Below are 144,179 nucleotides of genomic sequence, written 5' to 3'. Positions count from 1 at the left end.
GTTGCTGTGTCTATAAAAAGCTGCCCACTCCCCTCAGCCATCCCTCTCCCACCCCTCCACCCTGCCTTCCTACAATCCACTTTGCTTCTCAGCCCAACTGACCGACGCAAAGTTTCCTGGCTTTGGTTCAGGAAATTGCCGCTCCAAAGAAGGAAGGGAAGGAGGAGTGTGGAAACTCGCAGACCACTGCTTCGCCTTGGATACAATTAGAAAACAAACACTTTCAGGAACTGATAGAAAGGATGCACACACAGGTTGCTTTTGTAATGTCACTGTGATCTGGAAACACTTTACTGAAGAGATTTTAAACATCAAAAAAGAAAACACAAGTTTTTTCCCTTTTTACTTCATCCCTTTTTAAGTCACAAAAGATGTTTAAATTTTTTTCTCACAGTCGAAATACGAATATGATTTTATTGAGAGCTGATCCTAAGCATTTGTAAAAGTATTTCGGTTTAGGTTTGCTACCCTGACCATATGTTACACACAGTGAGAGAAGAATTTAAATCCTTTTTTCTTTTGCTCTAACGCTCCTCCTGCTCATGACTCACTCTTGCCTATGAATAACACTTTTTTTCTTCCCTTTCAGTGTGATCAACCAGTGTGGTGTGTTCTCAGTTTTGGGGATGTACTGCATAAAGACTTATTCAAATCCCTTCATATAAAGCACACAGAAACACAGACATGCAATGATCTTTATGTACAAACCAGCCACTTTATTACGTACACCTTACCAGTTCCTGGTTGGACTCCCTTTGCCTTTGGAACGGCCTTAATCCTTTGTGTTTGTTTGTTTTTTTAGCTTGTCCTGTTCAGCAGCTTAGCAAACAGATGAGAGCTGAAGGCCTCTTGTGTTGAACAGTTTTACTGTTACAACAGGGTTTTCTGAATCTTCTGATACAGGAGAAGTATATTTGTATAAACTCCTTTTGTATTGGAGGCTAAACTTTATTTATATGAATTCTGTTTGTATATGCTGAAACTGGGCTACAGACAGACAGAAGTAACGTTTCAAACAGCTGTAACCCAAATGCAGGAGTGAGGGCTCCGGGAGAGACAGAATGATCTGGTGAATCCAGACGAGGCAACCTGCTTGCCGGCCCATCTTTAGATCTTTTCAAAACATTTTAACTCAAGCTACTCGCTCAACATCATCCATGTTTTCCATGATGTGGCAACGATGAAGTCCAGAAAAACGTTGGCGGTTGCTCTGCGGCCAGGGCGTCCAGGCGTCAAGCAGTACATTTGACAGGCGTCAAAAAAGAGGAGGTATAAGTTAATTGAACTACTGGTTGATGTGTTTTCCAAGCTGATATGATCAAACAGCAGATTCCTGTATTGACTTTTTTTGTTTTTCCATTTTATTAAAATTGTTTTTCTTTTGCTAAGTGCAATTGAAATGATAAATACTATTCTTCTCTTTGTATCATTGGCATTCATGGCACCAAGCACACAAAATGCAGGCAAAGCCATATGGAGAGAATATAGTCTCATCAGATTGGTGTGAGCGTAATTCTCGATTTGTACCTTAATACATTATGTGTATTCATGTATTCATTTACTCTTGAATATCAAAAACTTACAAAAGACAAAGAAAAAAAAAGTACACAAATCTTTATATAGTACAGACCAATCCCCTGACACAGGCACATGCACTCACAGGGCCCTAGGGGTGCTTGAGCACCTGCCTCTTTTGCCTCGTAATAAAAAGGGCCCTAGTCCCTCTGTTTTTTTTTAAACTTTTTTATATTATTGATTATTAAAAATGTGAATACAAACCCCCTCTGGATTCTATTGAACCTATTTTCTTGTAATACAGGGGTTCTGAGCTGCCGCTTCTCTTTGCAGCTCTGCTTGGCCGTCAGAGAGAGTTAGGGACAGCCGGGGACAGCGAGAGAAACTGCTGCACCACAGAGACCTGAAGAGGTGTGGCAGCGAAGCTACTTGAATCTGAGAGTTCTGGTCTGCTGCGACAGACTGGCGACCTGTTCAGGGTGTCCCCTGCCTTCACCCACAAGTGGCAGGGACAGGCTCCAGCAGCCCTGTGACCCAGAAAGAGAATAAACGGAAGAAGATGGATGACTGAATTAATGAATTCTGGGGATGAAAGTTGTAGGATGTGTGTGTTTAAAATATTACCATATAGATTAAACTTGATTCATGTTGATTATGTCTGCAGCACATTGAGCCAAAATAAATGGCCTCCAGTGTTTAATTGTTTTTATGTCTTCCAAGTCTAAGGAAAGTGAACAACATCAATTTACGTGCTGTGCACGTCCCTGGCCTGACACACACACAAAACCAGAAAACTGCTGTAGCCCATTTGCCTCAGGGTTGGATGTGTTGTGCATTCAGAGATGCTCTTCTGCAGACCTCAGTTGTAACAAGTGGCTCTTTGAGTTCCTGTTGTCTTTGACATCAACAAGGCATTTCCACCCAAAAAGACCTAAAACCTGAAACTGATCCTTGCATCTCTGTGAACCCTAGAGAAGATCAGCAGGATATAAAAATCCTCAGACCGGCCCATCTGGCACCAACAACTATGCCCCGCTCAAAGTCACTTCAATCACCTTTCTTCTGCATTCTGATGCCCGGCTTGAACTGCAGCAGAGTGTCTGGTCCACGTCTACATGCCTAAATGCATTGAGCTGCTGCCATGTGATTGCTTAAGTAGAAGTTTGTGTTAACTATCAGTTGGACAGGTGTCCCTGCTACAGTGGCTGCTGAATGTATGTGACTGCCTATTGTCTTCTCTACACTGCCAAACACACTTAAGACACAATCACTTTGAAATCAACTACCCATCTGCATCAAAAAACAACACAACCACCAAAAAAAGTAAGTTTTTTGGAAAAATGGAGAAGAAGATTTCACACACTTTTCATGGTTAAAATCCTCAGCTCTTCTTTTTATCCCTTAAATGACAGTTTCTCACAAATGGGACCTCATTTAAGAAGCAAATAAAGCAATATTCTATCGCAGATAGTGTTTGCTTCTTTTTTGTGCTGACTTTATATTTTTGTACTTTTGATGGTGTAGCACATAAACTGCTTGCATGACTTATAAAGGAATATTAATCATCATAACACATTCCTGCAGAGGTTATATCATACAGCTGTTAAGCTTCTTTTTTTTCTTTTCATCTTTATGCCAACAACAATTTGTTATTCCTGAGAAGCATACGCTCAAAGTATTCTCTAAAGCACATGTGTCAAACTCAAGGCCCGGGGGCCAAATGTGGCCTTCCATGTCATTTTATGTGGCCCGCGAGAGCATAAAAGTATTCAAATTCTTAAAATAAAAATAAAAATGGGTGTGCATTTATTCATATCTAGGGGGAATTTGACTTGAAATATCGGATTGGGCAACTATACATTAGGACTTAAACACTGTCCATATAACATAACCTGACTGAATCAAATGTAAAAGAATTTATGCTAGAGAAACAAGCAAACATGTTTATTTTTCATTACATTTCGTTAAATGTATAAGTTATATCTGGCCCTTTGAGGACAGCCACTATGCTGATGTGGCCCTCAGGGAAAATGAGTTTGACACCCCTGGTCTAAAGTTCTCTAAGGAGGTAAACAAAACTATTTAGAAACAAGAAGAGACCCCAGACACAAACATGCACAACTTGCCAGGTTCCCAAACACACACATGCAAAACCACAACACAAAATTCTCTGCAGATGATGTGGGTTGTGCCCTAACACAAACACCCACCTAAACCATTCTCTTTATCACTGATGACTCCTCTTTTGCCTCCAGGCTTGACTTGTTAATACTGGGTTGTTATAAAAAGTAATTCATTTCTCATGGAGGTTGGAGAAGTTTTGGATGCTGCTATGGCCTCCAGGTCAACAACAAACAAAGACAAAACACAAATGACGGGGAATAATTGCACAGGAACAAAATGACAGGCTTGTATCTTTTCATGGTTTGTGACTATTACAGTAGTTTTTTTGAAAGCACTTTTTCAAGAGGAAAAATCTCTTTGAACCAATAGGCTGGTCAGATTTTTCCAACCAAGAAGAGATAAAACAGACTTTAAGTTTTGTCGACTATGTACCCCTTGTGCTATCTTAGATGTCCCCCCCCTTACATTGACGTGTTCTCCCTACCATGACAAAGGTGGATAAAGGTGGAAAGATTTCATGTAATCCATGGACACCAGTGAAGATCACAAATCATTGAAGAAAAAAGGTTCAGAGCACTGTCTAGTGGGTCTAGATGACCCAACTCCCAATGTTAAAGTGCCTAAGATAGCACAAGGGTTAAACTTGTGCTCATTTGTAAAAGCAAACATGCAGCCTTATTTTACTTTATCTCTACTGTACTCAAAAAATATGTTTCCAAATGGTAAAACCGACATTAGCTTAACCACATTGTGTAAGCAAACATCAAGAAAGGAGGGCCTGGGTCACATATATAACTGTGTGTTTAAGGTCATAAACTGGCCTGTTTGGTCCAGAACAGTTTCTTTGGCCGTTCAGCCTCTGTACCGACTGGTGGTGACGCAATCATTGAACTTGTTATTTTGTATTGTGTAATTGTAAGTGAAGGGACAGCTGGCTTGATGCTTTGGGCAAAGTCTGGTCTGCATAAAGCCAAAGATGATGAAAGGATTTAAAAGACATTTTCATATCAGATTCAACTGGAAAAGATAAGCAGTGTCATTAAAGTCCCACTCCGATCAAATTTGGATCTATTGTAAAAGCTTATCAGTTGTCCTAAGGAGGAAATAAATTGTGTTTTTGGTGTTTCTAACATGTTCTTGTAGCACTTTTCTCATGATGGGGGTCCTATATGGTGGAGTGGGACTTAAAGCATGGAGTGGAATTTCCAGTACATAAGAGAATTAACAAAAAACACAAAAGCGCATCTTTGTAGTATTTACAGGATAAACACAAAGGATATACTGTCAGGGCTGCAGCCTCTGTTTGAGCTGCAACAAATGCTGCTGCTAATTAGCCCTGATTCCTGCCACCTCTCTTCCCCTTCCTATAAATTCTGTCTCTGTTTTCAGTTTTGCCAGAACATCGTCATCAGCCCCTCACATAGTTTGATCATTGAATCTTCCTCATTTGATCTCTGTGGCCACTTTCTCCAGATGTCAGAGGACAAACCCTGAGGTCTGGATTTTCCCTCAAGAGCATTGGGTCAACCTGTCCTATCATGTGTGTCTGAACCAACCAACCCGAACCGTCCTGCCTGAGTCAAGTTTCTGCATCAACGTGCCTGAGTCACTCCCTCCTGAGTCAAGAGTTTGCATTGAACTGCCCGAGCCGTCTTACCTGAGTCGGTTTGCCTGAGTCACTGCACCTGAGCTGTCTCAACTGAGCTGACTTGCCTGAGTCAACATGTCTTCTGACTCCTGTGCCAACATTCCAGAGTCTTCGTCCCAGAGTCTTCGTCCCAGAGTCTTCGTCCCAGAGCCTTTGTCTCAGAGTCTTCATCCAAGAGTCTTCATCCCAGAGTCCCAAGAAGTCCTCTTGACCTGTTTTCTTAATTCTGTTCCTCCAGATCATTAAAAGTCTTGACTGCACTCCTCGATTTGTCATTTTTTGGTCGTCCATCACGTCATCCTAAATGTGCACCAAGTTCATAAGTATTTGTTCAACTTGCAGTAAATAATTTGGAGAGCTGTATCATCAACCCATTACTGGTTTTGCCACAGCTTGCTGAAATTTACCCACAAGCACTGACAAAGGATACCTGAGACAAATTAATATGTGGTCTCAGGCAAATAGAACAATGAGACAAATTAATCTATCACACTTGGACAGTCCCTTTTACAGTTCTCACCTAAAATAAAGAATTTCACTTAACTTGCAAGTGAATCATGGTGCAATTCAGTGAAAGTGTGAATTCTTCAAATACCCTTCCCTCAACCAAAAGAACAAAAAAGAAGGTGAATAAAAAGTCTAAAATACAGGACAAATCTGAAGAAGTATACATTTAAAACAACTGGCAACACAAAGGTGATTTTCTCCTACGGGTCAGTGATGTTTCAGGCTCCCAGAGCAGCTGCAACTGCATAACTTCTCTGTGTTTGTTTGATCCTGAGATCAGTAAATGTCTGAAATTCTGTAGCATTTCCCATCCAGACAAACCAACTCCCCCTGGCAAAACAGAAACGTAAGAGCTATGAATTAAACACAAAGCCTGCCATTATCAGAAATGATTGAATGATACAGAGGACAATGAGGAGTACAATCCCTGCAACAGTCCATCATCGATCTTCTTCTGATCCATTTTGGAAGTGTTCCCAGTGGTCTTTTCATCATGATTATGCTGTTTGAAGCCAATATAAAAACCTGTTTTGTTTTACAGGACATAGTTTCTGCAGAGCGACAGGAGTTCATAAGTTATATTCCTCTTAATTGAGGGCAGGACTATTGGCAGAAATGTTAGGCTGCACTAATTTCCCATGATCCCTTTGTTTACGCTCTCTCCCTCTAGTTTACAGTCCCTCACAGCTCCAAGCTAACATTAGCAGTGTAGTAAAAATGGTGAAAAATTCCGGAGCCATCCAGCCGTACATTTATGAGCAGGGGTTCTCAAAGTTTTTGTAGCGGAGGGCCAAATTAGGAACTGGACATTGACTGGGGGCCAATTTTGGTTAAAAAAAAAGGACAAACAGAAAAAGTTGTTTTTAACAACTTTAATGACCAAGTGTCATTTGTACAATTAACCAGGCCCTCCAGATGTTTTCCCAGTTGCGGTCGGCGGTTTCTGCCCAGATCTTCTACTCATTTAGTATTTGTATCATTTGACAGACTTCATTATTCAAACTTTCTCTTTTACTCTGGACAATGTCAGCTACTTTCAGCATACATTCTTTCTACGAACTCCCCGTCACTTAAGGACTAGCTATGCTGGGCCATTTCCAAAGCCACACCGTAGCTAGCTTCTGTCCCAGCTCCACTGGATTTAGGTATTTTTGTAAACATCTGGTGTGCAGCACAAGCCTCTTTGTAGTTGTTGGAGGAGCTTATTGTTGCGCTTCTCGCCGGTAAATTTGTCATAGTTTTTATGATTTTTAACATAGTGACAATTTATTTTGAATTCTTTGAGTATTGCATTGACCTGCTTGCAAATACGGCACATGACTTTATCCAGCCCATGAGGTTCGACAAAGTAAGCATTTGTCCACTTAGCTTGAAAGCGCCTTTTCACCTCGCCAACACAACATTTTTCCTCAAAGGAACATGCTTTGGCCGTCTTTCATTGAGGGCCACAAAAAATCTTCCCGCGGGCTGTCGTTGGCCCCCGGGCCGCACTTTGAGAGCCCCTGGTTGTGAGCCAGAGACCAGCTAAAACAAGGAAAGCAAAGAAGTTCATGGATCTATTTGTCTGCAACTGGGCTTCAAAATGGAATGGAGACGGAGCTTGTGACCCGCCGGTTGTAGTTGGTACGTGACAACTACAAGCTTTTTCCAAACTGTTCATTTTATCATGATTAGAATAAAGAAATACTCAGACACGCAGTTTTAACTTTCTTCATATATGTCCTCCAGCATGATAAAAATACTCCAAAATCGTTTTAAAAAACATCAAAAACACAATTTTCATTGGAGAAGGTCTTTAAAAACAAACCAAAAAAAAAAAGCACCAGTTCCAGCCGGCACCCTTATAAAAGTAATGGATTGGGACTGGTACCAGATAAACCAAACAGTACCCATCCCTAAATACAGTATGTATAATTTCTAAGACAAATAAAATATGTAACCATATGCCTACGTAATTCAAAATGTTCATTACCGAGTCTGCTGCCACCTTTCCCGTTTGACTACCCCATTGAGAATTCACCCGGATCATGTTAAAAAATATGTAAAAGTGTCTTTGGTCGGAAGTTTTCAGACTGAGACTGATGCTGTCTCTGTTTTTGGTTTTTGAAGGTTTTTTGAAGTCTGCATAGTCATCATGAAGTTACAGTGGTTTAAATCTACATTTATAAAGACTGTTAAAGCCATTACCTGGTTGTTGTGTGGTAATGACATAGAATGAACTTTCTTATCCAGGTTATCACCTCTGTTAAATGTACCAACTAAAGCTCAAATCTTGATAAGCTTGGTTTTCTAATAAGAATCAGCAGCTCTGACTGTATAAAAGGAACAAATGGATTCTTGGCTGAACAGATCCATAACGACATGAAAAAGATTCTGCTGCACGGGTTTGTTCACAGGAGCCTTTGAGAAAAGCCTTTAAATCCAACTGTCAAAGACAAAATTTAAGAGCTCTCTTGGTTACAGCTTTTTAAAGTTTGCCTGTAAACATATTTTCTGCCAGACCACAAGGGCTGGGTTCAAATTTGAAGGCTGTAAAAAAAAAAAAAAGGCCACAATGAAGAGAAATGGTTGTGGAAACAAGTAACCTCGGTCAAAAAGTGCAACTCATCTGACATTTCCAGCATAAAGTAGGAGTGTAAAATCGATTCGACGATATATCGCAATATTTCATTTGTATTGGTTTAAAATGCTTTCAAATCGATATTTATTTAAATATTTCTGAGCGCCCTTCAGTGTCTGACTCTTGTTTTCACTTGTACCCCTGACCGCTAGTTGGCAGCACCGCACACTGATCCTCTTTGAGCAGCTCTAGACCACAAAACAACAGCGAAGAGCAGCTTGTTTTGTTGTCATGAGCCATGTACTACTTAGTTTTTACTTGGAATGGGTACCTAACCGAAACTCTGTGTCATGCTACTGCCAGTAACATGTAGAATTGGGGGATTGCGGTGCTTCGTAGCTCAGATAAGAACGAGTGAAGCACAAAATTTACTGCGACCAAAGAGGCAGGAAGGGACTTTTAGACTTTGATCTGAAATATGCGTGCATTCAGCCAAAGAGATGTTTCTGAGGAAGAAATTTCCATTTTTATCAGAGACTCAACAGGAAAAAGGCAGGAGGCTGGAAAGACTATCAGCTCTGTGCGCACATCTGAGGGAACTCCGTGGGATGTGTGAGGGTTTGTCAAAAGCCTGACAGGGAAACCCCATCATCCCACCAAATTCCTTCCAAAGTCCAAGGCACACCCACTCTCTGCACTCAGTCACATTGGTGCTGAAATGTTGAAGCAAGCGCTTACCACACACACATCAGTGCCGCTTGGAGACACACAAATCACAAATCTCCAAATGGATAAACAAGAAATGGGGAAAGCCTGTGGAAAAAAAAGAAAGGAGGGCGTCACTAAAGCAGCATGTTTGAGGAAGTCCTTTCTGCAGTCCTGGCATGCATTGGTCAGGAGCAGGGATTTCCTCACACTGTTAGTGGAATGCAAATGACGTTGTTATTGACAAGTGTAAATTTGTTCAAACATCCATCCATGCACCCACACACCCTCATCCCCTCCTGGTTTCACTCGCTTTAACAGAAAGGATATGACTACATGTTTTGGAGATTTGGATGTAGAAATGATACCCAGAGGAATTCTCTCAAAGAGGTCTGACTTGGTAGCTTCCGTGCATTGTTGCCACATGGTGGGAGGGCGGGGTTGGGCAATGACCCCCCCTGCAGACAATAGCATAATCAGGAGAGAAAATATGAAACCTGACTGGGGGAAATGATCCCAGAGGGTGTAAACTACACCATGTTCTTTTTTCCTTTGAGGAAGCTGCAACACAGATGGCTCAGAAAAGTCACAATGTAATTGGATAGGCTGATCTTTTTTTTCTTTTCTTCCAATGTTCATTCCAAAGCAGTGTGTCTGCACGTAATGGCATAAGTGAAGCCATGCACGGTTTCCCTTTGCAGGAGATTTGTTGATGCTCTGCTGAAATAGATATTTTGGATTAGACCCCCTTTACTGCATTTATTTGGGATGGAAATTTCCAAGAAGGAAAATGCCAGGAGTCTGTGAGTTCAACTTTCCACAAGACTATAAGTAACAAGAAAACAAACCAGGATTGTTTTGAAAAGGGTTTCATTTGCAGTAGAATAGGTGGAACATGAATGTTTTTAATGTTTTGTACTACGTTCACACTGAACATGTGACGCACGGACTGTCACTAACGCATACTAGCGCATGTACTCACAGTTGGAGGAGACTTGGTGTAAAATGTCAAAGTGGTGCAAATCTGGTGAATATTGCTCCAGGCTTTTTCTTTTACTGCTCTCTTATGATCTATGAAAGATTTGGTGTTTCACAATTCCAGCTGGAAAAGAATTTCATTAATTCTTTATATCTCCTTCATGTTCAATTTTCAAATGGTTGTCACTTCCATTACTTAATAAAAACGTCATCCATTCGTCGCTACCACATCTGAGTCTCTGATTGGTCAAGGTTCAACTGGTTTAACTTTCGAAGAGTTAAATGGCAGCATGTTTTGTACGTAGTGCCCAAAAATGATGGTAAAACTTGCGTAGCAACGAATGAAGGACAGAGTTTTAAACGTGGAGCCCAAAACGCTCAAATAACCCCATCTCTTCTTGACCGCACATTTTTGAGAATGGTGGGAATGTTGCCCACAGTCTTTGTTTTTAAACACAAGTGTAGGAATCTTATCTGGACTAATGCATTCGGCCTCCCTTCAAAAGCTTACCTGCTCCCCCTCCATGTAAGGTTTGCTACCAAGCTTCTCAAATGAAACTGAGAGACTTTGAACGTCTGCACAAGGCACAGCCATATATTCTGAAACACGTGTGGATGAAAGCTCACAGATCTTTAAAAAAACTCCTCTGGATAAAGAAACAGTTATTTGCTTACGAGAAACCAAATAACTGTTTCTGCTCAGTAAAGGAGAGAACAGCCCAGTCAGTCAGAAGGAAATATGTGCAAAGTTCTGCAGTATTTTTATCTGCTAATGGGCCTGGCAGACACTACAGAGTAAATGACATCATCCGGACTGAAGAAAGTCCTGGTTTACGAGCAGTTTTGTGCCGTCCAACAAAAAACTGATTGTGTGGTGGGAGTTCCAGTGAGGACAAGCCTGTTAAAAAAGATTTCATTTGTATATATAGAAAGAAAATTGGCCTATTTATTGGTGTCCATTTTTCTGGCAGGATTTCTTTCTCTGTGCAGGCAGCACAGGAATCAGGCCACTACTGCTGATGGAAAGGCTTTGAGGGGCTCTGCTAAACAACAGCGGTAGATAAAGGCATGGCCACATGTGGCCTCAGTTTTCTCTCTGCTCTGTTGTTAGCAGCATTGTTGGCCTCAGGCAAACACTCCTCTAATTCGCTTACTGGATTCATCTCATTCTGTTTGTGATCAAAGCTTCGCCTGTCGTCCCCAGGCGACCTGCAGATTTACCAAATGTTCCACAGTAAATATTCTAACATCTAGTGTTCATGTGCAAGTCACCCCCACTGGGAAATCTATTTTGTTTCTGTAAAAGGGAGAGGGGGGCCTCCATGCTGCTGCTATATAGGTTACAATAGAATGAGTACTAAGAAATCTATTTTTCTATCAATATCTGAAGTTATTTCATTTTAATAATGGTAAAATATAAATTTTTGGACAGCCTTTAGAAGAATAATTTAGGTGTTCAGCAGTACTTGGGTCAGGTCCAGAGGGATGATCAGATGTTCATCTCTCTTTCAGAAATAGAAAACGAAAAATTAAGAAAACAACAAATCATTTTCTGTCAGAACAAACTTCTACTTAAGGGGTTTTGTTCTAAAATAACAATAGATGCATGTTTTGATCGCGTGTGTCAGTAGCGATTTCTTTGAGACTGCAGGGGAAGCTCGGCTTTCCTTACAATGTCACAAAATTAATGGTTAAATATGTACTATTGTATTAACATTTTATTGACTAAAAATGTGTTAGAAAACGTTCATCTCAAAGACGAGTTCCTTCAGAATCAGTTACATGTAGCAGGTCGGCTGACTCCATTTCCTTCTCATACATTCCCGCAGCGTCACAGTGAATTTCCTATTGAAGCCAGGCGTCCATTGACTTCAGTGGGGCTGCTTTGAACATTTTTTTTCAGCGAAAAAAAAACTGAAACTAGACGGTCATTGGATAAACGCTGCGATTATGTCCCGCCCACGGACGCTCAGCGTCTCTGGGGGTGAATGGGGAGTGGGCTGGCCCGGACTCCGAGCTTCTGCGTGAGGATTGGAAGGTCTGTCGAAAGACTGCATCTCCTTTTGACTGACAGCGATTCTGTACTATAAGGAATCACTGAAGCCATTCGCGCTCAGTCCCATCGCGGATTTCTCAAGTTCAGTCACAATATAAACTGCTGCAACCTATTTCTTTGGAATTTTTGGGGGAAATTCCTTGATTTTCATCATACATTTAATACAATTATACACCACATTCCTTGTTTCAGTTTTACAGAGTTTAATGTTTATTTTTAGATCGTTCCTTCCTTCCTTCCTTCCTTCCTTCCTTCCTTCCTTCCTTCCTTCATTCATTCCTTCCTTCCTTCCTTCCTTCCTTCATTCATTTATTCCTTCATTCATTCATTCCTTCATTCATTCATTCCTTCCTTCCTTCCTTCCTTCCTTCCTTCCTTCCTTCCTTCCTTCCTTCCTTCCTTCCTTCCTTCCTTCCTTCCTTCATTCCTTCCTTCCTTCCTTCCTTCCTTCATTCATTCATTCATTCATATAACATTAGTAGGCTAGGCTAGCGTCGTGGGTGAAACTGCGCATTATGCCAGACGGTGCTAATATTGTCGTCCTGATTTTGGCGAAGCCATTTGAAAGTGTTCCTTACGAGGAAAAACTTAGAAAATCAAACAGCAGAGCAGATCAAAACCTGAGATTGATTTAGTGCAAAAGATAGGGAAAAATAACAGGTCTTTTCAGCTCTCCTGGTATGAAAAAGTTAGCTGGCTGACTGGAAGTGCTGTGACAAATAAAATGTCCTGCTGGCCATGCCTCTTGATGAAACCATCTCACGGATGTGCTGTTTGGTCAAAGGTGGGGTTTGGAGATCTGTCTAACTTTGACAGGGCATATAAAAGACATGAAAAGAGCAATGAACATGTGACTGCATGTGCAAGATTAAGTTTCATGGGCAGGATCAGAGCTTCCCCTCTCTGACAGACCAGTAGCCGCCACTGGCGTGTATGTAATCTGTCATAAAGTGACAGCAATTCCTTTTTTTTTATTACGAAAAGGGGGTTACCATTTTATATTAGCCATTAAAGGTAAATGAGAACTAGACAGAGTGGGATGTCACTGAGAGAAAATTACCAAATAAAATAAAAAATAAAGCCACCAAATGAAGTAAATTAAGCCGCCATGTTTTTCTTGATGAACGCCACCATGTTGAAGCCAGAGAATGAGAATAAGTAATGATTGGTCTAAAATCTGTCAATCAAATGTTTTAAGTGTTGAATGCGGGGCCAGGAGGCAACACAGACATTTTTTGAGTTTATAACTTGAATAACTTTCACAACAGAAAAAAAAATATTATGTACATTTTAAAAAAGTATCAGAGCCAGAATGGATCTTCTGACAAATAGAATTACTAAGTAACAGCTGTTTATTTCTCCATAGAAGTCTAAGGGATTTTGGCTTTTCGGAACCAGCAGATACTTCATGTTTGGAACCCCAGGGGGAAGGAGTCACTCTGTCCAGGTGTCATTGACAGTCAATGCAAACAAAAGCAAAAAAACCAGAAACATCATATGATGGAACACTGAGGGCCGCTCTGGCCTGCTGCAGTCTTTTGAAAAGGTTAGAAGCGTTGTGTATAGGAAAACACAATCAAACAACAACCTAGCAATACATCAGTTTGCTTTCAGGAAACATCAATAGGAACAGAGAGGCCATTCAGCACTTTTTCATGCAGACTCACATGGTAGCGTAAACTGCTAGAGCATTCAAGCCACAGGGATGTGTGGCCTTGGTGACCGTGGAAAGGGGTGCAAACAGTGATTCCTCTTGTGGCTCCATGGTGCTTCACATTGTGAAGAGATACAATTTATTGCAATGAAAGAGGCCCAGTGAATTCTTAAGAGGTCACATGGAGAAATATTGTCTTATTTGTGTCCACTTTGAAAAGAGGGATGGCAAGAACTTTGCAGTGAAGCCTATAATCCCGACACAGACGAGGAGAAGTCGTGGGAAAAGATAAGAACCACAAAACAACACAAAGATGAAACTAATAATCCAACTAACAGTAACAACAGATGCTATTTAGCATATAAAAGCTTGAAAAAGTAAGTGATCAGTGGACCACAATAAGTTCTGATATAATTGAAATGTCAAAAACTCTGTCAAGACAAAAGTGCTGTGTAAAAATACTGAGAGACAAACATTACAATACATTCTTAGCGTGATACTTTCTATTCATCCTTGAATTTTCTTTTTTTTACCATATTCTTTTTATCAGTCCCCCTCCCTATGTCGAGCTGGATCACAAGGCTGCAGTCTAAGCAAAGGTGCCAGACTTTCTTTTTCCACAGACACCTCCTCCAGTTCTATGATGGAACAACCCCAATAGGTTCCCACATCAAACAGACTTCCCCCAGCATGTCTCAGAGTTTTACTGTCTTGGTTTCTGCCTGGTGGGACATGCAAGAAGGCTTCCAGGTCTAAATCCCAAGCCACCCATGCTGCGTCCTCTCAGTGTGGAGGAGCAGCTGCTCTACTCCGAGACCCCCACAGTAAGGTTGTGCTCAAGCATGTGGCAGAGACAAACGTGATTTGGTGGACCAGATGGACCAATTAGACCTTTGATTTCTGGGTCATATCTGTCTTCTCCACACCAGATCAGCTACTACAAATGTTGCTCCAGTCCATCTGACAAGCTACGGGCACACTGGGCGTGTGACATCTAAAAACGCCTGTGGTGTTCACAATGGACAAGCAGGGAGGGGCTTCTTCTGTTTCTATTGTTTAGTTGTGCTTGTCCACCAACTGCAGTTGGAAGAGGCTTGGTCAAAGCCGTGAATGTTGCTCTAGGCTTTCTCTTTCACAGCTTTATTCTGATTTAAAAGCCACGCTTCGCCTCGGTTTAGAATGGTCCACGCAATTCAGGTGAGCGTTTACGGTCCGGTTTAGAATGGTCCACGCAATTCAGGTGAGAGTTTCCCCCTTAAAGTGAACCATCAAGGTGTATGTGGGGTGAAGCTAACAGCAACAACAGTACACTATATTATCCTTTTAATCTCACATCAATAGCATTACTTGGTCTGCCAACTTTCATCTACGCAATATTAATAATCTCCGCCCTTCCCTCACCGTCCACGCCGCTTCCATTTTCGTTCATAGTCTGGTCACTTCTTGCCTCGACTATACTGCAATGCACTTCTCCCCACATCATCACAGAACCTCCTTCCTTCCATCACATCACTCCGTTTCTCCAGCAGCTGCACTGGCTTCCAGTAACTTTCAGGATTAAATTCAAACTTCTTCTCTACTTCAAAGCCCTCCATAATCTGGCTCCCTCTGTTCTTTCTAATCTCCTCCATATTAACACTCCCTCTCGCTCTCTCCGGTCTTCTTCTTCCCTTCAGCTTTCCGTCCCTACGGCCCGTATGGTCACCATGGGGAGCCGTGCCTTCAGCCGCTCGGCTCCCCACCCTGGAACTCTCCCCTCCCAGACCTCCGTAACAGTGACTTCTATTCAATTTTTAATTCCAGACGCTAAACTCCCGAGCCGGGGTGGCACATTCCCCTACTCAGAACATGCTAAAAATGTAGATTCTCTATTGTTGTCATTATTATTAGTTGCTTTTGGCTGATAGAAGTTAGAAGCTGAGAAAATTATGGTGCACATGGGTTCTGTCTTCTATTCTCATCTACTTCTCCTTTACTCTCTTCTTGATCATTAGCTGCGTTTACACGCCGCGTTTACGCTGTAAACACACCGTTCAGAATACTCTGCCCCGATCAGACTCGTTCGGATCAAAATTTCTTTCAGATGGAGATAGGTGGGTCATGCCGATTGTACATCCGATCGTGTTTCATGTAAACGGTTCATTCCGGTCGTGTGTCACTACTGCTCTGGTTTAACGTCATGCATAGACGGTGTTTCACTCCAGAGAACGCTTTGGAGGTCAAACAGGATCGACCAGCTGCTCCCTGCCTGGTGCGACGCGTGGACGCCTCTGCACTCCACCGTCGCCCAGTGGGCTCCTCGCCTTCCCCAAGGAAGAGGGCGCTGGGGAGGAGCACTTCATGGCCCCCAACGACGTCTGGACCCTGCGCAGTCTGGGCGTGGCTGCCGGTGGACCGAGCGAAGCGTGTCTCTGAGCAGAGCATCCGGACTTATAGCTTTGTGCTTGAGGGGAGGGGAGGATGCTCTGTTACGTGTGGGAGACTTTGGACTGCGCTCCATCCCGCAGCTCTAGGTGAACGTGCTGCCGAACTCAGGAGAACCATTTCTCCCGGTAGAACTGTGTCTCCGAGCAGAGCTTGGACCGCCAGCTCACACAGCGGCTTTGGGGCGGTGTGTGAGCTTTTCAAAGCAGAAATGTGGCTCAGTCCGTAGAAACCGTTCAAACAATCACGTGGATTTGTGTTTCCAGTCGTGTCCCGACAAAATAAAGGCTGATGTTATTCCCACATATTTACGTGCAGCCAAGATGCAGATTGCAGCGTTTCCCACATGGATTTATGTTCCTCAAACAAGGCTTAATGTTGTTAGCACGTGTTAGCCTTCTCCAAACTGTTCTTCCAGCTCCGTGCTTCAACAAAAATAGCACTGACCACACGGATTAAAAATACAACGATGAGCGAACAGATGCTTCACAATAACCACAACAATAATAAAAGCCCGTTAGAAGATAACCTTGTATATTACCGAGCTACCACATATATGTATGTATGTTGCAGCTCGGCTTGTTTACAGCGGGACTAATTTCCTCTTCTGGTATTTTAAAGAGAAATCCGCATGTCCAATTGATTTATTCTGACCAAAAGTGTGGCCCATGTAATAATCGGAGAAAGTTTTTCTGGGCCCATGTACACGGTTGAATTCGAATCCAATCTTTGATCCGATCAAAACAGTTTGCACAGGTAACCGCAGCTAGTGATTTATCATTTAGCTGTCCATTACTCTGTTTGGTGCTGTGCAATTCATGTGTTGTCCCTCTTTCCCACTCCCCTCCGGGGCAGAGGGAGTGATTACAGTGCTTCTGTCCTTGGCCGTGGACCTTGCCTCTGGATTGTCTCGCACCCCAAAGTGTCACCCAGTTCTATCTGGATGAAGCCCATTTGCTACACTATTCAAATAGTAGTTGTAGAGTTAGATGAGCCAATTCTTCTTTAACAGTCCTGATACACGGCCTGTCTGCCCTGGGAGAGGATCCTCTAGCATAGGGGCCTCAAACTTGCGGCCCGCGGGCTATTTGCGGCCCCTAAGATGATATTTTGCGGCCCCCGCCTTAATATGAAAGTTTAATGTTAATGCGTCCCGCCAGTTTGTATAAATGACACTTTTTCAGTGTTTTGCGCGGAGCTGACGAACCAACCAATCACAGAGGGGGATATGACTCTTGGGGGCGTGACATTAACCGGGCTTGAAAGCAGGGGAACATTTAAGGCAGGACTCCTGACAGCCCCCTTACCGGACCACATTGAGGAGTTTCTTACTTTCCTTTTTAGAACGTATTTATTCGCTCGTAATTTTCTAAATATGCAGTCAGTGCTGAACTTGTTTCTGGGTCGCACGGATCCAGAGGAGGGTTAAGGTTATGGTTATAGTTCATTTGTGTTAATGACCCCCAGTGTATTTAACTGTCCGGTTTTCAGTTCTTCATTGTCAGGTCAGCTGCTTTGTCACTTCTTTTTTTCTCTTTTGGGGTTTTCCGTGTTGAAGTTTATTTTTCTGACATGTTTAAGTTTCTAGGATCAATCTTGGTCTCCTGCATTTTGCGTCCTGCACCACACGTTTCTGACATCGCCTACAAATGCTATCCATGTGAAAAAAACAGCATGCTAAGAAACTAAAGACATTATATCTCAAAAAAACCCCAAGATCTGTATTTGTATAGCCACAAACAATTTGTGTCTGTGCTGAAGTGCAACAGTAACTCAACAAGCCAGAGTGGAAAACCTACAATGCCCACATTGTCTGCTTGTGCTCATGTGAGGGGCAATGCTCACACCTTCCATGCTTTTGTGGCAGTGCTGCTGCACCTCACTGACTTTGAGTCCAGTTGTGGAGGGGGGGGTCCCACTCTGACATGAACTGAACTGTGACTTTGTGGAAAGTGTGGCTGGCTCAAAGGAGGCTTGTTTTTTCAGTGACATCATGGGGGTTTTAGCACTGTGACAGCCCCCTCCCCAGTCCAGTCTGCCTCAATGCTGGTCTGGGCTCCAGATCAACATGTCAAATAAGGCTGAGTCAGATTTATCTAAAAAAGAAAGTTGTTTTTACAGTTTAGGAACCTGGAATGAGGGAGGAAAAATGTCTGTACATATGTAATTACGTAATTCTTCTGTTTTTGCACTCTCTTCACCCTATCAAACACATTTTTTCTATTCCCGCATCACTCTCCCATGCATAACTGTTAAACTGTCACAGCCTTCACCTGTAAAATTAAAGGCCCACTCTGATAAAAATTGTATATTTGATGTTTTCAACATGTTCTTGTGGCATTTTTCTCATGATGGAGGACAAATATAAAGATAAAGCATTTCTAATATTTCTTTATTCAAATCATGGTGAACCGGAAGCAGACAAAATAATGCCATAAGAAAAAGATTTTTGCTGTTCCCTACAAACTACAATCAGCAGACCACCATCTCCCTGCTCTGCTCCATTCTGATTCATCAAACATCAAACTGCACGGCTGGATAAATGCAATAACACTCCACAGTTTTATTACAGCGTTATAATACAGGCTTGGGGGTCTGAGGGGCTGTGAGTTAGTGGGAAAGAGTGAAAAAAAAGGGAACAATGGAAATTAGCTTATCCCGCACCCACAACTCTGAGGTGAACTACTGCCGCTCTGCAGAAACTATGTCCTAGAAAATGACACAGGTTGGTTTTTTTTGTTTTGCCTAGAAATGTCATAAACACAATTAAAGACTACTGGGAATACTATGATCAGAATTTGATTGGAGTGAGACTTTAAAGAAAGAAAAGATAAACGTTTTTATAGCATCTATAACCAGATTAACAGATTAATCTTTAAATATTTTAAAAGTAGTATATAAGCAGATAAAAAAAAGAAAAAAAAAGTCAAACTGCATCACCAATGATAGTAATCCTCTTTAAAATATTTTGTAAATTAGATAATCCGATATCTTTCATTCGATTCGGCAAAGTCCCAGCATGAACTGTTTAATGTCTGCATGCAAAAAGACTGCAGCTCCATGAAGGCTTGGAGCTGTTGCAGACAGAGCACTCATGCCTCCAGGAAGTTATGCAGCTGAGAATACCAAAGAGACAAGTTCAGGTGCGCCCATCAAGCTCAAATGTGTCCTGAGCATTACCTAATTCCAAAGGAATGAGCATTGGGATGGTGAGACATTTCAAACCTTCTGAAATGTCTCACCTTTATCTGAAAAATAACAGCTCTCCACAGACTTCAGAGACATCAAAGCATCACGTTGATGTCTTTGATGTTTGGCCTCAATCCCACCTGCTGTGCACTGGTTGGTCTCTGGTGCAAACCATGAACAGATGCATTCAGAACACAGATCAGCTGATTCAATTCAATTTCATTAATACAGCACAAAATTACAGCACAGATGTCTCAACGGGCTTCACTAGCTGTACAGAACATAAAATCAGTTATGAAATATGATAGCTGATTGCAAAACTAAACTGAACAGACTATTATGAAATGTTTTGCGGGGATTCCTTGGATCCTGAAGGACGAAACAATCTGCAACAGTACAGTTCTCAGGAACACTTTCAGCCAAAAGCCTGAGGCAGATTTCTGACCTCAAAACAACATAAAACCAAGTCTGATCATGCGGTACAGAAGATGCCAGAAGAAAGTCGATATTAGAAGCCTCCATGCCACACCCAAAAGACTTTGGTACACCAAAGAACACAATATGATCTTTCTACAGTGTGGATCAGGATGTTTCTGCCTGAATAACATCCTACAGACTAGAATGGGTTAACATTTTTTATTAAATCATGAGTTGTGCTGTCGGGAGGAGAAGCTAAGATTTATTTCAACATTAGTATAACAGTCTGCATGCTCTCTTCACCTGAGTATGGAAGCTATGCAGAAAAGGCTTGCTTGGCTGAACAGCTGACAGATGATGCAGAGCAGGTTGGATTAGATATATAAACAGTCCGAGTTCACTATATGTAAGCCTGAAAAGCATGCAAAGAATTGAAGAAGAAAAAAACGTGCTCCACTGGAAAACTGACCTGTTTGTGACTCATGTTTCCCTCAATGTAGAACATTTTAATGTATTTTCCCCCAAAAAAACTTTCCCCAAAATATGTCTGCTTCTGAAAAATAATGCATTTTGGCAACAGACCCTAACACTATGTTCACTGAGAAGCATGAAGTCATAGAGATTAAGGAGACTGATAACTATTAGAGTAAGTAAACAAATGGCGTTTCTATCTGTTTATTGTCAAAAAATGTGGAAAAAATATTAACTATTTTCTTCCTGTTTTAGCTTCTGTTGTACCCTTGTGTCTTTAATTCCCCCTGACTGGATCCACTCCAACACACTGGATCCTGTTTTTGGAGGCAGAGGATTATAAAAAAGCCATGTATTTTTATTTATACACTTCATCTCAACTCTTTAACATCACCAGCAACCATATTTTCACAACCATAAGGCGCACTTAAAAGTCATGCATTTTCTTCAAATTATATTGTGCGCCTAATGTGTTGTTGCGTGACTTCAGTGAAGAGGACGCAGTAGAAGACAGCATGAGAACGGTAAGGAGGGAAGTGTGGACGTGAAAGAAGACCCCCCCCCCCCCCCCGAATATTACTAAAGTGCATTATGCAGAACAACTTCTTTTTGGCGACCCTGAAAAATGCTTCCTGCAAAGCGACACGTTATGCAGCCCAGTTTAAACAGATTAACGAGTCCATGGTTTGGAAATGGAGAAAGCTGGAAAGCGAACTCCGACAAATCAAGAAGACGCAGCTGAGTTTCCGTGGAAACAGGGTGAGGTGGCCCGAGTTAGAAGACCAACTCGAGTGATGGGTTAACGATCAGAGACCACCAGGGAGAAGCGTCTCTGTTTGACTGAAGGCAGTAACGCTTGCAGAGGAAATTAAAATTGAACATTTTCAAGAAGGTCCGTCTTGGTGCTTTCGTTTTATGAAACGCCGTCATCTTTCCATCCGGGCAAGCACTACGATGGCACAGCGACTTCCAGAGGATTACAATGAAAAGCTCTCCATCTTCCGCTCCTACTGCAGTGAAAAGATTGCCGACAAACACCTCCAGCCCAGCCACATCACCAACATGGACGAATTTTGACATCCCAGTGAGTCACAATGTCGAATGGCAGACACAGTTTTACTAAGACTGGGAGGCAGCGCCTGGTGAGTTACGCCACACTTTGTGAATGGATAGATGCTTGGCACTCGTGTCTGCTTGCACTGTTCTTCGAGCTTTCGCAAAAGCCGGCATTATTCATTAGGAGCCATATGGCAACAAACGAGACAGACTCTGAGAATGACGAAGGGGAACCTGGCGTGTTTGATAGAAATGTAGCCCAGCTGTTCATTTCAGATACAGAAGATAAGGACTTTGATGGATTTTTGGATGCTAATTGTTGATGACTCACAACCAACTCAGTTTTGCCTTTTTTTAAAACACACACTAGCATGCATGCTTTATTGGTGTGTGTTAACGAGCCTGCACCTTAAAACCCGGTGCACCTTTTGTATGTGTTAAACTAAAAAAAAAGCACCCATAACTGAGACCGCGTCCTATGATCCAGTGTGCGTGAAAATACGGTATAAGTTCATCACACCAATCCATCAGGGACGCAGCTTTGATGATGTGATCAGCAGGTCTCTGTGTTGGTTTTCAATATGTAGAAGAATCTGAATGTTCTTCTCCTAAACTTCATGATTTTTTTCTTATTTGCATCGTGAAGGGCTTCTTATCCTAAATAAAGGGCTATTCATACTTGTATACAAATATTAACACATTATTAATACATTTTGTTTACATTATTCCACGTAATGAATCCAAGGAGCTGCAAGCCATCTGATACCAGTTAGAGGGTGCTTCAAGGACCTAGTCTGTACTTTTCCATAAATGATCTTTTTTGAAGGAGCAGGGGAACAGGGCACACTGACCACTCAAAACGTAGATTTTGGAAAGACGACCATTTAAAGTATCAAGGCACATGAGGGGGTTCTCCTCTCCTGCCAGACATTGGCCTGAAGCCACATCCGAAACACCCCTTAGGATATATCTGTGTGCGTCCTAGTGGGCTTTGTCTGTCATGGTGACGAACCAGAGTACGCTGTATGACTTTGATCCAGCTTTTCATTAAAAGGACTGAATCCCAATTGAGTCTTCTTCACACACAGAGGTTTGTAGGTGCAACTTCCCCATCGAGACAATGATAGAAAGTTCCTCAAATTTTAGTCTCATTTTTTATCTTTTCCCTCCTTGGACTAAAGCGGGACAGCAGGTCATCAACTGGGTCACAGAGAAACAGAAGTGCAGCTGAAAGCGTCCATCATTCAAGACGCAGCTCCTGCAGTAGATGGTGAACCTCACCGTGCTGAGAGAATCTCTGAATGATCTCATGGACCCAAACATGGAGATGTGATTACTGATGCTCTTGTAGAGCCTTTTAAAACAAATAAACCTGATCTCTGAAATGTCATCCTTGTCTTCCATACATTCTAATTGATATACACAGACATCATTGGATGTGACATGGCTCCAGAGCCTGAGCTTGCAAACCTCTGCACACGTGTGCTTGACCCACACCAGAGGTCATTTTATTAACCCTTTTGCTATCCTAGGCACTTTACATTGGGAGTTGGGTCATCTAGACCCACTAGACAGTGCTCTGAACCTTTTCTCTTCTATGATTTGTGATCTTCACTGGTGTCCATGGATTACATGAAATCTTTCCACCTTTATCCACCTTTGTCATGGTAGGGAGAACACGTCAATGTAAGGGGGGGGTCATTTAAGATAGCACAAGGGTTAAGGTGGCTTCATCATCCTCCTTTCTCTGCTTTTTTCCCTAAGAGTCAAAACTGACGTTAAGTCTGGTGTAGAACCAAACAACCCTGGTCTGCTTGAGAGTGGAAGTCCACGGATTCACTCTAGGAAAATGTGTGTCAGAGTCTGTGGTGCAGGTTCAGTGTGGACTCAAATTCAAATCCAAATTCAAATTTGAATTCAAATTGTATGTGTATACTCACAGCGTACAACATGCAGCAAAATGCTTTGAATGACAGGAACATTACAAAAGGAGTTTTGAAGATGTATTTTAAAAGAAAAATGTGGAAATAGATGAATACTGAAAATATCAAATTATCAACATGTCTGATATCTAAATAAATAGACAAGAATAAACTAAAAATTAAGATTCAACCAAATACAATAAACGTAACATAATAGACTATGGAATAAAAAATAAAATGGAGGGTTTTTACTGGTATAAACACATAGTTTGTATATATTTACACAATAAAACATTTGTTAAGGATTTGTGGCTGTTGTACACTTACATGAATGCAAAAAAAGACGACAACAAAAAAGAGACGAGATTGTTATTATTAAAAATGAAAGTGCTCCTGTGTCGTGGTGGTATATTCAGTGTACAAAGAAAAATGACTTTCTGGAAAATGCAAGCTGGCAGAGCAAATAAAGTAGAGCAAAAACATTCTGGTATCTGAGTCAGGTTCAACATCTTTCCTGCTTCAGAATTAAAAACTGCCTGAAGGAAGAAGCTTCTCCTTATCCTCTCAGTGTTGTTGCCTCCATGGAGCTAAAGCCCTTTCCTGAACGCAACACAGGAGAGATTCTATTGTTTGGCTGGCTGAGGTCCATCATAAAATTCCTGACCTTGGTTGATTTATTGCACTTTCTCAGTTAGACTAAACTGTGTAAATAGCGGCACCCAAAAGAATATCATGGAGGTTTTACATGCTGCATTTATGAGGATAGTTATTCTCTTTTTACAGTTAAAATATCTGAAAATCATGACATGATGAAGCCTCGTCTGTGGTACTGTTGGTGCATGAGACCATAATCATGGATGTTTGTTACTTCACCAAAACTTCAACTCTTGCTTAAGGCATCCCAGATTATAAAATGGATTTTCAATTTACTAAGAAATTACAGGATTTAAAGTGCGCCTTATTGTTTTAAAAATACTGACTTATCTCTGTTTTCATTTTGGCTTGTTAGATTTACTAATTTCTTAACAGACGGTAAAATAAACTTTCCCTTTAAATCACTGCTGACATTACACTAATTACTACTACGTTTGCTGCATTGAGTTGATCCTTTGTGACACAGGGTGTCTTTTATTTTGAAAGGAACTGTTTTGACCTCTGTGAATAGTTATGAAGTATTTGATGTTTTGAATAAAATGCTATTTTTCTATTTATTTTTATAATAGCAATAGTAATAATATATTAAAACAAATTGCTAATTTTGCTGTGTTTCATTTTTCTAAAAGGTAAAATAAGTCGTGATGCCTCCTACCATGTCGCGGTCAATGAAGAATCAATTCGAAAAGCTCCATAAGGTCACAGACTCTTACAGTAGTGTACTTTGTAAATAAAATTCACTAGATGTTTTGCTGTTAAAATGTTTTTAAAAATCTTTCAATTTTTCTTAACTTTTACATTTTGTTTACAACCCTCCTCTCTTTGAAATGAAGAGCACAGTTGTGCGTCACCACAAAAGTATTCCTCCAACAAGCATGAACTGGAAAAGTCAGTCAGATTCAGAAATGGATGTTTCCATTCGGCCGCAGAAATAATCTGTTTGAACAAGAACATGGTTTTGATAGGATAATGTGATAATTACATCAGTGAGATGTTCAGTGAGCAGTCAAGTAACTGTGATCTATCGATCTCCAACATTCATTGCAGTAAACACAGCTCCAACAGTTTGTATAATTTTTAAAACCCAGCAGATCATTTTACTTTGCTGTCAACCAATGATTACTACTAAGTCTGATGCAATACATTTGTTTCCATTGAGAGTGTACATATTCGTACTGGTCTTATGCAACAATCTGTCAAAAGCAGCAGCTCTGACTGACTGACTGTGGAAATCCTCCCTCAAACAGTGAACATGTGGATTTTGGCACAGGCCTGACGTGTGGGTGTTGTCAAAACTCAAGAGTCACCAGGTGAAATACCAAACTGTAGCATAGCTCAGGAAGGCTCAGGTTGGGGGGATGAAAGAAGGTCTGTTTCCAGCCTCCAGTTTGGTCCACTTACCCTGACAAGATCACAACCAAATCTGATCTATTAAATATATTTATCCGTAATTGATCTAGCGATGGTTATGCCCACCATGTCACCTCAACACAGTTTATACCACCCACTACTGTCATGCCTGAAATTTATTTAAAGCTTGGTGTATCTGAACAATAATAATAAATAATAAAAATACATTTTATTTGTTAGGTGCCTTTCTAGGAACCCATGGTCGCCGTACATAAAAGTGAAAATAAATATAAAAGCAAAAAATAAACATTTAAAATGGAATAACAAGCTATGGAGGGAAATGGGCAAGTTGGAAAAGATGAGTTTTTAGTTTCTTGGTGAATTGTGAGAGAGACCCAATGTTCCTGAGGTCAGGAGGTAGTGAGTTTCAGAGCCGGGGGCCAGAGCAGCTGAAAGCTCTGTTCCCCATAGTGACAAGGCTGGCAGTGGGGACATCCAGATGAAGGGAGGGGGAGGATCTGAGGGTACAGGTGGGTGTGGCGACATGAACAAGATCTGATAGATATGAGGGAGTAAGGTTGTGGACGGATTTAAAAGTCAGGGGAAGTATTTTGTATGTAATCCGGTGTGTGATCGGTAGCCAGTGGAGCTGCTGCAGAACAGGTGTGACGTGTTGGATGGAAGGTGTTTGACAGACAATTCTGGCGGTTGAGTTTTGAACATATTGCAGTTTTCTTAGAGTTTTTTGTGGTAAACCAAAAAGTAGGGAGTTGCAGTAATCCAGGCAGGAAGTGACAAGACTGTGCACCAGGATGGCTGTGGAATGAGGACTGAGGGAAGGGCGAAGACGATGGATGCTGCGAAGGTGGAAATAGGCACACCGGGTGATGCTATTGATGTGTGAAGTGAAGGAGAGGGTGCTGTCGAAGATGACACCCAGACTCTTGACCTGAGGAGAGGGGGAAATGGAAAAGTTCTGGATACTGTTTATAATGGACTTAGTGCAGATCAGGAGAAGTTCGGTTTTATCATTGTTTAGTTTTAGGAAATTAGCAGTAAACCAGGATTTTATTGCAAGAAGGCAGTCGGTAAGGGAAGTGGGAGGAAGAGAGGAATTTTGCTTGGTGGAGATGTAGAGCTGAGTGTCGTCTGCATAGCGATGTAAGTGAATCTTGTATTTACGGAGGATCTGACCAAGAGGGAGAAGGTAAATGATAAATAGAAGGGGTCCCAGGATGGAGCCCTGGGGCACACCTGTAGTGACAGGAACTGTGTGGGAAGTGAATGTTTTTAATGGAATAAATTGGGTGTGACCAGAGAGGTAAGAGTGAAACCAGTTGAGAGGTGTGTCTGTGACACCTATAGCGGACAGTCTGTCTAGGAGGATGGTGTGAGAGGTAGTATCGAAGGCTGAGCTCAAGTCAAGTAGGAGGATGGAAAGTAGGCTGGAGTCAGCAGCAAGGAGGAGATCATTGGAGATTTTGAGGAGAGGTGTTTCTGTGCTGTGAAGGGGACGGAAGCCAGACTGGAATTGTTCATATAAGTTATTCTGAGAGAGATGTATGCAGAGTTGTTCTGCAACAGTTTTTTCAAGGATTTCAGAGATGAACGTAGGATTAGAAAAGGGGCGGAAATTGTTGAGGTTGGAGGGGTCTAATCCTGTTTTTTTGAGTATAGGAGTAACAGTAGCCTTTTTGAGAGTAGAGGGAACAATTCCAGTGGTGAGAGAGGACTGAATAACATTGGTGATAAGAGGGGACAGGGAGGGAAGAGTAGCTTTGACCACAACTGTAGGAAGTGGATCAAGTTGATTAGTAGAGGGTTTAAAATTTTTAATTAGCTCAGCAATTTCGTTGACTGATGGTAGAGAAAATGATGAGAATGGGTGATGTGGGAGTTACCAAGCCAGGATTTACTGAGAGTTCCTGGTGGATGTTCTCTATTTTTGAGCTGAAGAAGGAAGCTAAGGTATCACAGAAGTCAGAGGTGTACAGATGGGGTGGTAGTTGGTTCGTAGGCTGTGTAATTTTGGAAAAGAGGGCCTTAGAATTCCCTTCAGTACAATAAGTCTAATAAGGTGTATTAAATTACTTAGTTAACACATTTACAAGCATTATTATTAGGATGTTTTTAAGATGCTAATTAAACATTTATTGGCATTATCGATACCTAGCAAATGTGTCAGTGTTAATAAGCTTAATAAGATTTATTAACAACCTTTGTTAACAAATTAAGAAGTCTTATTATTGTTTGGGGTTCTAGTAAGACATTTATTAGCATTATAGATGTCTCACACAAGCCTAAGTATTAATAAGCGTAATAAGTTTTATGAACTAACTTAACAAATTAATAGGCTTTATTAATGTGTCAGATGCTGGTAAGATATTTATTAGCATTATAGATGTCTTGCAAATACCTGAAAGTGTTAATAAGATTCATTAACATCTAAAATCAGACGATTGTCCTCAAAAACCATATTACTAAACTGCTTATTAGCTTAAAAAATGTATTAATTAACTTTGTCAACAGTTTATGAATTGTTTTGCAGCACCTCATCTAAAGTGAGGAATGCTTTTACCACAAACAACCACAAAGCATAAAGATTGTAAAAAGAACTTTATAACATTAAAACAGACTAAACATAAAAAAATCTTTTTGTAAAAGAAATATAATAATTTAATTCAGACAAATGTTCAAAAACAAAACAAAATAACATAGGGACCAGTGTCGGATGACTCTAGCATCATAGCTAAGGATAAATTATCAGCATCTATCCTGATTGAAACATTCATTGCAAATCCCATCACCAGGAGACAGTTTGCTGGATTCAATGCCAACTGCATTCAACCGGTCGGTTGTTAGCGTGTTAGCTTTAGCATGGCTCCTGTAGGTTTATTCCCTTCAGTCTTAAAAAATTACTGGGTTGTGCAACTTTCCAGTGGATTTGAAAGCAAGGCAACAGTGGTCTGGTAATTGGATTTGCAATGAATGTTTCACTCAGGATAGATGCTAATACTTTATTAGCTATGATGCTAGCGCCATCCGACACTGGTCCTTATGTTTTGTTTTGTTTTGTTTTTGGACATTTGTCTGAATTAAATTTTTATATTTGTTTTACAGACAGATATTTGTATGTTTAGTCTGTTTTAATGTTATAAAGTTCTTTTTACAAGCTTTATGCTTTGTGGTTGTTTGTGGTAAAACCGTCTTCACTTTAGTTGAGGTGCTGCAAAACAAACAATTCATAAACTTTTAACAAAGTTAATTAATACATTTGTTAAGCTTATAAGCAGTTAAGTAATATGGACTTTTAAGACAATGGTCTGACTTTAGATGTTAATGAATTTTATTAACACTTTCAGGTATTTACAAAACATCTATAATGCTAATAAATATCTTATTAGCATCTGACACATTAACGAAACCTATTAATTTGTTAAGTTAGTTAATAAAACTTATTAAGCTTCTGAACACTTAGGCTTGTGTGAGACATCTATAATTATAATAAATGTCTTACTAGAACCTCAAACAATGTAAATGTGTTAAATAAGTAATTTAATCAACCTTATTAGACTTATTGTACTAATAAATGTCTTACTAACACCCTAAAAATTCTATTATAATGCTTGTTAATGAGTTAACAAAGCTAGTTAAGGAATCTTAATATAAAGTGTTACTAAATTAATAGCCATTTTTGTTTCTGGAATCTGCTGCTAATAATGTCAACGGATGACTTACAAAAAAGTATAAAAATGTTCTTCTCATTCTACGAGAAGGCGCAAATCTCTTAAAATCTGGACCAATATAATAAAGAAACACAACTTAACAGGACAGTGTGGGAATTTCAGATGGATTACTGACTTTATGCCAAACATATTACATAGTAAATTGAAACAGTGGAAAAAGGGCCTAAGATAAAATCTTTAGCATTATGCTGTTGGCCAGTAAAACGACAATTACCAGACGACGGCAAAGCGGGTTAATGGAAGAATGGGTTGAGGTGTTGTTACATTTTAAACTTCTTGTATATGTAAGTGTAGATTTCTATTCCTTTTTTTAAGTACTTGTGTTTACATATACATTTCATGCAGATCAATCATTTCAACAAGGGTCTTCTTTTTTTACATTCCATTTAAGAAATCCAATAATCTAAAGTTCCGTTCTCACCTGTGGTCCTCTACCAGAGGCCTGGGAGCTTGAAGGTCTTGCACAGTATCTTAGCTGTTCCTAGCACTGCACTTTTCTTTTTCACTTAGAGCTAACACAAAGGTGGTAGAGGTTAAATAATTAGTTTGTCTTGAAGTAGAGCAGTAGGTTTGTTTACCAAAAAGCAAACACTGAGAAGCCATCGTCCATAGTAAACACATCAGCTTAATGCAGTGACCTTTTTAATAGTTTCCAGGCCCTCCTCTGTCAGTACCACAGCCAGCCTCAAGCCTCACAAGGGAAAATAAGACAAGAGTGAGTTTAAAAAAAGAACCAGCAGTCAGTTTTTATGACCATACAAGGCAACCCACGTTCCTGCCCTGGACATTTACAGCCTCTTAAACCAGGCCCTGGTACTCGCCAAAACTCTGGGGAGGAATTCTTATCGAACTGCACTACGGGAGAAGTTTACTTATTTTCTTTCACTGAATGGGGGGAGTAAAGGGAGTATGATGGATGGTGGATGAAGGGGTGAGCCCATGTAAAAGGTTAATAGGATTAATGAGGGTGGAGACAACAAACGGACATTTGGGAGTATGAGTTTGGAATGAGAAGTTTCCCCTCGACTGACTGACAGACTGACTCCTCTTTGATCCTGGGAAAACATGCTTTGAATTTCACAGACAAAACATGCAGAACTTGCAAGTATTAAACATGCTCTGCTCTCTCTTCCAAAAGCATTAAAAAAAATACTAAAACAGTGTTTTATCATGCCTGAAGGTCAGTAAATTGCTGTTATTTTAGGGTTACTGTGGGTCACATGTGTGCTGCATGCACCTTCTCAGTGTGAGAGCACTGCTGTCTGTAAGAAGTCAGAAATCCTCTTATGGGTGTGTGTGGATGAGTTCTTTCCACCGCACTCATCTGCTCTGCCTGGCACAGCACTAGAACCCCCTCATTAAAACCAGATGATTAATCCAACACACCAGTGGGCGGAAGAATGTGCCTGGCATTTGTGCACGTTTGATAAAACATACCAATTTGACTGAAAACTGTTTTTTTTTCTTAATGAGTACTCAACTTTATTTCCTGAAAAAAGAATTGGCTGTAGGTGGAGTTTTTGTCCTCCCAGGTTTCTGTAAATGTGATCTTTTAACCAACATCCATGTTTTCCTGAAGGCTTTTTTGATATCACTGTCTTGTTGTCCTCACATTTTCAGACAGACTCTTTTATCAGGACTACTTAAAGTCCGATTCCAATCGTCTTTTGATCTATGGTAAAATTGTTCCCAGTGGTCTTTTAGTTATGATTATGCCATTTTTTGTCAAAATAAAATATAAAACGGTGTTGTTTTATAGGACAGCAGTTTATTAAAAATTCATGTCAGAGTTAAAATAATCTCAGCATTAATCACTACAGAAACCTCATTTCAGACCATATTAATTCAGAGATGATGTCCGCGTCCTCCACACATGATCTGTCGGCATCAGACTCTCTCTGGTCCCAGCTGATGAGTCACATCACCTATGGATGGGATGGTGATGGGTTGAGCCGGGTCCTGGCTGGTCCGGTGGGCTGGGGTAGGTTTTGGGGGCTGGGGTCCGCCAGGCCTGATGTTCTCCTGGCTTCGGGGCTCTGGTTGCTTGGGCGGGGGGATGCGGGGGGTTCCTGGGTCTGCCTTCTCGGCGCAGGGCGGGCGGTGGCTGCTCTGCTCAGAGACAGCAGCAGGTTGATTCTAACAGCCACGGATCTTTTTACAAAGTGGGTTGTGGCAAAATCTCTCTATAAACATTACAAAGAGTAATGTCAGACACAACTTATGAAGGAAAAGAACTTTGGGCTACAAAAGGAAACGTGAAATGAAAATATGTAGAGCCCGAGTAGATCTCCACGCTACGTAGTTTGTCCAAGTGGGTCTACTGTAGTGTGACGTCATCATTAGTCGAAAGGACCCCGAACGGTTATTGCAGGCTGAATGGTTACACTGGCCTGGAACGGCGGCCAGGGGCCATGCTGGGTGGCTGGCTACAGTGGCGTGGGTTGGGATTCTGGGGCCTGGGGGCCGTCTGCCCTCGGCCGGTGTTTTGCCCGTGGCCGGTTGTTTGGCGCTTGGCCTGGCCACCGTGGTCAACAGTTGTCATGATTAACATATTTTTAAATAACTTTTAATCAAAAAAATGTATACATTCTTTGAGGAGGAAATGCAAGGGTGGGCAAATCCATTCTTCCCATCCATTATGTAAATAAATGTCACGTTGGTATTTGATGTTCAAATAAACTTGATGGATGGGAAGTGAAGCACTCCTTTGTGCATAATTACTGCTGTTGTAGGAGATAATCAGAAAGAAGCAACAGCAGCCTCCAATTAACCATCACTGCTACTTCATTTTCAATCATCTGCTATCATCACTGTGTCATTTTTTTCACACGTGAAACAAAAATGAGCTGTGTGAGAATCCAGCTGCAGGTTTTTCCAGTTTCCTGGATGGAGATGGGAGTTTTCTTTTTAACAATAGAAGGAAATGGAAAGTTGTAATCGGAAGACTCACTGCAGAAACAATGAAAGTAGCACTGCAGGGTTATTCTTAGTGTTTATGTGCATAGCATTTGTTAACCTATTTGACCAATATTAATACATTGGATTTATGACAAAGCAGGACTTTTCAATAGTTTTAGTTTCCTTTTAGCTGATTGGTTGGAAGCATGCATTTGTGGGATGAGAAGCCAAACTGGAGATTCTGGGATTTGTCATCCAGAATTTGTCAGATCTTCTGATTTTCTCAGTGGCATGTGGATTTCAAAATAAAAGTTTGAAGAAATACCTTTAAGAAAAATATATTTTGCTGATCCAGTGGAGCAGCATATAGCAGGGATGGTGTGAAACTTGTTTTCTGAAATGTTTCATTGACCTTCCTGAAGAAAAGAGATTACTGCAACATTTGAGGACATTGAAAGGATTCATTTGTGATTTGCTGTTCAATACACGGCACCTGTATGACAAATACTCAAATAACTCAACCTCTGTTGCTTAGCTTAATACGACACAACCAGGTGATACTATGTAAAAGAGACCAAACAAGCTGACCCTGCTGATGACATATCCATTTATCAGGTGAGAGACGATTTTGCTGTACAAAGACTCTAATAAAAAAAATCATATGTGATGCTTTTCAACAAAAATGATGAGAAAATTTGTCAGAATGACTGCTTTTTAAAGTGACTCTTGGTGAAAAAGACAACAGTGAATAGAAGCTACCCCTTTATAAAAGTCTCAGTGGATCATTCATTTCTTCAGATTGTGGAAAAATGTGTTTTTCATCTTTTCTTCTTTTCTCGTAAATTCTCATAGTATGTATGGTATTTAATTTTTTTATACCATGGTCCGGGTGAATACTCGATTCTGATTGGCTGCTGGGTGTGCGTTAAAACCTGATAACCGCACGGTGAAAAAAGAAGTTCCGGTCACCTAGCTTAAATGTTTCGTTACACTGTGCCGGTTTCTTCAAAACAACCTTTTGCTTCATCATTTGGACAAAAGCAAGCAGTAAGAGGTGAACTTTCTCTCTGAACTGATGCTTTAGTCAACCCATCGGAAAGATCAGCATATATATATATTGCCGAATCTTGACTGGCACGATGGTGCGGCGCGGTGGAATCAGAAAAAAAACAAAAATGAAGGGCTTAAAACTGGTTATTATGTATTGCTTTTGTAAGTGACCATGGTATAAGCGGGTTAATGGCCTTTGAAGTGTGCGTTATTACTTTTTAAAGCACTTCGCGGAAGCAGGCTTCCACGCCGTGTGTTAAAAAGTAATAACGCACACTTTGTCGGCCATTAACCCTTACTTTAACTACACACTACACTACATTTTATATCCTACATTGTGTATTTTTAACTGCATCTGGTTTCAATAATAAACTAGAAGTATATAAATATTTAAAGTAAATAAACTTTATTGTGGCCCTGCAACCTCTTGGTGACCTGTTCAGGGATAGGCTCCAGCAACCCTGTGACCCCAAAAAGGTATTCAGCAGGTTCTGAAACTGGATGGATGGACCTTTATTGTCTTTGTTTGGGCCTCACTACCACAATGATGTCAGTTAAAGACCCGGAAAACATCTCATTGCCAAAGAAATCCTCATGCATTAAAATGTCAATAAATATATATATATAAATAAGATTTTAACATAAATAAACAAAATAAACAAAAGAACAAATCTTTTTACAGAAATTATTTAGCATGGAATATATTTTGGACTTCATAAATGTAACACAAAGAAATTATACTAATAGTAAAAGTACAACCAAGAAATATTGTGTAAACCATAAAGTAAAATTTTATTAATTTTACTTTTATTATATATTATTTGACTGAGCAGATGGCTGGGACATAGTGCTGGGAAACACCATGACACCAGCACATATTTAACACACTCACTTAAACAGAGCTGTTAAGCACAGTGAGCACAAGTCATATCTAAAAAATGTGCACTCCCCAACTGAAACAAACATTGCCAGCTGCAAGACATAACCATTAACCGCTTTCTTATCATGAAATGCAAACAGTAACCTGGATGTTCGAGGTCAATATGAAACCGACTTTGATAAATAAACTCTTCATGACATCGAATAGCAGCTTTAGAAAGACACGGAGTAGAGCTGAAGTTTAAATTCATTGTTTCTATCCAAAGACTCAATCACATGTGATTCAGATTCCATTCCTGATTTTCAAGCCAACTCAGTGGTAACAAATGTCGCAATTCCTCAATTGACCACTAGACATTATTTAAAGGAGGGACATGTTTTATTTTGACTAATATGTAAAAAACTATACTACTCAACGTAAGTGCAGCCTGTTTTCAAAACCCATGCTTTATTTTCTATTTATAACAATTGCATGAGGGGTTCATATTTTCAATTAGCAGTTTCCCTTCTCTTTCCATGAGTCTTCCATGTATTTATAAAGACTACAGTTTGCATGTTGTTGCTGTAAAGCTGAGTTCCTACCACTTTTAGCTATGCAGGTTCAAACAGTGAAAAGTCTATTTATATGTGTGTTTCAGACTTCCACCTTCAAAACTCTCATGTTCACGCATTGGTATGCACGTTTCTATAACTGTATTCGAGCTGTACATACAAAACGTGTTTCGAAAGTTTGCGCTGGCTGGAATTCTATGACACCAAGACTTTCATACATTGGAACAGAGCTGTGAAAGAAAAACCTAAAGAAAGATTTGCAAGCATTGGATTGAGTTGACATTTCACATCAAACCTCTTCCAACTATAGGTTGGGACATGTGCTAGCGAACAGTAAGTGTACATAACAGTAAGGAAAAGAAAAGGAAGCCCCTCCCTGTTTGCACAGTGTGAACACCAAATGCGAAACACACTCATCCCATGTGTGTGAACGGAGCTGAAGAGTTTGAGCACATCCTGTTAGAGAAGTACAGCTCTTCTTTTGTAACCTGAAAAATCTGGTGATATTTGTAGCAGAGCTTAAATAAATAAAATCATCATCAATCATCATCATCATCTTATGTATTACCTTATCAGTTTTTTCAAGAAGGGTTTACTTCTATGGCAGTGTAGGAAATAAGTTGACTCTTCCCTGAATAAATACAACAACAAGTATAGTATAGTTTGTATAGTATAGTTGTGAGCCTTCCCTGCCACTTTGGATGAAGGTTTTTTAATCTGGGTCTATATCTAACTATGTTTAGACAAGCTGAATACTGAACGCAATACACCCAACAAGGAATGAAAAGTAAACAAATAAAAGGCAAATCAGCTATCGCTTTGAGATTCAACCTCTGTTCTCTGTGGTTCATTACCCTCCTTTGTCAAATAGACCTGGTTAAGAAAATATGACTCACTATCAGGTCTCTGCAGAGCCGATGAGCTCAATCTTCTGGTTTATACAAGAAACAAGTCTAACATGCTGGCCTGAGATACTAAAAAAAGGCTGGAATTTCTATAAGACTTATTTAGCGACTTCAAAAGAATCAGTTTGAGATCAGCTCACACTCATCTTATGTTTGATGATAAAACCATTCTATGCATTCATGCCATTGACTGTCCAAGACAGCAGGTCTCTGCTGCATGTCCATTCCCAGCCCAACAGTGCCACCTGGTGGCCTTCTCCATCAGGGATAAAGTATAAAGGACCAGTTTTGTGCCCTGCGACAGACTGGCAAACTGTCCAGGGTGTACCCTGCCTTCGGGATAGGCTCCAGCAGCCCCGTGACCCTGAAAGGCATAAAACGGCAGAAGATGAATGAATGAATGGATGAGTCTTGCTGGAGTTGGTGAATTCAAGTGTAGCATGTTCTTTGTCAAAGACAGGACTATCTATCAAAAGTCTTCCTCAGACATGCTGAAAATATCAACAAATTCCTCTACCACTTTCAAAAGGCTAAACTCTGTACAATGTGTAGCTCAAATGTGGTATTCACTGCAGTTATTTCCAAACAATATGTCTTTCATCTAAAACTAAGGGGTTACAGTTTTTACATGGACAGTCTACAGATTACTTGTGTTTTCCTAGAACAGAAAGCTTCACAGATGACATGGTAAAGCCTTAGTCACATGCATCCGGATGGGGGCAGAGGTTGACCTGTACGGTTGCATGTGTCATGCACTCCCTTTGTACGGAAGCATTTGTGTAGCATAATTAAAAATAAATGTCAAAACCAGAAATGCTTTTTCATTTTCAAATTGAAGCTGCATTTTTTGAATCAAAATTAAAATGAAAAAGCAATCCACCAAAATGCTTTTTTATTTTCTTCTTCAACACCACTTATTCTGTCACTAATTAAAATGATAAGAAAATTTTATTTGACATTTCATTTTCAAAAAGTTCTCTGGTAAGTGTGTAGCAAAATTCATTTAGAAATGTCAAATTTGAAAATTAAAATAGATTAACAGAGGGCTTTGTAATGGTTGTGAACTTCTGATGATTGTACACAGAATGTTAGGACTACGTAGCAGCATTTCCGCCTTCCTTCACATCAGCCTTTATTTTGTCTGGACACCACTGCAAACACATATTCCAATGGTGTCCGCCTTCGCTGATCCGGCTGCCGGTCCGAAGACAAAGCTAGTCCGGGGGGAAGTGCGGTGTGTCCGAAGGAGGACTTCATAAGGCGGAAATGCTGCTACGTAGTCCTGAGATGCTGTGTACAATCATAAGGAGTTCACAACCATCACAAAGCAGTCTCCTCTGCCGCTAACACAAAGCTGCACTGCTGCTAGCATGTGTCTGTTAGCAGCTGGACATACAGAGATGGAAATGACGTCATCGCCCCGCCTCCCCTCTGGAAATGCTAAGTGGAATTGAATTATGGGACAATGTTCGCAGGGTGGATGTTAAAATGAAAATACAATCCCCTCTCTGCATTTTTGTTTTAATTATGACACAGAATAAGCGGTTTTAAGTAGAAATGAAAAAGCATTTTGAAGTATTGAATTTTAATTTTAATTTTGAGTAATTTGATGCAGTTACATTTTGAAAATGAAAAAGCATTTCTGTTAATCCATTTTAATTGTCAAATTAGACATTTCTAAATGATTTTTGCTACACATTTACAAGAGAACTTTTTAAAAATGAAATGTCAAATACCATTTTCTTTATCATTTTAATTAGTGACAGAATAGAAAATGAAAAAGCATTCTGGAGGATGGCTTTTTCATTTTCACTTTGAGTCAAAAAATGCAGCTTCGTTTTGAAAATGAAAAAGCATTTCTGGTTTTGACTTTTATTTTTAATTATGCTACACAAATGCTTCCATACCTTTGAGGTGTTCTAACAAGCCATCTCAATGTCATGAAAATGGAACATACCATTAATGTGTGTGTGGTAAGTGTATTGTGAAGTATTTTTAAAGATAATGTAAGTTAGACAAACTTATAACATATGGGTGTTGCATGTCCTTACGCAACACTGCAGTTGTTAGTAAGCTACTATGTACTTGCGAGTACTGGCTCCTTAAAGACGGTGAACAAATGCTGCACCCAAGGGGTGTGCGTGTGATATTTAAGTGCTCATTGGACATCTGTAGATACCCACACAAACTGCACTCTGTCTAATTTCCTTATGTCTAACAGTCAGGCTGCAAGCAAAGAGAGCACTCTTATCAGTTGAACAGCACTAACGGGCCCCTTGTGATGTGTGCAGGTTTAGGGGGTTGAAAATGAAAAAAACATACATTTCGTGTAGGCCACCTGGGTGCCCCATACAGGTTTGACCATTTTCACCTGCAGACAGCCAGTATCCACCCGGAAGGGCAGTTGTGACTAAGGCATAACTGTCTGTGCTGTTGTACGAGTCAGCTCCAGGTCTACAAAGTTTAAAATCACATTTTGAATTGAATCCAACGTCGAGGCATATGGCTCTGAAGTTCACATGGTTTTAATGGATAGTCTGTCATAATAATACTAGTCTGCCCTGGATTTATGTCAAGTATTCTCGGAGTGTAAGCATCACATCTTTTAGGAATATCAGCTCCATCACTAAAAAGCCTCTCTCTCCTAGAAACTTTATTTAGACATTTTTAAACAAAATCTGGGAGCTGGACGGGAGAGCTGAACATATAAGGCAACTTTCAACAATGATGAACATTCTCATTTCACTGCTATGACATATTTACTGGAATTTTTTATTCATAATACAATATTTGATTCATATAATATAATACTCATGGAAATGGGATGTAACTTTAAACCTGTTTTTTCCCAGTGCCAAAATATCTTAGAACTGTGCTAAAGCAGGTGCAAACTGCTAATAATTTGTAGTTATCTTTTTTACTCTTTTCTTAAAATCCAAAACACAAAACAAAAGGCATGAACAGAAGAGTCATGAGGCTTCCATCTTAGTTTGCAGAGTTTTCTTTATTCCCATGGAGACAAAAAGTCAAAGGTGAGTTCCATTAGACTTCTCTGCTTATCTGGAACGTTCCACTGAACGAATACAAGGAATTGGTTGAGTTACAAACATTTGAAAAGCCATTTACATGTCTGCCTTTTTTGTACTATTCATGACCTGGAAGCTTTTGTTCATAAAGCATCTACGTTTTCAGTCATATGTTCTTTAAGAAACTTGAAGGACTAAACCTCAGATCAGTAGCGCATTGAGCAGCGGAGAAACTATCCACTACAGCAGGAAACATCCGGTGAACAATGAAGCAGGTTTTTACACCTGGTCCCACAATCAGTGCAGAAAAGATCCAACTGGTTAACTAGTTTTCCATATGAAAAGTTCCTCAATTTAAAGACCTCATCATAAATTCCATATAAAAAAATCAGGTGGTGGTTTTGTGATTGGAGCGAACCCTGATGGATACTCCTCCAGTGTCTGTGTCATAAAGACGTTCCTAAAAAATAAACAGGAGGCGATTCTGGTGAGAATTTCCCAAAACTCCACTAAACAGACACAGGTTGAACCAAAAATTACACAAATGATGCAACAAAGAAGGAGGACGCCCCTTAAACCCCAATAGCAGTAGAACCTCTTCCTCAGTGTAGGTCTCATACAGTGAAAACCATCTTCTGGTCTGGTTTTTCTGGACGGTCTGGAGCTCTAGTTCAGGATTTTCTTCTTGCATTCCACAGAGCAGAAGACAAAACTCTGCACCACCATGAAGCGCTGGCCGATCAGACTCTTGCTGCAGCCAGAGCACTTGAAGCACCGCGGTTCTGCGTGCCAGTGGAGAGCATCGTAAGAAACTCTCTGAGCTTCAGGGTCCACTGCATTCTGGCAGGATGAGCATTTCTGTGCAGAGGAACGACAGGATCAGGTCAGATCAGATCCATGTTTATACTGGACTCTGTCAGAGACATTTAAATTGACATGAACATGTTCATAAAATCAGAAAGTGGAATTTAAAAGAAGTGTTGATGTTTATGAGAGTAGGTATGAAGGTTTTTGACTTTACTAAAGACTAAGACGGAAAAAACACAAAAAACATTCTAGAAACATCTTTCATGGAGTCTTTTCCTTAACCCTTTGACGTTCTTTAGAATATCCCAAAACTCTTTAACCATTGAAACAATTAATGTAATTCCAATTCCATCGCAGAGAAAAACAGCATTACGCCGTTATTCAAGACTTTGTTAGGAATGTGTGGCGTAATTTGCTCTGAATCGGCAGAAAGCCAATCTGAAAAGCTGCTTTTCATCGCATCAGAATCTGTTGATTCCTGTTGATCGCATATTTGATTGAAAAGTTGTCATGTGTCAAAGAGCAATACCCTAACCCCCCTTACATTATCTGAACAAGTCTTTATCAATGTGTTTTCCTTTATTCATTTACTGCATACAAAATACTAGACAACAAACCAAAAAATGAATAAATAAAATACGCAGAGAGAAGACAAATGTATGATCTTGAGAACAGCTTGTTCTCCAATCAGAGAAAGCGACTCACCACAGCGTAGTTCTTCATGTAGCAGGGCCTGCAGATGGGTTTGTCATTTTCCATCACATACGTTTCTCCAGCCAAGATGCAGTCACAGTCAAAGCAGCAGAAATGCTTCAGGTGCCAGTTCTGTCCCTCCGCTTGGGTGTACTCATTACTGAAGATCAGCTGGGAAAAGCGGGTACAAGAATGTTTCCTCATGTCATCCACTGTGCAGAGACATTCAAGAGGAGGTAAAGCCATTACCTCATCACAGCCGGCACAGCGGGGCTTCTCGCTGTCTCCATAATGGCGTCCACAGTACATGTTGCCTTTCTTCCAGAAGTAGATCATGTCCACAAGCAGTTCGTGGCAGGTACAGCACACAAAGCATGCGGGGTGCCACAGTTTGTCGTAGCCGGCCCGCTCGGCGTAGACGGCCGGCTCGCCCTGCTGCATGGGCTGCTTGCAATGATGGCATGACTGGGAAGGACATACGGGACAAGATGACTGCAGAATTCAGCTTTTCAAAGGAACTGTTCCTGTTTGGACTTGGTCTGCATGTTTTGATGCTTGTTGTCCATGAAATTCTAGTTTGGTTATTGTCTACTAGGGGTGTAGCGGTACACGTATTTGTACGGAACCGTTTCGGTACAGCAATTTCGGTTCAGTTCACTTTTGTAATGTTTCGGGGGTTTTTTTGGGGAGGAGGGGGGTTCCCTCCCCCCCAAAGGCATTAACTTTGCGCCGAGGCGAAACTAATGTTAACCGTGAGTTTCCACCGAGACGCCATGTTGTCTGTGCTGAAGCCGCTGCCCGCGCGTTTGCAGGAAGGGGGGCACCGCAAGAGGGTGTTGCTCAGTTCGACGGAACGGTAATAAAAACGGTTTCCTCCAAAAGAAAGGAGACTGGTTCTTTTATCAACCCGCTCTGGAGGCTCTGAGGGTCTGAACGGGGAAGCAAACCCAGAAGGAAGATCCGCCTTTGGCCCCGGAGAAGATCTCCCCTGCATTTTCGGACCAAGGTCAGAAACGTCATCGCAGTTCAGGTTCAACAGCTATTAGGTGATGGAGGTGACAGTGAGCATGTTATTAGTATCAGCATGGCTAATGCAGATGTGAGGACAGAACTTAAGGACCCCCCCCCATCTCCCTACTGTGTGGGAACACTGGATTTGTTGTCTGCCTGAAGGGGAAGAAAATTGGACAAGTCGAATTCTGTGTGTTACACGACATTGTTACATGAAGATAGCATATGCCACAGAAACACATCTGCTAACGCACCTAAAATCACTCAACTGTATTAATCAGGTCTACAAGCAAAAAAAATGTGCAAGTTAAAATGTTTTTTTTTCAGGCCAGTGTTAAGTATCCAAAGTTTTTGGTTCCTGACAGCCAATAGTTGTATTGTTTTATATAGCAGATCACCTACATAGGTCAACTGTATTTATTGTTATATAAAAGCAATAAATGCATTTTGCAAGAACATTTCTTCTGCCTTTTTGTACCAAAAAAATATTGAAAATGTACCGAACTGAGCCCTATGAAATCCTGACCCGAACAGAACTTAAATTTTAGCGTACCGTTACATCCCTTTTGTATACCATACTTTATGCACTTTAAGGTGCGTTTATATTTATAAGCCATGATTTTTTTTAAAAACTGACACTCTGCTTTATAATCTTGATTTTTTTAATGTATGGATTAAATCTTTTTGCGTTTTCTAATGTCAAAGCAATTTTACGGAAAAACAAGGCACTCTACTCTGCCTGTTGTTCCAAACAACTTTGGGTGTTAGTGTGAATACGCTAATGTGGCTAATGTGTAGCTGTGTCACATTGTGTGTTTTTCTGCAAGTTACTACCAAGGTTTGGAGTGGGTGTAGTCAAAGAAATGTTTGTTTTAGTGATATCAGTCTGTTTTTTTTTGTACCTGTTGGAAAGGTTGGGAGTTACAGGTAAATATGCCAACACGGCTAACCTTTCTATCATGTCTAAGGTGTAGCGTGTTACAAACAAGTTCTAGAGTTGCTGTGAACACAGTTAATAAAGACTGACAGACAGACCTATCTCTGACTCTTTTGTCTCATTAATGTACCTGATGCTACGTTCACTCCCAGGCATGTGAAACGGGTTCAAAAACGCACGTTTAGCATTTAGTGTTCAGTGGTCCACTACCCCACACTAGCACATGTCCACCACCTACAGTTGGAAGAGGCTTGGTGGGAAATGTCAAAGCGGTGAAAATCTGGTGAATCTCGCACCAGGCTTTTTCTTTCATGGCTCTATTCTGATCTTTGGAAGACTTGGTGTCATAGAATTCCAGCCAAACATAAACTGCAATTATTAATTTCTCCTCACCGATGAATTTTCAAATGGTTGGCCCTTCCGTGAATTAAAAGGGACGCCATCCATATGTCTCTACTGTATCAGAGTCCCTGATTGGTCAAAGTTTGAGGTGCGTTCTATGTAGAGCCTGACAATGGTCTTAAAAACCTGCGTAGCTATAAAGGTGAGAGCGTTGAACGCAGAAGCTAAAACGCGCCTTTACATAGACCTTTCATTGGAAGTGGTGGCGTTGCAGAGAGCGATGTGAATGTATTATTAAGAGTTTGGTGTGTCTTCTGCATATAACAAGTTAAAAAATAGACCATTCATTGACAATGCGCCAATGTGCCCGATAGTCCCAAGAATATTTTTTAGAGATGAGGTAAAGTTCTTACAAAGTTCTTGAGCTCTTGTCCGCTGTTCATGGCTCCAGCAGTGGCAGTGGTACCCATGGCTCCTCCGGTGGGTCCACAGCCGGCAGACTGGCCTGCTTTAGGTCCTGACGCTGGTCCAGCTCCAGCTCCTCCACTTCTGCTTCCAGCTCCAACACTTCCAAAGTCAGAGCCGGAACCAACTCCAGCATTCACAATTCCAGGTCCAGATTCACCAACCTCACCTCCAGCATTGGCACCAAGCCCAACACCCGAGCCAGGCTTACCTCCAGCCCCGGCCATATCTCCACCCTGTCTTCCTGCCTGGACGTGAGCCATCTCTGCAGGCAGCAGGACATCTCCAACCCCAAGGGCCTCCTGTTTGTACTTGCGGACGTATTGCTGCATCTTCTTCACCTCTGCAGGGCTTAGCTCGTGGCACTTGGATGGGTCCTGGTCATGCTCAGGCAGCTGACACGCCATCTGCTGCCGGCGATAGACGGCGCCTTCAGTGCCGGCCACAGGACGCTTCTCAGGGGGGAGCAGCTGGATGTAACGTACGGCCTGAAGGAGTAAAAGAACGATGTGATTTCAGCTCTAAAGGAATAAGAGAATGTGTGAAGGACAGAGAAGAGGAGGAAAAAGGGACCAATCATAACACAGTAAGGGTAAACTGTGATGTCTTAAGCATGAAGAAAATCCAAACATGAATCTTTCAGATATAGTTATAGACCAAACAAGTGAAGCAGCAGCAGCTGTTAGCTAGTATAAAAAAATAGTTTTAATATTAAGTGTTTTTAAAAAGTCCCTTTTAGAATAAACTCTTTGCTAAGTTTTATAAATCATTCTCAAAAGTAATAAACACTTTTGCTGAAGGGAGCTTTCCCTAAAATGTGTGCAGACATTTATGCATCTAATGCTCTACGTGCACTGAGCTGCTTGCAGATGAGCTGTGCAGCCAGCCTCCTTCTTCAACCCTTTAAGTGGCAAAAACGAGCTTCAAACTAGGATAAAGTAAAAGTTTATGTCTGAAGACAGAAAAACTTTAACAGTGCTCCCCTTCCAGATCAGTTCAAACCTGCACTTCACCAAAGGTGTATGAATAATGCATCCGCTTTATGGCTAAACGGCTGAGTCAATGTGAACTTCCTGTCATGATGATAACAAAAACCTCATGTTCTTCATGGCTCTTCATGTTAGCTAATAATAAACCCAAATTAAAGCCTCCAGAATCATTGTATGGGCCACAGGCGCTACTCACCCTCACTGTGGGGGCCTTTCTGTTGGTTTTATCTCCAAAACAACTATTTTCTAGAATAATCTGCAAAAGTTAATTTTAGGATTTCCTTGGCAAAAGGAACGTTTTTTTTAAACCACGCCCACAATTCTAATAGGTTTATATCGAATGATACATCGTTTCGTTTAGCTTGAGCCAACGATTCATGTGTTACGTTTTCATAATATTAAGGCAAAAAATATGCAAGCAGCAGAGAAATGCCACTTTTGTGAACTCGTCACACTGACACCATTCAAATTCTTCAAACTTTAAAACCAGCATTTCTTTCCAAGGAGCTTCCCATTGATGCTCAAAGAGTCAGGAGGCGATAGAGAGAGAGAAATCCATAGGAGGAGGTTAAATTTAGAGCTGATACTAAAGAGTGTTAAAAAAAAAAAAATTCTAGATGGCGGCCTCTTCCCAAGGTCAAAGGTCAACAAAACTTTGGTTGTGGTAATAGACTTAATCTGGCAGTGTGTGAATGATTTTTTGTGAAGATCGCTTGAACTAAAGTTTTTTTTTCTATAATGTGGGAAAATGTGAAAATCAAGAAATTTCACACTTTGCCAGAAAATGTCCTCCAAACCCAAGTTTCTGTGGCCGTCCCATATTTATTTTAAAATTACTTTGCTTCCCGTGTTATGTTTTGGTTTTGTTAGTGCATGTTTGATACTTTTTGAGCCCTATAGGTTTTTGTGCGATTCATTTCTGATGGTTTCTCCGGCTGTGATGTCATCAGTTTTTTGTCCACTGTCCTAGTTCCTCCTAAAAAACTAGATCAGATTGTCTTTCAGGTTCCAATAAGCTGTTATCAAACAAAGCAAAGGTTTTTGTACTTTTTACTAATCTGAACTCCTACCAGATATTTGTTGGGAACCGGTGGTGCCCACTCATAGGTGACAGACTTCATCGGAGCGTCTTGGGGGACGGGCTCGACGTTGGCTTTTGTGACACTTGCAGTCAGCGGTACTTTGTCAGCCTTGACCGGTGTGACGCTGACAGGAGCGGGCTGAGGCCGAACCTGACCACTGATGGGTGAGGAACCCACAGGCGCTCCAGCGGAGGACGCCGGTCTGACTGGGTCCGAGGCGGCGGTGGGGGAGAGCCTGTAAGCAGTGGCGGGGCTGGGCAAAGTGATGGTCACCATGCTGCCCTGGTGCCCGGGGATGCCGTCCGTCTTCAGCTTGGCAATGAGGCCCGTGAACTTTGTGTCCTCGAAAAGCTTGCCGACCTTCTTGTTCTCCTCCGTGTTCATGTGCACGTCGTGCTCTGTGAGGCCACATTTGCAGTTTCGGCAAATTTTTCTGCACGAAGAAAGACAGACAGAGAGAGAGAGAGAGTGGCAGCATTGACATGTTGGTCTTTACAATGACAGACAGGGAGCCGCCATGAGATTAAAGACACTAAGGAGCAGAGCTACTGTCAATAATACTGTTAAGCATTAAAAAGTCAGGACAGCCAGAAGAAAACTACTGTCAGAGTGGGTTACCACTGGAATAAGCTCAGAGCACATTTTCTGATCTTCTGCTGAACAGCAGTGTCTAGTTTCTGTTCAGAGGCAAAGGATTTAGGTGTTTACAGAAAATGTTTAAATTGGCTTTCTTGCCTTTTTTACTCAAGTAAATGTGATGCAAGCTCCAAAAAGTAGAGTCATTGAGTAGAATCCTCACTAAACCTGGGCTGCAGCAGCAGCTTTAACATGCCTCAACACAGACCCCTTAGATTTACATTTGACGCTTTCCTGGCTGCAGTCTCAACATGCCGTTAGATCACAAATCTTCTCCTTTACTTTTCAGCATATCCCTTCAGGGCTCGCCAGCTTCTCCTGGTTTCACACAGGTGGTTTGGCAGAGATTTTCACGCCGGACGCCCTTCCTGACACAACGCTGTATTTTCTCCAGGCTGGGGACCGCCACAGGGTAAACCAGACAGACTTGGTTCTCCTATATAGTGAAGCAGTAGCATGAAGGGCCTTGGCCCAAGAATCCACATTGGGTGAAGCTCATTGCACCCCCTGGGACTCAAACGCTGCTTTCCCATGTGCCACTCCTACACTCCAACTGATTTTATGCCGTTAGATTTACAGGCATGCTAGAAAATAGACGTACATTCGCAATTATTTTCAAACTATTGACTGATTTATCACCAAAAGCACAAGCTTAGCCTGAGAAATCCACAGGAAAAAACTGCTTTCCCTTCAACTGAATAAAGACGGGACAGACAGACAGACAGAGTCTCTAGTGAACAACATGAGCTGTGGACGACAACTAGAGGTAAGATCTTAAACCCGAGCCCAAGTCAGAACCCGACCCGGCCCGAAATTCAAGTGTGTGCTTTCATTCAATTCAATGTTCTAAGTTGCAACAAAAAGAAACGGCTAAGATGTTTCTGCCTGAACGGAGCTGGCAGCAGCATTTTAACGCCTCATTTTTCTGATCTTCTCAGCATTTCCTAATGTTCCTGCTGTGCTAGTGCTGACAAACGGTGGCTAGTTTTCCTGAAGACCACAAAACCACTGTGGTCACAGTCTCTTAACTGTGAAATCCACCCAGCCAACACTTGAATATCTTTCTTAAAGCCTTAAGCTACACTCGCACCACTCGCTCTCTGCTTCCGCGTACTAAACTACTACGTTCACATGTAGCCACGCACATTTTGAAGATCATTTTCAGGCTCTGTGTCCAAAAGGCGCAGCCATTTCAGTACGTTGTCCTTGCATTGCTAAGATTTCTGCCTATTGAAGTGTTATAAAAAAAAGAAGCCAGAGGACACTCCAACTCGTTTGGCATTACTGAAGGCGTGGCAGCGATCGTCTTGACTAAATGTTTAGGGAGACAAAACCAAAAGAAACCATGCCTCCCTCCGGTAAGTGCCGTTGAATTCTGGGGGATTTCAACTCTCCTGTGTGATAAAATGTGAAAAAAATGTGTTCTTCCTCTGCTGAACAACTAAACATATGTATGTGTTGACAGGAAAAACAGTTTTGTCATTATGTGGTGATATAATCAGTCATAGATTTACTTCTTTGACAGCTGTTGAAACAAACGCTTCATTTCCGCTTGGAATGAGTGAAAATTGTGAGCTAACTGGAACAGAAAGGAACAAACCTCCAGAAATGCAGCTCGAAGCCCTCACACTTGTCCTTGCATTTCAAACAAGCGGCTCCCGCTCCAAACTCGTGGCCAAGGGACATCTGTGGGAGATACATGCAGAAGACCACAGCATCAATGATGGATTTCTAAACTAAACTTCCTAAGATGTCAGTGGTGAATAGTCCTTGCTTTAAGGCCCGACGCGCTTTACAGTCCCATTCACCCATGCACACACACATTCACACACTGATGGTGGCTCTGCTGCCTAACACTGACAGCAATCTAGAAACATCAGGAGCAAAGTGGTGTTCAGTGTCTTGCTAAAGCACACTTTATTTAGGAAGACACTGCCAGCAGGCAAGGCAGGAACCAAACCTGCAGTCTATTGATTAAAGGTTGACCGTCCTCAAATCTCCAGACGGTTTTTCACTGGCAAAATAAAAAAAAAAAAAAAATCACAGAAGTGATTTTCACTGACTGAAAGGTAAGGATCATAATTGTAATTATATCTATATATCTATATCTATATATAGATATAGATCTATATATCTATATATCTCCTTCTCTCTATATATACCTCTCTATCTATCTATCTATCTATCTATCTATCTATCTATCTATCTATCTATCTATCTATCTATCTATCTATCTATAACTAGGGCTGCACGATATGAAGAAAACTTGCGATATGCGATATGAGGGATTAATATTGCCATAACGATATCATTTGCGTTATATAAACAAATAGCAAAACAACCAAAAAACATCATTCCCATTTTATTGCAACAGTTTAAGAATTGAACTCCAAATGACCCTCGTTGACATAGGAGGGAACATCTAACGTAAAAGGGCTCCATCTCGATTCGTTTAATAATTTAAGCTGCCATAAGATTGTTTTAGCACATTTAAGGTAACCATTTATTGCAATTTTTGCTGTGTTTTGCGATATGCATATTGCACAGCTTGATCTTGCGATAACGATACATTTGAGGTATATTGTGCAGGCCTATCTAAAACTATATCGATCGATCGATATAGTTATGAAACTGACAACTGACAACTGACAGTGTGCTCAGTGAATGTCTCAGGCAATGGAAGGCAGAGGATACAGTGCTGGAGGACAGATCCTCATGGGAGGACAAACCCCTGCATGGGATGTACCACCGGACCATAACTGAAGTGGCTGATATCAAGAAGTCCTATCAATGGCTTGAAAGGGCTGGCCTACAGGACAGCACTGAAGCACTCATCCTGGCAGCTCAGCAACAAGCCCTGAGCACCAGAGCCATAGAGGCTCAGATCTACCACACCAGACAAGATCCAAGGTGTAGATCTACCACACCAGACAAGACCCAAGGTGTAGATCTACCACACCAGACAAGATCCAAGGTGTAGATCTACCACACCAGACAAGATCCAAGGTGTAGATCTACCACACCAGACAAGACCCAAGGTGTAGATCTACCACACCAGACAAGACCAGAGCCACAATAAAGTGGCTGTAATAATATACAGGAACATGTGTACAGAATATGAACTGGAAACAGCAGACATTTTTATTCAGTCTGTCGCTAACAAGCAAACACACACTTTTCTATCTGTAAAGGCCTTGTGTAATTCGACTGCATCTTCATTTGAGCCTTTAAGTCCCTCTCCCATCATCTTTTGATTTGTTGTAAAAATCGTTCCCAGCTGTCTTTTAATAATGATGATTCAGTTTTTAGCAAAAATCAAACAACCTGTTTTTTTCTAGGACATAGTTTCTGCAGAGCAACAGGAGTTCATTAGAAACTCACCTCCTGGTTGTAGGCGGGATCGTTGGCACAGAGCCATTTTCTAACATTTTTTTGTCTGCTCCTGATTTGTACAAATTTGAGTAAAGAACTACTCAGAAGCCACATTTTAAGCTTAATTTTATTTATTATATGTCCTCCATCATTAATAAAATATTCCAAGAACATGTTCCAAAACACAATTGTCATCAGAGTGAAATCACAGTGAAATCTTTGTCTATCAAAACTGTATTGATCATAAAAAAAAAAAAATTACACTTCATTTACACACACAGGCTTTTCTGAACTGCTTTTCATATAAAAGGAACTTTTCCTCTCATCAGGTTTGAATGTTTGTACTTCTAACAGAGAATATTTCTGATTTCTGAACCAGTTCTTCAAAAAGGATTAGAACTTTTCTTCCTTTCATATCCTTTTATCCTCAACATCTGCCTTCTTTTTAACCATCAATGGAGAACTTCATGACTGGGACGATATATGGTCAATAAGCCCTTTCAATATGCCCTAAAGCATCGTGGGATTCCAGGAGGCTGTCAACAGTCCAGCTGAGGAATGTAGACCACGCCCCCTTACAGCATCAGTGGTTCTCCCAGCACAAGCTGAGTCTCCAAAGATGATCCTCTTTTGAGAAACGTGGAAGAGAACAAGACTGAACGGCTCCAGGATGACGTCATGTCTCTATTTACAATTGTATGACAAAGATTGTCTTTGAACAAATGATGTGTCATTTGTCTCCACAGAATTCCATTTCACTAATAACACCTGCAGGAACAGCAACGGGGGTCTACACCAGCAACGGGGGTCTACACCAGCAATGGGGGTCTACACCACAGCAGTGAGGCTGCAATGATGGACCCCAGCCGTCCCAGCAAGGGTGAGCCCCACGGCAACAACCACAGACAGCCGGTAAACCTTGGCACAAATGATCCAACGCAGGGGTCGGGAACCTTTTTGGCCAAGAGAGCCACAAATGCCACATATTTTGAAATGTAATTTCGAAAGAGCCATACAATAATGTAGTGTCCCTTCCCCACACTGAGGCACGGAGACTTAACCTCTTTTAAAGTTCTTTATTCCGATTACTGCAGACCGCAACAAACGCCGTTCAATTAATTCAGCAACTCCTGAATCTCTCCCGCCGAGACGACACGAGAGCGCGTCTCCCAACTTTATATTCCCCTGCTCCCGCTGCAGCCCTCCCATTTCCCTTATTCGGCCCATAGCTGAACCCCATTGGTCCAAACTACCTAACAACAGGCTGAGCGACAGAACTGAGAGCCAATCAGATCTCTGCTTGACGCGTTCAATGAACTCCAGAACTTTTAACGCGGCCCAACAGCCATCCAACTCAGTCCGCGACAATTTGTTTAAAACTAAATATACAAGTGAATGTGTGCATTTGATTTAATTTCAACATTTTTAAAGTACAATAAGTCTGTGGATTCTTTTTAATAACATTGTTATTCTGTTGCTAATAAATGATGAGTATTTCTCGTGGTAGTTTTGCTGATGGTCTAGTCTGGTTGATCCGTGGTGAGTTTCTGCTTCGTTCAGGCGTTGAGACTTTAAACGTCATCGTAGGTCTGAATGTTCTGTAGATGTGACAAAGACTGCTCACATGCAGACGGGGAGCCAAACACACACTCACACGCCGCAGTGAGTGACGGGAAGCGGGTTTTACGTTTTTACAATCCCTGCGCGATTCACCTGCTGCCTGTCCCCACAACCCCTCAGCCCCACCCCCTGCTTTCTTCCTCACACATCCCGTCCCCGCATCTGCGCGCTCTTTCTCAGAGACGGGAGCACGCAGTTTTAGGCACGTCAATTCACAAGTTTCCAGCTGGTACAAACTCTGTGAAATAATAGATAATTGTAAACTGATAGCGCTGGCGCAGATTTCTCTCTCTAAGCACCGCTACTACTGCGCGCCTCTAGCATCGCATCGCGCCCGAGAAGGACTGGACTAATGATAAAAAAAAAAGTATAATTAAAGATTTGTCTGCGAGCCACATGTGACCATCAAAAGAGCCATATATGGCTCGCGAGCCATAGGTTCCCGACCCCTGATCCAACGGGACAGAAGGAAGTTCAAATTGGGTACATAAAATGTATTTAAATACATATAATAAATAGTAATACAAAATAAAAGGTGAGATTGTCAAAAAGCTGTAATAAAAAGGTGGGTCTCTTCTTAAAAATCTCTACAGTCTATGCGGCCCTCAGGTTCTCTGGGTTTAAAAGATCATTAAGGTAAGACCATTACATTTATAAACCACTACAAAACCAGCACAGTGGCCTTGTGGTAGAGTGTCCGCCCTGTGGCTGGAAGGTCGTGAGTTCAAATCCAGGCCAAGTCATACCAAAGACTCTAAAAAATGTGACCCAATGCCTGACACTCAACATTAGGGGGTTGGATTGGGGGTTTAAATCACCAAATGGATCCCAAGCGGTGTGCGTGTCTGCAGCTCACCGCCTCCCCAGGGGATGGGACAAATGTGGAGGGCAAATTTCACACACCTACGTATGTGACAGATAATGGGACATTAACTTTAGCAAAAGTTAAAGTCAACCCTAAACACACAGGGAATCGGTGTAATGTGTTCCCGCCCCCTGGTTCCCGTCAGAATTCATACCACTGAGTTCTGTAACAATTATACATTTGAAACAGTTTCTCTGGGTAAACCAGTGAGCAGGGCATTACAACAATCTAACCTACTAAAAGTAAGCGCATGAAACAGCACCTCTGTGCTGGCAAGAGAGAAGAACGAGCGGACTTTGGCCATACTGTTAACTACATTTTTAAAAGGTGGGATACATTTTATGTCTTACTCAGAGAGAAGGTTTAAAACTCTGAAGCTTTGGTAAAATCATCTGTCCTGGTTGCGCTGTAAGACGTTCTCTACTATTCATGACTTCATGTATAAAATGTAGTGTAAAAGAACATTAATAGGTTCTAGGTCAGCAGAAGTCACCCCGATGTAAAGCTGTGTGTCATCAGCGTAGCTTTGAAAGTCAACTACTTGTCTTCTGATTACCTCCCCAGAAGGTAACAATTAAAAAGGTATCAGGCCTAAAATGGATTGTTGGGGAAGTCCACACATGATTCTATGGGTTCTTGAGGAGCATATATCCATAAATGTGTCGATCTGAGAGAAAGGAGTAAAACTCTTCAGAACAATTCTTGAGAGGCCCGCTGGACACCTCAGTCTGTCTAATAAAGTTAACTAGACTTACAAGCTCTGACTCAAAGGCCGCATTCACACTGCATGGTTCAAGTGACCCAATTCCGATTTTTTCCTCTCATGTGGCACAGATCGGATATGACAGGTGAGCGTGTAAGCAGGACAAAAGCGCATGGATTCGAATTTTCTCAGATCGGATACAGGCCTCACTCATATGTGGAAATAAATCTGAAACGAATCGGATAAGTGCATTTGCATGTGCCATGTAAGCAGACAAATCGGATATTCACCAGTAAATGCGAGTCGTACGTCAGTGACATCAACTCAGGACACCACCAACTGAGATCACATGACTTATTAAGGTGCTTTTGTGCGCTGATTTTGCCCTCAACGTGTTACCTTTCAGCCTCAGGCTTCAGACCGTGGTCGGGAACCGCTGTTATTTCTGGTCCGGTCCCGGTCGGGACGCAAACGGTAACTAATCAAGCGGGACACCGTTGCTATGGAACAGGCTAGAAGCCGGTTATATCTTTGCGGAGTGTGGGCGTGTATGATGGCGACCTCGCGTGCTGTGTGTGTGTGTGTGTGTGTGTGCGTGCGTGTGTGTGTGTGTGTGAGAAGAGGAGAGGGGGTGTGACCGCGGAGCGGGGGAGTGTCGGAGAACCGTAAATTAAGAAGGTGTTTCCCCCAAAAGTTTTGGAGTCTTTCTTAACCCACTCTGGAGGCTGAGGGTTCAGAGCAGGAAAATGAAACCCCGAAGGAGAATCTGCCTTTGGCCCTGGAGAAAATCTTCCGTGCGTTTCTGACCACGGTCGGTAAAAGAGAAGTCATCGCGCAGGAAAGGTTCAGCACTTGGATCAAACTGTTCGTACAGCACAACGTCTGCAAACACTTCCTCATTCAAAACTCAGAGAGAGCCGAGCAGCCCTCCTTTTTCCTCTCCCCTCTGGAGCGCCCAAGGTTGCCTCCATGACAACCGCAGTCACAAAAGTCAGAAGGAGGACCGCGGAATGCGGAAATGCTGCTACGTAGTCCACAGAATGACTGCGTTTAATAGTTTCAGCATTGTAAAGTGTAAATGCAAAAATCGGATACGGGTCACTTTTAAAAGAGGATGTAAGCGGGTCGTCAAAAAAATCAGATTTAGTCAGAAAATCGGAAATGGGCATCAAGACCTGCAGTGTAAATGCAGCCAAAGAATCCATGAAATGCTTTAAGATTGTGAAAGACAGGTTGTGGCGTTTACTTGGGATAAAACTCGACTAAGCATCTTCACATCAACCAGGACAACACTCCCCAGTGTTTCCTCGGTGAGAACAATGCTGGTGATCTGCTGAAAGGCAGAGGAAAGACTGGATCTCATTATAGGATAGATTTAACTCCTGCACATGCAGCATTTAGATGATGGCATGAAGGACTTATTGAATTCTGTTTGTTCAAAAAAATCAATAGTTTTAAAAAGAAAGTTGGGGTTACCTTTATTTACTTTTAATTTTAGCAAAGTGTTCTTGGCCGTTTACTGAGCTGTCTGAGATTATGAGTCTTTTTTTTAAATATTTCCTGAGTTGTTAGTAATTTTATTGTCTTATCTCCTCTCCTGCATCTCTTTTTCAGACACTTTATGTCATTGTTGTTCCACGACATGTAGTGCAAGATGCAAAATAAACTATGACTGCAGCAAGTTCTAGACGTCTACTTGCAAAAGACAAAGAGGAAAACTGTTTCTGTCACAGTTTTTTTAAGTTTGTTTGAAGGAGTGTTTGTCCCTGCCCCTCAACCCCATACGACCCCTTCATTTTCAGAAACTCGGGACGTCCCGTCCTTTGACCATAGGGCCATTCATTATATGCTATCAAACTAAAAACACCTTTAATTTGATGCTACTGCACATCTGTTCAGCATTAACTCTAGGCTCCAATTTCTGCTCTGCTGACAGATTGTCTGGGGTTTGCGTCTCTTCTCATTCAGGCGCTGAGGAATGAGTTCTTATTCTGACAACCTCAATTTGGTGAAAAGAACTTTCTGCTTTAAATAGAAACTTCTTCACAGTTTTACCATCAGTTATGACTTCCATCAGGCACAGCAGGGAGATGCAGTCCAAAAGCAGGAGGTCAAGACACAGAGGTGACTCTGGTTCAATGAGTCATCGATGAGTCAGAGTGTAGCACAAACCTCTGTAGCTTCTGTGATCTTCTAATTATGATTTTGCTGTTTTTAGCCAAAATCTTAAAACCTGTTGTTTTCTAGGACATAGTTTCTGCAGAGTGGTAGTAGAAATTCACCTCTGAGGTGTGGGCGGGCTGCCACTTCCCGTCATCCTTCCACTAGCTTACAGCCCCAACCTAACATTAGCAGTGCAACAAAAATGCTGAGCAGTATAGCAACCATCCAGCCGTCCAGTTTAGATCCAGATTCCAGCTCAGACCAGGAAAACAAAAACGTTCATGGATCTATTTGTCTGACAGTGGATGATCAGAATGGAGCAGAGCAGGAAGCTTAAGGCCTGCTTTTGTAGTTTTTATGTCACAACTACAAGCTTTTTCAAATGGCTTTTTTTTTCCATCTGCTCCCGATTCACAATGGTTTGAATAAAAAAATACTCAGAAATGCTATTTTTTACTATAATTTTCTTCAAATATGTCTTCTAACATGAGGAACACAATGCTACAAGAACACAATAAAAACACCAAACACACTCTTTTCATCACAGTGGGATTTTAAACTCAAACACAAAGAAGCACATAAAGCAGACTAGGCTTTCTTTGTGTGAGAAGGTCAAAACATCTGGCTGCCAGCTGACTGAGGAACACATGACGCAGATGGGAGTCTGAGCTAACCAGCTGCTCTCCACTCAGGATATTTACCAAAACAACAATGACAGCACGTGCTATCCTCCTTTTCATGTATTGTTCCATTACTGCCTGTGCTGGGTGCAAAGCCCAGTTTCCCCTCATTATCACACTCCCACCGCAGGCTGATCCCTGCAGGTCTGTACAGGCCAAGAACCTCAGAGGAAAGTGCCTGCAGCTGGTTCATGAGCCAGAACTGCACCCAGACTGGACCGGATCAGGAAAACACACAGCTGTAAACACTAAACCCCTGCTTTGATGCAGCATGACCCCCTCGACCCCCTCAGCTGGGGCGGCTCCCAGCTGCTTCTGCTGAAACTGGAAGTGGAGAAAGAAGCGGGAAGAAGCCGCGAGGCTCAGGCGGATAAACCGACGGAATGTCGGTTAAAAGCTCTTCTGCGTTTACGTCTTCACTTTGACAAACTCCGAGTTCACATGTGACCCGGAAAGGACGGTGGCTGCTCGCGTCGCGCGGCTCTCCGTGCGTGGGCACCTGCCCCACGCCGGGAACCCCCTTCGTCCCTCAAACCGGATGTGAGCGCTAAAGGCTAAACTCACCTTCTTCACTTCCTTCTCGATGTCCATCTCTGCGTCTGTCACAGTTCCTCCGAGCCGTCCCGAACCCCGCCACGGACAGACAAAAAAGAAAGACAGAAAAAGCTCCTGAGTTCCTGCCGGAGGTCCCGACTCCTCCACGTTTGTCAAGTTACAAAATAAAACAGCCTCCCTCCTTCAGCCCTTCAAAATAAAATACCCACCTGGTGTGCTGATGCAGGCAGAACAAGCAAACACAACATGTTAGAAAGAAAAGTTAAGGTTGAGTACAGGGATCTGCAACCTTTAACGTTAAAAGAACCGTTTCAGCCACGTTCTCACTGACTAAAACCAAGAGCTGCAAAGTGGAAAAATACACCTGTTAAAGACCCATTCCTAAGAAAATTGGGTTTTCTCTGTTTTTAACATGTTCTGGTAGTTTTTGAATATTTACTCAAATGTAAAAGAAAAAACCTTTGAAAAATATCGTATGTGACAGAAGAATACGCTGGGCGGCCCACAAGCTTCGTGCTCTGCTCCATTCTGATGCATCCCTCAGACAAATAGACCCATGAACGTCTTTGTTTTCCTGGTCTGAGCTGGAATCTGGATAAGAACTGTACTGTATAGCTCTGATACTGATCCCCGTTTTGTCACGAGAGTGTAAACAGATAAACAACTACAGTGATAGCATGTTTTAATTTATTTTACTTTTGAAACCAGCATAGTGGATTTATTTTTAAATCAAATACATCCTGTATCAAATTAGACAAAGATCTACTGTAGCAGATTTACAGATTCAGATTTAAAGTTCAGATATTCCAGAAAGCCATGTCAAACATGACATTTTCTATCAATATGACTTTTGCCTGCAGTCAGTCTTTTTTTCCATCTACTATCAATTATCTACACGTCAACATTGTTGTAGAAGTTTAAAATCTATGCTGCCATTAAATAACAACAGAGCTTTGCCTGTGAACAGCAGCTAGACACTGCTAGCAGAAGATCAGAATATGAGCTTATGTGCATGGACATGCACATCATTTTCCTCAGTTATCTGACGTGTTAAAAATATCAAAATGCATGACAATTTCGAAGAAATTAACCAAAACCACAAACACATTATCTATGTACATTTATAGCATTTTCCTCTAAAGGTAAAGAGCCACAATGGAAGGATAAAATGGGGATTATGAGTCTCAGGCTGCAGACCCCCGGAGTAGGACATCTGTGTTGAGCAAGTTCATTGATATGAATTATTTATAAGATAAATAATTTGTTCAAAACCAGAAATTGTTATTGTGTGAATACATTGTTGGGCACAATGAAGGTCCTGGTTCAAATCTGGGTTCTTTTGTGGAGTTAGCGTGTTCTCCTCCTGCATGTGTGGGCTTTCTCCAGGCAGTCCAGCTTCCTCCCACAGTCCACAAACAGGTCCATTGGAGTAATGAAGTGTTTAGAGGGCTGGGATGGGCTCCAGCAACCCCCTGATCCTGCACAGGAATACGCTGGTAAAGGAAATAGATTGTTGTTGCAATGCTGTTACACTGAATAGAACTGCCTTTTATTTGTTTTCCTTTTTAATGTTACTTTGAAAGCTAACTTCTAAGCAGACCGTATCTTTTTCTCCAGCTTGACACATTCATGAGTGTGATCTCTTTCTCCTTGATAAATTGGGGCTAGAACTCTTGAATAGAGTTTAGTCACTAAGCAAACAGAGGACATGACAGCATTTTGCTGGTTGCAACCTGGTTCTGTACATTTATTACTGTGGTTATTTCAATGGTTTTTGTTTTCAAAAAACATCGTTTTGTTGTTTTCGTCATTATGTCAAAGGTGCTGATTGTGGATTCGTCTGGAATTGTTGTCCAACTGCAGCAGATTTGTCACAGTAACAGAAAAAAAGCCAGCTTCCTGTCAGAACTGCAGCTGATCCTTTTAAAGGAAATGACACAATCACACCCAGCAGCTCGTGTCTCTTATCAAACAGAGTGTCATCTATGTGAGTGCACACAGTTTTATCAGCAGCCTATCCCATGGATGGAAAATCTGACCTGTCCTTTCTTTAGCCAGTACTTCCAGGAAGAAATTCTGTTCTAACCCATGGACTTAGCATATCTGCTGTAGCAACATTTAATTTTATGAAAACATAGAAAAATGCTCAGAAAAAATGACACTAATGTAAAACCACACAGCCCCTGAAGGGATATCACAGGAAAAAACAAAAAACTGGTTTCTTGTGTGCAATAGATATAAAAAAAAATAACCGGTGTCATTTCTCCTCTGACACTTGAGCTTTGTACTTGCAAATTAAATATTTTTTGGGCACTTTTATTTACAGTACTTATATTAAAGGTCAGCAACAGCACTCCATACCTCTATAACACTGAAAAATATGCCAGAAAAAGTAGATATTTAAAAAAAAATGTATATATAGATATATGTTGTCTGCATGTGTCTGGCTAATGGACTAACAGGCTAGGTGGTAGACTACATTTGCCACAAGAACAGGCAGTCGGCTGGTTCCAAATGCAGCAGGTTTATTAGCTCAGCTAAAAGCCCACAAAGCTAAATTGAGGTTTGACAGGAGTCAATAACAGGCATAAGTTCATCAGAGGACAGACAGACAGAGTAGTCAGGATCCAGGCGAGTTAATCCAGGCCAGGCAAACTTTGGCTGCATTTACACTGCAGGTCTTGATGCCCATTTCCGATTTTCTGACTATATCTGATTTTTTTGACGACCCGCTTACATCCTCTTTTAAAAGTGACCCGTATCCGATTTTTGCATTTACATTATACAATGTTGAAACTACCAAACGTAGACGTTTTGAGGACTACGTAGCAGCATTTCCGCCTTCCGCGGACCTCTTTCGGACTTTTGGACAAATAATAAAATCATAAAAGGAAAACTATGATTCAGTTTGAAAATGCAACATATAGTTTACTAAGCACATTTGCAAAGGTCTTGGTTTTTCCATATGTATGTGTACTTTTATCCTACTTTTTAAAAATAATTTGTATGAAGATCTTTTAAAGACATTGGGTGTTTTTTCACTTTCCATTTCTATAAGATGTTAATGCTTTTCTTCATTCTTTGACTTTCTGATGCAAGAGCTTTACAGGCCTACCACCTGTTTCAAAAGAATTTCAAAAAAAGGAAGTCGATTTTCGCAAGCTGCTATTTCACTCTGACTTCAACAGAATTCAAACCTATTTTTTTCATTTGGATCAGAAGGAGTGAAGTCTACGATGAGAAAGGTAGCAGTTTGCGGGACGTAGAGGCAGAGCCAGGACCGTGTCTGTTTTTCCAAAGGAGCGTGGGAATTCTGCAGGTGTATTCCACACTTTGTTTTTACCTCGTCAGCCTGTTTAGCTTAAGACATACTTGAAGATGCAAAGATCAGAGGTTGGAGAGAGCCTGTGTTAGTAAGTAAAACATGACGTGTTCTGAACTTATGAGAAATGATGACATGCCCAAATATTGTAAAATTGTGTTAGTGGTGGCATGTAAAGGCTTCAAAATGAATAACATCTTCTACAGACTTTTAAAAATGTTTAGTGACCATAACCCATAAATGCCCCATTGGATTAGCCCATAAGCCAGACACACGGAAACAAAAAACAACAGTTTAAAAAAAAAAAAGTCCTACTTTTTCTGGCAAATCTTTCAGTGTTGTGGCAGTAAATTAAAAAAACTTGTGTCTCTGCATGTGATGTTAAGTCAAAGATGGAAATGAAGGAATGAGGAACTCATGCAAAATATGGGTTTTAAAATACTTTAGTCTTTTTTTTAAACACGTGTTTTTTTTAATTAAAAAAATCAGACTAAATCATCAACATTGTCCAATTATCTTCATTTAAATCAAGATAAACTGAATTTCTGTATATCAAACAACAGAGTGAAGCATCACACTCAGACGTAAATGATGAGGCTGCTTATGTTTGCGGCGCTGCTTGTGACGGTACACTGCAAGGAACTATTTAAGGGGTAAGTGGGAGTGAAAAATACTCCATCCTGCGTGACCTCTGTGTCGTGACCTTCATCCGCAGCACTCTGCAAAAGCTAAGGAGCAAAAGTACATGGAAATCTTTTAGAAAATTGACTTTGCAATGCTATTTTCTGTTTTTTTGCCCATTCATGAAGTAATGAAACAGAAAAGAAAGAATTTGTCTGATGTTTTTTACTACTTGACCTTAAGTTTGGAACAGTTGGGTTATGTGGTTCATGTTTAAATGTAAATGTGCTGAAATTGTCTTTATACATAACTCACTTGCTTAAGTTGCAGCAAAAAGCTTTATTTGTCTTTGCTCCGATCAACGCCAGATAATTTACATTGATAGGAAAACATGTGACTGTCCAGACTAAACTCCATCAAACCCCTGACCCAGAACAGGAATGGAAGAAGGCATGTCTGCACCACAGTCTTGTCTGTTCATCAAGTGATGTGGCAAAAAAAAAAAAACACACAAGCCTTAAAGAAAAGGAACCAGAATTGTGCACGTTCTTGCGTTCTCGTACACGCTTTAATCTGGTGGAAGTAAATACAAAACTAAAATTGTTTTTCCTTTATTTCGAAATATACCATTGTCTTAGCTTACAGCAATGGTACAAATTTAAGCATCCAAAATAACTTTACATAACGATGAAATATTAGTCTGACAAATTATTCTCTGTTCCTTCTTTTTTAACCAGTTCTTTTCCTGCCAATACAAATGTGTTTAACAGCTAAATTTGAAGTTCTTCCTTTTATAGTTCAGTGCTCTTGAAATGCTCTCGTTGCAGGCATCAGGTGCTCCAGATCATTCCAAAGAATGACGCTCAACTGGCTTTTCTCAAAGACCTGGAGGACGTATTAGAATTTGAGGTTGCTACTTACTGTCTAATTCGGATCTAAATCTATTTTTCTGGATAATACGTGAAATAACGAAATCAGTAATAGCCTGTGGCTTTTAATGTCAGTGCTTTCCTTTTTCAAATAAAGAGACGTCTTCCATATTTTACAGCTGGACTTCTGGAAGGGAGTGACGGCTGTGTCATGTCCTGTGCATGTCAGAGCACCTTTCCAATTCCTGCAGCTTCTCAAACGTATGCTGAAGAGAAAGGACATCAGTTATGTCACCATGATTGATGACTTGCAGGTATAGGAATAGACTACAGCAAGCATAAATAATACCTTTTGTTTTCTGTCCCTGGCAATCTTCACACAGAATTGAATCATATCATTTCAACTCTAGGCAGTACTGGATGAGGAGCAGAAAGAAATTGAGTTGTTTGCTCGTTCCCTAAAACCTAAGAACACAGACAGTTTCAACTACTCCAGGTACCACAAACTCAGTGAGGTAAGGGAACTCATTTTGGTTGGCTAACAGGCAAATTAAAGGACAACCAGAGCTACTGAACATGTACTCATCATAAAACTTTTCCTATGCAGATCTACAGTTTCCAGGACATGTTGGTGGCTGAGAACCCCAACCTGGTCAGCAAAATAGTGATAGGTCAAAGCTATGAAGCCCGCCCTCTCAGTGTACTTAAGGTAAAATAAAATAAAAAGAACAAACACCAAACAGTGACAAACAAATGTACTTTTGAAGGTTTATTTGTATTCTATGTCTATTTTCATTCCTTCAGACAACCATTGTCTGTTGACACAACCATACCTCAACCTGAGACATTGCCTGTCTCTGTGTCGGCCTTTATGCAAAACTCTAGTTGATTTTTTTCTGTGTTTGACAGAAAATTTAGTACCCATTTCGGTCATGTACCTTTTTTTTTTAATTGACTTTCACTATTAGCCACCCCCCAGAATTACCTAGAAATTTAAGTTGAAGTTCAGTCTCATTGGCATGGTCTTATGAAATGACTTGTAACTTCCACCTAAAGGCCCGTTCACACCGGGACGAATTTCGCCGACGTTTAACGCTTCGTGACTTAACAAAGGGCACCAATGAGAGTGTGCACACCGACGCGAAAAAACGCCACGCGTCAAAGCGTCAAAAAAAAAAAACACCTCGGGTTCGTTTTTTTTTTTTGACGCGTTGCGTCGAAATCTATTCGACCAATGAGAATGGCGCTTTTGCACATGTGTCTGGAGCTTCTGAAGTTACAGTAAAACACAACTTGGGGGCGCTCAAACACAAAACTGCCTTGCTGAGCACACATACCAGCGAAGAAGATAGACGCCAAGTAGCGTCTACACTGCCACGAAGAAATAATGACGGACATTCTAAAATATCCCCTTACCAAGTACCAGTTGGAGCAACTGGTGCTTGAAATATTCATGTTTTCTTTGTATGATTCTGACAAGCGCGTAAATACTTGCTCTCTTCTTCTGAGTGAAAAGCGACTTTAAGAAGCGTAAAGTTGCGCAGCGCCACCTTGTGTACAGGAGTATTTCTGTTTACATTAAGCGCCATCTAATGTCAGGGAATGAAATTGCATGTTCGCTCGGCTCATCGTCAGCGAAAATCGCCTGGGTGTGAACACAAAAAACGTGGCGAAAAACGCTGGCGAATAACGCCTGGCGAATATTCGTCCCGGTGTGTACGGGCCTTTAGGCTTGTGGGCATCTTTCAGTTGTTTACATTTACATCTAGGACATCAATGTCAAACCTAACACACAAGATGTCCTTGCTCTGCTTTGTTGTGCTTCCTTCATTGGCTTCACTGATGCACCCCTGTATTTCATTGAACTCTGTCTAATTCTGTGTTTCAGTTCAGCACTGGAGGAACCAATCGTCGTGCAATCTGGATCGACACAGGAATCCATGCCAGGGAGTGGATCACACAGGCAAGCGGCATCTGGTTTGCAAAGAAGGTGCTTTAATTCACCATGTCTCCATTCTGTTGTTTCTTCTGACTGTTCTCCATCTGTTCCACGCTGAACTGTGCTTGTGTCTCAGATTGTGACTGATTATGGACGTGATCCCATTCTCACTGACATCCTCAACGGCATGGATATACTCTTGGAAATCGTGACCAACCCTGATGGATATGAATATACACACAGCACTGTGAGCCAATAATCAGTTATACCAGGATGACAAAGAATCCTGTCTAAATGAATGAAAATGTTGGCTTTTCTTGAATTTTGACTGTTCTTGTTTCGTTTTGTGATGTGAGCAGGTTCCTGAAGATAGATGTACTGTAACAAATTAATACAATCTAGGGTTCTTTTCCTTTAAAATCAAGACCACTTGAGGTTTTATTGAGACTGTATCTAAGATGATTTATCAAAAACACAATTGCAAAATTTCTATAAAGCTTTGGAATAAAGTTATCTGATGGTGACTTAATGTTACCAGAATCGATTGTGGCGCAAGAGTAGGAAGCCCAACCCCAGATCAAACTGTATTGGGGTTGATCTCAACAGAAACTGGGATTCTGGTTTTGGAGGTAAGGTCTTTTCATTATTGCCTAAAAACATTACATCTCTTTTTTGCAGTTTTGTCTCACTAACGAAGGTGAACATCCAAACAAAAATAGTGGACGTGACTGCGTGTAACTGCAATGAATTTGTGTTTGGTGTAGGACCCGGCGCCAGCAGCAATCCCTGCTCAGAGACTTATCATGGACCCAGAGCTCACTCTGAGTCTGAGGTCAAGTCCATCGTAGACTTTGTGAAGACACATGGTAACATCAAGGCTTTTATCTCCATCCACGCCTATTCTCAGTTGCTCCTGTACCCTTATGGCCACACCAGAAACCCTGCAAAGGACCAGACTGAACTGGTACAAAAGTATTTTTCTGTTGTATCTTTGACTATAAAAGCATTTAGTAATAAAAGTTTGCAAAACAGGATTGTTTTAATCTCTTTCTACAGGACAGTTTGGCTCAAAAGGCTGTCAAAGACCTGGCCTCTTTGTACGGTACTCGCTACAGATATGGGAGCATCATCAGCACCATTTGTAAGTTTCATTTTTAAAGACCATTAAAAAAATCTAAAACATTGAGTTGTAATCACTAAATGTAGGTGTTATCAGATACTGTAAATTCTTTTTTTAATTCAAACATTACTGACATTTAACAACAGAAAAACTCCCGACACACTTGGGCCTGTCTTCAAAAATCAAGATATCTTACTAAAAGTAAGAAAAACACACTTATAACCTCTTCAATACCTGGAAGACTATGAGCAAAAAGGGTTTCTATATCAGGGCTGCATGTTGGTGTAGCAGTTAGCGCTCTCACCTTACAGCAAGAAGGCCCCGGTTCTGCTGGGACCCTTCTGTGTGGACTTTGCATGTTCTCCTTGAGCATGTGTGGATTTTCTCCAGCGAGTCCGGCTTCCTCCTACAGTCCAAAAAACTGCTTCATAGGTTCATCCTAAAAGCTACCTTGTAGTCCCTTAACAGAATTCTCTTAAAATAATGCCATAACTACCAAAACGATGAGACACAGCAACTCATTGAAATGTGATCGGATGAGTTCAGACTCATCAAAACAACTTTTAACGTGATTTAAATCACTTCTCACGGTTTTCCCCACAATCTACATGTCATAAACACTTATCAGCGTGCCTTCTTAGCTGTCTTCTTGCCAGTGCACCCCCTGCAACATGACTCCACCAGACCAAAGCAGCAAGTAAAAAGTGTTGAGCCTGATATTAGTACAGATGTTCAAAATTTGTGAGCAAAATATAAAGTTTGAATTAACTAAAAGTGCAGGACTTCCTTAACTTCTGCCTATAGTTGCTTTTTCTTGCCCTCGTCATTCCTGACCAATGAGTGAAGAGATCTTTAGCCACATGGTTTTGTTTACAGGCTTTTGTCCGGAACAGAGAAGTCTTCTTGACGGCAGTCTGAATCCAAACATTACAAGAGTTAGGACTCAATCCGGACAAAATGAGGTCCGGATGGATTTTCCAGTCTGAATACACTCTAAGAGTAGATTTACTTTGAGGAAAAATACAGTTTTCCAAAGTGGTGTTTGTTGGAAGGTTAATTTCCACGAGTACAAAAAACATCTTCATCGTTTTTTATTTGGATCACTGTCTCAGCCTGAAAACTCTGCCTTCATGTATAAAATTCACCTGAAGAAACACATCCTGTTTTGATCATAGACCAAGCCAGTGGTGGCAGCATTGACTGGGCCTACGACCAAGGCATCAAGTACTCCTACACCTTTGAGCTGAGGGATACCGGTCGCCACGGCTTCCTCCTGCCTTCCAGCCAGATCATTCCTACTTCTGAGGAGACTTGGCTGGCTTTGGAGGCCATCATGGATCGTACTCTCAAAGACCCGTTCTGATGTGTGCATTTGTGAATCCAAATATTAAAATCTTGTGAAAAACGTTGGCGTTTTCTTTAATTGAAATTGTACCATTAAATATTCTTTTTTACTGTGTTCTGTGCTAATTTTTGAGTTAGTTAGAAACATAAATAAATGAATAAATAAAATGTCCATACTGTTGTTTCTCCACATTTTGTTTTCTACTTTGGTTTCGTCAAAGTTTTGGGGCTGACTTGAAGCAGTGATTGTTTGATGTGTTGCTCAAAATTCCAAATAACTACTTAACAGTATTTTTTGAGCCCCAACTGCCCAAAAAATAAAGAATGTTTAAAAATCTTCCAATTTTAGTTAATACTGAATCATTGTGTTTTTAGGAAAGGCAACCAATTTCACTTTGTCTTTATTTGTAAGAAACCTGTAAGCTACTTTGGAAATAAACATCTGCTAAACAAAGTCAACATAAAATTTATCTTAAGCTGGAGCCAACCGGGGCCCGTAGGATGAGCCCCTGCCACCAGGCTTTTACCTGCGAGCCCCCAACCCCCAAGCCTCGCCCCAGAATGGGCCCCAGTAACCCCAAACCGGACAATGCATGTTTTTTTATGCGGCTGCTGTACTGGTCTTTTGTTGTGAAGAGAGAGCAGAAAGCAAAGCTCTCAATTTACCTATCTATCTCAACTATGGTCATGAGATCGGTGTCATGACCAAAAGAATGAGGTTCCAGCTACAAGAGGTTGAAATGAGCTTCCTCCATAGGGTGGCTGGGCGCTCCCTTAGAGATAGGGTGAGAGGCTCGGTCACTTGGAGAGAGATGCTGGCTGGCTGGCTGGATGGATGGATGGATGGATGGATGGATGGATGGATGGATGGATGGATGGATGGATGGATCGATGGATGGATGGATGGATGGATGGATCGATGGATCGATGGATCGATGGATGGATGAATTCCATAATTCTTTGCCAAGCAAAGGTGTCAAATAGTGAAACAATGGAGATGGTTTAAGGAGGAACCACAGAAAGAGAATGAAAGGTCAACCATCAACCCCCTAAATCATAAATGTGAAGTGGCTTTGAATTCATCGTTAGCAAAGACTGGTGGTGCCGCTGGGTTGTGGCTCTGATAAGAATAAAATCCCATAAAATACCAGTTGTAATTCATGTTTTATCTGTAGATGTGCATTAAGTGAGTTCTGTCATCTTGGTCCTGTTGTTGGATTTCCTGCCAAATAGAATTGTCCTTTTCTGCGTTCACCTTCAGCCTTACATTGTATAAAACCCGCTCTGTTAAGGAAAAATTCAGCAGGACACAAGCATGCTGACTGAGCTCACGGCCTTCCACTCTGTGTGAAGCCTGCAGATGTTCTCCACACCACCATGCCTTCTCTCTTCTACCTTTGGTTTATGTAACTCAAGCTCAAAAACTGCAGCCAAAGGCTAAACTGGTGAGAAGCACTTTTAGAGAATGGGATCCATTACTGCTTTTACATTATTTAAACTTCTTTTAATTTATTCATTTATGTAAACAATAGTTTTTTTTTAAGCACAATATCTTATCATTTAACTTGTATTAATAGCAACACAATTTTATAAGGGATCACAGCACAGCCAAAGGCGCTCAGGAATAAATTTGATAAGCTGATAACATTCATGTCCAAACGGAGGAATAAAAGGAATCCTTAACTTGAGGTGAACTGTGTATTTTTGGTCCAGTGTGTTTTTTTAATGCTGGGTCACGAAGCGAGGCAGTTTTTGTGTGGTTTTACCAGCCTGATGTGGGAAGAGCAGCAGCTGCAGACAGACCTATATCACCCTGACCAAGGTTAGGACTGATCCAGGTGCTGTTCCACGCTCAGCTATAAAAGCTTGTGGTGTTTTCAGCCTGGTGCACTCTACTGGTCAACATGAGGGGGATCCTGGCATTCACCCTGCTGTTTGTAGCTGTTCTAAGCAAGGAGACTTTTGTGGGGTGAGTTCTTCTCTTAATATCTTTCTTTGCCTTTTCTTAGATAGATTTTTTTTTATAGTTTCTCTCAAGGGAGGATAAAGGTATCCTCATCCTCTATAAAATATTTGCAGCTGCTTAAAAACTTTATTTGTACACTACATTTCATGTAGAAACTATTAAAATGTGATCTAGATTTTCCCAAAACCTATAACTGTCAAAGTGGAAGCTAAAAAAATCTATGAAAACTTCAGCCTCATCTGACTTTTAATCAATAAATACATAAAGAAGTCACTAAAACTGGTATTTTCTATGGCAGCAGTTGTGTCAATAAATCCACATTTGGGGTTAAGACCCCTGGTTTTTGTCTGTAAATGCAGATTTCTTTTATTTTGAAGTCAAAGACTCTTCTTCTGTCTCCATTTCTGCTAAAATAAAATGTCCAAACATTTTTTTTGGTAACTTTGCTACTTTGGGGGTTTCAATTTAGCGATCGGTGCATCCGCTTTAAGAAAGTACCAGATGGATTTTTCAGTGGTTATTTAAGTTATTTTAACTAATTTTAAATTATAAAGCGACCAATCAGATGCTTCAAAGCATTTGATTCACTTTGCTTTCAAATGGTGGGGGAGTGGACTTCCAACAAGCTCACCCCTTATTGGCCATAGTGGTTCCCATAGAAATGTTCACTTAGACGGACTCAGACCAATCACTGCTTTATGACATCATCTGGCTCCAACATGAAAACATCCATATCATGAAAAATATGGTGACTAAATTGACATAATTTCTTGAAAGAAGCCATGAAAGAAGCCATCTCTGTGGATGATGTCACACTCACTCCATCCAGTTTTCTTCTATAGTCAATGGTCACCAGGATTTAAAGAAAACATGGAGATCCAGGAAAAAAACAACAAGCCTTTTCAAAGCATACTTTTTAAAACCGTGTTTGTGTGTTTCAGGATAAGTGTTGTTTATTATAAAACAACCCTGAAAGTCATTAATAAATCTATTCAGCCCCAATCCAACTGCCCACTTTTTTTTTTTTTTTTGCTAGTCCACACGCCAAACCGATTTTTGCTTCAACAGCACATGAGAAGTAAAACCATCAGTAAACTACCAAACCCAGAAATGTCTGGCAGTTTTTAACTGAATATCTGAAGTAAAGTTGGTGGATTGGCCACATTGATAACTTTCATATTTAAATGCAGTAAATCAGTGTTTTCTCTTTCTAGGCATCAAGTCCTTCGAATAGTTCCAAAGGATGAAGTCCAACGATCTCAGCTCAAAAATCTGGAGGAAATGATGGAGTCTGAGGTCACTTAGCATCTATTCATGTTCACTTGGGCATAAAAGTGTGGACTGACATATGTAAATGGAAAGTCTTATTGAAATGCAAGTGTTGGATGGGTAATTGTTGTTGCTCCTACAAAAGGAGAAGAGGCTTTATGTTCCTTGTTGCATGTGTTTTCTGTAGCTGGACTTCTGGAGAGAAGTCACTCGAGTGTCCACTCCTGTGGATGTCAGAGTTCCCTCCCACGCCTTGCAGTTTGTCAAAGACTTTTTGGGGAACCAGAATATTGAGTACTCCGTCATGATTCAAGATTTGCAGGTACAGTTATTGTGAAACTATCAGACATGTTTGCCATATCCCACTTCTGACACCTATGGTATGAGTGACCCAAGCAGGTGCAAAAAGAAATCAGGCAAACCAAAGAAAACCGCCAACCTTCAACTGCTGTTTCTGGACAAATTCATTGTTTGGTCACATAGGAATGAGGGAAAACTTTTTTGATTGAGGGGAAAATTTTTTCAAAACCTTATATAGACAGGAACACTCCCTTTAAGCTTTCCTGCAGCCATTCAGAACTGAACATTAAAAAGAGAGCACCTGCAAATGATGACGAGAAATCAGATCCTCTGAAACAAGTCAGGAAATACAAAGATGTGAAGCGAAAGAATAAAACTTTACAACAAGATAACAATTATTGTAAATGGAAACATTGAAACTCGAAAAGGAAGGAACAAAACAAATGCAAACATTTAGCATTCTCCTCACAGAAATCTATTTTCTAAACAACAATGTCAAACCATTTCTGCATATGAACATTGGCATTGTCCTTCAGGCATTGCTGGATGAGGAGCAGGAGGAAATGGATGCTGCAGCTTTTTCTGGAAGTCCCAGGAACACTGACAGCTTCGACTATGAAAATTACCACACCCTCAATGAGGTCAGTGCACCTTTATACCGGCAGACAACAGAAAGTTCATCCTCAAAATGAACCATCGCTCAAAAATGACATGTTTTTACTGCGTAAATGTGCGTTTAAATGTTGGGCTTGTGTCTGTGATTCAGCTTTACAGTTTCCAAGACATGCTGGTGGCTGAGAACCCCAACCTGGTCAGCAAGTTGGTGATTGGTAACAGCTACGAGGGCCGTCCCCTGAATGTGCTCAAGGTAAGTCAAATTATTTAAGATCCAGAAAATAAATACTTTACCCTAAAAATGATTAAAAAAGAATATCACAACTAATCTTTAAAAATGGGTGATGTAATGTGTTCCGCTTCAGAGAAAACTAATGAAACACAAAACAGGCCATATTAGAGTGGGCCAATCTACCTGAAATGATAGTCTAAACCCCTGGAGAAGATGCACATGCATGTGTGTGTGGGTTTCTGATGTGTTTATTGGGTAAATTAATCATTTTTTAGAAGTCATCCATCCTGCTGCAAAATGGAGTGCATATGTGCATGAATCCAGACAGAGACCTGATTACTGATGCTTTTATGCTTTTTATAATAAATTAATCTGATCTCTAAACATCCTCCGTGTCTTCAATGCAATGTAATGAGACACAGACAGAAATGTGAAGGTATCTGCTGGAAATCCAAATATTGCACAAATCTGTATTCATGAATGTCTCATGACGTGAAGAATTATTTCGTTCCCACAAATTAATTAATGCGTGGGAATGGAATATTATTTTGTGGGAACAAGATATTATTTCGTTCGCACAGCTTAATTATTTCATGGGAAAAAGATATTAATTTGTGGAAACAAGATATTAATTTGTGGGAACGAGATATTTATTTTACCCATATCAGGTCACGGGCTTTGTGATCGAAGGATCAAAGTAGATCCACAGTTTTATGAAAGCTCACTTTCCTTATCTTAGTTCAGCACTGGGGGAACCAACCGCCCTGCCATCTGGATCGACACTGGAATTCACTCTAGGGAATGGGTCACTCAGGCCAGTGGCACCTGGTTTGCAAAGAAGGTACTTTGATTTTTGTCTATTTGTATTTTCCATAGAACCATAGAATTTCCATAGAATGAGCATTAACAGGTTGTCTAAAGATGTCCTTTGGATATGATAATAGATTGTGAAAGATTATGGAAGCGACCCTGCTCTCACCGACATCCTTAACAACATGGACATCTTCCTGGAGACGGTGACCAACCCTGATGGATACGATTATACTCAAAACTCTGTGAGTCACATTTCAGTCAGTCTGATACATTTTTGGGTTTCAACAAAACATCTATGTTTCATGTCCCCTTTAAGCAGATTGTAGATCTGTTTTAAGAACAGAGACTTCTAAAGACTTACAGTATCTCTCCTTCTCTGAACACTAACACTGAGTTGATGTTCCCAGAACCGGATGTGGCGTAAGACCAGAAAGCCCAACCCTGGATCCTCCTGTGTTGGAGTTGATCCCAACAGAAACTGGGATTCCGGCTTCGGAGGTGATACATTTATTGCAAAAAGTTATTGAGAACAAATACCAACTGGAAATATGTAACTGTCAATCAAATCCCGAACTAACCTACGTATTCATGTCCATCCATTAAACAAGCAGGGGTCTAAAAAAGTCATTACTAGCCTGTGTACCGTGTACACAGGCCATGTACCACTCAGAATGGCTTTAACATCAGAAAACACAACCAGAATGAAACCATTTCAGTATAAAGTGCTCTGGATTGAAAAAAATAATCCTGTTGAGTCTGCTTTGTAGTATGGAAAATCTGATAGTTAAAACGTCTCTGTCTCATCATTGGAATTTCTTTCTCTGCATTTGTTATGCTTTGTTGTAGAGCCTGGTGCCAGCAGCAGCCCCTGCTCAGAGACTTATCGTGGACCCAGTGCTCACTCTGAGTCTGAGGTCAAGGCGATTGTCGACTTTGTGGTCGCCCATAAAAACATCAAGGCCTTCATCACCATCCATTCCTACTCTCAGATGCTTTTGTATCCTTTTGGCTACACCTCCGCCCCTTCTAAGGATGAGGCTGAGCTGGTACGAAAGAGCCGAGTCATTTATTTATTCACGGTCTACAAAGACAGAACAAAAAAGCTTGCTGGTAAACTCACATTTATCCCTCTTACAGCACAGTCTGGCTCAAAAAGCCATCACTGACCTGGCTTCCTTGTATGGAACGCGCTACACATATGGCAGCATTATCGACACAATCTGTAAGTAACAGAAGCAGAAACAGTTGGAATGTATTTAGTTGGAAACTTAAGTGGTGGTTTAGAAATCCCCGATATTAATTGGTTATTTATGGTATTGTTATTGATGATACTGGCAATTTCTCATTTTGAAGCAGCTTGTAGAGTAAAATGTAACCACAATAGTTAAAAAAAGGCTTTTTGTTTACAAGAATGTTAAATGCTTTTTATGAACTTTTCTGGCATCATTGTCTCTATTTTCCTTTCTAGACCAGGCAAGTGGAAATACTGTTGACTGGACCTATGAGCAGGGCATCAAGTACTCATACACCTTTGAGCTGAGAGACACCGGCTTCTACGGTTTCCTGCTGCCTGCTAAGCAGATTGTTCCCACCGCAGAGGAGACTTGGCTGGCTCTGATGGCAATCATGAGTCACACCTTCAAGAACCCGTACTAACGCCAGAACTCCCTCTGAGACCCACAGCTCTCACCAGTGTAGTGGTGGAATCTGGATAAATAAAAACTGAATCTTGACCAACAACGTTTTAATCTCTAGAATTGAACTGAAATCGTGTTTTAAATGGAAAAGCTCAAATATTAACATTGAAAAGTTCAAAAAGTTGCATTAAGCTTAGTACCTTAAAAGGAATGCAGTATTATGGAGCTTAGACACTACGAAAATGTGTTTATACTTTGAAATACAGCAACATCTGTACAGCCCTGTGTTGGTATTTGAACAGGTTAAAGAGTTGCAGCCAGAATGACATAAATGACAAGAAAAGGTCAAATGCACAAGACATATAAAGTGAAAGTTTTGTTTAGTCCACCTGTAAATCTACACATTTATTAATCTGAAACAAAAACAAACTTGACATATGATACATGTGGTATTTAAGTTATAATAAAACAAAACAGCTAATTAAAAATGAAGATAAGACTTCTGTATTGAAACCAGACGTAGTATAACTTTCTGAATGATGCAAAGTTGGACTTTGAAAATGCCAGCTACTGGAAATTGGTCTCGTGTGATTGGTCCTCTTTCTTAAACGCTGTCCTTCTCCTGCCAGGCTTCTGCTGTTGGCTTGAACTGCAATTTTTCTAACATGAAACAAGAGGAACACTAAAAACTTATCATTCTAAAATACAGCTTGGCTTTTATTCTGAATTGTTTGTGCATAAAATAAAAACACACAAATGGAATGTGGAAAAATAAATTTCCCTCAGCAAGATTCAATGACTACAATACCGTTAACGAATACCAAACGTTATCAGTCTGAATATAGTTTTTAGCTAAAACCCTGAAAATAGTGAGGCAGTGACATTTGATCCAGGAATATGAGCCTCTAGACTACAGGTTCTTAGAAAACAATGAAATGGAAAAAGTTTTGAAAGCAAATTATTCCAGTTAACCCTTGTGCTGTCTTAGATGACCCCCCCCCCCTTCCATTGAGGTGTTTCTCCCTACCATGACAAAGGTGGATAAAGGTGGAAAGATTTCATGTAATCCATGGACACCAGTGAAGATCACAAATCATTGAAGAAAAAAGGTTCAGAGCACTGTCTAGTGGGTCTAGATGACCCAACTCCCAATGTCACAGTGCCTAGGATAGCACAAGGGTTACCAGCTTGAATAGTTTGAGCTCCATCTGTTTTGCAGCAATGCCAGCAGGGGGATACATTTCCAGCTCGACTTGTCCCACCTTGGTCACAATTGCCCTTATGGGTGGATACGGGGAATGATGGCCAAAGCTGTACAAGAAATGTTAACACTGTAGACCAAACCTTCGTCCACATTTTCCATGGGCATGCTGCACACACAACACAAAAAGATAAGTAAGGGTGAAGTAGGTCAGACACAGGCATGTCGGACAGATTTTTCAGCTTTTAAACCCCCCCTCAAATCAGGCACACTACACAAGGAGCCTGTTAGGACTGTTCAAGTGCCTCTGGGCGCTTTCATTTTACCTGCACATCTCGTGCGTGTGACATTTGCCAACGTTCAGTCAGGAGCCAGTGCATGCACCTTAGCACCGTACTAACTAGTGTGGCGTAAGGGGACTCCATCACCCGTATGTCAGAACTTGCATTATACTTCCAAATACTTCACAATGGCATCTTCCATTTTCATGACGCCCCTTGAGGTGGCCTTACAAGCCTCAAGAACACTGAAAGACACACCTGAACTCCCCTTTAGATGTAACCGCACCTGTCTACGACCCGTGGACGGGACAATCCAAAAACCTACAGCACCGTATGCAACCGTAGAGGTGCATGTGACCAACGCTCACCAACACCATTACCTGTGCCTTTTATTTTTAATTTTTAAAAAGAGGATCATTGACATAAATGCTGTTTTTTTCTAGCCTCATTAAATCCAGATTTCTTAAAGCCCCCCCCAAAAAAAAATCAATAGAAAATAGGAAACAAACTTAAAGAACGTTTCCCTTTTATTTAAACAATTACATACTCTAATGCAATGTTAGCACTGTTGAGACATTATTTCAAAACAAAATAATGCAAGTTTAGACTGATGCTGCGCACGCATTCTTTCAAAACAAACTTTATATTCTCACACATTGCACTTCAGAGACTAATCAGTTTTGACATTTCCCTAATGTTCGGGGAAAAGGTGAAAACAGGACTGCGGATTGCTCCAGAATCCTTTCCCCGTACGGACAGTGGCAGAGAAGACTTCATTTACAGAAACATCAACCGGAAAACAAGGTTTAAGGAGTTTCACAGAGGCAATACATGAGGTCCTGCTCAGCTGTGAAATGAATATTCATGTTCCCCTAAACCTGTTGACACCATCAGGTCCAGCCTCAGTGTGACATGAGAAAACAGCAACATAGAAGTGAAACACAAGCAAAAATGTCAATTCATTACTCATCCATATGCAAACGAGAAATATACATGTGTCCAAGATTCACAAATGTGCTGTGCAAAAAGTCAAAAAAACACACTTTTTATTGGAAATGCATCATCAAACACCACTCACTACATGGTTTAGCTGCCCATTGAACTGAATGGAAAGTAGATACTGGTTGTAACTGTAATTGTGTGGAATTTTTCACGTTTGGAGGGAGGCAAGTGCAAGAAATCTGTCAAAGTTTTCCCGTCACTACAGTCTAAATGAAACCACACTTAGAATTAGAGTTTTTTTTCTTTGACAACATATTGTGAACTGCAGCACACAACTATTGAAACTATTTCCAGGGCCTGCTGCTTTGAACCCTGGAGTTGCCCCCCCTGGCTGTGGAGGAGCAGACACGACTGGAGCCTTTGGAATGGCCACTCCCAGAGGACAGGCGGCTGGACAGGCCACCTGCAGGGCAAACGTTAACACGTTAGCACAAATCCAGTCTTTAGAAACGTACATGTGTATAAAGCAGACGCTGGAATACGCATTTCCCAGCCCAGTGTGAACCTAGCATTGAGCTGCATCCACTACAGCTACGTTCACAACCCCCCAGGCAGCGCATGCATGTTAAAGCAGCCAGTTTGAATGAAAAGTCTGTGTAAAAACACATCAATGTGTGTTTCAGGCTTCCGTGTTCAAAAAATCTCACATTCATGCATTGCCACCAACATTTTTGAGACCGTTATTGGGCTCCACAAAACCTGCAACCTGTATTGTTGAAAGTTAAACCAGGACAAACTTTGACCAATCAGAGACTCTGATTTGGTAATGACATGTGGACGATGTCCCTTGTAACTCAAGGAAGTGCCAACTGTTCGAAACTTGATCTTGGAGGAGAAAATGCTTTGAGCAAGATTCACGAGACATTTCACACCAAGCCTCTTCTAACCCCAGGTGGCAGACATGCGCTAGTAAACTGTAAGAAGCCCCTCCCTGCTTGTCCAGTGTGAACACCCTAGCGCGGGCATGCATTCAAGAGCGTGCTAAAAGCACGTTCAAGAACATGCGTCACATGCTCAGTGTGAACGTTGCAAAAAGTGTCATCAGTTTCAATGGGCCGGTGGTTAGTGCTCTCTTACTGTTTGTGTTGGTGGGAAGTAGAACCTCTTCCAGCTGATCCTGGATCTCTGCCAGCTCTTCTGGTGTAAACGTCCACCTCTGGTCTGCTGGCTGCTGCAGCCCCGAGCTTTTTCTCCCTTTCGACGATGCATTATGGGGTGAAAGGCATGAGGCTGGGATGCAGCCTGTTGTCATCCCTCTAGGAAACTTTTGTGCGATTACCTTTAGACCTGGAAGAGGAAAAAGTTCATGCCTTTCATGACTTCAGTCTTTCAAACTGGCAAAAGCATATGAATAAATGTCTTGGAGTTTCAGCAAAAACATGGCCTACAGCCTAACAGAAAACGCAAAACACATTTTAGATTATTGAAATTGTGCAGCATTTGCTTTTACGCAGCCTGGAAGCTGTTTCATGTTATGAGAAATATAAATGCGCACATTTAAACACAGTTTTGGTTAGCCAAATTTCTCCTCCACGATGAATTTTTATTTGGCAATTCCATGTTTTGAAAGAAACGCTTCCCATGTGTCACCACCAAATCGGAGTCCCAGATTGGTCAAAGTTCAACTGGTTTATCTTTCAATGCGCGTTCAATGGACGTGTGAAAACGGTCATAGAAACTTTAGTAGCGATCCGTGAATGTGACAATTTTGAATGTGGAAGCCTGAAACATGCATACATGCGCATTTACATAGACTTTTCATTGAAAATGGCTGCTTGTCTCATGATGCTAAAGCGACGGACTGGCGACCTGTTCAGGGTGTACCCCTTCACTCAACAGCAGCTGGGATAGGCTCCAGCAGCCCGTGATCCCAAAAGGGACTAAGCCGGCTTAGATGGATGGATAGATGATATATGAAGTCAAAAGCTGCTGCTGTGTGACAGAAACCAAAAGCGTCATGCTTTCATTTCTACCGCTGGTTCTCACTGGTGTGATCCAACACAAACGCCACCTCTTCAGATTCCTCTCTGTCTGCCTTTAAGCTCATTGACAGCAATTATATACAACAGATTATGGCCCATGTACTCAAGGAAAACATGGTCATTCCCGTTTTAACCTATAGATGAATTACTTAAGTGGTGATAAAAATGAACACAGCAAACAAATATGCTGTCATTTCTGTGTGTGAGTCAGGTCACTGTACGTTGTGTGATATTTTGTGGGGTTTTTATGTCATCAAAGATCTCAAATCCTGGTGTGGAAAATATCTCAGGCATGATTCAGTTGCAAATGTTTGCAAAGGAATGCAGGTGTGTATTTACACACTTGCTCCCACTGAAGCATCTCATTTCAGTCAAATGGAAAGGATTTAAAGGCAGTGCCGGTCATAAAGTCATAAACTCCTCCTGACTGGGCTCCAGACACTCCAGGGCTTACCTCCACAGAGCATGAAGAGGTTTTCGAACCCTCGCTCACACATGGCCGTAGCAGCCTGGCTGGCTATCCTCTCATCTTCATCGTACACAATGATGATCTTCCCTGGAGCATTTTTCTATCAATTATTACAGTTAAGTGTCTTGATAAAAAACTGTGATAGGAAAGTATTTACACTGCTTCTGTTTAAAATGGGAGAACTGGTGTGTTTGTGCTGAAGGATACGTATTCCAGCACTTCTTTGGTGTAGGGATTCATCGTCCGCGACAGCATGCCGATGGGGAAGCTGTGGGCTAAAGGACAGACAGACGACTCGTTTTTGTTTCGTCTTTGGTTTGATGAAAGAGTTTCATGGTCGTAGTCGCCCACCGCTGATGATGTGACAGAGGTCGTACTGCTCGCGCTCCCGCACGTCCAGCAGCAGGTAGGGGCAGTCGGGGTAGGGCCTGTCAGCACACACAGCGTCAGGCAGCAGGTGGTCTTCTACTCTGTGGTCATTATTGTCCACGTTCAGCTCACCAATGCCGCTGATGACACTGAAAGGGAGAGACAGAAATGCTTAAGAAATAGTTATTACGGTCTCACTGTAATCATCTTCTGATCTATTGTAAAAGCAAACCCAGTGGCCTTTAATTATGATTATTTCATCTTTAGCCCAAATCATAAAACCTGTCATTTTCTAGGACATAGTTTCTGCAGAGCGGTTGATCAGAGACTCACCCTCTGAGTTATGGGTGGGACCTATGGGTGGGACCGCTGGCGGACAGCAAACCCACATCCCTTCCCCTCCCCACTGCTGAGATCTCGGAGTATTTTTTGTCACAAATAAAATCGAAAACAACATTTTTTTCATTTGCTCCTGATTCACAACAATTTGGATCAAGAAATCCTCAGCAATGCCACTTGGAGCTTCATTTTCTTAATATACGTCCTCCATCATCAGAGAAATTCCCCAGGAACATCTTAAAAATACTGTTTCCATCAGAGTGACTCATCCGTGCATTGAAGAACAATGACTTTTCTGTTTTGTTTTAAAGTGTTGAAAAAGTCACAATTCCAAATCTTATTTTTGCTATCAAGGGTCCCACAAAGTCCATATCTTATCCGAGATATAGTGATACCATAAACAACTATGTTTGTTACGTCCCTCTTTAGGGAAGAGGGGGAAAACAGGAAACAAAAAAAAAAAAAATGCGGGGGCGGGGTTTATTACACACCGCCGTTTATTTGGGTGATACAACATGAAAACCAAGGAAACTAACCAACAAAACACCAAGGTTTTGTGTGTGTGCACATACACACACAAACCATGCAGGCAAGACCGAGGGTCGTAACAACACTGAAGGTTCTTCATCTTAGGAAATCTAAGAAAAAGTTTTGACTGGAAAAACGACACAATATTTGATGACATTGATGAAGTTGTTTGAGGTAAGAACTTCTCTAAACAAGAATTTAAACTGTATATGAGAACTGGACTGAGTGACTCCTCCCCCCCTGGCGTTCCAAACAGGAAGTACCTGCTGTCTCCAAGAAGCCAAAATCCTATTGTCGTCTATAGAGAAATAAACAGCTGTTACTCAGTCATTCTATTGGTCAGAAGAACCATTCTGCCTTTTTTTAAATCTTCTTGCTAATCTTAATTTCTTTTCATGATATGTTTTCTGTCCTGCAGGCTATTCAGGCTATAAACTGACCAATCAGCTGCCTTGCTGAAAGCATGTGGTTCCTGCTGGCCCCACCTTGATCGTTCGAGATGTTGGATAGATTTTTCCGAGCCCACTTTTAGTGGAAGGAGTGTGGATTTTGAACAAGTTTAGTCCTGACTGGCAACAGTGTTGCCATAGAAACGTTGACTCGGACCAATCACTGTCTTCTGGCTCCAACATGGCGACATCTGTAGAGCTGATCAATGACAACTGATTTGGCTTCATTTTGCTGGATCAGGAAGTACCAACTGTTTTCTATTGTTGACGTCACACGTGTTCAGTCCAGTTCTATTGTACAGTAAATGGGCGGCCCACAGTCTACCTGCTCTGCTCCATTCTGATCATCCACTGTCAGACGAATAGATCCACGAACGTCTTTGTTTCCTCGTCTGAGCTGGAATCTGGATCTAAACTGGACGGCTGGATAACTGTGACACTGCTCACCATTGATGTTGCACCGGTTATGTTAGCTTGGGGCTGTGAGCCAGCAGGACAGATTGTAAACAGAGAGCTCTCAGCAACTAAAAGGGGGTAGGGTTGCTCCACACCAACAGTCCTATCCATAATTCAGAGGTGAATTTCTGATTAACTCCTCCCACTCGCACAAACTAAATGCAGGGGTGGCAAACCCTGGTGCTCAAGAGCCTCAAGAGTCTGTTTTCCATCCCCCCCTTGACTGCTTGATGCTGATAACCTAAATCAGGTGTGTTCAGTCAATCAGGATGTTAAATCACTTGATTCAGCTGATCAACAGCAAGCTGGTGAGGGAGAGCTGGAAACCAGGCAGGGTTGAGGCTCTTGAGGACCAGGGTTAGCCACCCCTGCTCTAATGCATGAGCTCCAATGACAGTCTAACTGATGCAGATTTTCCAAATTACTCACAAACAATGACTAGAAAAACCCAGGAGCAGTATGATTTGATACAATTAAAAGAACTGAAGTTGTCTTTGAAGGAAACTGCAGTGAAAAATACCTTAGAAGCGTTGACCTGGCAGTGTGGCAGGAATGATTGGATTCTCCTGATGGGGATGAGGCCTGAGGGGAGATGTCAGTGTGACTCTCTAGGTCTGCATCAGACCCTGCAAACAGGCTGTCTGCAAATGGGAGATGAACAGAATGTAGCACAGGGACTGGTTCTGACTCCACAAAAGCAGGCTGAAGCGTTACCTTCAGGATCTTGTGACCCATCATCAATCTCACTTCCATTGGAGTCGGCTACAGAGGCTACCTGTAGCACCTAATGTGAAAAACACAAAACAAAACGTGAGAAAAACTGTTCTCCACGGAGATACTCTGAGACAAAGCTGTTATTCTCAAATCAGAAACGAATGTGGATTCATTTAGAATAATTAATAAACTGGCATTTGTTTGTTAAACACCCTTACATTTGAAAATAAAATTGGAATCTAATGTTTGCTTTAACATCTTAAACATGAAGGTTGCATTTGTGCTTACCAGCTGTGCAAGTGTTGTGAGTTTTATTCTTTTGAAGATTTCATCTTTTCGATAACGATAATCTAAAAACAAACAAAAAAAAGAACAATTTGTAAGTAAAAAGTAATGATTTAGCAGTCATTTAACCTGGGAGTCGTGAGATTAGTTATTTAACTGCTGCAAAGTTCAGACTCAGACTCAGATTTACTTTATTCTCTCTGGCGGACATGAATGCCATGAATAAAACATACAAACTAGTAATTATAAACATTAAGTGTTTTTGAGTTCATCAAATACAGTCAATGATTGTAACTAATAGGTTAGCAGATCTATTAGTAGACTTCAAAACATGCTTGCTTAAAAGCACGGTTGCTGCATTCATTAAAGGTGAACACATGGATCCCTCAACAGAGAAAATTGCAGCATCAATGAGTGTCTTCATAATTTTCCACTGAACTGACATTTCCCCCACCAGATACATTTTAAATTGAGCAATTATTTTGGCGCCAAACAAACAATTTGGGCAATGGATGCGGTCATAAGCCAGAGGCTGGCAATGTCCCACAAACGTCTCTATTAAGGAGCCATTCTGATGAAAATGGTGTTTTTGCTGTTTTTAACATGTTAGACGTAGAAAAGCCGCTGGGTGGGCCACAAACTCCCGGCTCCGCTCTATTCTGATGCATCCACCTGTAGACAAATAGACCCATGAACATCTTTGCAGTGGGTCTTTAACTTAACTCACGTCAGGGTTTCTAAACTGCATTAATGACCTTAGTTTACAGACAGATTTGACACACTTATCTGAAAAAGGAAAACTTTTTCACATGTATTGTAGGAAAAACCTCCTTTAAAGGCCCACTCCAATCTTCTTTTGATCTATTTTCAGTGTTCCCAGTGGTTTTTTAATTACGTATATGCTGTTTTTAGCCAAAAGCCCCCCAAAATGTGTCGTTTCCTAGGACATAGTTTCTGCAGAGCAGCAGGAGTTCACCTCTGACTTGTGGGTGGGACTATTGGCGTGGAGTAAGTCTAACCTCTTCCCATCATCCAGCTGTTAACAGACACACACACCCCCATTTGTCTGTAAGTGGATGCAGCAGAATGGAGCAGAGGAGGGAGCTTGTGGCTTGCCGTAGTAACTTGTACGTCACACTGACAAGCTTTTCCATCTGCTCCTGATTCACATAAAGGAATACTAAGAAATGTTTCAGTGGATTGGGTCTTTAAAGTCATATTTATAATCAAAGTGGATCAGATTGAGAGTTATAAGCTGAGCTGAACAACTCCATGATCCACACATTACAGCAAACATTTTGGGACTCACTTTTTCTGATTTCCTCCAGTCGTTCCATGTATTTTGTCATGCTGCATCCTGGATGTGGTCAGAGCAACACGCAGAGCAAAAACACATCATGAACCTCATTTCTGGGGATTCAACCATACAGAGATGTGCCCCCTTGCTTGTAAGTCACCTGACCTGTGTCCAGCTTTGTTTTGACGTAGTCATACTTGGCATTTTTTGGAATCTTCTTTTTCATGTACTGAAAGAAGGACAGAAAATGACTGTTTTTGATTTTATTAGCCATTAAATACTTACATTTTACCATAAATTTAAAAGATATCGTCCATAATATCTACTGCCGTTGACGTTGCTGCTTTAACTTACCGACTAGGTTAGCTAAATTAGCCTGACAAGCTAATTTTATTCGGATACACAAAATGTAAAAGCTATCGCACTCTATGTTTTACTAACTAGGGAGTAAAAAGTACGTAATTGGGTTTATTTTATCCAACTTTACCTCTTGGTTGCCGACTCCGCGATTCAGAGACATGTCTTTTAACTGACTTGCTAACATTTCTTCACATTTCAACAACGTGTCTGCTGATTGGCTGTCGTGTTTCAGAACATCCAAAGAAAGAAGCAGATGCTGTGACGTCATCCATAGAACGCCCAGGACATGTTTTGAACAACTGTTGCTTAGCAGCGAAAGACGCTCCAGCTTGGAAACGTTTGAGTGAAAGTTTGTTGTGAAGTTGACCTTTGCCTTTTAAGTTAGTAATGTGAAATTTTCCATTCCATTTTAAAGTAAACAAAGTAAAAACGTAAACAAAATACTTCTGGATATTTCGTAAAAATATACGCTAACTTTGTTGCACGGACAAACGACATTGCTCACATGGGTTTGGCTAAAATAAGTTATAACGCAATATTTTATATAGAAAATTTTTATATGTATAAAACTCATTGATGCTGGGTGAAATTCTATGTCTGTTATATCATAGACACATAACTATTGTATTCTCTAAAATTTTAGATATTTATTTGAGAGGTTTTCTGTTTGAGAGAATGTAATATACGACTTTCCTTTTTTACTTTGAACGCAGCAGTCTTAGTAGTTGAAAAAGGGAAAATTTAACAACAACAACCTAAACCGAACAGAACAATGACCTCCTGTGTTCTGTCTTTTTCGTGTCATAAAGATTTCTAAATGAATTTATATATAAAATATGATCTACTTTTCCTCGCGTTTCAAAAAGTCGATCCTGGCCTCGGTGCTCGACTGATCGGGGCTGACTGAGGAGTTTGTAGAAGACGATTGTCATGAAGACGAAGAGGAGCGGGTTTGTTCAAACCTTCAACAAAATAAGTTGATTGTTTGATCACATTTCCTTGATGGCGTCAGTTCTGGTAAGAAGGACTTTTTTGAACGAGTTTTTGTTATTGTGGGTAAATCCTTTAATCGATAAGCGGCTGTCGCTGATCAGTCGGTAACTTTGCTAGCAGCTCTCTCTCGTCTTGGCTAAGAGAGGATTTACTGATTTTTAAAAACATAATCACTTTTACACACGAGGCTTCCTTTCCGATCAGTAATAACGTTCGTTCAGGCACCTGCTGCAAATCCACCTGCAGCTGAAGTCGTTGGCAGAGGGCTTGTTTTCCCTTTACTGACACATCCAAAATTACAGAAGATATATTGTCATCCAACATGACAGCCTACTGGTCACCTGTCCAACTGTTTAGTCTGGTTTCTGCTGAAAGAAAGACAACAGGAATTCCAAGAACCACTGGATACAGCCGAAGAGGATGCAGTATCCTCTTCTCTGCAGAAGAGCATCTCTGAACGCACAACACATCCAACCTGGAGGCAGATGGACTGCAGCAGCAGAAGACCACACCAAGTACCACTGCTGTCAGCTAAGAACAGGAAACTGAAGCTACAATTCACACAGACTCACCAAAACTGGACAATAGAAGATGGAAAAACGTGGCCCTCTGGTCTGATGAGTCTCCATTCTGATGCCATATTCAGATGGTAGGGCCTTGCATCAACAGTTCAGACTGGTGGTGGTGGTGTCATGGTGTGGGGAATATTTTCTTGGCACACTTTAGACCCCTTAGTACCAATTGAGCATGGTTCCAACGCCACAGTCTACCAGAGTAATGTTGCTGATCATGTCCATCCCTTTATGACCACAGTGTAACATCTTCTGATGGCTACTTCCAGCAGGATAAGGCGGCATGTCATAAAGCTGGAATCATCTCAGACTGCTTTCTTGGACATGACAATGACTTCCCTGGACTCAAACGGTCTCCAGAGTCACCAGATCTCAACCCAATAGAGAACCTTTGGGATGTGGTGGAACGGAAGATCTGCATCATGGATGTTCAGCCGAGAAATCTGCAGCAGCTGTGATGCCATCATGTCAATGTGGACCAAACTCTCTGAGGAATGTTTCCAGTACTTTGTTGAATCTGTGCCACCAAGGATTTAGGCAATTCTGAAGGCAAAATGGGGTATAAAGTGGATGGTGAGCGTACTCGGCTACTCTAGCCAAAAAATAAAAATAAAAATTCCAAAGTAATACAATTAAGGAAAAAAAATGTAAAAGGGGGAAAAAAGCATTACATACATAAACAGATAAATAATTTAAGAATTTTATAGCTTTCCTAGTTTCCAATTTTTGAAGGGCATTGCAGAATAGGTTTATTTCAATAAAAAAAAAAAAACGTTTGGGCTTTGTTTAAAAAAACAACATTTATTTAATAAAATCCTAAAATGATTTGTGAATTGTTAACTAGGAATCGTTTGTCTTTGTATGTGCAAAAGTGATGGTGAGATGAAGCCCCATGAAGCTCTGAAGCTTAATTTGCTCCATGCTGCCATCAAGTGGATCAAAAAAGTATAACAGGCCGAGTGATGAGACCAATCATGATCATTGTGGCTCTGGAGGAAAGATTTATATTGAACAAATGAATGATTAAATACGTAAATGTTTGTCATATCAATGTGAATTATGACTTTATTAACACGAAGTCGGTTTTCATGATACAATTACTGGGTTCAAAGAAAAACTAGGAACACATCATCGATGAGGATGTAATGTCTTTGTGCTTGTGTTACTTTACAGCTGTGCTTATGTGACGATCGGGAGAACAACAGTTTCTCTGAAGTCTTCAAACTATCACTGACAGGAACTCTCCATCAAACGCCCACATTTTAAACGTCACCTGAAGGATTCATATCGCTGTCAAAACTCGCGGCACAATCTGAACCACATCCTGAACCAGTCATGTGGTACAGCTGAGTGACGAGCCTTTGGACGCCATCATCTTCAGCTCCTCCCCTAAATGAAGCAAGCCTTGATACATGCATTGAGGAAACGCCCCTTCCGCTGCTCAGTACACACCTCAAAGCCCCGATACAAACATCCCATCTACTAATATAAAACCAAATTGAAAGTTTTTAGATGTAGTTGTATTGTTTTGTAGAAAGCCAGTTGTATAAATCCTGATACAAATCCTATTCACCAAGTGTCAATCTTAAAAAAATGTTTGTAGGTTTCAATATCATTTGTTACAAGGGAGGCATTGACAAAGTTTGATTTTCTGATTGTGTATTGTTGTTGTAGGAGGATCCCGCCCTGGAGAGGCACTTTAAGGGCCACAAAAACGCCGTCACCTGTGTCCACTTCAATCCCAACAACAAACAACTGGGTAAGTTTGCTGCTGAAAAGAACACAAACTCATACTTTTTTTTCAAAATTCTCTCAGGAATTAGTTTTATGCAACAAATAGTTTGTTTTCTCTGAATGCTCTAAACCAGGGGTCGGGAACCTATGGCTCTCGAGCCATATATGGCTCTTTTGATGGTCACATGTGGCTCGCAGACAAATCTTTAATTATACTTTTTTTTTTCATTAGACCAGTCCTTCTCAGGCGCGATGCCAGAGGCGCGCAGTAGTAGCAGTGCTTAGAGAGAGAAATCTGCGCCAGCGCTATCAGTTTACAATTATCTATTATTTCACAGAGTTTGTACCAGCTGGAAACCTGTGAATTGACGTGCCTAAAACTGCGCGCTCCCGTCTCTGAGAAAGAGCGCGCAGATGCGGGGACGGGATGTGTGAGGGAGAAAGCAGAGGGTGGGGCTGAGGGGTTGTGGGGACAGGCAGCAGGTGAATCGCGCAGGGATTGTAAAAACGTAAAACCCGCTTCCCGTCACTCACTGCAGCGTGTGAGTGTGTGTTTGGCTCCCCGTCTGCATGTGATCAGTCTGTCTCACATCTACAGAACATTCAGACCTACGATCACGTTTAAAGTCTCAACGCCTGAACGAAGCAGAAACTCACCACGTATCAACCAGACTAGAACATCAGCAAAACTACCACGAGAAATACTCATCATTTATTAGCAACAGAATAACAATGTTATTAAAAAGAATCCACAGACTTATTGTACTTTAAAAATGTTGAAATTAAATCAAATGCACACATTCATTTGTATATTTAGTTTTAAACAAATTGTCGCGGACTGAGTTGGATGGCTGTTGGGCCGCGTTAAAAGTTCTGGAGTTCATTGAACGCGTCAAGCAGAGATCTGATTGGCCCTCAGTTCTGTCGCTCAGCCTGTTGTTAGGTAGTTTGGACCAATGGGGTTCAGCTATGGGCCGAATAAGGGAAATGGGAGGGGCTGGAGCGGGAGCAGGGGAATATAAAGTTGGGAGACGCGCTCTCGTGTCGGCGGGAGAGATTCAGGAGTTGCTGAATTAATTGTACGGCGTTTGTTGCGGTCTGCAGTAATCGGAATAAAGAACTTTAAAAGAGGTTAAGTCTCCGTGCCTCAGTGTGGGGAAGGGACACTACATTATTGTATGGCTCTTTCGAAATTACATTTCAAAATATGTGGCATTTATGGCTCTCTTGGCCAAAAAGGTTCCCGACCCCTGATCTAAACGGTGTCGGTCAGACTAGTTCACATGTAGCTCTGCAGAAAGCTTCTCCTGATCGTTCCAGCTAATGTCTCTGCTGCTCTGGCTCCTGTTAAGCACAGTTACATACCATATACCGGTAGTTTTTATGTATTCTATTTTGTTAGTTTTGTCTTTGCACTGCAAATGGTGATGACTTCAATGTCATTGTCCAAGTGGACAGTGACAATAAAGGCACATCTATCTATCTATAAAGGCACATCCATCCATCCATCCATCCATCCATCCATCCATCCATCCATCCATCCATCCATCCATCCATCCATCCATCCATCCATCCATCCATCCATCCATCCATCCATATTATATTGTATATCCATATTGTTCATATTATGCCATGTTTAAATCAAACAACCTGTGTCATTTTCTTGAAAATAGTTTCTACATAGAAGCAGGAATTCATCAGAACTTAATCTCTGAGTTGTGGGCGGTACTGTTGGCGTGGGGCAACGCCACCCCCATTCAGTTGCTGAGAGCTCTCTGTTTACACTCTCTCCTGCTAGCTTATAGCCCCTCACACCTCCAAGCAAACATTTGTGATGCAAACAAATGGCGAGCAGTGTTGGAGCTATCCAGTCGAACTCATAAATTGTTAGGCTTTATTTTTTTTCATGAATCTCCTCCATCACCAGAAAAATGCTACAAGGACATGTTTCAAAAACACCAAAAACATGATTTTCATCAGAGTGGATCTTTAAAAGGTTACCAGTCGTGGCTTTGTAAATAAGAGGGGGTCTGAGTTGCAGGAACCCAAAATGTTCCAAGTGTCCCCTGGTTAGGCTTAGGCCTTAGGCCCTGAGGATGCCCACAGGGGGCTAAAGGGTCTGGCTAGGGGTTAGGACAGCGGTGGGCAAACCTTTTGACTCATGGGCCACAGAGGGTTCTAAAATTTGACAGAAGGGTTGGACCAGGAGCTGATGTGTGGAGTGTTTTGTTAGTCCACCTCATCAGAGAAGGAAATCACATGGAATCTGGATGAAAACACGCTTGAACTGAATTAAAAATTGATGTATATATTTTAAAAGCCAACATTTAGGATTTTGTTCTGGTTTTAGAGCCGATCGCACCAATGGGTTGATCTCACTCTAGGAAAACACAAAACTAGAGAAATGCTGCATTCATGTGCAGTTGGAATGATCAGAATCATTGGAAAATGTGTTGTTTTCTTTCACATGAACGTTGAATAACTCTTTACATCTTAGCAAAGGTCCCATCATTTGCAGAGCACCATTTATGAGCGGCTCCAGAATTACAGGGAAAATAAAAGGATTATCTATTCCAGTGTGGCGGGTCAGATTAAGTCGCATTTGGCCCCCGGGCCGTAGTTTGCCCCCCCCCCCCCCCCCCCCGGGTTAGGATGTACACATCATACAATGATGAAGAGGTTAAGGTCTCTTCTGTTGTGTTTGTTTCACGGCCATTTATTTGTCTGTATGTATTTTTTTCATTGTTTTTTTCTGACTTTATTTAAACTATTCCATAAATCAAATCCTCTCCTTGGGATGTGATGTTCTTTTCATTCTCTGTTCTCTGAATCAAAGGTTTCATTATTTCTTAAACAGTTTAGACACTTAAAATGTTTCCTTTTTTTAATTTACCAAATCTTTTCAAAATGTTTAAACCTTATTTGCCAGTGATCCTAAACGGAAACATCTTGAATTATTAATGTACATTTTAGAAAACATTTCATGTAGTTTAGTCATCTCCTGACTGCTGCCTGTCCATCTATATCTAAACAGCACTTTTTATTGACCCCCCAGCATCAGGATCAGCAGATAAAACCGTGATGATCTGGAATCTGGCTCCTAAGGGGAGGGCTCTTCGTTTTTTTGGCCACCAGGATGCCGTCACAGGGGTGCAGTTCTCTCCATCCGGCAAGCGGGTGGCTTCTTCCTCCAAAGACAGGACCGTCCGATTGTGGACTCCTTCCATGTACGCATCCATCCGTCACTCTGAAGCGAAATCAGAGGGTAGGATAAATGGTCTGATGCTTAAATGTGATGTTGCGTTTGTGGACAACAGGAAGGGGGAGTGTGCGGTGTTCCGAGCCCACACAGCTGCTGTGCGCAGTGTGGCTTTCTCTGCTGACGGCCTCAGACTGGTGACGGCGTCTGATGACAAGTCGGTGAAGGTGTGGAGTGTGGACCGGCAGAGCTTCATCTACTCCCTCAACCAGCACACCAACTGGGTTCGCTGTGCCAGGTACCCTGCAGCTGGGGGAAGTGTACGTCTATGATTATGAAGCAATGCCCCCCACCGCAAATGAGAACAAAAGTCACAGTTTGAAACCAAAATGTCGTTGATTGCAAAAAAAGTTCATTTCTAAAAAAAATACAACTTGCTGAGTAACAAATTAAAAAATTAAATGTTTGTAAAAAAATCCCATCTGTGTTTTGAAAATCTCTTTCTGTGGTTACAAAATATGTTTGGAACCGGCTTAAAGTCCCACTCTAATCATCTGTTGGTCTATTTTCAAAGCCTTCCCAGTAGTCTTTTATCTATGAATATGCTGTTTTTAACTAAAATAAAAAACCTGTGTCGTTCTCTAGGACTTAATTTCTGCAGAGGTCAGTAGAAATTCACCTCTGAGTTGTGGCCGGGACTGATGGCACAGAGTAAGCCTGCCCCCACTTCCTATCATCCATCTGTCACCCTAACCCCAACATAACATTAGTGAAAAAAATGACGAGCAACATTCCAGCTATCCACCCGTAAAGTTTTAGATCCAGATTCCAGCTCAGAAGAGGAAAACAAAGACGTTCATGGATCTAATTGTCTGACGGTGGATGAATCAGAATGAAGCAGAGCAGGGAGCTTGAGGCCTATACAGTCTATTTCTGTCACAAATAAGCTCTTTTTCCAGTCAACATTCTTTCATCTGCTATTGATTCACAACAAGTATTGTCTTTATAAATGTCCTCCAACAGAAAAATGCTACAAGAACATGTTAAAAACATCCCAAAACACCATTGTCATCAGAGTGGATCAAGTATGATGATGCATTTTCTCCAATCGTGCTTTCTCTCAGGCTATGTCCGAAGTCCCTTTCTACTCCGTAACCCCTAAAATACTCAATAGGCAGGACTATCCAGTGCCCTGGATTTTTATGCAACAGTCCTTTCCTCACTACTTTGAAAGTTGTCGTTGAAGTAAAAACCCAATAAATATAAACATTTTATGATCCCACTCCATTCTGAGGATGAAAACTTAGACCGTTTGTAAAAATTAACCCTTGTGCTATCCTAGGCACTTTACCAGTGGGAGTTGGGTCATCTAGACCCACTAGACAGAGCTCTGAACCTTTTTCCTTCAATGATTTGTGATCTTCACTGGTGTCCATGGATTACATGAAATCTTTCCACCTTTATCCACTTTTGTCATGGTAGGGAGAACACATCAATGCAAGGGTGGGGTCATCTAAGACAGCACAAGGACTAAATTTAAAACCTTTTAAATCAAAGACAAATTATTCAAACGCTATGCATTATGGTCTATATTTGCCAATCTAGCAAGCATCGGTGCACACTGGCTTTTAGCAGAGACTTCTGGGGAATTTCCAGGGCACTGGAATTTGGAATTGTAGATTTGTACACCTCAACTAAGCAGTCAACACCCTATATAGTAAACTAAGTAGTGACTAGTGAAGGATCTTGGACATAGCCTTGACCTTCATGTTCTCAACTTTGTCTTTTGCTTTACAAGTGTGCCACCAAACCAGCCAATCATCACATGAGGGTTCACACTGATTGGTCTGGATTCCATCCAATCAGGAGTCTCCCTGCCTGGATTCAGTTTCAGGAGAATGTGTCTGAAAACAGTTGTGTGAAAGAACCCAATATAAACCAGGTTTATGAAGGTCACAAATGAAAATGTTTATTTTATTGTTAAATAAAAGAGAGATTATGACAGCAAACATTTATTATTGTCATTTGCAGCTTGGAAAGTACACATTTTAAAACTGAACACTGCATTTCAGGAAAATTTTAATTTAAAACAGTGAAAGTCTTTGATTAATTGATTAATTTTGTTCTTTTTCACACAATTTTTAGCAATAAAACATAGTAAAAAGACAATAAAAATAATTTGAAATATAAAATCTATTTAGGATATTAATTCAATGCTTTTGTTAAGTTTAAAGATAATTTACTATCACGCATCCATTGTTTTGGTTTTAATTAGCTCTGCATTCACCACATTGGTAAATTCTTTGTAATTTTCTGTTGATTAAAATACACTGGTGTTGTCAGCAAATAATGAAAAATTGAATATATCATTTACACAAGTGTTAATGAGTAATGGCCCCACATTTATCTCTGCGGGACCCCATAAACTAGGGCTGCATGAAATGAGGAAAACTCGCTATTTGCGATATTAGTGATCAATATTGCGACGACGATGTAACTTGCGATACATAAACAAATAGCAAAACAACCAAAAGCATAATTTTTCTATTTCACTGCAACAGATAAATTTAAATAAGAGTCAAAATAATTGAAATTATATTCCAAATAACCCTTGTCTACGGAAGCGGACATTTAACAAGCAAAGGGTCCATCTGATTGGTCAACAACGTGAAGGTGTCCATCCGATTGGTCAAATGCATCAAGGGATTTATTTTATTCGTTAAATACTTCAAGCTGCCATAAGATTGTTAACGCACATTTAAAGTAACCATTTACTGCAATGTTCGCCGTCTTTTGCGATATGCGTCTTGCACAGCTTGATATTGCGAAAACGATAAATCTGCGATTTATTGTGCAGGTCTACCACAAATTATCTCTTTTTAGGATCAGATGTAAATTCTTCTAGCTTAACAAATTTTCTTCCAGTGAAATAGCTTAGAGTTAGTCCTCTAACTAATCAGTGTCCGTTCTATGGCTGCGCCTTTTGTACGTAGAGCCTGAAATGCCCCTAAACGCGTGTTCACACAGACTTTTCATTGGAAGTGGTCCCTTGAACACGTGTTGGCGAGGACGGTGTGAACGTAGCTTTACACTGCTGCTAACTTCTAAGCACCAAAAGAAATGTGGGGTTGAGTGTTTCGCCCAAGGACACATGGGTGTCTTACCCACCCATGTGTCAAAGATATTCCGGTCAGAGGTCGACCACTCTACACTCTAAAAAGAGAATTTGGGTTGTAGTTGGAGGGATACACTTTTTTATTGATCTTGATTATTGATCTTACTTAATCATTTAGTTTGGTGAAAATAAATCATTTTTTTAGTTAATTTAACTTAAAAATAACAAGTAGTTGTCTGACATAGTTATTTTACCTTCAGTCAACTTAATTCAATTAAGTTGGTGTAACTTTGGTGTGAAGCTGTCAATGCGTCATGACGTCAGAACGAAAGGCAGCGGAAGGAATTATGGGATACCATTTTCTTTGCCTGTCTGGGCAGATTGGGGTTTAAGTGTGAGTTTTTGTCCATGGGTTTTGTTGTCTAACTGTTTTTCTCTGTTTGAACTAGTAATTTAAAATGTTAAGTTTAATTCTTTCTGCACGATGAGTTAGAATTTGGTAGAGGATGATGACCAACCCCCTTGTGCGGGGTATCTTGTCCCAAGATACCCCATGCAAGATACTGCTGGGTCGTTCATGTCTTTGATATAAAATCACAAGGCCCATTGGTTGAAACTTTAAAAAAAGGTGTCAATTTAAATTTTATAAACAAAATTTTAAAACATTTTTTTGAAGTTAGATCAACTTATCAAATTGAATTAGCCATAAAAATTTTAGTTGAATAAACGTAATTCAATTAGGTGTTACCAATTGAAGTTATTCAATTAAGTTGGATCAACTTTTTGCTTTTTAGAGTGTACTGCAGCACGGCAGCCCATAGAGACGGTTGTCTTGACTACAACTCCAATGGTGCTCATAGCAGAATCTGATCCCAGCTGAATTTTAAGGCCAAAGGAAATGCGGGACATTTGATCATTTATGTCTTTTACATTGACCTGCAGCTTCGTAACGCCATTCATTTATATCCTAATATGTATGCATGCAGGGAATCTGATCATCACGGCTTAATCTACTTCACAACTGCATCCTTTGATCTCTGCTGACTGTTCAAGCATTTCCAAATCCAAGTCGTTGCTTTTGTAAACAGGTCTGTGATGTCAAAGTCAGTGCCGAGGTCCAACAGGACTGAACTGCACTGAACTGCAGTCTGAAACAATCAGGCCATACGTAACTTTAATGAATGCAGCTCTGCTTCTGCGCTGCTGTCTGATCAGGACTCAAACTGCTTAGGCTACTTTTATTCTGAAAGTGGGTCACTGTTTGATTTAAGAGACGTTTTTAGAGGGGTTTAAAGAAAAACCAAAGAAAAAGAAACAGATGTTTTAGGATCTTGCAGAAACTTAATGTAAGAGAAAAAACTAAAGAACAAATGTGTTCCAGTGACTCAGTCATGGTAAAAAAACAAAGAATTGTCTCATATATTAAACCTTTTCGACTTAAAGCAAATCTATAAAGGACATTTCTTCCACCATGACAGGGAAGACTAATTTTGGAAAACAAGTACCTCCATGTGGATCTGAAAGCTGATCAGTCACAGGCTGTTCTTTTGTTTCCATTAGCTGTTCACATTTTGGATAAACCTTCTTTTCGGCCTGTTCAGTTCTTTCAAAGCAACTTCAATTTAAGACCTTTTAAAGTAAAAAAAAAGGTGTTTGTTTTTTGTTCTGATGGATGACATGCAGTTAAAAGTGTTTTGTTTAAGGCTAAATCTCAGTCTGTTTTTGTTTCCATTCCACGTGTTTTCCTCTTTTCAGATTCTCCCCAGATGGAAGGCTCATAGTTTCCTGTGGAGACGACCGAACTGTCCGTCTTTGGGACACGTCCACTAAACACTGTCTGAACTGTTTCTCCGACTGCTGCGGGTAAACGCTCCTACGTTTTTAAGCTGAAGTCTGCATCCTTAGCTTCAGAAATTCAATTTTAAAGAAGTGAAATGAAAAAAAAACTACAAGAAAAATAAAGCTGTTCTAAGTGGGCCCTAAAAAGTTTTGGATAGAATTCAAATGCTGGAACAGCACAATGTTCTGGAATCTGAGCTCTGCATGGTGTTTTTGTCTAAGCCTCTGCTGTGAATGATCGCTTTTGTTTCTTCAGATCCTCAACATTTGTCGATTTTAACTCTAACGGCACCTGCATCGGATCTTCAGGAGCCGACAGCTCCCTCAATATCTGGGATATTCGGACCAACAAGCTCATTCAACATTATAAAGGTACGGTCTATACCGGGGGTCGGCAACCCGCGGCTCAGGAGCCGCATGCGGCTCTTTAGCGCTGCCCTAGTGGCTCCCTGGAGCATGTTCAAAAATGTAACAAGATGGGGGATAGAAATATATTTTTTGTTTTAATATGGTTTCTGTAGGAGTAAAAACAAGACACAAACATTAACGTTTTTCAATGCTGTAAGAATGCGTAGAAAAAAAACCTTTGTAACGCAAAACAGTCACGTCACTTGCAGGGGCAAAACGGGAGCCTAACTGTCTGGAAGTCGAGCTGTCAATCACTTGGCTGCACCGGAGAAATGCCCGCGCCCCAGATAATGCACGTCTGCGAACAATTTCAGACAGGAGCAGGCACAAAGATTAGCTGAGAGCGAATAGTCTCCTTTCAGGCGTCGCAGGCCCTTGGTTTAACAGATGCACCACATTGAACATTGCACTGGAGTCATCAACCTCTCCCCCTTCCACACTTATGGTCAAACAAAAAGAAACAAACATAACAGGAAGAATAAACTAAGGTGGAACAACAAAACTGCCATATGAAAAGAAACGCTCATGCTGAGCCCTAATTAGATCAGGAGACAGCGTCCCACAACGCCCTGCTGCTAGCAGACCTAAAATGCGCATGACCGCCACGACAATATTACTTTTTTTTAAACTTTATTGTACAAAACAAAAGTACAATACAAAACACAAATTAAACTTCAGATATGCCAGGGGAGCATTCTTTTGTTCGAATCCTTAAAAAATAAAAATATCAAAAATCGGATTTCTTTAGGGAAGTGGGGAGTTTTGAGGTAAAACCTTAAGTGAGAGTGTTGTGAATTGAAGTCAGGTCCATGCCGTTTTGGCTGTTCATGCATGCTTAAATGAACGGGCTTTCATCTTGTGAAGGAATTTCGGTGAGCCTCCGAGTCACCACATCTCGAAACCGTCCTGGGTCGTGCGGTATATAGGCACGGACAGACTGTACAATGACGCCGCTACGCTAACAGTTTATTAAAGTGACGTCCCGGCTGGGTCGTTACAATATTGTAATGAGTTTAAACTTTCACAACAGAGCAGTCACGTGACGCGTCGTTTTCCGCAGAATGCATTGCAGGGCAAATAAACATTTAATCGTTAATGCTCATTATGTGTTTGTAGCAACTTAGTCATTTTGATAGCAGGCTAATATACAGCGGGGGAAAATAAGTGTTGAACACGTCAACATTTCGATCAAAAAACATTTCTAATCGAGCTATTGACATGAAATTTTCACCAGATGTCGGCATCAACCCAAGTAATGCACACATAGAAAGAAATTCAAACATTTATGTCCATAAATGAAGTTATGTGTAATAAAGTGAAATGGCACAGGGAATAAGTATTGAACACGCTTACTGAAATTTATTTAATACTTAGTGCAAAAACCTTTGTTGGTGATTCCAGCCTCAAGACGCCTCCTGTATGGAGAAACCAGTGGAATACATTGCTCAGGTGGGATTTTGGCCCATTCATCCACACAAACTGCCCTCAAATCTTCAAGGTTCCGGGGGTCTCCTCTGTGAACCCGGATCTTCAGTTCTTTCCAAAGATTTTCAATTGGATTCAAGTCTGGTGATTGACTGGGCCATTCTAGCAGCTTTATTTTCTTTTTCTTCAACCAGTTGAGTGTCACCTTGGTGTGTGCTTGGGATGGTTGTCTTGCTGAAAGATCCACCCTCTTTTCATCTTCAGCAGCCTGGCAGATGACAGCAGATTCTGATCAAGAATGTCTCCATACTTTTCTCCAGTCATTATTCCTTCAATGATATGAAGTCTACCAGTACCACATGCTCAAAAACAGCCCCACGCCATGATGCTCCCACTTCCAAACTTGACTGTTGGTATGGTGTTTTGGGGGTGATGTGCTGTGCCATTTTTCCTCCAAACATGTTGTGTCTTATGACATCCGAAGAGTTCAATTTGGGTCTCATCTGACCAGAGTATCTTCTCCCAGAATGTCATGGGTTTATCCAAATGTTGTGTCACAAACTCAAAACGAGATTCAACATGCTTCTTCTTCAAAAATGGAGTCTTGCGTGGTGTGCATGCATGGAGGCCATGGCGGTTGAGTGCATTACTTATTGTTTTCTTTGAAACAACGGTACCTGCTGATTCCAGGTCTTTCTGAAGCTCTCCACGAGTGGTCCTGGGCTGCTGGAGAACCCTTCTGATGATTGTTCTGACTCCTCTGTCTGAAATCTTGCGAGGAGCACCTGGCCGTGGCAGGTTTATGGTAATGCCGTGTTCTTTCCACTTCCGGATGATGGCCCCAATGGTACTCACTGGAACTTTCAGAAGTTTAGAAATGTGCCTGTAACCAATGCCTTCAGTGTGTTTTGCAACAATAAGGTTGCGTAGGTCTTTGGACAGCTCTTTGCTTTTACCCATCATGCAATGCTTCTTGTCTAAAACCTTGCTGGTGAGAGACCTTATTAAAAGGCATCAATCAGGACTATACCAGCTGATATTACTTTGCACTGATGGGGGGCAGGTTAACCTTCTGAATACTGACAAACTCCAGCTGCTTTCTTGGCTTGCCAAACCTTTTTACCCCTCCTTTTCTTCATGTGTTCAATACTTATTCCCTGTGCCATTTCACTTTATTACACATAACTTCATTAATGGACATAACTGTTTGGATTTCTTTCTATGTGTGCATTACTTGGGTTGATGCCGACATCTGGTGAAAATTTCATGTCAATAGCTCGATTAGAATTGTGTTTTTTGAGAGAAATGTTGGCGTGTTCAATACTTATTTTCCCCGCTGTATGTGACGTCATGTGACAGTCTGCTGGTGTGGTGGAGAATCCGTACCAGAACCCGTCTGCTTGATGTTCATCTGAAGTCTTTGGAGTTTATTTTGTTTTTTTGGGGGTATTTCCTCAAAAAAGAGTTGGTTTGTAAAACATGGAAACACTGTAATCAGTTTACATCAAAGGAACTGTTTTTAATTTTTTCTATTTTTATTGAGGTTTTATTGTGTCTTCATTTATCTTCTTGTCGTTCTACTAAAAAAGAAAATCTGTGTGGAGAACATTTTCCAGATTGGTTCTAAAAGGATCCAAAGCTGCAGTGATGTTTAGGTTTTGTTTACTGCTGAAGTTAACCAGAGAAATGTGTAAATGTGTTCAAAGTGATCAATGTCAATGAAAAATGTTTTGTTGATTCTGATCTTGTGTTCTAAATAAAGGTAGAAATGATGCTGGATAAATACTTATTGTTTTAATGTTCATACATCTAGTAAAAGGACACACAACCATTTAGCTACCATTCAAATGGAATATATATAGCAGGAAACATGGCTTGTTCTGTGAAGCATTGAACTTTGATTGTGAATCAAATTGGATCGTCACCTAAGTAACAGTTAGTCATCAGGGGGTGGGACAGCCTTAGGGGGTTGGGACCCCTGATTTAGGTCAGTTATGCAAGACTTCACGTTATTTTAAATAGGCTTGATTTATTTGCTTTTTAGTCCACAGTGAAGGAATCAACAGCTTTTCTTTTCACCCATCAAACAACTTCCTAATCACTGGCTCCAGCGATCACACTGTGAAGGTCCTGGATCTGCTGGAGGGACGCCTCATCTATACCCTCCATGGACACAAGGTGACGCTGCTGCAGCAAGGAGTCTGACGAAGTCAGTAAAGTTGTGCTGCCGACCTGAAACAAAGTTCATTGGTTCCTGCTCTCATGTGTTGTGTGTAGAGGTCTGGTTAGTACCATCCGTTGGTGAATGAGTATGAGGGAATGAGGCTGTGAATGTTAAGATGGACAGATTTACCATCATGGTGACATTTATTTTGAAATTGCTGTTATTCAGGGTGCTGTGACTTCGGTAGCCTTTTCTCAGGCTGGAGATCTCTTTGCATCTGGAGGAGGTGACCGTCAGGTGAGCACTTTGCAACTTTGTTGTGTTCAAATCTCAACTGTTATTGCTGTAGATAGCCGTTATCCAAAGCTTTGCTGCTGCCTTTTAAAGTCAAAATGTTTTCTGCAACATCAATATTCTATCGTTTGCAGTAATATCTTACTGTTATGATTATGATTTAGGCAAAACAATAAAACCTATGTGGTTTTCTATGATGTAGTTTCTGCAGAGCGGCAGGAGTTCATCAGAAATTCACCTCTGACCAGGGGGGTATTCCAGGAAGCATGTTTAAGCTACCCTGACTTTAATCCTGAACTCTGGCTGAAATCCCCCTGAACTTGCTTACTCTGGGTATGTCGGTTCCAAAAGACCAGATATGAGTTGGCGTAATTACACTCGACTTGGTAATCCTGGGTTAATTAATTAATACACGTGCACAGCAGGTACATAAAGACATTCTCAATAGATCGCAGATTTCCGGAGTCACCATGGAAACGTGTGGAGAACATAAGAGCGCTATACTTACGTATATACGTGAGACGGAGTCTGAGATTTTAATGACGGCGTATGAAGATTATACGTCCATCAAAAAAGTAACACGGCTGCATCATCAAAAGAGAGTTTCTGCTTAGAGAAAAAGAACGGACAAAGTAAACGCACAAGTTTCTGATCTTATTTCCATTTTCATTGTGACGCATATATATGTATATATATATGTGTGTGTGTATATATATATATATATATATATATAATCTACCGCACCTGGCTGCAGATCTACCACACCAGACAAGACCCAAGGTGTAGGCTGTGCAAAGAAACAATCCAGCCCATAACTGCAGGATGTAAGATGCTGGCAGGTAAAGCATACATGGAGCGCCACAATCAAGTGGCTGGAATAATATACAGGAACATGTGTGCAGAATATGAACTGGAAACCCCAAGGTCAAAATGGGAAACACCTCCAAAGGTGGTAGAGAATGAGAGGGCAAAGATCCTGTGGGACTTCCAGATCCAGACTGATAGGATGGTAATGGAGAACCAACCAGACATTGTAGTGGTGGATAAAGAACAGAGGAAAGCCGTTGTGGTGGATGTGGCAGTGCCAAGCGATGGGAACATCAGGAAGAAGGAACATGAGAAACTGGAGAAATACCAGGGACTCAGAGAAGAACTGGAGAAAGCCTGGAAAGTGAAGGTGACAGTGGTGACTGTGGTAATTGGAGCACTCGGGGCAGTAACCCCCAATCTGGAGGAGTGGCTACAACAGATACCTGGAAAGACCTCAGACCTCTCAGTCCAGAAAAGTGCAGTGCTAGGAACAGCTAAGATACTGCAGGACCCTCAAGCTCTCAGGCCTCTGGTAGAGGACCCGAGCTTGGAGGAGAAACCACCCGCGGAGGGTGAGAATGGCGTTTTTTTTTTTTTAACTTGTAAGATAACGCGAAAGCTGAGGTTATCAACTTCCTTAGCCTCAAAGTTACCATGGTAACTCACATAACCTGCTTTTTGGAATACCCCCTTGTTGGCGTGTAGTAAGCCCGAGCCTGCTGCCATCGTCATGTTGTTTACACTCTCTCCCACTAGCTTACAGCCCCAACCTAGCATTACAGGTGCAACCAAAATGGTGAGTGATATCAGAGCGAACCAGCCGTCCAGTTTAGATCCAGATTCCAGCTCAGACGAGGAAAACAAAGATGTTCATGAATCCATTTGTCTGACAGTGGATGATCAGAATGCAGGAGCAGGGAGACTTGCAATATTTTTCAACCATCATTTTTTCATCTGCTCCTGATCCACAAAAATGTGTGTAACGGAATACTCAGACGTGCAGTCGGAAGCTTAAAAGTAGGACTGTCACGACATGAGGACAGCTCGCCATGTGCGATATTAGTGATCAATATTGCGGTGACGTTCTAACTTGCGATAGATGAAGAAATAGCAAAACAACCATAAAGATCATTTCCATTTCACAGAAACAGTTTACGGTAGAGTCAAAATAACGTAAATTATACTCCGAATGACCCTCGTCTACATGGGAGGCAAACATCTACAATGAAAGGCGTCCATCCGATTGGTCAAATTCCTAAAGGGACACATTTGATTCTTTATTCCTTCAGCTGGTCATGAGATTGGTTTAGCCCATTTAAGGTAACTATTTACAGCGATTTCCACCAATTCTTTATGTGTATTGCACAGCTTGATATTGTGAAATTGATACATTTGTTGTGTAGGCCTACTTAAAAAAGAAGTCAGTCAGAAACATGCTCTGTTCCCTTCAGTAATGCTGATAGATGAATCAACTGTTAGCTTATGAGGTCATGTCTTCTTTACTTCAGTTTAGTCCTGAATCTTTTCATGTATTTGTTCTTCAAAATGGTTTTGCTGAACAAAGTGGTGCCTGTGTTTCAGATCCTTCTATGGAGGACGAACTTTGACAGTAACTCTTATCAGGACGTCCTGCAGAAACACGGTCGGCGAGCCACCCCAGATCCGCCTCCCCACCTGTCAGACATCTATCCCAGGAGCCCCCACCTGCACCACCCTCAGGATTCTGCTGTCCAGGTCCTTAACATCTCGGTGCGGTTACAGGAAATGAGAGCGTTTGCGATGTTCAGTGGTTTCACGTCATGGGTTTGTTCACAGATCCATCCAGCAGTGGCCGACACACGCTCCGCTGACCCACAGGTTGTAGAGCTGGGTCAGCCCACTCACAACAACACGGTAAGATGATGCAGAGAGTGGAATCTCCACAACCATGACAAACTGGATGAAGAATGCTCAAATGTTTCCCCCCCCCAGTCTTTATTTCAGTGTTCACAAAAAGAGCAAAGTCTCTTTTAATCATTCGTTCGATTATAGATTTCTCTGAATATTTCTCTGAGAAATCCCCAATTTGTAAGAAAGAATTTGTTCCCTTGCTCACCACCAGGTGGCAGTGAAGCCCTATGTTTAGTCTTCTCTATAGTGTCAAATCTTTTTAAAACTTTTATTCGTTTGTACTATTATTAGTATATGTACTAATATTTAGCCCGTGCATCTTTCTAATAGACCACTAGCTTTTCATTGATCATTTGTTTATTTTTTTTATTATTTAATTGAATAGTTTTCAAAAAGTTTCCTTTTTTTGGTCTTTTTGTGTTTCTCTGAGCGATAAAAAAATAATTGGAATGTCTGTGGAAAGTTCTCTGTGCTTTGGAAGCTAAAGCGCTGCATTAGTCTTAGTCGTATCCGTTTACTCTAATCGTGCTGCTTCTGATAAATGGCTTGAACCTCCTGCACTGATTATTTTTCCCATTCATAATGTAAAGGTCTAATGATTCTTTGGAAAGCGGCTCACTCTCTTGGAACCCAGTGCAACTGGTCAGGCCATGCCCGTCTGTAGAAGGCCTTTTCCATGCAGAGAGCGTGTCGTGGTCCGTCATGGCTGCTGGGTTTTGTGATGGCTGACCCGTGTCATCTGGCGACCATGTTCACATGCAGTCTCCAACTCCCGATCAGCTGTTTTTGGCACAAGTGTGGCAGGTTGTTCCAATGATTCATTAAATCAGGTCCTATAATCCCACCATCCTGCCATCTGATAGACACTTTGTCGGGCCGAAGTGAAAAACAAAAAGTGAAAGAAAAATGTATTTATTAGAAAAATGCCGCAATTAAAAATCTACATTGATAGTTTGGATTTGCAGATGAACAGAGAATCAGATAAATGAAAAATGTTGAAATTATAATTTTACTCTTAACTGTCTCATTATGCGTTTGGTATTCAGTAGAATAGAATAGAATTTCACTGGTCACACCTTGTTACCATAAATCTATTAAAAACAGCAGCATAAATAACACTAAAAATAGACCTAAAAATGAATTACAATAATAATTATTGTCCAGTGTCTATGAGGCCTTGTAGATTCTAATGTTTGACAGAAAGAAAGATCTGGGATTGAGGTGTTAGTCTCTGACTGAAGGAGCAGAAGATGACGATGAGGAGGACTGTCCAATTTCCATAACCTCCTCTTCCTCTCAGCCCTCACAGTCAAAGACTCTAGAGAACAATCCAGAACAGAGCCGGATCTCTGCACCAGTTTGTCGATCCTGTTCCTGTTCCAGTGAGCGGGCTTAGTGGTTAGCAGGCTTACCTCACAGTGAGACGGTCCAGGTTCGAATCCCGGCTGGGTTCTTCTGTGTGGAGTTTGCGTGTTCCCCTCATGCATGTGTGATTTTTCTCCAGACACTCCGGCTTCCAAAAACATTCTGCGTAGGTTTAAAATTGTCTTTGTGTGTGTGTGTGTGTGTGTGTGTGTGGCCATGCATACTGCCAACTTGTTCATGGTGAATCCTGCCTTTGCTGGGATAGGCTCCAGCAACCTTGTGACTCTGAAAGGGATTCAGGAGATTGATTGATGGCAAAACAACTTTAAAAATGGAAACATTTAAAAAATATATCAGTTTGCAAGTCATCTGTTTTTTTTGTTTTGTTTTGTTTTTTGTTTTTTTTTGGGGGGGGGGTTATCTAAAATGTATCTGTAACGGTTTAAACTCCCCCCTACTATCAAACCTTTGGGAGGTCAGTTCTTGGCAGGCGGTTACAGAAGCTGTTCTGCATCTACCGTTGCTTGCTTGTTATTTACACGTGTGAGTAAACCAAAAAAATAAAAAAGTAAAACCACAAAATAAACAAGATGAACATGAAAATGTGAAACTTTTTGGTCATGTTTCACTTTACCTGCTTTTCTTGAACAATAGAGGTGGATTGCCCTGTTGTATATGGTCTCATCAAACATCATATAATTGAATAAACTAGATCATGATGCGTATTTAGTGTGCATGGAAACCAGCTCAATGAGCTGCTATGTGCGTTTTTAATGTCTGTTTGGGTGAACTGATCTTGTGTCAAGCCTAAACCAGCTCTCAGAAAAGTCTAAAAGCTGTTTGTTCTCCCGTGACTTGGACCGTTAGTGTGAGTAAGGGAGGTGGGGGAGGAGGTGGGGGTTACACCTAAGTCACTAGGAGTTGTGGTGCGAGTGCGTGGGAGGAAGTTGATTCAGCGTGTGCTGCCTCTCCTGTCAGCTCTCATCAGCTGACTCCCATCATTGAAAAACCTCGTCTTCCCCGCTGCCCCGCCCCGCCCCTCGCCGCGCCGCCGCCGCTGATGTGCATGCACTTAGAGGGCTTTCCCTTCCGCTCTGCATCCGTGCTTTCCCTCCATCACCCTAATGGGTTCATGCCTCAGCGGAAACACGGAGATAAGGGATGTGGGAGCCTGAACGGCAAATGAAAAGCATGGCAGACACACACACACACACACGCACACACCAACCCACTCCCACACACACACACACAGACACACACATGGATTGGGGAGGGGGGCAAAAGGCCTGAGGTGTGGATGTGGGATCAGGATGTTCCTCTTGCCATCTGTGTTCTTTAAAAGTGTGTTTTTGTGTCTTTTTTTCAATGTGATAAATTACTTTAGTGTGCATTTTACCATCACAAAAAATCCCCCGACTTTCCCTGAAGCGGCTCATTTACAGTCAGTCAGTTTTTTCTTTTCTTCACATTTTCGCATGATTCAGCTTTGAGGAAGCACAGGAACTGTTGAGTACAGTGTATTAGGAAGTTGCTAATGTATTTATTCCTGTGAAAAGCAGCAGATGGGAAAGTTTTGTTTACTTCCTAACGATTGTTCCTTTCTGCAGAAACACAAGTGTAGAGAACATAAAAAATGAGAAATGTACTTTCAACCATGATCTCTACTTCAAATCAAATAGAAGTAATGTTAAAGCTGAAGACATTTTACTGGAAAAAAAAAACGTTATATTTAACTTTCTATGGTGTCATGTTTTTTACACTTTTTAAAATGTTTTTTTTCTTCCCGTTTTATCCTCTCGTTTTTCAAACTATTTTTGTTTGACTGTGCTTTTTTATTTAATTCTTTATTTCATAAAATTGCCTGCCGGACCATAGTCTGTGCTGACTGTGATGTAATAGAAAATGGCTTACTTCTGGGTCCAACAGAATTTAGTCAATTAAGTTATCTTTTTTTTTTTTTTTGCGACGTGGACGCCGCCATGTTGGAACCAGATGATCCCAATAAGCAGTGACTGATGCAAGTCGGAACATTTAGAAAAGGTATCGGAGCAAGAATGGTTCCTCTGACCAATAGCATGACTGAGTAACAGCTGTTTAATTTTCTATAGAAGTCTATGGGAGTTTGGCTTCTTGGAGCCAGCAGGTACTTCCTGTTTAGAACAGGAAGGGAGGAGGAATCCCTCAGTCCAGTTTTCCTATACAGTCAATGTTCCAGAAGCTTTGCTTTGCACAAAGGTTGATGTTTTAGAGCATCTTGCGTGTCTTTAAGGACAGCTGCAGTGAGACCAGGTTGAGCAGATGAGGTCTCCTTCTGTGGAGGACCTGTGAGTGTTTTTGGGGCATATGCACATGGGCGTTCAGTTTGAATTTCTGTACATTTCTGGTGGTCGTTGTGGTAAAACTCATTGTGGTCTGTTATACAAGGCAAGCAGGTCAAGAAAGGGTTTTGGTGCTGTTTTCCAGATTGAAGAGGAGTAAAATAACACTGATGATCCTAGTCTCAGCATTCTGGGCACCTGCAATAATGGCCTGCTGGGAGGTTGGATGCATAGACAGTCAATCAATGGTTGGATGCCAGCCAAGCACTGTTTAGCAAGATTTGGCAACTATTCTTAACCCTTGTGCTATCCTAGGCACTTTAACGTTGGGAGTTGGGTCATCTAGACCCACTAGACAGTGCTCTGAACCTTTTTTCTTCAATGATTTGTGATCTTCACTGGTGTCCATGGATTACATGAAATCTTTCCACCTTTATCCACCTTTGTCATGGTAGGGAGAACACGTCAATGGAAGGGGGGGGGGGGGTCATCTAAGATAGCACAAGGGATAAACTAATAAAGAAAAATTATATAAATGACACCTTAATGTATACACTTTCCCCATTTGCACTTTCCTCCTTTTTAATGCTTATTATTTATGACGTTGTTCACATATGCCCAATAAAATATTTTAGCATGTGAATTTTGTACCATATATTGTGAACTCTTCAAAAAAAAAAAGTTAAATAAAAGCATGACACTTTGAACTGACGGGATGAAAAATCCCAGTGGGAAAGTGTTACGGACAGTGGGACAATAACAACTGGAAGGGGGATTGATCTCAGGCCTGAGTCTACCCCCCCCACCCCCACCCCACCCCCCAGTTTCCTACTCACAAATGTGTTCCTGCAACAACACTCCCAGCCAAGTCCAACTGTCTTCAGTTTCTCTACAACGTCTTCTCCTTCTGTATTCGTCCGGAGGCAAGCAACTTAAAACTGCTGCTATGGAAAACGGATGTGCAGCTGAGTAGAGACTGCATACAAATATTATAAACTGGGAAAGAAAGACACTGCTGTTACTCCTGTTTGTGAGCAAAAACAACCATAATCAGTTAGAATGGATGGCCTTGGTCTGCTGCAAAACTGTCAGCAGCATAACATCAACATAGAGGAAGGTCATCTCAAGACACTCGCCATGTTTGGCTTAGAGACTCGCCTCAGTGACTTATTGTTCAAGTGCTTGCAAAAAAAAAAACTTTAGCCTCATGTGCTAAAGAAAGGCAAGCTGCATTTCCAGCTCTAGTGGCAGAATCCTATCCATCCTTTATCTCCTCCCCAGAACTGTTTCACCTATGGTCTGACTGGCTTTTCCTCCTTTATCTTATGTCTTTCACACAGTCTTCAATCACACACCTGTGCACAAACACAGACAGGAGTTGTGTCCTAAATAGGGAAGTGATGCTTGTGGGCTTCAGAGAGCAAAGTCATTTCTATTTTTTTGTCTGAAGCTTATGTTATGTTATCCCTCTCATACTTATTTGTCTTATATTATAGTATTCTACTCAAGAGTGTTGCGTAATCCCTTGCCTAAAAAGTTGAGTAATGCAAAATACTAAATGTATAAAGTAATATTTACGCAGGCATTTTAAAAGTATGTGAAAAATCAAGAGTTAACTGAAACATAACAAAATGCTCAGTAATTAAAAGTAAACAGCCATAGTTCAATTTTTTGAGTGTATATATTTTTATTGTATTTAGTTAAGAAGGAGCTGGATGGCTCAGTTATAACTATATAGCCACAAGGGGGCCCAAGTCTGATTCCCCCTGTGCCAGTCCCCAGCCCGGATAAAAAACAGGGTTGTGCCAGGAAGGGCATCCGGTGTAAAAGTCTCTACCAAACCACCTGTGCGAATTGGTGGTTTGGTAGAGATCTTCTATTACAATAGAAGATTTTTCTTTCAATGAAATAAAATATGTAATTGAGCTAAGAATTTATTCTTTTCTGCTTTTAATCTTACTACTCAATAGTGTGAGGATGAGGATTTACACCCAACATTCATTGTTATTCTTCTGATTCAAAAATGTTATTAGGTGTTCCTTCACTATATCGCCATTTATCTTTCGTGGTCTTGCTGTATCTCACATTTTGTTCAGTGCAATTTTGTAAGCTACTCTTTTTTATAGTGTACTGTGTCTTGGGCATATTGACTGTCCACCAGTCTCCTTCGTGCCATGTATCCTGTACAGAGTTCCTTCAGCTTACCAAAACAAAATAAATCTTACCAATAAACAATAAAGGGAACAATAAACTAGGGACCCCTGTATACTCAATTTGGTCTTCCTAGACAAAATAATGTGTTGAAGGATAGCATAGTTAAATACAATGTGCAGACAGCTGTTCCTCACGGGAGAACTTCTGTATTTAGAGTTTTGATGATCCATTAGGACGCTCTCCAGGGCCAACTTTATTCACCAATAATTTTAGAGTTTTTTCTGCAATCATTGCTTTTCCAACCTCTCCACAGTCTCTGGACCATTTTCAATCATCAGAAAGCCCATTTCCTATAGAAGGGACCTTATTTGACGTTCAAGAACGTCAATCTTTTTAAATCTGGAAACTGGGAGGTATTTTGCCAAGAACATAGAAAGGAAAGTCCTCATTGTTAGTTTTAATGTCATTTCAAATCATATCTGGTCAATGTAGCTTTTATTGTTTAAGACTTTTGGACAAGTAAATCCTCTAATATCTGAATTTTCTATGAAAGTTTCTTTTGTCTTGTAATAAACACCATGTTTGCACTGCAATAAACTCATACCGTCACAGATGTTAATACAACTGGTTAAAAAGTAATTTGTAAAGACAGAGAACATGTCTGAATACGGTCAAAGAAAAACATTCTCTAATGAAACTGGATGATTGTTGTGAAGGGACTGATACCGAATCAGTGTGAATGCACTTCATGTGAAAATAACAGGTTACCTTAACGTCTGGCAGCTTCGCTGGCTGATGCTATTTTCTCCCTCAGTGGAGGCAGAAAGGATGTGGCCTGTTGATCTGCGTAGGCAGATCAGACAGCTCATGGTTGTGCTGCTGGCCGGGTTTATTTCTGTACGTCTCATTTAGGTTTGCAGAAAAACAAGCTATTCATTTTTCCCTAAACAGTTCCCAATGTGTTTTTATTCATCCTATTCAGATGAATAAATCAGCACTAACGGCAAAGAATCGACTGTTCTTTTTCGTTAATGATTTATTCTAAGGGAATTTTGAGTTTGACGCTAGATTAGACATTGCCGATCTTTGGCACAGTTACCAATTTTCTTCTAGGGTGTCCTGGATGAAACCTTGCAGCCTTTCAATAAACTCTTATTTGAATGCAATGTCCTCTTTAGGACTCAGAGAGACAAGAACTTGTAAACAAGCTTTTAGGACAAGCTTTTGTCTTAATGGCTAAGAAATCCAGGTTTCTGTCTCTTCCAGAACCAGTCATCCAGTATGAAACCAGGTCCAACTTGAACCCCAACCTTCCAAGCATAGTGATCATTCTGTTTGCTGCAAACTGAGCCTTTAAATACCTCTTCACAATCTGATGCACTCACCTCCTGTGCACATTTAGCTCAATTATCCTCACATAGGATGCAGATGTAGCAAATGTTTCCTACACATTACAATACTCTGTAAAAAAAATCTTATACATTTAGATTGTATGGAAGATCATGAACCAGAAGGCATTCTCTCTTATTTTTGCATTCATTTGTGAGTTTGTGTGATCTGTACAAAGCACATTCAATGACTTACAAATGCTTTCTGACATAAATTAAATTACATTAATATTAACCAGGCTGTCCAGGGTTAACCCGGTCTGGCTCTAGCAACCCTGTGATCCGAAAAGGGATTAAGTAGGGTTAGAAAATGAATGAAGGAATAAAAAGCATGAACCCAACCTCATTTGTTAGGGCTGAGTATCACCAATAATTTTCAGAATCGGTTCAATTCGATTCACCAGAGCCTAGATCGACTCGATTCACAATTTTTTTATTCTTACGATCCACTCGATTCAGTTCGATTTTAAATTCACACAGTTTCCACATTTAGACATATTTATATAGAAATTCCATAATAATCTATATTTGTTTTGAAGATATTCACATTAATCGGATACAGTTCACAAAAAGTAGAAGCTCCAACAACAATGTGCAGATCATTATGTTCAGATCATTATTTGAATCAAAAGCATAAATCCAACCTTGTTAAAATGTGTTTAGCATCATGACTATGGATGAACAACTCATATCAAGTGTGCCACAACAACACAACAGCTGCTGTTAAACATCCTAAAGATATTCGCAAACATCTCTCACAACATTGATGAAGAGCACAGACTGAACGTGTCATTTTAATTCGCCTTGATCACTATTTGGTCCTGCGTTTTGCTTTCTAAAACAATTGTGAAGACATTTGGCAGCTTATATCAGATTATTTGTCTCTTTTGGGAAATGCGTTAATACCTGTTAGTCTGAAGTTTTGTTTTCATTTGGGTATGAATCTGGCCCATGATGACTTTTATGCCTGAGGTCGTGCATGAATGTTATTCCCGTGGCAGGCCGTGTGTTGTTCGATTGTTAGCACAATTAGGTTTTGATGGAATATTGATTGTTCTTCAAGGTTCAAAAGTAAGGTGGATAAAGGTGATTAAGCGTTTTATTGTGGCTTTGAGTCTGGTATGTCTGGGAACAGGTTTGGGTTTGATTAGCACTCTTGAGAGCTGGAATCGTCATACAATGGGCCTATTGGCAATGACCAATGGCATTGTTATCGAAGGAGTTTCCCACAGATTCTTAGCAGTCCTTTTGGTATTAGCCTTAGTGCTAAAGCTTATTAGCAGCTGACTGTGGCAATGTGATTCAGTTTAATCTTTCCATGTACAACCACCGGTTTTGGCAATCTTCTTACATTGGGTGGGCTTTAATAGTCGTAAATGGTTTTGTTTTTAATGAATGAAATGACATTCTGCTTTAGCCTCAGTCTTACACGTGTTGTTTATCCTCGCCATTGCTACCCTGCCATCTTTTTTTTTTAAGATGTTTACATGTTGGATAATCCCCAATTTTTTTTTGTCTGAAATCTATGACAAAAAAAAATCTAAATTGTGTTGATAAAAGGTTTATGTGGCATGTTATAGAAAATCCTTCTGCTGTCATTCAGAAAACAGTACAACTTGTGAATGGACGGTGTGACAACTGGCTGGTTTCTAAATGGTGCTCTCTTCATAAATCACTATTTTATTTGCTCCTTCTTATTTTGGAAATGATTCTTAATTACATATTTTAGATAATTATAATCAAGTGTAAATTTACTAAACTTATAAATGAGTAAAAGAAATCAAAACACAGCACTGAAGGGAACATAAATAAGATGACAGCTTGGGCATGGTGAGCAACCAAGTTTTACTTAGTTTGGACAACCTGAAGTCGCTGGTCTTTGTTGCAGGGGTATGACAATTCATTTTAACAACCATTTTATTTGATTTAGATCATAATTTGTGGTTGCAGATATGATTCATAATCAAAATTTGTTTTGGATCTGGATTTGGAAATGGTTTATTTCAAGCAATCAAGCAAAAATAAAACTAAGCCAACTAAACAGGAGAAAAATACATCTATAAACAAATGGAACAACCTTAGGATAATTAGTCGTGATATTGATTGGTAAATACATATACATTTCTATACACTTGTAAATAATTCAATTGTTAATCTTAATCATAAACGGAAATATATTAACTCTTGTGCATACAGGATATGACACATGAGAATATTAAATACTAAGTTTGTCAAAATGAGTTTCAATAATTCTTTGAAAGTTAGTGGGGGTAGACAATCATTTACTCCTGTTTTTCTTTACAAAGCTTTTAATTTTTTTATTTTCATTACCCAAATTATCATTATCGTTCAAAATTACTACAATATAAAGAACTGATAAGAAGTTAAGAACTGTGTAATGATACAGTGCAGGTGAGGTTTTCTAGATTCGCTGTATATCTTGCAAGATAATCAAGTGTAAATTAAATGTATCACCAATAACTTCCAGATTTGATTCAATTCGATTCACCAGAGCCCAGATCGATTCGATTTACAATTTTCTTTGTTACGATCCACTCGATTCAGTTCGATTTTAAATTTACACAGTGTACACATTTAGATATATTTGTGTATAAATACAACAACAATCTATATTTTTTTTAAAGGTATTTCCATTATCTGATACAGTTCACATACTGTAAAATTGTAAAAAGTAGAAGCTCCAACAACAATGTGCAGATCATTCTGTTCTCCCCCTCCTGGAGGGCGTTTCCGTTTGGCCACTAGGTGGAGCTGGTGTTATAGCATTACACTTCATTCCAGAAGATTCAGCAAAAAATGGTGCTTTAGACCACAAATGGTTACTTTAAAGAATATGTTTCCTAAAAAGAGCTTGGAAAACTAATGCCAGTGATGATATAAAGCTGTTCGTTTACGGTAGTCAGCAGTGTATGTTTAGGTTGAACCAGAATTAGCGTTAGCCATCCTATGGGAAATACCATTATAATTTAACATCAAGCTAGCAGACTTTGGCTTTGCTGCTGTTAGATCAGGAAGACATAAAAGATCAATCTCTACTTTTATGGATCGATTATTGATTTATTAAGCTTGGATCGATTCAGATCAATTATCAACCCAGCCCTATTAAATATGTGTCCAAACAAACAAGTAAACTAGAATGAATGTCAAATCCATTCACATTTTAGTTTCCTGAAGTTCAGCCCACTGTTGTTTTTCCACATCCAAAGGGAACATTCTTAGAACTTTCTGGCACACTGGATGGTCACATAAATACAACAAATCACTTTTTTGTATGTTTTTTTTTTCATGACGCTGTTGGACATTTTTCATTTTTTCATGTTAAAATCTCTTTTAAAGGTTCCACTTCATCATTTTGCTTCGGAGAGAATTCTGACAAACCAGAATTTTCTAGCAGTGGATATGAAGTTTGTTCACAAGTTTACTGAGCCAAGGTAGACACACACACACAAAAAAAAGAAAAACAATAAATTCCATATACAAAAAAACCCCACATCTTTGTGAGTTTCTCTAAATTTTCTAATTCTTTCATAAAATCATCAACCTTGCCTGAAAACAAAAACTGAAAATACTAACTAATGCTGAATTGCAGGAAATGCCAGCTTAAAATATCACTCTTACTGACTACTTCAATATTCCACCTTTTGTGCTGGCACGTGACTGCCTGTAATACTCAAGGGAGTTAAATAAAAGGAAGTCACCCATTTTGCTAGTTATTCTTAGACAGTCCCAATGCAGATTCAATGAATTTGCTGCAGCACTTCAAAGGCCTGGGCACATCTGACATCTGCGGCTCTCATTGAGAACAAAATCTTGTGACACAAAACAGGATCTCTGTTGGGAATGGTTCATGTGACGGAAATTAGCGACTCATAAACGAGGGATATCTGAGTTTAATAGAATTCACGTGAATTAAAGTCGAATTATTGTATTTTAAGTTGTTATTGTGCCACATATTTTCTTAGATTTGTAAACATACATATTCTGAGGTTCTCTGTTGCTCAGTATGTAAAGCTGTGTTTGGGTACGTAGCACAATGCTGAACTCTGAATGTTAATCTGATAAGGCTGAAAACTGACGTTTTTGGCTATGAACCCACTGCTTTTGCTTTTTGGTGTTACTCTCAATGGTGGCACACAAAAAATGGGTGTTCTGCTTGAAAGTTTTGTGTTTATGCAGCACAATTAGCTCTGGCTTTTGAACAGGCAAATCTTTGTAACTAGCTGAAGGTGGATGACGTGCTATGTTGTTCTTGGATATATTATGCAATCTTTTCACAGCAAAAGGCTTTTGCAATTACCTTTATTTGTCGCATTTTTCTTTAACTGCATCTGCTGATCTTCACACTTGCAAATTTGGTGATGTCCTTTTGTCACCTGTTTCTACCTCCTATTGCAGCACAATGGGGTTCCTGTTGGAAATGCTGACGAGGAAGCACTTAAAACTGCTCATTCTTCTTTTTTAAAGCTGTGGCTTGTTTTACCTTAACCTCTGACCTTTGTGGAGGTAATCTAATGACATTCACAAGAATGGCTGGACTGTTCAAATGTTTCCTCTTGTTCTAAAAGATGTGTATAGTGTCTCTGCCGTCACTTTGAGGTTTTTTTTTTCTTTTACGCAAATGTTGAGGCTTTCTCAATACAAAAAATATGTACAACATGAATTACAAGGCTACGGAGCCCTTGTCCTGACATTAAGATATTAAAATATATCTTGTTCCCTCAGATTAATATCTCGTTCGTACGAAATACTATTCCGTTCCCACAAGATACTATTCCGTTCCCACAAGATACTATTGCGTTCCCTCGAAATACTATTCCGTTCCCTCGAAATACTATCCCGTTCCCTCACGTTCATTCACATCTGGTACGCCCTCCGTCATCTTGCTGCAAAAGCCGCTTCCTGCCGCTACTTCCGTGTCTCTGTGAGCATTCAATAGGGGTAAAAATAAAAGCAAGAATGGTCGATCTGTTATTGTCTCGATGAAAATCTGAAAAATATCATATTAAGCTGGCTGCTTCGCGTAATGCACTTACCTTTGCGGCCAATCATTGGTCTTGTTGTTACACCTTGGTTATAGGGACACGGAGATTGGGCAAATTGGATTTGCGATATTAAATTAACCTAACAGAAACACAACAATTTTGAAAAAAACTCACATTTAATTTAAAAAAAAAGTTTGCGCTTTGAGGTGGTGGTTTTTGAGGCGTATTAAAATGGACATATTTCACAAAACTGTAATGGAAACTTTACAATGTTGAATGAAATGAGTCACGTGACCACAGGTGGCCAGTTTGTAGATAGTGATGACAAAGCGCTTCTTGGTAGGAACTGACTACCTTGGTCCCACAGCATCACTCAGCTCATCAAACGTTGAGCATCTCATCCAGGATTGTTGGATCCACAGCTCCACCACCTAGTGGTGAGCAATTTACACAAATGCCACCTAGAAAATATAAGTTTAAGGATTTATAATGCAATTTGATATTTGTCCATTTTTTTCCCCAATAAGAGTATCTATAATAAATGTAGAATTACATAGATTTTCTAAATAATTAAAACAATGAAGTGTTGTGAACAAACCCACTACACAGTGAACAGAGTAACTGAAGTATTTTGTTGGCTTCATGAGTTGTTCAACTTTCTGGTTTTATTGACTTAAAATAAACCTGAATATGGCATGGGAAGAGGGCTCTTTTAATTTCGTGCTCATTTCTATATTATTTATTTTGTTTTGTTTTAATGTAAAGGACTTTGTGTCATGCCTTCATAGGAAAAGGGCTATATAAATAGAGTTTGATTTGATTTGAAGAAACTTTGTTCAGCATTAAATGAGAGTATTTACAAAAATTAATCAGGGTTCTACTTTCTTACTTAACTGTAATTGTTTGTTTCTTTTTCTTCTATTTACAGCAAACAACTCCATCAAGACACAATGATGTTTCCCAGGTACGTTGTTATTTTGAAATATACATATATACAAAAAAACCTTACCATTAGTTGAAACCACCACCCAAATACACCCAGTCCTTTTCAAATTTAAACAGTACTTTAAAGTTTCTTTGGCGTTTTTTGTCCCTCTGGACAAAGCAGTCTCAAAGATGATTGGGCCTGTGACGCTCCGTCCGCGTTCTGATGGTTAGCGGCTTCTTACCGGATCAGCTGTGATGGAAATCGTGAGACTTTCCGGTGAAGGAAGACCTTAGGAAGGGTGGCAGAAAGTTCCGGTGTATTCCTTTCCTCAGCTTTTTACCCATAGAACCACCCATTGCTTTAATCCATCCTTCATGCGGCAGTCAAGCGTCACCCCAGCCAGTTTGTTTCTCCTTCCTTCTCCTCTTGGTTTTCATTCCCTCCTTCTGCTCTAATTACCTGGAATCAGCCACACACCTGAGAGACAGGAAGTCACCGGGAGGAAGTCTCTTGGCCGCCACATTTGTAGTTCCAAAAACACTCATTTACAACATAAACAGTCAAAACACAAATACATAAAAAGCAAACCATAGTGTGCTCACATGATAAAGAAAATGAAATACTGGGCCATTAATACTGGTGGCTTTAGAATGGAATGCATTTACTGTCTATTATCCCAACAGAAAATGACAATCCTTATTTTATGTGGCACTGCCACAACTTGGCCAATGCTACTCCTACACTTTGTATAACTTGATCTTTTTTATTTTATTTATAACTCTACAAGGTGGTGTCATTGCTTGTATGTGATTAGTTTGTTTCACTCAAAGCCCTAAGCTTTGGTGTTCACTGGGACATAGGTGAGATTCAGTTAAAGCAATTTGTATTAAGTGGTAAAAATAAATAATTAAAAAAACAGTAACATTTCAAAGATAGTTCAATTTACGAAAACATGGCATGTCAAAGAGAGGAAGAGGCTTACAACGTTAAATGATAGTTTGAATGTTCTCTTTTGCTTTATTCTTGTACACCAGGGTAATCTAGGATGAAGCACCTGAATTTGAGCACCAGCTTTAATGTAAAAGTTTGGTATAGGAAAAAATGTAGCAGTTTAGGGTGCATTAACAAATGCAGGTTTGATTCACTACAGAAGTCTTTTTCATGATTATATTTGGGAAATGTGGAATGCTCACCTGAACTCTCCTCTAAGTAGACTGGAGCACTTCACTTGAGTATAAATGCTCCCATGGACGTTCAATGAAGACCACAGAGTGGAAGCAAACAAACTGAAATACAGGATTTCAACACAATGCATTATGAGTAGCTAGCAAAAAAAACATCATTCTGCCCCAACCTTAAAAGGTGTAAATCATAAAGAAAAAAAATAAATAAACCTGGGTCTTTGTGTGTCTTACTCTTTGTCATGGTCTGGATCTTGGTATGGGTTTGGGTTTTGGCGTGGATCTGGGTCTTGGTAGGGGTCTGGGTCTTTGCATGGATATGTCTAGGAAAGGTTCTGGTTCTTGGTGCAGGTCTGGCTCTTTATATGGGTTCTGGTCTTGGTGATTTTGTGGATCATTGTGTGGGTCCAGGCATTGGTGCAGTTCTTAGTCTTGGTGTGGGTTCCGGTCTTGGTGTGGGTCTAGGTCTTGGTGCAGATCTGGTTCTTGGTGCAGGTTTGGGTTTTGGTGCTGGTCATGGTCTTGGTACAGGTTCCAGTCTTAGTGCGGGTGTTGTTTTTGGTACAGGTTCTGGTCTTGGTGAGTACAGGTATGTGGTCTAGCTATTGGTGCAGGTTTCAATCGTGGTGTAGGTCTGGTTTTTGGTACAGGTTCTGATCTTGGTGCCGGTCCAGGTCTTGGTACAGTTCTTAGTCTTGGTGTGGCCCTGTGTTTTGGTGCAGGTCTGGGTCTAGGTGAGGGTTCGGGTCTTAGTGCAGGTCCGGATCTTGAGGCAAGTGTCTACCGCTTTGACAAGTTGTGCGTTTATGGTGAGTGCCGTGTTGGAACAGAGTTTGCATTTTGTCTCTTTGTGTTAACGTTTTGCATCCTGTGTGTTGTGAAACTCTACTGTGTTTTCAAAGTGAGAATGTGTCATGTGTTTTGCGTAGTGTAGACTCATACTTTGCTTTATTAAGTCCATTGCCACTGACATAATGCACTATTGTGTGAGTGTTATAAAATTTTTAGGAATTCTTTGTCGTTTACCAGCATACGTTTATCTTTCACACAAATGATGATTCTGTTTGACTAGACTTTGTGTCATCCGTGTTTTTCCTCAGAACTTCATCTCAGACAGAAATATGAGAATATGTTAAGGTTGTATAAACTCAAGCTCATTTTCAACGCGATGCGTTGCATAAACAGCAATTCAAATGTTAAAGATCTCACAGTGGCCTTCCATTCTTTGGTAGTGTAGCTTGACTGTAAAAAAACAGGTTCTAATATGCGGTATGTTGCTGTACTGACCCAACAGGTATAGAGTTCAGCAGTTAAGCAAACATTGATTCCAGCAGGAAATATAAGTAAACTGGACTTTTTTGGCTTAATATCTCCTGGCTTCATCTTTCAAGTGGTTTAGTTTTTGAAATTGCTCTCCACATTTTTAAGATATCTGTAGTGCTTTTCCAGGGGGCAGCTAAACGATGCTAATGCTACCCCTCCAGTATGCACAAATAAGTAAAGTCCCAATATTTTGATTCTGTAAGTACTTAACCCTTACAGTTTATCCTTTATTCCTTACAGTGGTGCTTATTGATGGCTGTGATAGATGCACTTGATGCTTCTACTTTCAGAAGTTCGTTACCATAACCAGGTGGTCTAACTTTCAGGTCCTTAGCTCCGTGCTATCAGTATTTCTCAGGATGGTGTTGAGTTCATATTTAGCTCGGGAGTAAATGTGTATGTTTTAGCCTAATTACATAAAAATAATGTTCATTTGCACTGTTTGTTCATTTAATTTACAGCCATTTTAGCTAAGTGGATTCTGGTGATAATTAGAGGCAACACACTTCTTGATGCATCCATCTATATTAGCATGGAAAACTAACTTGATGAATGATTGCTTTTATTCATTAATTTCTTTCTTTCATATCCAACTTTTAGTTGGAAAATCTTAAGAATTTTTAGAATTTTTTTTTTTTTACCAGAGCAACAGAAATTTTTCATTTTACCCTTGAGTGCTTGGTTCCAAACTGAGAAACCCACCTTCGGGAACAAGCACAAAGCAGTACTAAAGATAGCACAAAATTGTAAACAAAGAATATTTTCTTAAGTTAAACTTTCTGCAAATTGAAATATTGGCACATTACACTAAAATCAAATCCAGAGCATGTAAGACAATATGCTTCAGTGTTTTAGATGAGTAATAGCTAATAGTGAAGAACCTGCTTGGATGAAAATTTAAATGTTTTTTCTTATGTAAAAATGTAAAAAAACAATGTCAAAAGAGATTGTCCTTTGTACGAAACTGAAATAGTCTGTGAGTGATGCGACACGTTTTTCCTTTTAAGTATTGGAATCACATTAATAAACCGTGTTGTACCATATTTTCCGCATTATAGGGTGCAACAGTTAACGGTCAATACATGGCATATTTTTTAATTTATGTTGGAACCAGAAGTCATCAGTCCGCAGTGATTTGTTCGAGTTGGTCTGAGTCAACGTTTCTATGACAACCCCTCTGGTCAGTCACCAGTGAGCTTGTTGGAAGCAAGCTCGAGTGAATCTGTCGATCAAAAGTTTTGAATGTTGAGTGTGGGGCCCAGCAGGTAACTTAGCGAAATGTTCTTCTTAAGTGGTCCAAACAGATGTCAAACCTGGATGTTTTCTCAGTTTCAGCGCTCTCATTGTGTGTGCACAACGGGTGCAATTAGTAAGCCATCTAGTCGTGGATTTTTCTTGGTTTAAGCTTCTTACTTTCTCATTTCATTGCTGTGGATTTTGAATTTACTCAGCATGCCTATGTGTTGGTGGGAATGTTTATTAAAATGTGAATAATGTGGCTAAATCTTTCTAAGGGGCTTTAAATTGGGCTAATCTAATACAAAGCCACAATGACGCTCATTCACTTCCTTGCTGTGAAGAGAATGGGCTCAATTTGAGAATTTGGTGGGAAAGGAAATGAATACAAATCTAAGAAGGAATGAGTGAAAGTCTAAGAGGTTCTTAGACTTCTTCTTTGTACGAAAAGAAGCTATATTTCATATCAAAAGCTCAATTTAAGGACACTATTTTTATTATAACAAAGAATAGGAAAAGTTGACAGTTTAAGAAAGCCTTATAGATAAGTCAAAAAACTAATTTTGTGGAAAAAGGTGTTAATTATAAAAAAAATTAGGATGGAAAATTTGGGTTAGACAGATTTGTTAATGCACTCTTCAAATTTGACCAATGACCAGATGAAATACAATTAAACTTAATCAAAAACTTTTTGAGGCAATGTCATTGGTCACTCTGAAAATAAATTTCTAAAATGTCAATTCATGAAATGTGTAGTTTTCTATTTGACCCCAGAATTGACATTTTCTTCTATTATTATGAATAAAATAATTATTATATTCTTCTTATTTTGATGATTTTTTAACATCTATTTCATTGTAGTGTTTTATAAATGTGTTTTTTTTTTCAAATCCCTTTTTATTACCTATATTATTGTATACAACTGCATTGCTAGCTCAGTCTTTGACAGATTAATTTAGCTTTGTCATTTTTTTTATTTTCATTGGCAATTATGCATAAAATTGCATTTCATTCTTCAATGAGATCTTCTCTGCCAGTAAATAAGACCTAAAATACCTGATGTTCTATTGGAGAACGAACGCAAAAGACATTAGCCGTGGAAAGCCATGATAATCAATTAGCAACCATTAGGGGGAGGCCTTGAACATAACCTTCCAGAGGTAGTATTTCATTTCCTGGTCTGATAATACTATGTTAATGGCTTCCTGCCCCTGTATGACTGCTTTACTGACATTTGGCATATTTACCTTACGTACATCAATGTAGGGGAGCCGGTTTAGCTTGTGCTGGTTTGCGGCGCCTTCCGTCCGTGAAACCAGGGTTCGGATCCGGGCTGCTCCCTGTTCCTTTCTCTACCTCTGTGCCAGTACCAAGCCCGGTGGCTTTGAGAAGGTTGCGTCAGGAAGGGCATCCGGCGTAAAAACATTGCCAAGTTTACCATGCGACTTGTTCGCTGTGGCGACCCCTGATGGGAAAAGCCGAAAGAGGAAGAAGACCTTACGTACATCAATGTACACACATAACCACATTGGTAATTGGTCTAGTTGTAGCTCAGCACTGCGACAGACTGGCGACCTGTCCAGGATGTCCCCTGCCTTCGCCCTGAAGTGGCCGGGATAGGCTCCAGAACCCCGTGACCTCGAAAGGGAACAAACGGATTAGAAGATGAATGAATGTAGTTCAACAAGTTCGATTTTTTTGCCTCCTAGCATTAAAGCATTCAATCTGCTTTTCCCTTCGAATGTAGTAGATTTGGCTGCAGACAACCTTATCCAGGCTGTTTTTATGTGATCATTGGACTTCATCTGTAACTTTGGGCAGTAAATACACAAAATGTTATGATCCATCCAGTTGTCTTTGTTTATCATGTCTTCCCTAAAGAAGAATGAATTGTGTGCCATCCACAACAGGACTATTTATCCATCTATGCTCACACTCTAAAACACCGTAAAAACTATTCTGTTTGTCAGGAAGAAATTTTCTTTTTCCCCCAGTCAGCTGCACTGACTACATATTTGTTTAAACCCTTTTCTATTACAGACAAAGGTCAGTTATTTTGAAACAGCATATGTAGTTATAAGTAGTGCATTTTAACCAAAACAGGACTTGTACTTGACTAACCCATTCTTTTTTTAATGAGTGTGGATGAATTTTTTTTATTTTTAGATCAAAGGGGGTTGGCAATAGAAATCATGTTGAGCTGCTGGCAGTGCCACTTGATTAAAAAAAACATATTTTTCATTCTACTTAATTCTGATTCAACACCTACATTGCAACATCCCATTAAATATAATTAACACTTAGCAGCCTTTTAGCTGCATGTTTTTATCCACTTTTAGCATGAGTAGTAACCTGTAACCCTGCTGATACCACTGTTGCTTTTTTCCATTACCCACCTACACCGTGAATCAGGTTTTAAGAATAGACTTACTGCTACTTTTATGTTACAGCAAGTAGCCCTTTTAACTTGGACAGGTCAGTTCAATTTTAGCGTTATGCAGGCAAATAAGTGGACGTTCTCACAGGAGCCTTTTTGTTCCTGTTCGATGCTAAACTTCCAATGGGGCTTTAAAAAGATCTTTTGCAAAGATCCATCTTCCAAACTTGGTCATGGCTTAGTCACATGCATCCATGTTGACCCCCGATGGGGTTGGCCCGTGGAGGGTCGTAGACAGGACCTGCCGTATCGTAAAGGGAGCGAAGGTGTGTTTTCTGTTTCCCTTGAGGCTTGTGCAGCCACCAAAAGAGACATCATAAAAATGGAACGTACCATTGTTGTGTGTGTTGTAAGAGTATCGTGAAGGATTTGTAAGGATATCGTACGTTTGTAGCACTTATGGTGTACTGGTGATGCTGTCTTAAAGTGTCAGACGCTAGACATTAGTGAAATGGGAGTACTGGCCCCTTACTGACAGCATTCAAATACCACACAAAGTATGCACGTGACATGCAAGTGCCCACAGGATGCACAAACAAACTATGCCCTGATTGTACATTTTCAGACTGCAAACGGGAAGTGTGCACCAGGTCCTCAAGAGGCGTCCAGGGTGCGTCCACTTATCTCTTGAACTGCACTCTTCTTCTCCTTCCACAGATTGCAGGGTTTCGGTGAGTGAAATAATGAAAAATTTCTGCGACTTCCCTGCGTCTCACTTACGTCACCCTAATGTGTTGTTTTCGCTACAACCTGGTGCCCGTAGCATGCTCTTAGAAAAAGAAAAAGTGCCTTAGATTTTCACTCGACAGGTTCACCTAACTATTTACAACCTTAAAATGTTGTGCAGTAATTCTGGAACTGTCCCCAGCAACCCAAAATACCACAAGCCTCTTGAACTACCATAACTCTTCAACTGTTTACTCAATAAATGTGAGCCCACAGATTGTAAAACGAGAGAAGCAGCTTTGTGCCAAACGGCAACTCTTTTGGTGCAACTGTGCAAAACAGCAAACATTTTAGAGAAAATGCAAATCTTCTGTAGTTGATACCACACACAAGCTTTTTAAAAATAGTTTTTTTTATATATTGTTGAAAGACTTGTTTTTTGAATATTGTTCACCAGTGGTGTTAAATTTTTTTATAGCATACTGTGAAAATCATCAAACATCTTTTGCTACTCCTACATAAAGTACCTTTGCTAAAAAGCTGCGTGTCAAACAACATTAATCTATTCTGTGAAAGCTTTTGAGTGGAAGTCAGAAGTCAGGTAGAACTGGCAGCAGATCTAAAGCTTCTATTTCCCGTCTGTTCTACTAAAATACCACAACAAAAAAGTCACTTTCATCATTCATCGCTAATTGTTTACAAAGCTTCCAGTTTTCCACCAAATAAGGCAAAGAAATCGTTCACATTCATATTTATATATTTGCTGATATGCCAAAAGAAATATCACAGCAACATCAGTGATAGCATTTCAATCCAAAGTTATTCCTGTCAGTGGAAAATGACTTAAAATTGTTAGAGCAGGAAGACAGGCAGGAAGAGGAGGAAATGCTCATGAGGCTTTGAGGAAGTGAATGCATCCACTCGAGGTCTCACCCTCCTTTGTTATCCGCTATCTGTCTGCTTGGGACATCCGCATGGTAACCACCCACACTTAAGGAAAATATCCTGCCCCGTGTTGGATATCTATTAACCAGCCAGCACTTCCCAAAAATTCAACTAGTGTGTACATTTCAATAAAAAATTATGTCTGACTATCATTTTAAAATTAAATTGGGGAAAAGAAGAACTTTTTGTTTAATTAACAACAAAAAAGGGAATATAGAAGCAAAATTTCATGAGCTGCAAAGCTGATGGACTTTACTACTTACTGAATGCAGGCACCTATGTCTGCACATAAAGAAGGCAAACAAATGGAGCTTTACAATGACTAACCATCTATGGATTATGGCAAAATGGCTCTTCAATGGAGTAAGCATTCAAAGTAAAAGACCAGATAACATTTTTATTGACACTTATTTATTGGTCACATTTTCTGAACACTTCTGTTGGGGTACCAGGACCAGTTATACGGTTCAGTGGGCACGTAATATTTGCAGTTCCAATTAAGACGGAAATTCATTGAAGAACTTCAGGGCTCCATTTATTTAAAGATGTGTTTGTGCCCAGAGGGACTCCACAGAGGCAGCGGGGGAAAGTACTTCATCAGAAAGACCCTTCACATGAGATCAAACTGCGTTTTATGAAAGGGTCACAGTCTCTGAGTTTTCCTGACAGAGGAGATTGTAAAACTAAGGCTGATACTTCAAGGTTTGATGTTTTTGTTTCAAAAATCTGTGATCTACTTTACAAGATCACACAAAATGGAGTTTTTTTTTTTTAGGATCTGTTGATTCTGATTTATATATTGATCACCAGTTTTATCATCATGTTTTAGATAAAAGAAATTAAAGACATCTGAAATACAAGGTTTCCCCGCTTCATCCCGATTCATTCTTCGCGGTTTGAAGTATTTGCAGTTTTTTTTAATCTGTCATGTGACTCCTCCGGTTCATCACGAAAGCTCAGACAACTCAAGACGCTTGTTTGAGACTTTTGCATCTGAGGAAGATGCTGCACGAATTTCTGAAGGAAGGGGGGCAGAGATTGAACCTCGCCAATCGATTGCAGGTTCGATTCCTGCCTTGCCCTCTCATATATTGAAATGTCCTTGGGCAAGACACTGAACCCCACTTTGTCTCTGAAGAAGGTTTGGCTTCAATGTTTGGCAGCGGAGCCTCCATCAGCGTGTGAATGTGTGAGTGGGAATGTGACTATAAAGCACTTTGTGCCTGTGAGGAAGGTAGAAAAGGGCTACACAAGTATGGACCATTTACCATTTGAAGGTTTATTTACTTCCAGTCACAGTAGTACATGCGGTTTAGCTTAGTTTAAGTATGGATGGACTTTAGGTTTAGGTATTCAAAATCTAATATTATTCTCTATTTTCGAGCGATATTTACATAGCCTGAAGTGTATTTTCACTACACTCCATTAGATTTATAAACATCATGAATCAGCGATCTCCGACATCACAAATATTTGCTCTCATATTTTCGGGAAAGGCTCACGAATATCCGAGTACTCGTTACAAACCTATTATTCTGGATTTGGAAATGGTTTAATAATTAGAAGAAATCAAAGCCAAAAAAAAAAACTACACAAAGCAAGACAAACAACAGAAATGTGTATCTATACAAAGATATATCAAACAAAGTTGGCCATAAAATTGATTGGAAAATACCCATACTTCTACATACACTACTAAATCCAATTCTTACTCATAATCACAAATAAACATATTATCTCTTTTGTGTATAGTTCATACACAATGAAACTATTAAATATTAAGATTGTCAAAAATTGCCTTAAAATTAATTCAAGTGCCTTAGTTAATTTCATCAACAGATAATCACTGATTAGCATTTATTGAAACCACCTTTCACCTTATGTCCTGGACTCATGGAGTTTGAATTGCTGCAGAATGTGAGAAGGCACAGATCAATGATTTAGCATAATCGCAAAATAAAATGCATTTAAAAACAATTCTGAATAGAAAGAATGACATTTCCTTGATTGGAGTTACACTCCCTATATAGTAATTTCCTATAGTCAGTGTAAAGCAGTACCTCTGATATCAGGACAGTTTTTATCTTGTTGCTTGTGTTTGGTTGCCTTTTACAGCCTAATGCAGTGACAACAATGGAAAAGGGGAGTTGGTTAGTTTAAGTGTAAGTCCTGTAAATGCCTTTGTTTGTTTATTATGCACAATTATAAATAAGTAATCTGGATGGAGAGGACGTCTGTTTAATGATATGGGTCACCAATACTGGTCCTTGGGACAGCTGCAGAGAAAAAAAAGAACACAACCTACATTTTTTCAGTTTAATTCAAAATCTGATTCTGAAGCAATTTTTTTTTTTAGAAAACTGATGGATTCTCTACCATCCGAGTTATTTCTGATTCATGTCAAGTGGCTCTGTCATGTGTTGAAAATCCATCCACGACTTTCTTTAGGCGGCTGCACCAACCGCTGTACTGGAACCTCCAAGTTAGCAAAGTTGACAAAAAGCATATTTGTGAAGTTTCATTTCGCAAAGAAGAGCTAGACTGACTTCAATAAATAAAAAAAATTTTGCATTCAGCAGACAAAAGCCAGGAGTCTTTAATCCAAATATGGATTTATTGTGACAGTTGTTCCCACAGACCATTATAATAATGCAGAATATATGTCAAGCATCATGTAATATAAGCATCATGGGACAACAGGGATGGGATAACAGCATCACCACACTTTTTTTTTGAAGTATTTTTATTTATTTTATTTTTTTATGGAAAGTTCTGCATACGGTGTGTGATGATACTATAATAAACACATTAAAAAACATTCATCTTTGCTGATAATTTACTTTGCTAGTCCTGTGTTCAGACTTCAAGGGGTTTATGTGGGAAACCTTTTATTACTGTTCTCCTTCACTAAGTAACACCAAACATGAACGTGCACTGTTAGATTTCCATGAATATCACTACATGTTTTGTTTGTGCAGCGCAACGTTACGTGTCTGTATAAACAAAGGCGGAGCCTCCTGCCCCGTGTTCTTCATGGGTGTCAGGCTCACGGCTAACGGAAAGATGACAAAGTGCCTGTAGTCTCGTTTATTACTATTACTACCATGTCTACATTCCTAAATGGACTGAGTTGCTGCCATGAGATTGGCTGATTGGACATTTGCGATAACGAGAAGTGGCGCAAGTGTGACTAACACCAGTGAGTGTATATCAGGGGATTCCTGACTTTTTGGGGATATTAAAGTGTGGGTGACATGGCCTATTTTAATAAGCCAAAATATAGTAAATAGTTTCTATTTCATGTTGCGATTGTTTTTAATATTTTTCGAAAAAGAATAAATAGCGAAAAACGCAATATAAACAACGAGGACGGCCGCCGGCTTCACGCATTCCGCCGAATTCGCGCCGCCCTGTTTGTGACGTAACGAAAGGAAGACAAGGAAGATAACATGGCTAGCACCGATAGCGAAGCACAGAGTGATGCTACCGTCTCTATTAGCGATTTATCATCAGATGAACAGAAAGATGAAGAGGAAAGTTGCGGAGATTATCATGATGATGAGTCACTTTTGCAACCGTATCGATTCGAACCCTTTTGCGAAAGTGAGGAGGATATAGCAGAAAGTAGTAGGTCTAGTGATCATGCCGATCATGACGATAGCCAGCATGAAGATTCGGCTAGACTCCAGTAAGTCTAAAAAATGTATAAAATTAAATTACTCCACTTACCCTAAAATATACTCAAAATGTCCCCTTTTGGCCTAATCTAAACAAAGGTAAACACTGGTTTTCAACCCAATTTACAAAATAAATGTCACAAAATAAAAGTTTCCCAGATGGTACTACTCTTTAGTTAACAAAGTCACTGTATACCATTAACAACTGTGGAACATTAACAGTTTTACCCGTTTGAACCCGTTTGAAACCTTTTCTCGTGCGCACGCGCTCACACACACACACACAAAGTTCAGTTTACTCACGGTACCGGCACCTCAAAAGCAAAAGAAAAAAAACGTTGCAGGCCTGTTGCTTCTCTTGCAAAACATTGAGTGCGTTGAAATACTCCAGTTGGATCCAAGGACAACAGAAAACACGACTACTTCGCCTCAATGTGATCCATCGTGATGCACACTAGCTTAGCAGCCTCCGCTCCCGACTCCAGCGCCGTCCTCTCCGACCCAGAAAACGGCTCGCTCGCTTCCAGCTCACCCGCCTTTCCTCGACTCAGAAGCCAAGATCCTCCTCCCAACTCTCCGTTCAAAATTCTTCATTTGTGTCCCGGTTTTTGTCCCTTCGAAAACGCAGACTTCTCTCCTGCAGATCTGGAGGGAAAAATCCTTCGCCGTCCACCTTCTTGAACTTTCCCCTTTTCAGCAGCGTTTCTTGTTTGGGAATTTTATACACAGATACACTTTCAGTAGATGTATTGCTACATCCAGCTGCCACACAACGACTTGGCATGTTGATGATTAACAGATTTAAACACGAGAGAAACGAAGACTACCTGTTTTGTTTACATGCTGTCCGAAGCGGAACTGCGAAAATCAACGCCTTTCATGACGTCACAGGTCATATCGGGTTCACTTCCAGCCTGCGCTCTAGCGGCAGATCCAAATCTCTGATTCCTTCGAAAGATGTCTATTATTCATATGCTTCGGATTTTTTTCGACGCGAACTATTGGTATCAATAGAATCAGCGTTTAAAGGGCTTTTTTATTTGACAAAGTTGTTCAAAGCATGGCATCCACACTTTAAAGCTTTGGTAGCAGACTGTTACAGCCAGTTCACTTTTTTTTCAGTGTGTAGTCTGTGTTGTGCCCTGCACCACCAAACCCCTAAACCACAAACTGTTTCAAGAGCAAGCAGAACAATGTCCCCACATTCCTGCAACAAATGACCACTATTGCAGCAAACCCACTAGCTTTCACAAAGCCTTGCAGCTATTATTTTGTCTCCTTAAATGTCCTAACTAGGTGTGCTTTGTTCAAAAGTCAGGCTTTAGCTCTATTGGTTTAGGGGAATACCTTTTTATATAGTCTGAGCTTGGATCATGATTCTGTTAGTTGTGCATCTACCGGGTATTCACGATTTATTCATTTTTTGGAAATGTTTAATCTTGCATGTGATATTTTAATACGGTTAAGAAGGTATTTTCTTTAATGCTATTATTTGTCTGCATTATTGTAAGTGTTCCGGTGTGTCTACATGTTGGCACATACTGATTGACATGCTGGCCAGCTGGGGAGCCTTGCCTATTAAATGTTTGATTACAGCCAAACTTCCTGGCAGTGGGAGGGCACACAGAGGGTTGGAGGTCTGGATCTGTTGCGTGTAAATGAGCAGAACAGATGTTGGCCAGATGTGGTAGAGGAGGTGAGGAATGGGGTAGGACGGCCATGAAAGGCTCCGAAAGGAAAAGAGGAAGAAACCGACACAGATAGCAGAGGCAGTTTTCCAACCACACACTAACAGCTTTGTTCACCTCGGCCCAGGACATAATTGTGTGCTCCGCCAGCCACCTCCTCTTTTTTACACACACAGACTTCAACTCTTTCCATCTGTCTTGCACTCCTTCCTTCATCTTCACTCTTTGAAGTTTGGGTTGTCTGCAGGAAGTGAGCTAGAATCGATTGCTCCACGCATTAAGGCAGGAATGTGTGACTCCCCCCTTGTCTTTCTTCAACTTCCATTTCTCAGATTAAGTCCTCGTTCATTTTGCCCTTCTGTTTCTTGTAGTCTCTTAGCCCACTTGCACCTTTCCCATCACACACTACTATTGTTTCACATACAGACTCAAAAAAATACAAAAGGGGCTCTATTGAATCAATGAAAGAAATAACAATGTGTTTCCTCATCTTTCGCAATGGGTCCCACAGGGATTAGCTTATAACCGCAGGGTCGCGTGACATCAGGCCTCAATATCAAAACAAGATTATGTACCTAACACGTTTTTATTGCCTCAAAATTTGTAATCGCGCAGTATATGCTAAACCTGACATGTGGGTTGCACAAAGGTAAAACTGGCTTTAGTCCTGTAACGAAGGATCTGCAGTGACAGATTCCACCCCCAAACCATCTGCTAGAAGAAGTATAGAGAACAGGAGCCACATGCATGGATGATGGAGACATAGAAAATCTATGCTGTTTTTTTTTCCAATGTAAACCCTTTTTTCATTTAGAGAGATGACTAAAAGACATAAAAAGCATGTGGGACGCAAATTCTTTTCAGGTGAGGCAGTGCAGAAAATTAGTAGTTGCAAAATATCGTTTCTTGGGATATATATACAAACTACTGCCTGACTTTCTTATCCGTCCTTTTTTCCCCCATTTACATCGTGGATAAATTCTGCCGAGACAATGACAATGAGTTTAATGTAGCAGACCCTTTCCTGATATACTAATACTAATATGAACAACTGGGACATTTTCTGACAGGCTGCTGTTACTTTTTTCAGAAACAGTCATTACATACATCCCAAAATGTGATTTGCACCAAAACCATCACCAACAACATGAGGTCTGGAAGCTCCTTGGAACAAATCCTTCAGGTGTAGTGCAACTCTAGACCTAGAAACGGTCAAAGCCAACCTGTTCTGTGGAATCTGTTCAGAAATGTATCTAAACAGCAAGAACATATCAGGACCTTTTGTAACTTTTTGTAACTACAAGACTGTTCAACAAACCTAAAAAATGATATTTCACGACTAAACTAACTCATTGTTTTCTTTTGGCGCTTTGAGGCACTGAATAAGACACTAGCACAGAAAGTAGTTCTTCCTTTGAGTCGTGTCTGTCTCCAGCCAACATAAAGCTCACTCTGTCTTAAAGAGCTGTGCTGAGAAGCTCAAGGATATCCTTACAGACTAATTTAACATCTTTCAGAAAAGCGGTTTCTTGCTGTATTTTGAGCCAATTCTCTAATCTTTTTCTTTTTTTCCCCAGTAGCATTTCCTGATAATAATAATAAATGTTACTTTCACTACATAGTAGGTTTCTTACATAGGTTTCTTATGGAGTATGAAGCATTTATCAGGGGTAAAACAAGAGCATACCTAAGTAAGACGGTCTGCTTAAAAGAAGTATTTTCTGTATTTAATATTCTCTGTTTTCTGCTGTCATTTCCAGGTAATGAACAGTCTTACACGCTGGAAGCCTCCACACACCTCCTCAAGCACTTATCAGTCAAGTGATTTCCAGGCTCGTCATGTCGACACTTCCAGAGTGGAGACACAAAAAGGCGACAAAAGTGGAAGTTGGGTCAGTTCAGCTGCTGGGAACCAGACGGGGGCTTTCAGTACAGGAAAAGGAAGGAGGGAGGAAGAGGAGACAGTTCTGACACACCCTCTGGAAGTTTTCTCCAGTCATGCATCGAGTCTGGACTCTACCTTGCAGCACATTGTTCGACAGTTGGATATTCTCACACAGGTCAGTTATCACAGAAAACAATAGAGTGACAGTATTCCCCATTTCAGATTTCAATGACGGTTTAAACTGTCAGGAGGATTGATCCTGGTAAAATCATGTGTATAAAAGATATGCACCTTATTGAAAAAAAGAGTTTTGATGTTATAAACCAGCAATTCAGCATAACATATAGAGCTTATTTGTTATCATTGCTATTAGATTACAGTGAAGTAATCTCCTATCACAATAAAATGAAGCCAAATACTTCACTACAACTGTTTGTCATTCATTTATGCTATTGGCGTCATTAAAATGAAATTGATAATAGCTTTAACTATAGCTATGTTCTTATTGTTGACATTAGACTGGAGTGGCTGGTCAGTTCAGAAATACAACTCAAAGCATACAGTCACATTATCAGTAACATAGTTTCGGAAGATGGTAACACTTTATAATAAGATTCCTTAACAAGCTTTGTTAACGCATTAACAAGCATTGTAATAGAATTTTTAGGGTGTTAGTAAGACATTTATTAGTACAATAAGTCTAATAAGGTTTATTAAATTACTTAGTTAACACATTTACTAGCATTATTATTAGGATGTTTTTAAGATGCTAATGATACATTTATTGGCATTATAGATGCCTAACAAATTTGTCAGGGCTAATAAGCTTAATAAGATTTATAAACAACCTTAATAGACCTATTGTACTAATAAATGTCTTACTAACACCCTAAAAATTCTATTATAATGCTTGTTAATGCGTTAACAAAGCTCGTTTAGGAATCTTAATATAAAGTGTTACTCGGAAGATGTATGTAAATGGCCCATTCTCAACTAACCACAGAGTTTCCGTCCTTTTAATGTTTATTTTTTGATTGTTTTGCTTTTAGTCTATTGTGTTTTTATGACTTTGTATTGTTTTAACCTATGACCTTAAATATCTTATGTGTCAAGCACCTTGTGTTCTATGCACTGGGACCAGGGTAGTAAAACTCAAAAGCATGACAAAACAGGAAACCTTTCAAAATAAAACAGGAAGCAGAACTCAAATCATGACGGTAACATAATGGAAGCAAAAAACTAAGGCAAAGAAACCTAAACCATGACATGACTATGATGAGTTTGCTTCTCTGTGCACAGACCGTTTCTGTACTGGAGGAGCGTCTCACCCTGACTGAGGACAGGATGAAGGAGTGTCTCCTCCATCAGTCTCAGATCCTCCAGAATCTGCGAGCCTCCAGAGAACAACAGAGGAGTGAAAGCGATACACCACCCGACCCTTTCACTTAAGGACGACCACGCCTGCGTAAAGTTCATGTCAAAAGTGAAGCACAGTTGGGTGAACAGTCAAGCCATGTAGTTTGTGTGTCAGTCTAGATGAGGTCATGGGTGGTCTTTAGCCAGGGTCAGTGGGTTAACCAGGATGTCTGCTCTGCTTAGTGTTATTGTGCGCCTGCGTGTGTGCATATTTATTACCAACATGTTTTTAGTCTTATCTCTGGTCATCACTAAATTACATCCAGCTGTACAGACAGGTAGCTGTTGTTTTTTTGTGTATCTGCTTCCTTACTATTAACAATGTCTCTTTCAGTCTTTTAAAGCGCCTTTCTTTATTAGCCACACCAAGCTGCACAAATTGCCTGAAATGCACTACATTATACTTTATGTTAATAAACGATGCACAAATTCAGAGGATATAGTCTGTATTTCTAAGATTTAAAATGACCTTTTTAGTGACATCAGGTAATTGTTTATTCACAATCTATGATCTGAAAGAGTTGAAGCACTTTATGAATTTGAGAACAATAAGATGGGAGCTTCTGAAGCTGAGCTCAGGTATTAAAACAGCTAGACTGTGGCTTGTTCATCATGGCATCTTTCTTTATTTTTTTGTTTTTTTGTTTTGTTATGATCAGTAGGATAAATTCAGGTACATGGCTGCAGAATGGGGGGTTGCACTGTCTTTCCCTGAACTAGAAGTTGCTTGGTGGGGACCAGTTGTTCCTGCACAAGCTTTATAGAACTTTAAGCATCTATAGGCGCTGCCAAAAAATGAAAGTTGCCTAAAATTAGTGCATCTATGAAACCCATGGCATCAGCAATGCTGGCTTTGGAACTGAAGTCTTGTAACATGCTAGTCAAATACTGACTCTTAAAAAAAGTAACAAGAATCTTGTTAAAAAAAAAGTCTTTTTTTTCTATCTTGCAAAAAAGATTTTATAGAGAAGGTTTTTCAGTAGCAAACTAATTTTAGTTAAGAAAAACACGTCTTAGTGACTAGTTTTTTTTTTCTTAATGGGTAAGACCATTTTATTAACCAATTTGGCAGATTTTTCTAGCTCATTTAAAGACTTTTTCATTTTTATTTTATAAACGTTTGACTTATTTCTAGGAGGCCTGTTTTGCAGGCTGCTCGTACTTTGTGTAAACATAAATTTGCCAGAAAGAGAAAGGCCATAAATTTCCTTAATTTTTTCTCCATTTTCTTTTCTCCAAATTTTACGACATATCTGCATATTTCTGTGATATGTTCAGTTTAACTCGGGTCACATGTTATTCTGTCTGTTTTGATTTAGTGTCTAATGAATGTAGAGTGAAAACGTTGCCCAAACTTTGTCATAATTTGTGTAAAATGCATTTTTTTATTGGTATCCTAACTTTCCAGCATCTGTGGTTAAACCTATCAGGGACAAACATTGATCCGTGACTAATTTTGATGTAGTGGTTTACAGTAGATTTCCTTCATTTTGCTGTAAACTGGCTCTGGTTCTCTGGCAAAGTTTATGACTGCGTCATATTGCTTTTGCCACTTTAAAATGTTCTGGCGTGCTCTCACCCTGTTTTAAGACTGTGTGTTTTTCAGCAGATGAGATGTGGTACGCTATGTGGCTGAGATGGGAGGAAGCTGTAAAAAAGAAGCCACACAAAGGGAGAGCTCTCCTCTGTTTGCTCTCCACACCACATCCTTCATTTCCTCTCTGGGTTTGCTGGTTTTCCTCCTGCTGGTCCATTTAGTCGTCCCCGGTTACATAAAGGTGGTTTGGCCTGTTATCACTGAATACAGCCAGGGGAAAGAGAGAGGAGACACTACAAGTTACCTTCAAGGTGTAATACATTACAAATACCTTCTTATTGTGATTCATAATAATCCCTTCCCCCACAATGTTAAATGTTTCAGAATTGTAATGCGTTTCATATTTCTTGTTTTACTTTTAAAGCTCTACTCTGATCATCTTTTGATCTATGTATTGTGGAGGCGTTCCTAGTGGTCCTTTCATTATGAAGATGCTATTTTTACCCAAAATTTTTAAAAAATCTGTATCGTTTTCAAGGACATAGTTTCAGCAGAGTGGCAAGAGTTCAAACAAATTCATCTCTGACTGTTGCCACAGAGAAACCCCGCGCCTCTTCCCCTCCCTGTTGCTGAGAGCTCTCTGTTTACATGCTCTCCTGCTAACTTAAGTCCCCTCACACCCCCAATCGTACATTACTGGTGCAAAAAAAATGGCGAGCAATCCAGCCATAGTTTTGAGTCAGATTGCAGCTCAGATGAGGAAAACTCATTTAAATATGTGTTGACAAAGATTATATATGACTATTAATATTGTAATGTATTCATAAATCACACACAGACCAAGCCTGTTTAAAGTTTAATAGATGAAAAGTAGTTATTAAGGGGAAGACCCAGGACACACTGGAGAGACTATGTCTGTCGGCTGGCCTGGGAACGCCTCGGGGTCCCCCCAGAGGAGCTGGAGGAAGTGCAAGACAGCTTCCCTGAAGATGTGACCGTTCCTCTCTGCAACTCTCTACGGGCGCTGACTAGCCAAAAACCCACAGCACGTGACTAAACATCCAGACAAGAACAATTACAAGAAATGTTGTATTGATTCATTAAATAGACTAATTTATGAAAGAAATTAAAATTGAAAACCTACTTTTAGGCCGCTGTGTTAATGATGAGAAACTTTATTGTCATCATATGAGGCCATACAACAAATTATTAGGACACGGGACAAAACACAGTAGAACAGAAAAAGTGACTGAAAACAGAGATGAATTCTATATTTTTTAAAGGTGATAAAACAAGAATTAAAAGTGCTGCCTTATTGAATGAGTGTTAGATTTATTGTTGGTGGGAAGAATAGTAAAAGAGGTTTATCCAATGATTTATTATACTATTATTCTAAGTTACCCATTAGAGGGATGATTACTCTAAAGAAGCTCATTTTAAGTGTTTCTTACTTTAAAGTACAAGAATTGCAGATCGATGCAGTGACCCCGTTACCTTTTTTCAATGTTGCAACTTCTTTCACTGTTATTTCTAGCTGCAAACAATCAGATGGAAATTGCTTTATTTCTAGCAATCAAAAAGATGGATGGATGGATGGATGGATGGATGGAGGATTGGATGGATGGATGGATGGATGGATGGAGGATTGGATGGATGGATGGATGGATGGATGGAGGATTGGATGGATGGATGGATGGATGGAGGATTGGATGGATGGATGGATGGATGGAGGATTGGATGGATGGATAGATGGATGGAGGATTGGATGGATGGATGGACGGATGGATGGATGGATGGATGGATGGATGGAGTAATAAGTAACTATATGAGCTATAAACAATTTATTTCCTTTATAAAAGTGCTATTTTAAAAAAATGATAGAAGGCTCTATAGGGGCATAGTCTTAAAGTAGCCCTGATTTACGGTTATGTCACATATGAATTACACTTCCTGAATGTGAATAAATTGATTACTTCTATTTGATCCGATTGCTTTCAGATCCGGTTCAGTTGTTGGTAACCCTCCAAACTCTTGTGCTGTGTTGTGAAAACAAGAGTCCTCAAAGTGTCCAAACTGAAACAGATGAATTTTGCATGAATTCTTTTGCCTGACAAACTGCGGCTCATTAGAAACACTGTGTGTGGAATTACACGTTCCTGTGGAGTTGTGGAACAAGCTTAGACTGGCCTCTTTGTCCTTTCAGAATCCAGTGCCCTAGTTACAGCTGATTACCATTAAGTGAAAGCATCTGAGTCCAATTTCACATTCAAGTGAACTTCCCATCTAATGGACCCCAGAAGATGTTTAGATCTATTTATACCTAAGCTTTGAAATATTTCATTTAACCATTCATTTTTCTGATTAGGTTTTTTTTTGCTTTTTAATTTTTTTTGCCGATACTGTACCAGCACAAAAAGTGATGAAAATCCATGTTGGCCACACGTAATACATGAAGCCAAACATGCACACTGCTGCATTGCCTGCACATATTTTAGATGAGGTTGCATTTTGTTGTTGGTCGCACATATTTAAAGTTAAACTTTATGTTACAGTCCCAATAGCCGTCATGCTCCTAGGTAGGGCTGCACGATATGAAGAAGACTCACGATCTGTAAAATTAGTAATCAATATTGCGATGACGTTATAACCTGCGATACGTGAACAAATAGCAAAACAACCAAAAATATCTATTCCATGTCACTACGACAGATTAAATAAGAGTCAACTTAACTTAAATTATACTCCAAGTGACCTCGTCTATACCCTTGCTCTATTATGTTAGAGCATCTAACATAATGCATCCGATTGGTCAGTGATATAAAGGAGTTCATCCAATTGGTCAAATGTATACATTAAATACTTCAAGCTGCCATAAGATTGTTTTAGCACATTTAACGTTACCATTTATCGCAATTTTTACCGACTTTGCGCATTGCACAGATTGTTATCGCGATAAAGATACATTTGCAATTGGTTGTATAGCCCTACTCCTAGGTGTGTGAAATGTGTTCTCTGCATTTGATCCATCTCCTGGAGATAGATCAAGCCGCACTCAGGAGTCAGTTGGTGGTTTAACCCTAATCCTACAATACTCCTCACCTTAACCTTTCCCTGTGTCCGTGCGGCTAAGAAAAAAGTTCAGCTCTGGCTGCACGTATTTCAAAATGTACGTGTGAATAGACACCTATTTTAATATGTTCATTCTTCCTTGTATGACTGCAATGTTGCATTTGGATATGTAGGAAAGTTCAAATACTGACTGTTACGTCTTGCAAGAGGAAGGTCTCCAACTGTCACAGAGACAACACTCTCAATCCATTACACTTGCATTCAAGTCTTTCCTAATCCAGTCAGTCCAGAATCAGTTTAGCGCATCCAGATTACAGGTCTATCCAAAGTTCAATGCTTAATCTCTCCAGGGAGTTTGGTTTCAGATGCAGGTCCCCTAAAAAAAAACCTCCAAATGAAAGTGCCCCAGGCACATCCTGACCGGACGTCCTATCTACATTAAATGGCTCTTTTCTGTAGAAGAGCGTGGGCTTTTCACCCTGAACGCTGACCTAAACTGACTGAAGAATCTCCTGGGGGAAAAAAGGAATCACAGTGATTTCCATACTATCGGCACGTTTAAAGGCCTTCATTTTTTTCTAGGAATGACAGTGCGACTTATATAATGATTTCATATGTGACTATATAGAAATATATTCTAGAGTGTTTACGTGTGTTGAAGCGATTTAGAAAGGTACATGGCGCTCTGTCAAGATGTTTGGTTGGGTGTTTTTGCAAATACTATAACGTGTAGCGTGTTACAAACAAGTTGTAGTTACTGTGAACACAGTTAATAAAGTCTGACTCACTGATGGACTTATCGCTGACTCTTTTGTCTTGTTTAATGCGGCTTTTTTTCAAAAATGCACCATTCATTGACGGTGCGTCCTATAGTGCAGAAAATATGGTACTTCTTTTTAAGCTTAAGTAAAGCAAAAATAGATTTTGGAAGTTTGGGTTTGGTCTGTTAATGGAATTAACATTATTATCTCCTAAACAATAAAAAACAATTGCAGTAAGTGGAAACATCAGGAATTCAAATCTGTTTGGAAAAGTTTCCCCTGAAACCTCTTAAATTCTGGTTCTGGATTTTATTTGTGAGCACAAATACAAACAAAAATCCAACCTAAAAACAAGAAGTTTCTACCTTCTCTTTCGGTGCTCACAAACCTCGCCTTACAATAAAAGCTTTTGTCTTTAGAGCATTCTGAACATGATCCAATAACCTTTTAATGACTTCCTGGAGGACGAGCTCCCTGTTGATCCTGAGGAAGCAGCTTTTAAAGGCAGACTTGCCAACAGCCCTTTAATGCTGAGCTGCGTTTGTGATGATCTTTTTTCTTTCTTTTGGAAGCCATATTCTGACATTTTAGTATGTTGCACTTAAAGTCAACCTTTTTAAAAAACAAAAAAAAAAAAAATCATTTATCCGCTGCTCTTTGCCGTAAAAGGAACCCTTCAAAATAAAGGCAAAGCTGAACATCCGTCTAACATTTCTTAAATGTGTAGATTTATGTATTTTTTTAAACAACTTTTTAAAGTTAAGCGACATACTGTCAGTATGTAATAAGACCTTTTAAAATAAAATATATCACAGATGCGTTTCTCCTAGTCAAGATGTGCAGGGGAATGTTATCAAAAGCTCAAAGCTAAACTGTCACGATCATCTCATGTCTTTCTATTCTTGCTTCTCTCTTTTCCACTTCTTCCCACCGTCTTTCAAAAACAGGAGCATCGTTTGGGAAATCCCCCTTGACCCCAGTTCAGAGAATGAAGTGATAAAAGGACAAAGCAGAAGAGTGGGAAGGGATGGAGGAGCAGGAAGGTCCCTGCAGTCATGCCTGTATCCAGTTGCAGTGGATCTCCCTGTAGAGTCAGGATGTAGCCCTAACAATGACTTGTTCAAACATACAAGGATGCACCTGTTCACACAGGTGCCCAAAGGCACAGGTAAACAGTCAAACCTGTTTTAAAGGTTTCACTGCAGAGACAAGAGAGACTTGAGCAGCTGTCTCTTGCTGTATAACTCAGGAGAAAATGACTGCAGAATATTAACAATTAGATGCACATTAGATACAAATGATTGTATAGTTTATCATATGAGATGTAACAACTCATAAGAGGGCATTTTTTATTTGTTGTATTTAAAAAAAAAATTACTTCTGAAGAAATTCAATCTCATAAAATCCCTAAAAAAATTGTAACCACCTGCCTTATGCTTTATGCTGAGGACGACATGAGTGATTTGTTTTTATGTCCATATGTGTCCACAGTCCACAGTACAGTATAGTACAGACCAAAAGTTTGGACACACCTTCCCATCCATTTGAATGAGAGTGAAAGTGTGTCCAAACTTTTGGTCTGTACTGTACATCCGGAAGTGTGGGTTCATCACACACCATCAAAAATAGGAGAATTTAAAATATATATTTGCTATTAGCAAATCTGATACAGGCGTCACTCCACATTCATGCTCAACACTCTGCTTGCAGAAATTGAGTTTTTTTCCAGACATCCCTGAACTGGTCTTTCTGTCAGGACAACTGCTTTTTTTTGGTTTTCTTGGGAGGACGGAGGGAAATCTCTGTTCTGGGTCATCACTCTACATCTTATTATTGAGGTCAAACCAGTTACTAAACACTTGAATGTTTTAAACGATAAAAAATATTGTAACTTGTTGCTTAGGAACCTTATCAAGGAAAGCATCCTCTGTGTCTAAACAGGTTTTTAAACTTTTCTCGAGAATGAATTTCTTTTCTTTTAATCATCATCAGTCATACACACAAGAGAGAGGTAATAACATAAAATGTTCTGCTGTCAGTCTTTCTAAATCAGGACTGAGTTCTACATTTGGTTTATTTCAATTGGAAGCTTAAAAAAGAAACAAAATGTAGTAAAAAAAACTTAAGTGCAGCAGGTTCAGCTCAAAGGAGGGATGATGGCAAACAGAAGAACGTGATCTTTTTATTTTGCATTTTCCATCTGTGGTATGTTGCTTCGTTCATTTCTGTACATGGTAATAAGAGGTGCAGCATTACGCCTCCACAGTGGAGGCAGATCTAAGGCACAGGACCAGAGGAAACACATTTGACCTTTCTGAGCTGCAGTACCCTGATGCAGCATGGCATGCTGGGACATCTTTGCTGACTGGCTTTAGCCAAACACTCATGGGCTGTTTTTACAGAGCTTAGCGTGTTGAAAGCTTATCTCCGGTGGAAAGCGCAGAGTGGTGGATGGAAAAAAGAAAAGTGTGCAGAAAAAAAAAGGAAGAGGGCAAGGTCAGGAGAAAAACTTCCGTAACGGGAATGTTCAAAGAGCCCTCCTCTCTGTCCTGATCTGCTTGTTGTTATTTGATCCCTGAGATGATTTTCTCTCTTTCAGCCTTCCTGTTCCTCTCTTTCACTCACAGGAAACAGGGACATGCATGTACACAAAGCCTCTGATTACAGGTTCAACCTTTTCCCTTCCTTTGTGGGCCAGTAAAGTGTTGTTTTTCTTCTGCACACTTCCTGTGTACAAGAAACACAGTGTTCTGAACTCTGCAGTTTCATTTCCGCTTCATAGACTCTGCATTAACTGAGCAGCTCAGTCAATTTCAGATTTGTCTAGTAAATAAATGAATTGCCTTTATTATCATTGCAACAAGTCCAAGTGCAGGTACAACAAAATCTAAGTAAAACCTGAATATGTGATGAAACATGTGGATGAAAGCATTATTTTTTGGAATTGCATCAGGAATTCACTGTTATATTTATTTGGATTGACAACATATGAGCAACATAAATAGATTTCATAGACTCTGATCCGATTATTTATCTGCCTTATTGACTCACCATTTCCCCAGAAGAGTAAAGACGTAAACAGGCTGTAAATCTGCACAGAAACAGTTTTGTTTTGATGTTGGTCAAGTGACCGCCGTTTTATTTGGTTCCTTTTTCTCTGGTATCAGAACAAAAACACAGAAACAGGTTGTCTGCAATCCTGGGTTAAGGAAGCAGTGCACTTCCTGCCATTCTGACTAGTGTAGCTCTTCAGGGCTATAAAGGTCAAAGGTCCGTCCAGTGGGATACACATTCTTCCTGCTTCGTCTGCAACCTTTCAGACGAGTCCGTTGCATGTTCTGCTTGAATCTGGGAAAACACATATGAATAAACTCTACTTAGAAGAAATTAGACAGTGCTCTGAACCTTTTTTCTTCAATGATTTGTGATCTTCACTGGTGTCCATGGATTACATGAAATCTTTCCACCTTTATCCACCTTTGTCATGGTAGGGAGAACACGTCAATGCAAGGGTGGGGTCATAAAAGATAACACAAGGGTTAATGTCTCATCTTTTGTCTTTTGTAAAAACGTTTCCAGTGGTCTTTCAATTATGGTTATGATGTTTTTAGCCAGAAATCTGGCATTTCCTAGGACATAGTATCTGCAGAGCGGCAGGAGCTCATTAGAACTTGGATCTTAAATATGAAGCTCTACTGTCATCACAGCTCCTCTCTTGCATACCTGTTTACCTGCACCCCTTCCCCAAGGAAAGCATCCCAAGAGACAAGGAAAGAGAAGTGGGGTTCTGCTGAGGATTAAGGCCCTTCGGAGGTCTTCTGAACAGAATCGTTCTGCTTGCTTGGGCTGGATCCTGTCTGTTGTTCTGGACTTGATCAGCCCTTCTAACCTGTATCAGTTAGTGGGGAGCTCCACACACGAGAGTACAAGTGCTGTACAAATGATTGAATGATTGATTGGTTGATTGCAAACCAAGGTTTGAGAGCTCTCTTTTTTCGCTCTCCCACTAGCTTAAAGCCCCTCTCATCCCCAACCTGACATTATCAGTTCATCAAATGGTGAGCAACATTGGAGCTATCCAGCCGTACAGTTTTGAACCAAATGCTAACATCAATATTTCTAATCTTATTATTTCAAGCTCCTACAGCACATAGGTGTTGATTCTCCATCATTTCTCTACTCGTCAGGCACACCTTAATGTGAGGCGTAGTGATAAAGGGGTGGAGCTTGTAGCCCACCCAGCCAACTTTCTACATCACAAATAAACTTTCAAATGGCGTTTTTTTCGTCTGTTCCTGATTCATAACAGTTAGAATAATGTGGAAATTATGGTTATGGTCATTATGATAATGACTTTCAGTTAAACTAAAGATCCAATCAATTAATCAATCTGCCATGTGGCTGCAAAGCAGAGCAGATTGAGCTCACTCCTGAGATTGCATCTGAGGCACTATCATCATTCACAGTGGAGGAAGTTAATCATGCTAATAAATATAAATCCAAATGTTTTTAAACTCTTATTTTAAATCAACTACTCATTTTTTATTCATTACTCGTCCCTGCTTTTACAATTAGAACATTAAATAGATCCTGTTTATTTTAATTTTGACTAGACACATAAAAAGATAATAAAACAGCACCATAAAGGCTTTTATTTCTTTTTTCTTATTCCTGTCGTTTAAATAAACAAAAGGGTTTAATGATTAAAACAGGAACAAAAAGTAAGAATTACCCTCCTGTGACTGTGCTGCCACACAGAACCTTTTCAGATGGCAGATGTCATAAGAAGCTTACTTTCTCAGGTAAACATGACCTCTGAGATCATCTCAAACGGAGAGTTGATGTGGGCACAGACCTTGTGGACAAATCTGTTGTTGATCATTTCTCCTACAACCCAAAATATATTTGGGGTTGTGAGGTTTTTTACGTGTGTTTCATAGTCAAAATCATAGCCATGTGTAATTCACAGTTTTTGGCTTAGTACTAGACAGGCAGTTTAGCTGACCTCGGAAGTGCCAGGCTCTGTAGTTATTCCCTCAAATAAGTCACTGTGTCAGTGCCCCCCCTCCCACTGCGTCTCCATGTGTCTGCTCAGTCATGTGCGAGTCTGCGGGCTTGAAGATCCTCTCCACGTTAATGGTTTTTTCTCTAAGCCTGTTGACTAAGTCGGTCCTTGCGGATGCCAAGGCATCACGCGTTCCACGTCACAACAGGTCAAGATCTCCGACACCACACAGTCTTTGCCTGTTGTGAGTATGTGATGGAACAAAAACACCCCCTTCAACAAATAACAGAACATATCTGAAATCATTTTTTTAAAGGATTTCATCTCAAAAAGCTTCATTGTGAGTTTTTGAAGAATATAAAAATAATTCCAAAATGACGTGCCTAGTCAGCATTTATAACAGGAACAAATGTCAGACACGATTTCAATAAATGGGGATGATCAGCTGAAGACGTTGCAAAACAAGACAAACACAAATTTTAAACAGCCTCCTAAGATTCATGTCAGATGTAGTTTTAGAGGCTTTAATTTTTGATAATATTCAGTTCAGCTACGTATTACAGAAGCATCCCAATCTGTGAAGCTAAGCAAGGTTGGGCCTGGTTGAGCCTTCGATGGAAAGCTGCCTGGGATCCCTATGGGTTGGAATTGAACCTGCCATCCTCCAATCAGAGGTCAATCTCTCTACATCTCTCAACAGCCCTCCTTCAGCCCTGCTTAGCCTGAAGAAAAGACACTGTTTTGCAAATTTTACACTCTGGGTCAGTTCCCATAATGCACTGCTTCATAGTAAAAGACCGCAGTACCTCCAGATGCCAGCCCTCTCTGATCTGTTTCCTTCATGGTATGTCTTCCCATCATCCTCTTAGCTTTTACTAACTGGATTTAGGAGCCACCTGTTTGCTTTCCCTTTCTCTGTGGTGAACTATTTCTGTCTCCTCTCGTCCATCCAATATTTACTCTTTTCGGGGATTCAGATCTGAGCAGTCTCAGGATGAAAGCAGAGATTGCCGTGGCTGAGGAGAACCATGGTGTTCCCAGGCCACCCCAACAGTTGTAATCTTTAGGTAATGTCCTGGCTCTAGTCTGGGCCCCCTCCCTGTCGAACATGCCCTTAAAATCTCCATAGGAAGGATGACAAGTTAGTACATGCACCAGTACACCTGTTGATATGAAAATGCCCATAGGACATCAGTGGGATATCCACACAAACTACACTTTGATTATCTAATTTCTAACAGTCAGGCTGCAAGCGCAGGCCAACGTGCATGCAGGGAACGCACACTTATCACATGAACAGCACTAACGGCTACTTGCACAGTGTGCAGTTTTTGGGGGTTGAAAACAACGGAAAATCCGTACGACACGCCTGCGTCTCAAATACTTCATCCTTGCCTGTTGTTTAAGTGTTCGCTACAACCTCTCCCCTGCAGCATGACAGAAAAAATGTGCATGAGCATTTTGACTCTATAGGCTCAACGAGCTGTCTAGGATCTTAAAATTTAATTCGGGATACTATCGTGCCCCATACAAGTTTGCCCATTTTTCACCTGTAGACAGTATGTACCCACCCATAACGGCAGTTGTGACTTAGGCATAAGCAGTTGTGAAATGCATCTCAACTGAATCTTCTTTGGCTCTTCCATTAGAAAAAAAAAGCCAATTTTTGCCACTTCATCTGTTGTCTTAAGAAATTATTTAGAACCTACAACTAATGGCCCATATGTTTGATTAGTAGCATAGATTGACCCATAAATTGAGAGCTATGTTTTCGGATTCACCTCTGTCTTTACTACAGTGGATCAGAACAAAGCCCAGATCACTGCAGATGCTGCCCATTGTGTCAGCCAATCACACGGTGCATCACGCCTTCATGAATGAACAAAAGACTTAGACATTAAAGGAGCTGCACTTTCCTACAGTTCCTGTTTACAAGTCAGCTTAGAAAACTGCTTTTTTAATTTAAGTCTTTGCAGTAGAGCAAGCTAAAAGACAGTAGAGGGACATTAATCTTTCAATAGAAAAGCTTTAGTATCTCCTGTTTCTTTTTTTACTTCAACAGTCATGTTTAAAGCAACAGTTACAAATGAAAGAGATCCCTTTTGATAACCCTGCGGTTTGCATTTATGTGTCCACGTGCTTTGCTAGTGACCTTCCTCCTCTGCCTCCACCCCAAGCCTCTAATCCATGATGTGCCAAATGTGACAACAACAGCAGGAACAAGCTTCTTTCATCTACTCAAACCTCTTCCTGCTCCCTTACTCCCCACCAGGTGTTGCCAAAACCTCAGTGCCTCACCCTCACCCCAGTGCACACATTCTCCAGCCCCTCTTGTTATCATTCAATTTTCCAGGCCACTCTTCTCAGACGGCAAAATAAAACACCGTCCGTCTGCGGTTGTTGAAGCTTCTGGCCTCATTTCCACTGCATCCACCCTTTTCCCTTTGTCCTGAACTTTTCTCACCCTCCCTACTGCTGGCTCCAAATGTTCTACGTCCATCTGTCAGCATGCCCAGCCCTTCTCAACTTGACAAAAACAGGGGGTAAGAGAGAAAGCAGATGATGGATGATTGAAGGCAAGAATTGCAGCCAACAAGTTCAGAATTCAGCCAGAGTTGTTAGAGACTGCTTCCATCTGCTTCCTGGAAAGATTAAGGACATGCTGGTGTGTGAAGGATACATGCTCTAAACACAGGAAAACACTCAGCTATTCTAGAGGGCTACTTTGCCCAAAAGAGGAACCCTTGAACCTTAAACTTTGCCTTTGAAGTTTTGAATCATCTGATGATTTGCCAGCGTTCATGGATGTAAACGGTTTTCCAGATAACCTTTGTGAAAGGCGTCCTATGGGAAGCCAAGGGTCTTCTCCTCTTTTCCCCTCTGGGGACTAGATTTCACACATCACCAATCCTGACCTGTGTAACCCACAGGAACCCTTTGTTCCTGACTTCAAAGAGGTCCTTCCAGACCACACATCAATCAGCGATTGATAGTGCAAAGTGGATTCCATCCAACTGGACAGCTATCAATACCATGACCAAAGGAGGGGAATCCCTGCTTGGCAAATTCATCAATATGAATAAATCTCTTCCCTTTTGACGCTCAAATGTACTGAACTCTTTGATGACTTTCACAGTCCTTAAAATCTCTGATTTTTATGTAGCTGTGTTTGTTCAATAGTTTCCTTTCATCAAAGAGTATTTTGTCTGTAATTTTGCACAACATCCAGTCAGCAGTAAGTTTAAATGTTTTTGAATTTTTTTTGCAGAACATTTAATTATAAAGAAGAAAAGCCAGGTGAAAAAGAGCTGAAAGAATCATGGGGGCTCACTTGTCTTTTTCTTTAGTAGTTAAAATGGCAGATTGGTAGTTCTACTTAGTCTTCTAAAGACACTAAATAAAATTATTCAAACCTCCACTCAAAACTTTGCAACTGCAGACAAAAATTGTTCAGCATTTTACAAAGATAGTACATTAGGAGGTAGTTTAAACCAAATTCATATGTAGTCCAGAAGAACAGAACAATGTGCGGTTATAACTAAAAAGATCAGTATCAATATGAAGTCTTCCCAAGTGTTTTATGTACCATGTCGCATCCCACAAACAGTTCGAATCATCCCGGTTACTAAACTGAAACAGGTTTCACTCCTAGAAAGCTCTAACACTCTGCACACTTTTCTCATTTTAAATTATCATCTGGTTTATTTGCAACTGATCTAAATGTATTTAACTATGTGTTACATTGTGATAGTTTTTGCACGCATAAGCACATTAACATAAAGCAACTTTGTTCAGTAGATAGTGTTGATCTCAGGTGAAGTGTCAAAGAACATCAAGGAACCTCTGTATAAACCTGACTTCCTCTATGCTTTTATTGACCAGAAGACTTCCTTAAGCAGCCATCACACCCGTGACCTCGCAGACGGTAATGGGAAACGGGCCTGTGTTGTGGCTAAGTCATGATCGGGGCGCCAGGAAGGGAGGAAGTGGATTTGTCACACAAACACTAAAGACAAAGCAAGTTACACAACTGTGTGTTCACATAAAAGACATGAAAAAGTGAAAAACCACAATAAGCATGGAATGGCAAACAGGACAGAGTTACACACGATTGACAAAAGTCAGACTGGACAAATATTACTTCCAGTTAAAAATGACATTTTAGTTTATATAAATCATTCCGTGAGATAACATAAGTAAGGCCTAAAAAGCATGTCTGCATCTGTAACCCTTGTGCTATCCTAGCACTTTAACAGTGGGAGTTGGGTCATCTAGACCCACTAGACAGTGCTCTGAACCTTTTTTCTTCAATGATTTGTGATCTTCACTGTTGTCCATAGATTACATGAAATCTTTCCACCTTTATCCACCTTTGTCATGGCAGGGAGAACACGTCAATGGAAGGGGGGGGGGGTCATCTAAGATAGCACAAGGGTTAAGTATCTCTATGATTAAGCAGCTCAGAGATCCACCATTTGCTAAAGAATTAGTATAATTTGAACAAATAATTTTCATTGGGGCGCACAGTCCTCTTGCCTCAGAGAGGGTGTATTAAGACTGGAAAAATCAGTCTGGATCGAGTCCAGAACCTTGCGTTTTGTCTGCCATCAAGCGGCCTTTCCTGTTTCAAACCAAAGCTTGTAAACAAAACCATGTGACTAACAATGTCTTTAATCATTGGCCAGGAATTACGAGGGTGGGGCAAAGCAGCTATAGGCAGAAATTATGAAAGTGTGTGCTTTGCAATCCTTTTCAGTATTGTACACTTA

The 144,179-nt window shown here is 40.4% G+C and overlaps 5 protein-coding genes across 19 annotated transcripts; 3 read left to right on the top strand and 2 right to left on the bottom strand.

Annotated features, from left to right (window-relative positions):
• Nucleotides 1-38,245: 38,245 nt before the first annotated feature.
• tes (testin LIM domain protein) lies at nucleotides 38,246-55,357 on the bottom strand. Its single transcript, XM_011472879.3, has 7 exons — nucleotides 55,216-55,357; nucleotides 46,849-46,934; nucleotides 44,601-45,045; nucleotides 42,490-43,029; nucleotides 40,036-40,251; nucleotides 39,799-39,957; nucleotides 38,246-39,144 (listed from the first exon to the last, which is right to left on the bottom strand). Exons 1-7 carry the CDS (start codon nucleotides 55,240-55,242, stop codon nucleotides 38,953-38,955), a joined length of 1,665 nt encoding a protein of 554 aa, XP_011471181.1. The 5' UTR covers nucleotides 55,243-55,357; the 3' UTR covers nucleotides 38,246-38,952.
• Nucleotides 55,358-58,397: 3,040 nt separating this feature from the next.
• LOC101163471 (carboxypeptidase A1) lies at nucleotides 58,398-64,764 on the top strand. Of its 3 annotated transcripts, none has more exons than XM_011472881.3 (12): nucleotides 58,398-58,525; nucleotides 59,092-59,181; nucleotides 59,977-60,058; nucleotides 60,198-60,332; nucleotides 60,429-60,533; nucleotides 60,626-60,727; nucleotides 61,907-62,008; nucleotides 62,094-62,204; nucleotides 62,496-62,586; nucleotides 62,722-62,921; nucleotides 63,014-63,098; nucleotides 64,253-64,764. In XM_011472881.3, the coding sequence occupies exons 2-12, from the start codon at nucleotides 59,117-59,119 to the stop codon at nucleotides 64,438-64,440; spliced, it is 1,266 nt and encodes a 421-aa protein (XP_011471183.1). In that variant the 5' UTR covers nucleotides 58,398-58,525; nucleotides 59,092-59,116; the 3' UTR covers nucleotides 64,441-64,764. The 3 variants fall into 3 exon arrangements, with proteins under 3 accessions (XP_011471183.1, XP_004086280.1, XP_020557179.1); XM_004086232.4 differs by having other exon boundaries at nucleotides 58,414-58,619; XM_020701520.2 differs by lacking the exon at nucleotides 59,092-59,181 and having other exon boundaries at nucleotides 58,415-58,619.
• Nucleotides 64,765-66,262: 1,498 nt separating this feature from the next.
• On the top strand, nucleotides 66,263-71,356 carry LOC101163721 (carboxypeptidase A1). The gene is made up of 11 exons (XM_004086233.4): nucleotides 66,263-66,390; nucleotides 67,602-67,683; nucleotides 67,844-67,978; nucleotides 68,493-68,597; nucleotides 68,723-68,824; nucleotides 69,543-69,644; nucleotides 69,748-69,858; nucleotides 70,024-70,114; nucleotides 70,463-70,662; nucleotides 70,754-70,838; nucleotides 71,085-71,356. Exons 1-11 carry the CDS (start codon nucleotides 66,326-66,328, stop codon nucleotides 71,270-71,272), a joined length of 1,266 nt encoding a protein of 421 aa, XP_004086281.1. The 5' UTR covers nucleotides 66,263-66,325; the 3' UTR covers nucleotides 71,273-71,356.
• Nucleotides 71,357-73,244: 1,888 nt separating this feature from the next.
• Nucleotides 73,245-81,235, bottom strand: cep41 (centrosomal protein 41). Of its 2 annotated transcripts, XM_020701536.1 has the most exons (12): nucleotides 81,113-81,235; nucleotides 80,791-80,854; nucleotides 80,638-80,685; nucleotides 80,471-80,488; nucleotides 79,332-79,393; nucleotides 79,044-79,113; nucleotides 78,850-78,970; nucleotides 76,540-76,706; nucleotides 76,396-76,463; nucleotides 76,174-76,288; nucleotides 74,815-75,024; nucleotides 73,245-74,140 (listed from the first exon to the last, which is right to left on the bottom strand). In XM_020701536.1, the coding sequence occupies exons 1-12, from the start codon at nucleotides 81,167-81,169 to the stop codon at nucleotides 74,022-74,024; spliced, it is 1,119 nt and encodes a 372-aa protein (XP_020557195.1). In that variant the 5' UTR covers nucleotides 81,170-81,235; the 3' UTR covers nucleotides 73,245-74,021. The 2 variants fall into 2 exon arrangements, with proteins under 2 accessions (XP_020557195.1, XP_004086282.1); XM_004086234.3 differs by lacking the exon at nucleotides 80,471-80,488.
• Nucleotides 81,236-81,278: 43 nt separating this feature from the next.
• Nucleotides 81,279-129,639, top strand: poc1b (POC1 centriolar protein B). 12 transcript variants are annotated; one of them, XM_020701522.2, is made up of 17 exons: nucleotides 81,279-81,365; nucleotides 81,852-82,002; nucleotides 83,724-83,994; nucleotides 84,225-84,309; nucleotides 87,340-87,511; nucleotides 87,602-87,781; nucleotides 92,354-92,461; nucleotides 92,694-92,809; nucleotides 96,315-96,448; nucleotides 96,663-96,731; nucleotides 99,120-99,272; nucleotides 99,354-99,431; nucleotides 110,011-110,105; nucleotides 112,585-112,620; nucleotides 119,327-119,432; nucleotides 127,498-127,797; nucleotides 128,922-129,639. In XM_020701522.2, the coding sequence occupies exons 3-17, from the start codon at nucleotides 83,944-83,946 to the stop codon at nucleotides 129,069-129,071; spliced, it is 1,833 nt and encodes a 610-aa protein (XP_020557181.1). In that variant the 5' UTR covers nucleotides 81,279-81,365; nucleotides 81,852-82,002; nucleotides 83,724-83,943; the 3' UTR covers nucleotides 129,072-129,639. The 12 variants fall into 12 exon arrangements, 10 of the variants coding, with proteins under 10 accessions (XP_020557181.1, XP_020557193.1, XP_020557194.1 ...); XM_020701521.2 differs by lacking the exon at nucleotides 81,279-81,365 and having other exon boundaries at nucleotides 81,427-82,002; XR_002289664.2 differs by lacking the exons at nucleotides 81,279-81,365; nucleotides 119,327-119,432; nucleotides 128,922-129,639 and adding an exon at nucleotides 126,828-126,920 and having other exon boundaries at nucleotides 81,421-82,002; nucleotides 127,498-127,595.
• The last annotated feature ends 14,540 nt before the right edge of the window (nucleotides 129,640-144,179 follow it).

This window comes from Oryzias latipes, chromosome 6 (genome assembly GCF_002234675.1).
Source record: "Oryzias latipes chromosome 6, ASM223467v1".
NCBI lineage: Eukaryota > Metazoa > Chordata > Actinopteri > Beloniformes > Adrianichthyidae > Oryzias > Oryzias latipes.
The sequence above is the reverse complement of the archived record's forward strand: the minus strand, read 5'-3'. Positions and strand labels throughout refer to the sequence as shown.

Bases quoted from the DNA above. Each gene is read 5' to 3' on its own strand.
- LOC101163721 (XM_004086233.4), top strand. From the start codon at position 66,326: ATGAGGGGGATCCTGGCATTCACCCTGCTGTTTGTAGCTGTTCTAAGC. The intron at 67,979-68,492 runs GTACAGTTATTG...ATTGTCCTTCAG, and splicing joins TCATGATTCAAGATTTGCAG to GCATTGCTGGATGAGGAGCA. The intron at 70,663-70,753 runs GTACGAAAGAGC...TCCCTCTTACAG, and splicing joins CTAAGGATGAGGCTGAGCTG to CACAGTCTGGCTCAAAAAGC.
- LOC101163471 (XM_011472881.3), top strand. From the start codon at position 59,117: ATGATGAGGCTGCTTATGTTTGCGGCGCTGCTTGTGACGGTACACTGC. The intron at 59,182-59,976 runs GTAAGTGGGAGT...CTCTCGTTGCAG, and splicing joins TGCAAGGAACTATTTAAGGG to GCATCAGGTGCTCCAGATCA. The intron at 62,922-63,013 runs GTACAAAAGTAT...CTCTTTCTACAG, and splicing joins CAAAGGACCAGACTGAACTG to GACAGTTTGGCTCAAAAGGC.
- tes (XM_011472879.3), bottom strand. From the start codon at position 55,242: ATGGACATCGAGAAGGAAGTGAAGAAG. The intron at 46,935-55,215 runs GTGAGTTTAGCC...TATCTCCCACAG, and splicing joins TCGAGAAGGAAGTGAAGAAG to ATGTCCCTTGGCCACGAGTT. The intron at 45,046-46,848 runs GTTTGTTCCTTT...TTCTTCGTGCAG, and splicing joins TTCGAGCTGCATTTCTGGAG to AAAAATTTGCCGAAACTGCA.
- cep41 (XM_020701536.1), bottom strand. From the start codon at position 81,169: ATGTTAGCAAGTCAGTTAAAAGACATGTCTCTGAATCGCGGAGTCGGC. The intron at 78,971-79,043 runs GTAACGCTTCAG...TCCCATTTGCAG, and splicing joins TGGGTCACAAGATCCTGAAG to ACAGCCTGTTTGCAGGGTCT. The intron at 76,464-76,539 runs GTGGGCGACTAC...TCTGTCCTTTAG, and splicing joins CCTCTGTCACATCATCAGCG to CCCACAGCTTCCCCATCGGC.
- poc1b (XM_020701522.2), top strand. From the start codon at position 83,944: ATGAAGCAAGCCTTGATACATGCATTGAGGAAACGCCCCTTCCGCTGC. The intron at 92,462-92,693 runs GTAAACGCTCCT...TTGTTTCTTCAG, and splicing joins TGTTTCTCCGACTGCTGCGG to ATCCTCAACATTTGTCGATT. The intron at 99,432-110,010 runs GTAAGATGATGC...TCTCTTTTAAAG, and splicing joins AGCCCACTCACAACAACACG to GTTCCACTTCATCATTTTGC.